General features: G+C 39.3%; 1 protein-coding gene across 11 annotated transcripts; it reads right to left on the reverse strand.

Annotated features, from left to right (window-relative positions):
• Positions 1 to 20,385: 20,385 nt before the first annotated feature.
• On the reverse strand, positions 20,386 to 107,509 carry ELAVL2 (ELAV like RNA binding protein 2). 11 transcript variants are annotated; one of them, XM_036402848.2, is made up of 9 exons: positions 98,478 to 99,355; positions 97,853 to 97,946; positions 65,330 to 65,420; positions 61,378 to 61,618; positions 40,388 to 40,491; positions 29,063 to 29,216; positions 26,344 to 26,569; positions 21,858 to 21,896; positions 20,386 to 21,381 (listed from the first exon to the last, which is right to left on the reverse strand). In XM_036402848.2, the coding sequence occupies exons 3-9, from the start codon at positions 65,399 to 65,401 to the stop codon at positions 21,051 to 21,053; spliced, it is 1,167 nt and encodes a 388-aa protein (XP_036258741.1). In that variant the 5' UTR covers positions 65,402 to 65,420; positions 97,853 to 97,946; positions 98,478 to 99,355; the 3' UTR covers positions 20,386 to 21,050. The 11 variants fall into 11 exon arrangements, with proteins under 11 accessions (XP_036258741.1, XP_054373805.1, XP_036258744.1 ...); XM_054517830.1 differs by lacking the exons at positions 97,853 to 97,946; positions 98,478 to 99,355 and adding an exon at positions 106,724 to 106,738; XM_036402851.2 differs by having other exon boundaries at positions 61,378 to 61,615; positions 97,853 to 99,355.
• Positions 107,510 to 144,179: the final 36,670 nt, after the last annotated feature.

Consider the following 144,179-nt stretch of genomic DNA (forward strand, 5'->3'; position numbering starts at 1 on the left):
TTGAAATGCAATTAATTTTGAAGTACTTAGCTGTAGTACCTTTTTCTTGTGCATTGTGAAATGCTTGTACAGACTTCAAACAGGTGACATTGCTTTCCTCATCTTGGTGAGAAAAAGTAACTCCTTCCAAAAACTGGAACCTATATAAAAGGCTCTATTTTACAGCACAAAAAAGTTTGTGTCTTACAGCTAACACAATGTACTCACAAATTTTAATACACAAATTGTAAAGTTTCAAGGATAATTCCATACTTTCGTTTACATTGTACTCTCTGTAAATGCATTTGTTAGGTATGGCAAGCAGATACACATAAGCAATTATAGACTGAGTGAGCAGATAGCTTCTGCTTTTTATGCATCATATTCCAAATGTTTCTTTAATGAAGACAAACCACTTCTTGCTGAGACTGCAGCCCTTTTTAAAGTATAAATAAATATTTTCAGAGCTTATTAAAACTACACCTTCTAAATTTTTAAACATTTAGCTATAACAACCATCACAATTTCAAGGCAAAATGGAGAAATGCATTAACACACATTACTGTGCATGTAATGATTGAGCAAAGACATGGTTTTGTAAGCAAGACACCTTTAAAAAGCCAAAAGAAAATCACACACTAACCTCCTCTTTTCACATAAATCCTTATAAATTTGAATCTAGATTACCAGAAATTATTAATTTTGTGAATTCCTCTGTATTTTTCTGTTTCAAACAAGAGATATTTTCAATAGGATTATTCCACATACATTGTCTGTCTTTTATTTTGAAATAATTTTAAAGTATTTTGTCAACAGAAATGCAAAATGAGAGCTTAATTGGGAAAAAACATTTCTTATAATATTTAAAATATTCTGCTTTAAAGAACTTCCATACTGAGAAGATTTAACACAAATTCTCCATCAAGACAAGTACTTTAGAATTTCAAGCACTTTAACCATATATTAGGATAGCATTATGTTACAGTATTTATAGAAGAAAAAAACCTGCAACACAGAAATCAGTATCTGCCCCTCCACTTTTCCTCACGAGGAAATTGTAGACTGCAGTGAGTTCTCTCCTCAGTCTCCTCCAGGCTGAACAGACCAAGTGGCCTCAGCCACTCCTCATATAGCTTCACCTCCAGAATCTTCACCATCTTTGGTGCCCCCCTTCAGATTCTCTCTAACAGCTCAATGTGTTTTTTATGTTGTGTCACCCAGAACTGCCCCCAGCACTGGAGGTGAGGCTGCCCCAGAGCAGAGCAGAGCAGGACAATCCCCTCCCTTGCCTGGCTGTGATGCTGTGCCTGATGCCCCCCAGGACACGGGTGGCCCTTCTGGCTGCCAGGGCACTGCTGACTCACGTTCAACTTGACATTGACCAGGATACCCAGGTCCCTTTCTGCTCTCTAGCCTCTCATTCCCTGTCCTGTCTGCACATCCAGGGTTGCCCCATCACAGAATCTGACACTTGCCCTTTTTAAACTTCATAGGCTTGGTGATTGCCCAGACCTCGGGGCCTCTCTGTCTTCAAGGGAGTCAACAGCTCCTCCCAATTTAGTGTAAGTGGTAGATCTATTTAGTATCACTTTCAAGTCCTGTGTTCAAGTCACTTATGAAGAAGTTGAAGAGAGCTGGGCTTAAAAGGGAGCCCTGCAGAACCCCTTTAGTGCCAGTGTGAAGGCCTGAGATTTCTTTCCCAGACAGGTGTAAAAACAATAGTAATAAAAGAATCACAGATGCAATGCCACCAGTTCTTTCCAAATATTTGAAGAGCATGAAGACTTACTGACTTTGGTGTTCTGTCACTTTGGAAAGAAGCTGCAGCTAAACTAAACCTGAATAGATAAAGAAGTCATCATACATGCCCACACATGATATTTCCTCAGAGATAACTCAATATGAAGAAAAATATTGAACTTCAAGTTAGAACTTTTGTGTCTTTCAGCTGAACAACCTGCAAGGCAAACTTAGTTTCCTACATGATATCTTGTTGCAGTTCGCTGATGCAAAGCATAGTTCCGTGAACAGCAAGAAAGTTAGGCTGTTTTCTGAAACAGACTAAAACCAGAGGTCAGGATGCTAGAACTCAGCTATGGCTTTCTATTAGCTCTCTTTTCCAGCTCAGCAGACAGGGAAAAACCTACCAACTGATGCTTATGTTTGTCTCATTTCAGGTGAGAAATAAGAAACATCTATCACTCCAGAAAACAGTTTCATATGCAAACACCTTTCTGGAGTAAGGGAAAAAAGGGAAAAAAGCAGATGTTAAAAAGCTGTTTACCTGGAAGGGTGGGCATTTAGTTGTTTTTCACTTTTGTTTCTTTGTTTGTTTTAGTTTGGTTTCTTGCTTTGTTGGTTTTTTTGTTTTTTTTTTTCCAAAACCATGCATTCTCCAAACGTTCAGATGATAAAACCTAGGAAATTCATAGAGGTCAATCTGGTTGTTGGGTTTTTTTCACAAACACAAATTGGATTGTGCAGTAAGACCCCATCTACTCAAGTAAAAATTAAAAGCATAAGTTTATCTCATTTCTTTTAGTAGAACCACCAATTGCCAAAAGTACTTTCTGAAGTAAACTACCCGGGAGACTCAGTGGTTTCCTAACAGAACCTTAATGCACACAAAGCCTTGATAATCTCTGCTGGAACTCAGTGCGCAAAACAGCTGCAAGTCACTGTGCTCTAGCCAATTACTGCCACAAAAACAAAACAAAACAAAAAAAACCCAAAAAAACCAAAAAAAACCAAAAAAAAACCCCAAAACAAACAAACAAAAAAACCCCAAAAAACAATCACAGGAAGAAGACTCTCTGCCAGAGAAATAACACATTTTTAGGCAGCTGGTCTCTGCTCTGAATCTTGGTTCAAGGTTTCCCAAAGATAAAATTCTTCTCTAAGTGGTCGTTCCTCTACCTGTTTTTACAGATCAGTAAAAAGGGTTGCATGGTCTAGGAATTATTTCAGAAAATATTTTCTGCACTTACTTTTTCAGTCAAAGTTCATTATAGAGAAGAGCTCTTTATATTTTTCCTGTTTCAGAGACTTTGGCTTATCTAAGAGTATATACTCTTGTATACTCTTCATGGAAACATTTTATGTCATACCATAAGTATGGTTAAAGTTTATAAAGTGCGATCATAAATATAGCTTCTTAGGAATTGCTATTCAGCGTGCTTTTGAGCACATTTTCTATAACATCACGGTGTGCCTTATCCCAGATAAATGCAGGTGCTTTAGTGACTCTTCAGCATTCATCTGCTCTTTAGCAGTCATTGATTAGGCATTTCAAATCAGTGGCACCTCACAGAGCACAAACTGATACAGCAATCTGAAGGCACTATCAAAGATGCTCCCTGTTTCAGCAGCACAAGACATGAAGAATAGCAATTATCAATAATTATGATATGCATCGGAACTCCGAGACATTGACAACTATACTCTGGATGCAACCACCAACTACTTTCTCTTATCCATCCAGCAGCCCACTCATCAAATCCATCTCTCTCCAGTGTAGAGGGAAGGCTCTTGTGCACTTAATCATAGAATCATTGAATGGTTTGTGTTGGAAGGTCATCCAGTTCCAATCCTCCTGGCATAGTGAGGGAGCCTTCCACTAGACCAGGTTACTTAGAACCCCTAGCCTGGCCTTGAACACCTCCAGTGATGGGAGCCCACAACCTCTCTGAGCACTGTTCCAGTGACTCACAGTAGTGCTTTGAGATGAATCAATAATAACTTGATAGACCCAGCCTCTGTCATGGTATGGGAAGCATACTATAAAGAATGGTTATAATAATATCCTCACATGATTAATACACAAGAAGGACAAGGTAAATCAGCTCTCCTGCTGGAGAGGAGTGATTACAAGTGTCAGCATTTCAGGAGAACACTCCTGTTCTGCACTTAAATGAGGGCTTCATGAACTAGAGCCTTTCTTTGTGTTTGTGACACATCCATGGGATGCCACTGGGTTCAGTGATATGGCATTAGCTGACCTATCATTACTGATGAGTGCCACACTTTGAAGCCTGGAGGTTTCCTTGGTCTTGATCAGGAAAAGGAGAACACGTGGCTTTCTGAGAACAACGAGTGCCAAAAAAATTTCTTTTCATGAATCACTTCTAGTGACGTGTAGTCCTCTAGCTGATTTTATGAATTTGCCTGTTTTTCACAATAGGCCCATTTTTTAGTGAGTTTTGAACAAATTTTTTTGGAATTGCGTCTACCTGGATAAAGATTTCATTTTCTTAATCTCTTTGTCTCTTTTCTTCTCCTTCCTGTTGGTTGTACACAGAATATTTGCTTCAGTGTTCTCAGACAACAGAATTAAGCATCAAACTCCAAATGATAGTGTCAGGTAATTACCCAGCTCATCTTATAACACCTCTTGGTATGCAGAAAAATACCGTTTCCACATCATAGAAGAGGAAGACTCATTTTGTCTGTGATCCTGTAATTCCAAGAAAATTGCACATAGATTCACCTTATAATGCTACATTGTAAATCAGTGGGAAGTCTGGTTTTCATCTCTGCAGTGACGATGTGTAATAAAGAAATTATTTGTAGTGGAATTTACGTAACAGAAATTTAAAAAAAAGGTGTGTTGTTTTTGAGCAGTTTATTTTCCTGCAGTAGACAGGGTCAAAATATTTTTTCTTTTAACTATGACAGGAAATATGAAATCTTCTTACCAGACAGAACAACTGATAACCATTCTTACTGAAGGGAAATGAATTATTAATATTACCAAATACCTAATACTAAACTAATGCATCTCTCCTTGATTCAGAGTTTTGGGAGAGAAAGCATTTTCATAGATACAGGCCTTTAAAGATTAGTTCAACAATAATGATCTTTCTATACACATTTTTTTCACAAAAATCTTGGTTTCGAAATGTTGTCTGTGTTTCATTAACCTTTGAGAAGAATGTTAAACATGAAGAGATGAGATAACCACAGAGGTTAGTGTCTTCATTAATTATAAATTTAACCTTAACATTTCAGATACAATTTCTAGCACCTTTTAAACATTTAAGTGTCCTACTTTCAGGAAAAGTAATAACCCAGCAACTTTCAAAAATTTCAGTATTTACAAACTGAGTTTGAAGCAGAGAAAATATAAATTGTTACAGAAAGAAATGTTAAGAAAGAGTAAAAACTGACCATTATTAGAATATTTTCCAGTTCCAGAAAAACAATGCAATTCTACCTCAGTGGCATTTTTCTCTTTTGTAATCAACAATATCACACAATTTTAAATTTTTTACAGAGAATTTCTGAAATTTCACAGGGTAAAGCTTCCTAAAAGCCAACCAAACAAAAAAAAAAGAGTATCCCAGTAAGTCATATCAACATTTACCATCTATTTAAACGCCAGTTTCCCAAAAAACCTTTAACAGATTTCTGGTAGAGTAGTTGTCCATAAATATTTAAGGCTTGGCCTGCCTCCTTGCCAAGGCCTGTCCCAGACAGTGAGCTATCATAAGTTCAGCAGCCCTGTGGCTAGACAGAAGCTATACCATGGCCTCCAATATCCTCCTGCAGTAGTTTGGACCACTCTGGACTTGCATTTTGCCTTGCCTTCACTTTGGCTTTGATGAAAGGTGAGGATGAAAGGGGTGAATGGTTCCTTTTCAGTCCTAGCAAAGGAGATACCCAGCACAAATCCTAACTCTCACCTACAAAGACCAAGAGTCCTGTTTCCTTTCCCAAGTAGCTACTCATGTTATCTTTAGCACTATACAACAGTTTATGATTCCCTGATGTGTACTTTTAGGGATCTGCTACAGCTGTGAAGAATTTGAAAGTTTGGAGCCTATTCCTGTTAAAAATTCACTCTGCTATTTAGAAGAGCGCACATGCCCAAAATAGAGTGGCATGAAAAATGGCATGCTTACATGGTATAAAAGCTGTTCACACATAACATGATGGATTTTCCTACCTCATCTCTGCCTCTCTAAGACTAACATGCTGAAGCATCAATATCAGAGATTAAAGAGGAAGTGGAGAGGCTGAGGACTATCAGGGATTGTGTGAAATAGCCTGGTGGAGTCACACCACCAGTGTGACTGAGGGTGTGACTCCCATCCCTGAGGGAAATGCAGCAGAGGGAGTCTAGGCAAGAGTCAAAGCAGCCCCAGCCCTCTTGCCAACAGGCAAAAGGAGGTGACCGTAAAGATGGGGGAAATTTAAACACATCCCTACTTGGGATGGCAGAAGAGCCCCCTCTCTGGCTCCCTGGCCTTCCCAGGTGCCCTTATGGAATAGATATGAGGCTCTGCAACTTCAGGGTCAGGCAAATGATAGGGGAGATGAAGGTCGGTCTGGGGGCTGCCCAGGGCAAGTTAGTCACTGGGCACATCCCAACTACAGGTATTAAGAAAGAAAGTGTAATTGTTGTAGGTGCCTCTCTTCCAAAGGGAGCCGAGGGCACTGCGTGCTGGTTGGACCCATCCCACAGGGGAGGCTGTGCTTTCCCAGGGCCTGGGTAGGAGATATTATGAAAAGGAGGGGTGGTGGGGTGGCTCTGAAACCCTCCCTTATTAGGGAGGGTTTTGACTGTACAGAGCAGTGATGATGAGGTTGGGTGCCTGTGGGTAGGGATCAGGGGAAAGAGCAACAAAGCAGACATCCCAGGGGGAGTCTGTTACAGACCACACAGACAGGACAAAGGGGCAGATGAAGTATGGTCTAAAAAGATGGCTGGTGTTTCATGATCACCAGCCCTTGCTCTTGTGGTGGGAGACTTTAACTTACAGGATGTCTGCTGGGAACTCAACACAGTGGAGAGGAGGCAGTCTAGGAGGCTCCTGGAGTGTGTGGAACATAACCTCCTGACACAGCTGGAGGTGAGCCTACAAGGGACTGTGACCCACCAGACCTGCTGTTTACAAACAGAGCACGGCTGGTGCGAGATGTGGCAGTCAGGGGACATCTTGGGCACACTGACCATGAAATGATACAGTTTTCTTTGTGCAGTAAGGAAAGGGCGTCAACAAAACCTCTTCCAGAGCCTTGGACTTCCAGAGGTGGACTTTAACCTGTTCAGGACACTGGTTCAGACAGTTCCTTGGGAACTTAAAAAAAAATTCCTAAAATCAAAGGGGTCCAGGAAGGATTAACATACTATAAGGAGGATATTTTGAATGTGTAGATGTGGGCCATCCCTATGTGCCAAAAGAAAAGCCAGAGTTGAACAAGAAGAGTCTGGCTGAACAAGGAGCCTCCACTGCAATTTCAGGGGAAAAAGAGAGTTTATGAACTTTGGAAGAAGGGTCAGGCAGCTCAGGAAGACTACAAAGATATTATAAGGTCATGTAGAGAGAAAATTAGGAAGGCAAAAGCTCAGCTAGAACTCAATCTGGCCACTGCTGTGAAAGATAATAAAATGTGTTTTTATAAATAAATTAACAACAAAAGAAGGACCAAAGTCATCCTTTTTTGGACACATGGCGGAATATTGTCATCAAGGATGAGGGTAATGAGGTACTTAATGCCTTCTTTGTTGTTAACCCTACAAACACTTATCCTCAGGGCAATCAGACCTAGAATTGGCAGACAGGGATGGGTAGCCGAGTAGATCCTCTGAAATCCAGGAGGAGGTAGTTAGTGACCTGACATAGACACACAGGCGTGTGGGACTGGATGGCATTTACCTGAGGATACTGAGGGAGTTGGTGGAAGAGCTCCCAAAGCCACTCCCCTTCATTTATCCTCAATTTTGGTAAACTATTACCAGGACAGGAGGTTGGCCAGTGCAATGCCCATCCACAGGAAGGGCTGAAAGGTAGATACAGGCCTGTCAGCCTAACCTCTATGAGTGGAAAGATTGTGGAAAAAGTCATCTTGAGAGTCGTCATTTGTCACATGCAGAAGAACCAAAGGAGCAGGCCCAGACAGCATGGGTTCAGGAAAGGCAGATCCAGCTTGACCAAGCTGACCCTCTGTGGTGAGGCCAGGTGACTTGCTTGATGGATGAGGGAAAGGCTGTTGATAGTGTCTACCTGGACTTCAGCAAAACCTTTGATAGGGATTCTCCATGGCTTGGACAGGAGCACTCTTCACGGGGTGAAGAGTGCCAGTTAGGAATTAGCTGGATGGCCGGGCCCAGGGAGTGGTGGTGAATGGTGCTGCATCCAGGAGGTGGCTGCTCACTAGAGATGTTCCCCAGGCATCAGTGCTGGGGCCAGTTCTGTTTAACATCTTTTTAAATTATCTGGACAGGAATCGAGTATTTCTGCAATCAGTTTGAAGTTACTTGGGCAGGAATTTTGATCTGCTAGATGGTTGGAAGGCACTGCAGAGGGATCTGGGCCAACAATAGCAGCCAAGAGTTGGGGGTTCAATCAGGTGAAGTGTCAGGTCCTGCACTTCATCCACAGCCACCCCATGCAGTGCTACAGGTTGGGGGAGAGTGTGCAGGAAAGCTTCCCAGCAGAAAAGGACCTGGAGGTGCTGCTCAACAGTACCTGAACATGAGGCATCTGTGTGCCCAGGTGGCCAAGAAGGCCAACAGCATCCTGGCCTGCATCAGCAAAAGGTGGCCAGCAGGACCAGGGCAGTGACCGTGCCCCTGGCCTGGGCACTGGTGAGGCCACAGGTCAAGTGCTACATCCAGTTCTGGACCCCCACTTGGATAAGGACATTGTGGTGCTGGAGCATGTCCAGAGCAGGGCAAAAAAGCTGGGGAAGGGTTTGGAGCACAAGTTTTATGTGAAGTGGCTGAGGGAACTGTATTTTTTTAGCCTGGAGAGAAGGAGGCTCAGGGGTTGTAGCCAGATGGGGGTCAGTCTCTTCTTCAGGCAGTCAGTGACAGGGGAAGGAGAAACAGCCTCAAGATGCACCAGGTGAGATTCAGGTTGGATATTAGCAAGAACCTCCACACTGAAAGGGTTGTCAAGGACTGAAATGGTATGCCCAGTGAGGTAGTGGAGTCACCATCTCTGGACTTGTTCAATAATCAGCTGGACATGGCACTGAGTTTAAGTTTAGTCTAGTTTAACATGATGTTCAGTCAAAGCTTAGACTTGATGATCTTGGACATCTTTTCCAGTCTTAATGATCCTATGACTATATGTTTCATATTTAAAACCACTTGTGTTTTTGGTGCTACATTCCTTCCAAATCCTCCTTTTAACTCTGTGTCTTAGGTTGCAAAAGCAAGATGTGGCTGGGGGTGTATATTCTATTGCTATCTGTCAGAGGCAGGGCAGTTATCTTTTGTTAATGGGACCAGTTTTGTTAATTGGAGCAATATTCTTTATCTCTTCCACAACCAATCTTCCCTCTGGGGAGATATCTTCTGTTAATGGGCCATTGAGTCTCACTGCATGACTGATAAAATGACATCACCCCATCGTGAGATGCTCTGCCCAGGTGAAGGAGCCAAGCATTCCTAGCCAGATATAATCTGAGATTTGGAACACCAGAGGCAGTCTTTTCCCACTGGACTCCCACAGGAGCAGTTTTCCTCTCCAATGGATTTCCGGAGGAAGACCAGGCCTATCCACACCACAACTGGGCCTTCAGAGGAAAACTACACCCTTCTCTACAGGATCACTGCTTCAACAGAACCACATCTATCACTCCAGGAGGACTGCAGCCACCATTTAATCAGACCAACACCCTGACCCACAGTGTGTTAGGTCGTATTCTGACTCTGCCAGTGTTGTTTGTATCACTGCATTTTTTTTTTCCCGAATAAAGGACTGTTATTCCTACTCCCATATCTTTGCCTAAGAGTCCTTTAATTTCAAAATTATAATAATTCAGAGGGAGGAGGTTTACATTTTCCATTTCAAGAGGGCTCCTACCTTCTTTAGCAGAGAAGACACCTTCCTTAGCCTTGAAAAGACATCATCTTTTCAAACCAAAACACTCCAGTAATGAACAGATTGTGCTTAAATGCACAGAATGAAAGAGATTACATTGAAGTTGTGAACAGTGCAATGTCTTCTTAACGGTAAACGCCTCTCTGGCAGGGAATCCAGACGAGCTTTCAATTATTTAAGAGTCTTTCCACCCTCCTCAGTCAATGAGGTGGATGGATCGTCTTTGGGTCTTGTCCCTACTGGCACCTTGGACAGATGCATCAGGTCAACTGCATCCACACATCTTGCAGCCATAGCAAAAGCACATGCAGTCAAAATTAAAGGGAAAAAAAACCCAGTATTTCCACATCAAGGTAAATCTCATACCAGCCTAAATCTTACCCCCATTAATTTTCCCCTATTGTTTGGGAAAGTCTGGTTTTATTCTGCTTATCTAGAGAAGCTGCAGTAGTACCAGAGCACATGATTTCTTTTATAACTGGAACTTATGGTTTTCTGATTGCATCAGTAATAGATGCAAGAGGGCACTACTGTAATTTCAGGCAGAAAGAAATTAACCCAGACATGTTTGAGTTGAATGCTGCACTTCAAGCCACACAGTAAAAAAGAGCACAACCCTGGGAAAACACACTTAGCTTGCAAGTTCATGCCAGTAGCCAAAAGGAGAGAAAAACATACCAGTGTTCAAAGTGAAATGACACTCTCATATCCTCCTGCTCCCCTCTTCTTCAGAGTCGAAAAACATTACACTGGCCAAACTGATATACAAATATTAAAATACTTCAACATGAAGCATGCTCTTTTCATAAAGCATTATGCACAAAATATCAGGCCAGAGCTGAAAGTGACAATACATAGGGAGGTGAGAGATGAAACAAAAAAATCCTTCCCCAAATTCACTTTGCTTGATTTCTTAGGAAATACCGATTCTTAAGAGGGCTGATAGAGCCCTCAGCCCAGCTGGTGATCAACAGTTTAGATTTGCAAAGAACAGCTCAGAATCTCTAAGTTTTTAGAATATCCAATGACCGGTGCCAACATGAATAAAAATGTACCTACGTTCTCAAAGCTCTGGTGTGCAAAAAATGTGGAAAAAGTAGGTCCATTTAGGTCAAGAAGAGCATATCAACATGTCTAATGGAAGACTAACATTAAATACCTCCAACAGTTTCTATCTCCCCTCCTCCACAGCCAGGCTGAGCTGTTTAGGAAGCTGAAGTGCATCTCTTCTGGTTAAATAGGCTCCCATATTCAAGTACACAGCTGCTCACTTAATCCTTTTTTTTACTGTCACTTTGCTGATTTCCTGCATTACTGCATTGTGTACGAATTCTTGGAGAAACAATAGAGAAGTTCAAAGCCATATTCTGAACCCAAAGTATCTCCTCTTTGCTGTGTGTCTTAGTGACCAAGTGAAGCCAGAAAACATTAGGAACATGTCTCTCCCAGAGCCTGACACTTCTTTCTCCCAGTGTGTTAATACTTGGAGAAGACTGCTTTGCCCAAACACACACAAATAAACTTCCAATCCAAAATCCTGCTGGTACTTTTTACTGTGTCTACTTCTGGATTCTGACAAATAAATTTGATTTTGCAAGTTTACCCTTTAATTCTAAATAAATTTGATTTTGCAAGTTTACCCTTTAACTCTTCAAAGTCCCTTCTGCTGAAGGAATACTTAACAGAGAGTAGACTCATCAGATTAGAGGGTTCTTTTCTAAACAGGGTATTTGGAAAAAGCTAAAAATCAAAATTTGAGAAGGAATATTTGTGACATCTGTCACAATGTTGCCATATTACTGAAAGAACTTTTATGTTTAGAGCCATCTACAGAAAAAATGATTTCAAGTAGCAGCAAATATGGTCTCAAAATGTCTTGACAAGACTCCCTGAAATATGCCCTCTGTTAGACATTGTAAGGCTTTTTTATAGTTCAAAGTTTATAAAAGCAAAAGATGAAGAACGAGACCATGCTGTAAGATGGTCACAGCTTTAGCATGCTGACGTTGAAGCACAAACTTTCCCAGCCAGAATATTTAATGAAATTGATCTCCATCAATGGAAGAAAGTATCTGCTAGTTTTGAGAGAAGAGATGAAAGAAAGACTTTGTGGCAGCATCTTCAGGAAGTGTTTTTTTTTCACTTTCTATGAAAATGGAGTTTCCCTTTCAGAGGCTGGCATAGACAACTTCCTTCATGATACTCTAGAAGTCCTCATCTAGAGCCACTGCTAAGGCAAAGTATCTGTGTGGAACTGAGTATAAAGTAAGGTATTTTGTTACATTCAATAATTCAAATTCCACCATGAGGGAAGACATTTGATCATGAATTTCTTGTAAGGTTTTATTTCCTTTTCTAGATGATAGCTACAGAATTTTATTTTGAATAGATGCTTAGAGCAGAGGCTTTCAGAGTATTTTCAAAAATTTACCAAGAAGTTCTCAAAAAATTTACAAACTTCACTGTATTCACTGTGGCAATTCAGCCAGACTTCACTTTTAATTTACTTAATTAAAATTTTATTTGAAGTTCACTTCTATTTTTAACCTTTATTTTTTTTTGCTTTCCATGTTTGTGCAAGTTTCAAAGAAGGACATTATCAGCTAACAGATATGCTGAAATGTGGTATCACAATTTGAAAGATCTTTCTCAGGCCTCTGATGCCTTTGTTTATAGTGGTTTCGTATCTTTTTTAGCTTTGTTTCTGCTTTTCTGGATAAGCTATCTTGGTAGCAGGAAATGAAATATCTGTTTTCCTTGAGTAAGTCATAACAAGCCCAAGGACCAAAGAGGCTTTGAAACAAGAATTCTTCATAAACTTCAGGCAAAACCTAAATTTTCAACAACTTTGACAGCTCTTTTGGTCTAGACTTGACACTTCTGGGATTCCCTCCTCTCTTTCCTCTGGTTGCTCTGCAGGATGGCCACATAAGATCCTAAGGTATGAACTTCATGTTTATGGTAAGTCATATTAAGCTATTTTGAATGTAGAAGAATGTTTTCAATATGGAAAGCAAGCAGTGTCATTCTGGAATGAGCACACTTGAAAATAAGTTGCTAATCAGCTGTGGATCCGTTTTGTTAACTCATGGACAGGCAATCTAGTGGAACTAATTGAAGACTAATTTTACCTTTCTGGTCTCCCCTGAAGTCTGTAAAACACAGAGATGCCTATGTTGCATGCACAAATCTATTTTCATGGCTAAGATGTGTGATGCACCAGGGCTGGTTAATAACAGACCAGAGCAGTGGGACAGGGGACAGTCAAGTGTGACTGTAGAAAGCATAATAAACAGGAATCTGAGGAATTATTTTTTATTAAAAAAAAACAGCAAAAAAAAAAAAAAGCATCTATCATCACCTATCATCACCAGCTACCATTTACTGCAAGCATTGCACTTACATTCAAAATTCAGATTTATAATGTATCTGAGTTATTGTTAATACAACTGGATAATGTATCTATGCACAATGAATATGCAACACAACACTTCAAGAAAAGAGTAATTCAGCCAGAATGTCTTGAGTCTTAACTCCTCAGAAAAAACCAACTGTTGAGCAGGGGAGGCAAACAGCTTGAAGTGAAGGTTACAAATGAACCATTTTGGATCCATCAGATATAGTGCCAATACTATGAAGGACAGAAAAAATAAATTTGCCACTCTTTGCTTGTATTTTGAATGATGGCACAAAGCACTGACCAGCAGTAGGAAAGAAGTATTTCACTTTGACCTATCTTCACCTTCCTCTTGCTATAACAGGTTGTTACAGAGTACCTTGTATTTCTAAAAGCTAGTATCAAACTTTTGAGACAGGAAGATATCAAGAAGTGATGGATCATCTTTCAGGGATATTTAATTTTTATTAGAGAATATTGTCTTTCATAAGTGCTGGAAAATAGCACTCTTTAATGAGGGCTTTTAATAGAAGTTTTTAACAGCTGTAGAATCTGTTAACATTCAAGTAAACACTTGAAACTAAGAACATCCTTGCACTCAAAGGAACAGAAACACCAGTGCCATACTAATGAAGTGCCCTACTGCATATAAGAGAATAATTTAGTAAGAATTGCTTCAAAAGAAAGTTCAGCTCTTAAGTTTTTGTAAAGTAGGCAGTGTTTATAATCAATACTCTTCCAGCACTTGTAATGACTTCACTTACAGTATTACAAGGTCACTAAAAATGTCATATGGATCTAAACTCACTTATGTACAGGAATCACATGATACAATACATAAAATAAGAAATCAAGCTTTACGAACTCTGTTTTGTTTTTAAAGTGACCTTATAAATATTACAAAGGATATTGTTTTCCTTGTCCCAATTATATCTGACAGAAAATTGCTTGAAAAAAGAGAGTAATTACAAGATGAGACAGTAATCCATCTAACTTCATTACAAGAAGTTAGAAAACCTCTTAATCCACTGAAGTTGCCCATATTGTTTTGAAAATACCTGAAAGTTTGCATTGCTTCCTTAATTTTTGCCACAGTTACTGAAACCGTGGGCAGCAATTCCAGCTTTTCAGATCGGAACTGCTCTCCACCCCAAGAGCAGCCTTTCCGAGACTATGACAGCATGCTACCTCATTCCACCAAAAGACCCAATCTCTCCCCCAGCTTTTAAGCTGTTTGGCCCAGATGAGCACTGATGTGCTAGCACATCTGCTGCCCAAACCACCAGCCATCACAGCAAAAGTTTAGCAGAAGGTGCCTCTAGAGTGAAGTTCAATTAGGAAAGTGTCAGTGTGAAAAAAGCTGCACTTCATTATGAAATGTACACGCTGAAATGCTGAGGTCCAAATGCCACAACTGGGCAAACAAAGCCGAATGTTAAAACACATGTGCAGGCACAGCTGGATCAACAGTGTTGATGTGGTTGAAATTGTGCAGTCCCTGGCTATTATTTTATCCAAGATGAACCATCTCTCAAATTGTATTCATTTCTCAAACTGTTATAGATAAAAACCCAGAGATACTATCTCTAGTCATAAAATACATCTATAATTCTTTTGATAGAAAGTTGTAATTAGTTGCTGCTTTTTAATGAATAACTAAGTCACTACTTCTATACATTTAGTCACCTTCATGAGGTAACAACACAAAGATTTTTAACATGATTCAGGCCTTCTCAGCAGTACTGGTAAGAATACCCCAGACTTCTTAGCACTTCATGACCTCTGTGTGTGGAGAAAACAAAGAATGCACACTACATACAACCCCAGTGGACAGCCAGCAACTTTAAAAATGCCTATTTTTCTTTCATGCTGGGAAAACACTCTCTTGCCAAAGGAAGGCTTTCCTAGATGTAGGTGGGAAGGCCACCTGTCATGATTGATCTTGTTGCATGTATCTTTGCAGAAGAGGTCACACAAACCTTAAGCATGTTTTGCAGTAACAAAAACCTTCTGCAACTGCCCCAGCTAACACTCCAGTTCCCTCACAGGTATTTAGAGATGTTCCTGGAACACCTGCTATTTACATACAACAGGAACTAGTCCTCCACGAATGGCATGAGACAGCTTCACAATTTTTCCTCTAGCTTTATAAAACTTTACTATAGTAAGAAAAGTACTATTATGTATAAGATGGTCAGCTACATATAATCAAATTTGTATTTTTTAGCACTGACAGCTCCTCTGCGCAACTGTGCTTATAACTGCTAATTTTTAGTGCTCCTCAACTGCTGCCTTCTCTGCAGCTAAAGAAGTTTTGATTTTAAACTGAATGCATTTACATAAATATATTTTCATATAGCAAAATACTTCAACAATAGTTAGTTACACTGTACTCAAACTGGTCTAAGTTGAGAACTAAAAGCTACCTTTCTCTGAAAGCTGAATGTATGTCCCTACTGGAGTACAAACATAGCTCCTTTTTTGCATCCTCCCATTACTCCAGCCATCCAAGCCATAACTATATAAAAAGCTACCAGCACCCAACTATTTCCTCAATTAATCAGTTTATCAACCATGACCAACATCGTGAGATGCTATTGGCTATACCACCCATGTAATCTCAATTCCACAACGCTGTACTGTGATGCTCACCAACACATGCTACACAGTTTTGTATCAAAAATCTCACAGTAGAGATGAAAAAGGTGAAAGAAAACACTTAAAAAATAAAAGTTATACTGCACAAGACACTTTTGGAATTGTGTTCTCACTGATGGCAGTTCACTCTCATTCAACTGAGTGAAGCAAATGGAGTAAGATGTGTATGTACCTCAAAAGGGCAGAAGAAAGCTGACGAGCTTTTAAAGATTTACTTCAAGTACTGGGAAGGGAAAAAACTCCAGAAAACTACATGCAATTAATGGAGCCTAAAAATTAATGCAGTAATTAAACAACAAATGGACATAATGATAAAGAATAAGTCCTCCTCTCTTCCTGTCCTTCATAAAAACATAAAAAGAGTAGGGTTGTAACCTGAGGATGGTGAACTGTCACTTGCCAAGAAAAACAGCCCTAGTGCAGACGTCCTGAGGCAGAGCAGGGGATCAAAGTGAGCAAGGTCAGTTTCTAGAGCTGAGTTAACTGCATTTGGCTGAGGAAACAGAGATGGAGTAGCAGTAGCAACTGATTTAAACACAACTCTCTATTCCTCCCAGGCTACATTTCCTTGCTTTCACTCTCTGTAAGCTGTGTTTTAAGTTTGGCCAGGAGCGCCTTGTTCATATGTGCAGGCTGCCTGCATCCTTGTCTGATTTCCCTTGCAAGGAGACAAGCCTTGAACATCATCCTGCTCTCCTGGGGCCCCCTTCCCTCCAGGGCTCTATCCCCTGGTAGTCTACCAAGAAGAGGCTGAAGTCTGCTCTCTGAACTCCAGGGTAGTGAGCTTGCTGTACAACCTCCTTGCTGCTGTTTAAGTAAGGATCTCAAACTCCACCATTTCACAGGCACTGTAGCCCAGAATGTCCCTGAGCTTCACATTCCCCACCAGCCCCTCCCTGTCAGAACAAAATCCACCATAGCACCTCTCCTCCTTGGCTCATCTATCCAACCTGTAGAGGAAGTTATCACCAAAGAATTCAAGGAAGCTCCTAACGCAAGAGGTTTTTGTCTCTCTGCAATGTCCTTTCAACAGACACTTTTTGAAGTGTGTTTGAAGTCCCCCACGAGAATCAGGGTTTGTGATGGCAAGGCCACTCCTGTCTTTCTGTAAAGGGCCTCAGCTGCTTGGTCTTCCTGGTCAGACAGTCTGTAGCAGACCCTCACTATAAAGACACCTGTCGCTTTTGTGCCTTGAATCCGGACACATTAACTCTCAGTCTCATCCATCCCCAGGTGAGGCTCCATGATCTCCAGCTGGTCACTCACATCAGGGCAACACCACCTCCTCATCTCCCTTGCCTGACCTTCCTAAGAAGCCCATACCTTGCCATTTGAGTCACAGGAGTCAACCTACATTTCCATGATGCCAGTGACTGTAGTCCTGCGGGCCTGCACATATCTCTAATTCCTCCTCTTTATTTCCCTGGCTGTGTGTAAATTAGCATAGAGGCATTTGAGTTAGGCCCCAGACTCCTATGAAGCTTTCTGGCTGGAGTATCTGGAATTCCCTGATGTTGTAATTCAAGTGCTCTCCTGCTGACCCTCTCAGGCTCTAGGCACCTCTTGCTGACTGGAAGAGCATGTCAGCCCACACGTTCTCACCATTAAATCTGATTATATCCCCTTCCCCCAAGTGGATATCAAGTTTATTGCCCTATCAATAAGCTCCACGAGCCACTGACAAAGGACCTCCTTGCCCTTTTACAAAAGCGAATCCCATCTGAATTCATCACATCCAGGACCATGGAGGCCAACCCATTACACAAAAAGAATGAAAATTGTGGCAGTGTACCACCAGCCCCAGAGTCAGGTATTAAGACTGGATCCATCTGTTTTTTTCAATGTCACTACCTGCACCTAACAAAAGTAGAGGAGAAACAACCTGTGTCCCTGATTACCTCTCCAACCACCCCAGGACGTTGAAGTCTCTTTTGACAGCCTCTGGACTCTGCATTGTGGCTTTATCACCATGCACATGGACGACCAAAATGTAGTATGAGTCCGATGGCTGAACCAGGCTAGGAAGTTTCCTGGTGATGACCATAACTCACATCCCAAGGAGGCAGACTTTTCTGTTGGAGAAGGACCTTTGTCCTAATTATCCACTGATTTTCCTACCACATCCAGAGCCTCACACTTACTGCACAAGGCAGCTGGGAGGGTGAGGTGGACAAGAAAGGCTTTTGTCTCTTGTGCCAAGCAAGGACTTGCCTCCTTTCACTCCTTCCCTCTGATCTACTGCCTTCAGCCTGGCAGGGGGAGGTTATGCAACACTCTTGATATGGATTTCTTTCTGGTTTCTGCTCCTGTCTCAGGAAGGCCAGAGCACAGTTCAACTGGTGCATCTCCACCCTGGAGTCCCTGATACTACTTAATCTTTCTATCTCATCTCTTGGAAAACACACTGGGGCATTCACTTAGCTACACTGCATAGCACCTGCTAGACAGACAGCAAATTAATTTTTACTGAATGTATTTAATGACACTCATTTATTATTTCAGCCTAAGTACTGAGTGGTTAATGCAAAACTAAAGTGAAAAGATTCTACGTTTAATTCTAAGGTAACAGAACTGGTACACAGCTCCACTGTTTTACCTCCTTGTTGGTAACTAGGATCCTAACCTAAATTACAAGCAGCTCAAGAGCTTTGCAGAAACCTTTCACTGATATTGCTTACTCATTAAAGCAGTGGAAAATATGGTAAAAGACCAGCTTATGAGACTGTTTTCCCTTCAACTTTGTTTATTGATGTACTGAACATGAAAAAGTACAAAGAATCCAAACACAAAAGAAAACATGTACAACCTCTTAAATACCCAACAGAATATATTCTCTATTCCAACAAATGTGAATTAAGTCATACTATACAACTTCAAATAAATACCAGCCTTATATTTTACTAAGTGCTCTGATAAACACTGTAAAGTGAAGCCCAATTTACATGCCTTCTCATCAATGCCGTTAGTTGCTACAGTAGTATAGGAAAGAAGCACGTAGCTACTATTTCTCCCACATCAGAAAGTTTGTGATTTCTATACTATATACAACTTTTAATGCAGAGGATTAGCTTTAACAATCTAAATGCACCTAAGAATGAAGAAGTACTCAGGAAGCCAATTGATTTTTGAATAGCATTGAGTGGGTCAGCATGAAAACTTGCTTAATCACTTTAGCACGCGCTTCACAGTATATGTACTGTACTATACTGAAAATTTTATAACTACAATTTAAAAGAATAAGAACCAAAAACAACTGCAAAGATAGTGTACAACTATGTTATGCATAGAACATTGCTTTTTCTAAGGGGAAGCATATGAGCATCTCAGTTTATACAAAAAGCAGGACGTAACTACATAGTTGTCAGTGCATCCTGGTGAAGGCATCAAACCCTCAGCTTTTTTTTAAAAATTTAATTATAAGCTAGATGCTAATCAGAAAATATTCTGTATTTGTTTTCCTTAAATTTCTTCAATACATGGTAAAGACTTTTTCTATTTCCCCAAATAGTGACTTAAGCATCATACAAAGTTAAACTTCAATAGCATACAGGTATTTATGGTTTTCATATGAAAAATGTAAGGAAATTTGCTCAAAACATATGTTTATACTTGTTTTTTTACCACAAACATATTTATAAACAAAAATGTTGCATCACCATAAACAGCTGAAGCTAGACTATCTACAGACAAAAATAGCAACAGATCTGATGCACTGTAAATTCAAGTCCTCCGGACAAAAAAAAAAAAAAAAAAAAAAAAAAAAAAAGAAAAAAAAGAAAAAAGAAAAAAAAAAGAAAAAAAAGAAAAAAGAAAAGAAGCAGACCTCAAGTAACAATGTTAATGCCATTTACAAAGAAAAAACTTATACAAAAACATTCAAAATTGAACATCACTTGGCATGTAACTTTAAAAAAAAAACTATAATCAAAATTAGCTGAAAGGTTCGTAACTTAAGTTCTTATTTACATTACACAAAGCTCAGGTGTTAGCCTTGAACATAACTTTCAAAATACCTCCTAATGCATCCAACTCAGGCCACTTCGGCTGATTTGCTACTGCACAAATCATGCTTGATGTCTTTTCTGAAGACAAAACAACTCTTCAAACAATAGCAAGTACATCACTAAACACCTTGAGCTCTATCTGAAGGGAATTCTTTAGGAAGAACAGATTTTTTTTCCCCCATATCTCAGTGTTTTAAGTTTTCTGCTTGCTCTTATATTCTTTTTTTAAATTTTCATTTGCTTCAAAATCACAAATTAAAGTGAGCCACCTATCACTTAATAACCAGGATGATCAATGACTCCACTGATGATTACAAAAATGAAACCAACAGTGCATCCCATTGACTTTACTTCTTAATACAAAGGTCTCAAAAGTAGTTCTACATCATAAATCTTTCTAAATTTTTTCCCAACAATTGCAAATTTCCTGGTAAGTTTTAAAAGCTCACTAGTTGTCATACGAAGAGATTTCTCAAAGTATTCAAGTCAAAATATTTGTTCCAGGACCAGTAAAAAGTTTCTCCAAATTTTTTATTTTTTTATAAAAATAGATGCTTTTTTAAACCCACATCAAAGAGGCTCTTATCTCTTTGGCAAGGTACTGCTTTACGAAAAGTTCTCCAGTATTCTTACAATAAGCTTTTATAATGTGTTCCCACTCCCCAGCCCAAATGAAGATGATGAAATAAATACTGCTTATAACTTTATAAATAAAATGTAAACTTCAGATACTTTTCTTGAACAACAAAACAATATTGCATTACAATGTAAATTAAACATAAAGCAAATCAAGAAATGACAAAAAAAATATAGTATTACACAAAGCCTCGATATTTACTCATAGATTAAAGGCAGTCATGTATAAAGAAAAAAAAAACTTCTTCCCTTAGCTGAAACATTTTAAAAGGTCCACCTTCTTCAAAGAAGGCAATAGAATACGCATTGTGACAGGTAAAAACCCTGTATCTCTTGTCAATACTCAAACACAAAAGATAGTTAAGAAGTTCTAATTCAAATAGTAGCAATAAAAAAATCTCACATATTCTTAGGATGCTAAGTAGTCATTTTATCCCCATTTCCACACTGGCATACAACAAAGGCATTTACTAATGCATAAAGCTTCCTGTAAATTGCCTTTGTTGTATAGTTTTCATGTATTAATGCACTGAGAGTAACTTGTTAGGCTTTGTGCGTTTTGTTTGTTTTGAAGGAGACCTGCAGTACTCTGTCACCAAGGCGGTATCCGTTCAGGCTGGCTATTGCCATAGCTGCCTCATCGTAGTTTGTCATAGTCACAAATCCAAAACCTTTGCACTTGTTGGTGTTAAAGTCACGGATGACCTTCACATTGGTCACTGCTCCGAAGGGTCCAAACATCTGCCAGAGGATACTCTCATCAGCATCAGGGGCCAAGTTGTACACAAAAATGCACCACCCAGTTCCTGCATGTCCAGGGATATTAATTCCGGCCAAACTGGTCATTCCATCAATGGTCATTGGAGGGAACCTACTAAAGAATGAGGGAAAGCAGAACAGAATCATCATATAGCTGTTCACACAAAACCCCAGCAAAGAAATGTCAAAATAAAAGAAGAGAATGATACTGAGCTTTTCACAGAATGAACATGTTGCTCAGACTAGAAAGATAAGATCAAAAATAGTTTTTGCCCCCTAACTGCGCAAATACTATGTAAAAAATTATACACAAGTAGGGAGAACAGTGCTAGGTATGTCTGAAATGATGTAACAGAAAATCAAAAGGAAAGCATGCTATAAAACCAGTGAAGATTAGCAAGTAATTTGAAACAGGAATTCCATGGAACTTCTACAAAAGGCTTGTCTATTTCATGCAAAATGCATCAAAATGAACAATCTCAGCTGAAGTCTCAACATGCAAAAATCCAACATAAGTCTTACTGAAAAGTAAGAGTTTGCAAAATACTTCAAAATAATTTGGTTGTTATGAACCAACTAATCCTTTATTACCTCTTTACTCCATAAGCTATGTTGAGCAGATTGTCCAACCTGCAAAACATTTAGCAACATGTTCAGTCTTAAGACTTTTCCACCCTTTAAGATTAAGGAAACTTGGCATATTACTGTCATATCCATTACACTGTACCAAACCTCATGCAATGTTAAAGTACCACCACTGAAAGAGCCATGGCACCTTATTACATCTGATAGTGAAGACAAAACAAATATTCTTTGTGGAGATGCTTATTGGGAAATAGGTAGCATCATCCACCATCTAAACCCCATGCTGCTACAATTCTTGTGTAGTAACCACCACATACTGTTACCATAACGTTACAGTCAGTGACCACATCAGTCAAGTTTTCCACATTACTAACCTGGTTGAGAAAAAAACTTTTACTAAGGTTTCTGACACGTTTGCGGACATGACTATCAAGACAGATGCAGTATTTTGGATCACTAGCAACTATTGTAACATAAACTCAAAAAGAAGATTTTGCATGTTCCTACTCCTTCTGGCAATCCCAGAATGTTGGGAGGCAGAAGGCTGAATTGGCTGAGCAGGACTAAGCAGAAAAAGTAAGTGTAAGGACAGTGGAGGCAAAGTCAGGTGGATATGGAAGGAATATAGAGCTATTGCTTGCCACTGGAGGGAAAAAATTTGTGTGGCCAAAGCTCAACAGGAGTTGAAGCTTGCCAGCAATGTGGGGGACAACAAGTTTTTAAAAATGTCAATGTCAAAGAGCAGTCCAAAAATAACATCAGCCTGTTACAGAATGAAAATGGTCACCCCACAAACAAGGACACAAACAAGGCAGAGAAGTTTAATTCTTTCTTTGCCTTCATCTTTAATGTTGATGATGGGCTAAGAGGGTCCCAGTGTCTTGGGCTGTGAGAATGGTGAACAACCCTGAACATGTGTGGGATCTCCTGTTCCAACTGAGTCCCTCCAAATTTATGGGATTGGATGGGATTCATCCAAGGACACTCAAAGAACTGGCCAATGTCTTTGTGAGGTCTCTTTCAATGATTTTTTTCATGATCTTGGGAAGGTGGTGTTGACTGGAAGCTGGCTGACACTACCTCCATTTTCAGTAAGGGCAAGAAGGATGACCCTGGAAACTACAGGCCCATCAAGTCTCACTTCAGTGCCTGGTAAAATTATGGAGATTATTCTGGGAAGTACTGAAAAACACAATCACAGCCAGCGTGGCTTCAAGAGGGCAAAATCCTGCTTGTCAAACTTCAATTTCCTTTTATGACAGGATAACCCACCCAGCTGACCAAGGGAAGTTAGCTGATGCAATGTTTTTGGATTTCAGTAAAGCCTTTGATACTGCCTCTCCCAGGATCCTTCTGGACAAAATGTGCAGCACACACTGCTGGATAATGGATAAATGGATAAATGTATCATGGGATGGGTGAGCAACTGGCTCAGGCACAAAGGGCTACAGTGAATGGGGTGACACCTGACTTGGTAACTGACACTACTGGGATTCCACAGGGATTCATTTTAGGCTCAGTGCTCTTTAGCATTTTCATAAATGACTTGGATGCAGGACTTAAAGAACATATACTTAGTAAATTTACCAATGACACTAAGTTGTTGGGAGGACTGCTGACTCCCCTTAAGGCAGAGGGAACTCTGCAGAACACCTTGACAAATGAGAGAGTTGGGCAATCACCAACTAACTACATGATATTTAAAAAGGCCAAGTGTCAGACTCTGCACCTGAGATGGGGCAAACCAAGATGTACAGAGAGACTGGGGAGTGAGACACTGAAAATCATGGCAAAGGACCTGGGGCTTCAGGTCAAGCTCAGAAAGCTGAGCATGAGTCAGCAGTGCCCTAGTACGCAAGGAAGGCCCCCACGTCCTGGAGTGCATCAGGCACAGCATCACAGTCAGGCAAGGGAGGGGATTGTCCTGCTCTGCTCTGGGGCAGCCTCACCTCCAGTGCTGGGGGCAGTTCCGGGTGACACAACATAAGAAAGATATAAAGCTATTAGAGTGTTCAAAGGAGGGCCAAGAAAATGGTGAAGGGTCTGAAGGGGAAATTGTACGAGGAGCAGCTGAGGTCACCTGGCTTGTTCAGCCCAGGGAGCCTGAAAGGTGGCTGGCCTCCTCACACTCTACATTTCCTTGTGAGGGGAAGAGGAGAGGCAGGCACCGATCTCTGTGGTGACACTGACAGGACCTGAGGGAATGCCCTGAATTTATGTCAGGGGAGTTTAGGTTGGATATTAGGAAAAAGGTTCTTCACCCAGAGGGTGGCTGGACACTGGAATAGGATTCCTAGGACATGTCACCAAGCCTGCCAGGATTCAGGAATTGTTTGGACAATGCCCTCAAGCAATGGTGTGACTCTTGGTCCTGTGCAGGGCCAGGAGCTGAACTCAATGATCCTTGTGGGTGCCTTTCAATCCAGGATATCCTATGACGCTATGATTTTACCAGATGAAGTGTTTCTATAATATACATACACACATATATATTATTTTCAAGATTTTTCCATGTGGTTCTTGCCTCACCTTTCCCCAATTACAGAATGCCACAACTCTAAACCCTTCAAATAATCTAGCCAATATCTGAAATATACAGTGCATACCACTCCTATTGCCCTTATTCCTGCTTCTTTCAAGAAAAGTTCACCCTGAAGAAGCTCTTATTTCTTTCTGACAAATCACAAAGACATGAAAAAGTCTTATCATAGATCAAAACTCAATAAAATACGAGCTTAGGTAAAAAACATACACTTGATTTAGTTTTCCAGAGAGCACTGACTCTGCAATGAGCTGGGTTTGCAGAATACACTGACAAGAAACTACTGAACTCCTAAAAGAGCAGAAAAAGGAGATTAAAAAATACCTGACTACTAGCAGTAGACAGTGTGGATGACTGAGGTCTACTGTCACTGACATGAGTGGTGGAAAGCAGGGTGAAGAGTTCTACAAACACCACCACTTATAGCTCCTTGTTACAAGGGCTGTCAGATGAGGACTTTATACAGTAATGGTATCACTTGTATGATTTTTCAGTTATCTTGACGACTTGAAAACACTCTGGAAATATTCTCAGAGACTTTCAGTGGAAAATTTTTAAAGACACTAAGTTATACATCTTATAGAAACTGAGGAACAATTATATAGATCTTCTTTTGAAAGTCTAGCCCAAGTTTTCACTTAAGAAAAAAAAAGGAAGCATTGTTTTGATCCTGTAACTTTTATTGTTAATACTGAAGAAGTTTTCAGGCCTCTGTCAACTATTAACAGAGATCGGGCAACTGCATCAGGTCATTGCCAGAGTATGTTGAATAAGCTTGTGACACAAATCCCATGATCTTATTTCACACAATGCACTTGACTCCATCCTGCAATTTCTGCCCCCAGACTTCTGTCTATAGAATAATGGCAAGTCTACTTTTATGCAATATTCAGAACACTGTTGTAAGCTATCCCTTTTATTACCTAGGAAATAGTAAGAAGAGCCACAAAAAAGTAAAGAAAATTTGTTTTCCCCTCTCCTACAGCAGAACACCTACACCTCACACCTGTGAGATGCAGCAGATAACGCCAAAAAGCTGAATAGAAGAAAAAATTTAAAAATTCTAACAGAAGTGCAGGCCATGAACTCTTGAATATTTAGTATAAGCAAGCATAGCCAATGCAGTGCATTGGAAATTTGGTATATTCTCTTTGAAGCAAGCTGTCAACTGTTTTTTTCTTGAAAAAAAAGACAAGAGATACTCTTCGAGTGTATTACTATTTAACACAACCCAGTCACACTGTTCAGGGGCAGAGAGAGGGAAGAAAAGATCACAAAAAAAAATCCCAGGTACTCATGGATGTAGATAGTACAGTGTTTGTTTCACTTTGTTCTCACCATCAGTTCTTTTCAATACACTAAATAGCACAGGGAACTATATAGCAATAGTTTCAACATGATGGAAATGTAAGCCCTCAAAAAGCACATGAAAAAATATGACAGCAATCTTCATTATGAAAAGTTGTAACAAGAAAGGACAAAGTATGGCATGGAGAACATAGACACCGAAACAGGAAAAAAACTGAAAGCCAGAATGCAGAGGAAAAATGTAGGGTTAGATGAAGAGGAAGCTGGCTGTGGCATGCCATATGGCTAAGAAAAAAACACTGTATCTCCTAGGTCAATATTAACTGAATCAACTTGCACATTAATCCAGAATAACCTAGGAAATGAAAAGTAATCTTTGAAAAAAAATTTAAGTGACTGAGTACAAGAGAGATGTCACCTTGGTTTAACTAAGTATGCTTATTAGACACCGAAATGCTATCAACAGGATGGCATGCATTTTGGTTTTAGCTGTACTGTGGTAGCATAGCTGAAGTTCGACATTCACATGTTTCCTTCCCACACAGAAGTCAGACAAGCAGGAATGCACAAGAGTGGAGGCAGTCAAACAGGCCTTTGGGAACATGCAAATTTCAGCACACTTGTGAACATTATTTGACTTACCTAAAACGTTGAGCCTGCTGAGCTAGAGGGGCAGGATACCTTCTGTTTGGAGAATGGTACAGCTGGGAAAGAATGGCCTGATTGGTTTTTTGGCTTGGATTGTTAGCAAACTTTACAGTGATGGGCTCTGTGGCACCTGGAGGTTTCTGGCCATTCAAGCCCTTGATAGCTTCTTCTGCTTCAATTCGCTTGTCAAACCGGATAAACCCCACGCCCCGTGACACCCCTGCACAAGGTGAAAAAAGCACACAGTAATGAATTCACAGACTCCAGAATACTGCATATTAACTTTTACTTGTGTGGCCAATTGCTATGTTGATGGTCGAATGCTGTGAACACATGATAACTTTGAGCTTAACAGAACTGATTTCTAACATAAAGTAAGAATTTCCTACTGTAATTTTGATTTAAATTTTTAATTTAACTGATGTAAGACACATTTGTGTAAAGAGATTGTGAGTCTGAGGGAAAACAGTAGAAACAAATTTAGTGAGCCAAAGTAGAATTCAGAAACAAAGCAATTTTGTTGGATGGAGATGAACCCAAACCAGCTGCACTGTTACATCTGGTCAGCTCATGCTATTCTGCAGTACCTAAAGTAACAAAAATTCTGCAAATAGCTTAGTTCTCTGCTCTCTAGCAGTAAAAGATGGCTTTTGCTCTCCTGCAGTATCCCCTGAAGGTCTCTTCAGAGCAAATATGCTCAGAGGATGATGATGTGCACATACTATATTGCAATAATGGGAATTATGGCCATGTTTTACCAGCCACTGGTGACCTCTGAGTAAAATACTTGGTTTCAGTCAATCACCATACATCACTAGGTGTTACTTTTGAAGGAAACTTTTCTTGATACAGAAAAGTCAAAGGCAACATGCAAAGGAATTCAAAAGTGTTTATGGAAGGTCTTAGGAACATCATGCATCAAAAATTCCAAGTGTCTTAGACATAAACATATTGAGCTACATTGGATACTTGAACCAATTAACATTAAAGCTACTAACAGCCAACATTAGTTAGATCAATGTTTTGTTGTAATATTTCAAGTGCCATTTAGAGCCCTTTTAAATTTTGGTTCATGAATAACCAGACGAGTTAAACATTTGTCCTCAACTGAGAAAGACATTAATGACAAGAAATGTATTCTCTTCATAAACAATGATTTAAGCCATCAAAAGTGACAATGAAGAAGCATAAGAAAGCTTTAAAGAGGCAAATGTCACAGCTTCAACTTTGCATTTTTTATCTGTCAGTTTGTGTCACAACCTTATTATTCATACCATTCTGAGCCTACTTCTTCCAAATTACTAAAAAGAAAGAGGCAAGAAAGCTTAAGCCTTAACAACAATCTATATGCCAGAAAGGATGCTACCAATAGCATGATTTATGAATATGAATAGAATTATAACACATATTAGAAGGTCAATTATATTTACTTACTGGTCCATTTGTTAAATGCCACCTATTTCTATGTATGAATATACAGGAACCTATTGTGAACAGCTATTTATTGCACACAGACTAGGAATGTGTCCCACAAATCTGCTATACCTACAAGTCAAGATTTGGCCTTTAGCTTTCTTTTCCAGGCCTCTCTACACCCTCAACAACTCAACCTATTAAAATACTCTCTAAGTACTATGTGTCAACATTGAGATTTCTTTTAACTTAGTGGAAGTCAAAGGAGTACACACAAGTTCCTCTAAAGGTCAGCCAAGACTCACATACTGGCAAGTGCAAACTTTTCAAAATAAGACAATTAAAAAACCTTATGACCTTCTACAGCTGAAAGCTGTTTGCCATCCAAGAGGATATGTAGCTTTGAAAAGGTACAACTATTTAAAAAAAAAAAATCAAACCCAGCTTATTCAGGGAATAATTATGGGAGTAAATTACTTCATCTGTCCCACCCCTTAATGCTCTGGAAGGGGGAGAGCTTGGAGAGTTCTCCAAACCTGCTTCTTTGTATGTCGTTCAATGCTCCTGTCATGTACTTGGGCTTTTCATTCAATTGCTTATTTCTGGCAGAAACCTCACAGCAGGTGATTCAGAAAACTATAAAGATGCTCAAGATCAGCCATCTGAGACAGCAAAAAACCACAGACATTACTATCCTAAGTCTGAAGAGTAACCACAAAGTGCCACTGACAACCACTACTTGATTGACGCACATACTATAATTATGCCAATAACCTGCTACACCTTATACTTTATGGCACAGGTAATCACAGAACTTATCTGCTCCTGAGGAACTCAAAGTTCACGTGTGTGCCCAAATTTAATGAGTTAGCCTTGAAAACAGTCTTAATAGCAACTGCCAGTCTGGGGCTTCTGTAATCCTAGCCTCAGAGAACCAGCTGTGCATTTCTGCATATAATCTTCTTTTTAAGAAGAAAAAGTTTAATAGCATTTTGTAAGGCACTGAGAAACTATTTTCATACAGCAGCTTGGAAAGGAAGATTATGGAAGCTGTAAATTTGTTACAAGTCATCAAACAAGCTTCAGAACTGCACCTTCAGGGTGGAAATGACTCAAGCTGGCTCAGTACACTACACAGTCTATTTTTGTCCATGCATATTTATGAACAATTCCAGGAGAAAAAAGCATTTTCTGGCCTACATACACCTTTTATACATTATAGAGACAAGACTATTGTACGGAAAGGTGAAATATCTCGAACTGTGAGTCCATGAAAGGCCATGCAAAACTGCCTACTTACCAGTGACTTGATCAACCAGAATACGAGAAGTAATAATACGTCCATATTGGGAAAAGAGCTGTTCCAGTTCTTTCTGGGTCATTGTTTTTGGAAGTCCACTAACATACAAATTTGCATCTCTGATAGAAGCTGAACTTGGTCGTGCATAAGAAACCTTAGAAAAAAAAACATAAAAAAATCCTAGAAAACAAACACTTTAAAACCAGCTAAAATAGGACAGTGTTATCTGTTCTGAGACATAAAAACATCTCCAACAGCAGACAGAACAGTTACTTTGCAAAGCCAGTTCAGTGGGTTTTTTTGTTTGGGGTTTTTTGGTTTGTTTTTTTTTTTTTTTTTGGTTTTGGAGGTTTTTTTGGGAGCTAGCTTCCAAAACACAGAAGGAATGCAACTTAGACTACACAGGAGCAGCCGACTATGTGAATTCATATATAAAAAGTACTTCCAAATAAATGAGAAAAAGCTAGGTACATATTCCAGCAGGTCTTGGTGGAGAAAGCGTATGATTAAAGTGATAAATTTAAGAAGTTCTATGAATGCCCCATGTTCCATGAAGTCTCATTAAAAAGCAGTAAAACATACCAGGAATTAAGATTTCAGTGTGATATGTAGGCCAAAGGCACAGAAAGACAGTCTGAAACACTTATAGGTTTGCAAGTATTTTTAAAGTGCTGTGTCTTTTGTACATGTTGAGCTTGCTACCAAATGACTCATAATGACAATCATTTATGAGATCAAGATAAACTCTGCTAGATCACTTTCACAGGCCTGAGAATGAATGGCAGAAGTAGGACTCCAACCTGTATTTTGCCTGCTCAGCAGCTTTTCAATTTCTGCAACAGAGGCCTTAAAAACAAATGCCATTTATAGGAAATTCTTGGATCCTTTTGGACAGAAGTTTTTTACCTGCTGCCTTGACATGTCAGTCAAAATTTTTTGAGGTGATTAAGTAGATTCTTTGACCTTCAGACACATGCTACAAAACAGCACTTTCACTACTTCCTACTGAAGTTTGTACAAGTGGTGTTACTACAAGAATGATTAGGACAGAACATCTGTGCTTCTCCAACACGACAAAATACTTCATCTAGGCTTTTCACCTATGTAAAACATAAAAGTAAAAATGATCCTCAAGAAGTAGTCAGATTTATCTCCTTTCCTTCCCTCCCCCTTCATGTACTATTAGCCAATACTGGGCAACTGGAACTTGATTCTGTCATTCTTTTTGCCTAATTCTTTGATATTTATTTTCAAATCCTTCCTGTCTCATTTCTGCACAGACCAGCATACTCTTAAGACTGCTATGGAAGCAAAACAGAAGACAACATGCCGGAGATGAAATAAGCAGTACCCTGAACACTGCTGTGATCCTTCAAGTTCCACCCAGAGGCTTTGTGCAAGGTACCTTTGTGCTAGTTGAGGAGGACTGACCTCAAAAACTTGCAGCTATCCAGCATGGAACCTTGTAAGTCACACTGCCTTGTTCTTCCCACTTGAGAGCCACACAAAAGCTAAAGGCCTATGATCAAAGCTACAGGAAAACAGAGTCAAGTGTGCCAGCATTCAGCCAATGAAGCACAAAGACAGTGACAGTTACCCTTTTGGAATGAACAAACTTGTTCTACTTGCCCATTTAGCCCTGAGCTTCTTTAAGAAATAAACTTCCATGCCTCAGTTGGCAGGATTTTAAGGAGACTCAAGGCCAAGGAATGGAGACAGACTGCCTGGGCAACAGGACTAGTCCTAGTAATATCTTGAATGACCAAAGCCACGCAGACGCTGTCTTTCAAGGGGGAGTTCACACTGCTGGACACATGCTGCCACATATAAAAATATAAATTCGCAAAGAGTCTATCAGAAGAGAAGAAACCTGAACAAAATATTTTCTAATTTACTGCAAGTTTATCTTATGCTACAGAACTGGTACCTGTCAAGATACAAAGCAGCTTTTGCAAAACTCTTTCATTTTCCTCTGGTAAGAGAGTATGAGCTCTTCCATTATGACAGCTGGTCCAGTATTACCCATGCCCTCTCTGGTTAAAACAGTTCAAATTGTTTAACACAGCAGTCAAGGCCTACACTGAGTGCAGGTAAATGGAAGCAATACTCTAACCAGTACACCCTGCTCTTACATATCCAGTTTCACTGTTACTACCTTCAAGTGACTACTCAAATACACTGAATTTGGGCACATTAGTCACAGTAATAACACATATTAAACCAAAATCTGTGGTTCACCACCAATATCTGTACACTATCTCTCCTCACCTATATCCTGTCAGTTTGCTCATTCCGTAATTGCTGATAGCTCTATATTTAGTCTCTTTAAACAACTTTTATATGGACTGAATTAACAACTGTGCCAAGATTTTCATTCCACATCTAATGCAATAGGTGAACATTTCAGTTACATGATGTCAAAACCACTGAACACAAGGCAAGTCAAGAAACAGCCTGAAAGCCTGCAGTTTTAAATATTGAATGATGACACACACTTTACAATATTGAACAGCATTACTCTGGAGATACCAATTTAAAAGTAGTTTTACTGAAATCTTCCACTGCAGTTAGTAGGAAAGAATTGTTTCTAGAAGTGCAAATATTACACCATTAAATCTAAGTCTTTTCACTGCTTTAAAACTTAATTTCCTAACAACAGGATGAACTGAGTCACAATTTTCAAGTGAAAACTGTGAACGCAGGTTAAACAAAGAAGTTGTCAAAAATTATATAGAGGTATAGCCCCTACAAGGGAATGCTTCAGTTTCTTATTATCTGCTACTACCTATAGACACCTCACTACCATGCTTCAAGCTCTTTTATCTTATTAGTAGAGTAGTAGTATTATTAGTACAAATACAAACTATTTGTATTCTCTCAAAAACTTGAGAATTTAATATAATTTCTTCCTAAACACCTCTATTTAATGTAGTCTTCCAAGTCTTTAAATCTTAAATCTCTAAGTGCTAAAATCAGTATTTCAGTAAATATTCACATTCGCTAGCTCAAGTGTAATCTTTCTGCTTAAAACACAATTTGTCCTTAAGAGTAGTGTCCAGTTCTTTTAGAATACATGTTTCTGTGGGGGAAAGAAAACTCCAACAAAAAACTACCACCCAGTAAGTCCAGATGAAAATGGGTTAAAAACCTACCTCCAAAGCAGACAGATTTATATTGAGAAAAGGAGTACATTAGGAACAGGTATGCCTCCTCAGCAAGCACAGTAAAAACAAGGACATACTGCTTTTTCTTACAGCAATGTTTTCAGAGGCCATTGTGCCAGGCAAGTGTTCTCAATTTGCACTTAAATTTGTATGCGATACCACAATTCAAGAACTCTTCTTAATTTTATTTCTAGTAAGAAGATGTTGCAGCATATCGCAAAGATGAGGTCTCAGCTGTCACCAGCCAGTGACAGGTTGTTGCCTGAAACAGGAGAGTACATTGCTGTATATTCATCAAGTCCGCCTCCTGTCTCCCCTCAAATAAGGATTGCTCCACTCCAAACAAAACTTCAAGGCTTTCCCAATACACAAGACTACCTTACTGAACATGTACATGCTGAGTTCATGGTGGAAGCCTGCAGTAGCACACTTCTGTGGACAGTGCAAACTGGAAATCCAGACTGCCCTTTGTAAAGGCAACTTACATCCACCTCTGCGGAACTAAAAGACCTCAACACAGCTCACCTACAAGTTTAGATTAAGCTGATAAACACAACCATATCTCAAAGGTCCTGATTTTACAGCCTGTTGTACAATAAGGAATGCCTTGAAAAAACAGACACCTGAAGCAACAGTCTTTCAGCATTATCATCAGAAGAGTTTCCCTGTTTTTGTTCACCCCTCAAAGTGTTCCAGATCTAACAGCTACAGCCAGAGTCACAGGCCTGAGGTGGGTCATGGGATCCACATCTGTTGCCACTCAGCTGAGGGCATGAATGGACCAACCTGACAAATTTAGACTTAAGACCAGTCTTTTTTATATTTGAGGGGACTAGGACGAGAAGTCTTCCTCAGGATATATAACCAATTAAGGACAGGACACTGCTCAAAAGGAAGACCTCATAAAATGCTGCTGTATGTAGCACAGAGGAAGACCAGAAAACAGGCTTTCAGAAGATTTGGTCTGAAGTGACTGACACCCAAAAGTCCACTTGGTGAATGGAAGCAAATGTATGTATGTGCTAAGAACAGAAACCAGCTGAAAATCCTGCCAGTGATGGAAACAGAAGCAGAGGTTTTCCCAGAAGTCTCAAGATACTGTAGCAGTTTTAAATCAGAGTCATAAGTGTCTGACAAAAGAAAAACAATTATCAAGTTCACTGCCATAAAACATGATATGGGAATTATGCACTACATTCACAGAATAGCGATTCTGTTTTGCCCTTAGAGGGACTAGTACAGAAGAACACTTTAAAACTTGCAGTCTGCAACTATCACTATCTTGCTAAATATAGGAAATACTCAACTTAGAATTTAAGTACAAATAAAATATATAAACTGAAAGGAGATCAAGTCTCCAAACATTTCCTACTTTTCATATTCTTAAGAGTCTCAAAAGATGTTTCCTGTACTTCACATTTATAATTCTGATCCCGACTCGTGCCCAAACAATGAGAGCACAGGGATTTCAGATGCACTAGGAATAAAAAAAAGCAGTTACCTTTCAAGGAGGACAGGAGTACAGAGTATAATATTAAGCCCTCCACATGAATAATATAAACAGAAATAGAATCTTAAACACAAGACCTCAATTATTCTCCTGAAGGAAATGAGTAAACCTCAGGTTATACTTAAGAAGCTTCCACTACTGACAGAGACTCTGACAAACACAACACTTGGGCATCTCTCGCACTATTCCACAGACACATCTAGAGATGCACAAAACACATCCATTCAACTTAAAGTTCACCGGAATTTCTTACAACCCTTCTGGAAAAACTATTACTGCATGAATGAAAGACAAGAGTCAACATTTAATATGACAAAAAAGCTTGAAAGCTTGCTAGATTAACAGAGGTCTGTTTGTCTCAAGACTACCATAATTTCAAAAGTAAGCATAACCATGTTTTACATTAATAAACCCTCTTACAAATAAGACAGATACTGGATTTAAAACAAAATAAATTAACAATAATTAAAAAACCCCAACCAAAGAAAGGAAAAAAACCCCTCAAAACAATAGACTATAACAGATCTCCATGCCTGGCATTTACAGCATTTTGAATCCATGCAGAAAGCCACAACCTTCTTAGAGAACTTTGCATAGCATGGGGAGGGGGTAGGGCACAAAGATGCAGCATCAATCTTAGTAGTAACAAGCAGGTTTTTGTTGGTTTTTTAGTTTTTGTTGGTTTTTTAGTTTTTGTTGGTTTTTTAGTTTTTGTTGGTTTTTTTGCTTGTTTTCACTTGCATAAGACTTGGCTTTTGAGCAATGCTTGCAGACGTCCATCAACTTTACACAGTACTGTTTGCCCCTTCTAACATCTCCATTTCTGTGTCAGGAATTGCCTATGCAACTCAGGAAGGACCTTACTGAACTGCTGAAGTGTTCTGGCTGCAGAGCTGTGCAGCAGCCTTAGGGTGAGCTGCACTGGTCCAAGGATTCTCTCCCTCAGAGAAACAGGGATGGACTCTTACAAGACACTAATCAGCAGCAACATGGAACTTGGGGCTCAAACAGAAAACAAACTGTGATTGCTAAACATGAGGACAGCACATCTTATGGTCTGGCCTGGTGCTCTGAGTGAACAGACAACCAACCACCTGCCTATAATGTGGTGTACAGCAAGTGACAGTAACGTGCACTAAGAACTGAATCCTCCTCTCAATATTATTCAGCTATGTGAAGAACAAGCAGCCAGCTTAAGGTGGGTAACACTCAAAATCTGAGGAGATTTGAATTTCAGTGAAGAACAAATTTTACCTGGGAATGAAAAGATGTGTGTGTATAGTATTAAAATCAAAATGCTGTCAAAACTTTAACTTTTAACATAGCTAAAAGACTGCATAATTATGATTTATGTAACTCTTGCAGAAATTTAAGGGAAAAGAACCCCACCTTTAGATTTCTTCCAAGATAAATTGTTCTGTTTCAGGTCTGCCAGCACAGTGCAATTTGACCTTAAGAATACAGTCCTGAGGTATTTAAATTACTCTGTCAAGACTGCTAAATGTTCTGGCATCAGAGCCTCTCTCAGCCTTTGCTGACTGAAAACATTGGTGAAACTCACTAGATTTAAACTTCCACACAGGATTTCCTTTTGCTCCTTAGATCGAATCCTTAGAATGTTAGATCAATGTTCTTTAATACTAGTGGATTTTAATTCTCTCACCTTCACAGCTCACTCACCTCTGGTATTTTAATAGAGATTTTACACAACTCGTGCATACTTCATTGCTACCCAAGGATATTAGTTAATCAAAGAATTACTACAAAAAAGGGACACTACAAAAATTTTTATGCACATGTATTGGTGGTGAAGACATCTCAATAGCTTTTATTTGTTGCACTGAACTCAGAAATCAAACCAGCATCTCTCTTTTTTTCAATATTTTGCTATTTTCCATTAAGTGTTTGAAGTGTTTTCAAGAGTACTATTCTTGGTAAAATTTCTTAAGTGTGCAGCTACTGAACAGTTAAATTAGACGATAATTCCTTTACGATTAATCTTCTTGTAAATCTAAGTAGTAGTTCAAGACACCAAGTGAAACCACATTGCATAATGCCAAGTTTTAATGGCAATGACTCAAAGAACACCAATGAACTTGCATCACAGCCCTCACTTCAAGTCCTTCCTTGCTATATACAGCACTTTTTTGAGTATTTGTAAAGCTGAACGCTTAGTATTCACTCTTCTACTGAAGTTTTAAGTAGCTCTTCTCATTACACAACCTTCTACAGTAGGGCAGTCAACTGGGTGATGATGGCAAAATAGGACATCTTGTGCTTATAGCCAAAGAATTTGTCAAATTCATTGGAATAGGAAGTTGGAAGAATGTCACACATTAAGCCTGTTTTTATTTTTATTACATGCAAAGTTATAAAGGAGTGGGAAGAAAACCTACAGATTTAAATCTTTAGATAAAATATTCCTTAAATTCATATTCCCCTGAAAGGTAATAATTACCCATGTAAACATCTCAATAATCCCAACAACTTCAGAGAAGGAAAACCTTATTAAATTTTACTTTTAAGCAGCTTTACGCTAAGTAGAATACATCCATCTTATAAATGCTATCTTATAGAAAAAGACAACTCTAAGGCCTCTAGCCTGGACAAACTATTTTTCCCCCCTTTCTAACACATACTTGCATACATGTTTACACATGTCTCATCAGCATTCTCTATTAAGAGAAATGTCAGGTCCTGCATGCAGAGGTTCTGCCACTTCAAGCACTCCAAAGGGAGGAACGAGCATAGCATTACTGTCATCTTCAGTGTCCCCTTGGCAGCTACAATCCACAAAGGACTGTGTCCATCATTAAGGCAGCCTAACATCCATGAAGAAAAGTCAAAAATACTGTCCTGTGTCTTCCTGTCTACATAAAAAGCTGTCTCCTACTCACCACCCTGCATGTCTCTCAGGCAGTCCAGAGAGGCCATTTGTTTTCTCACTCCTTTTTAGACAGTGAATCTTAAAACACTCTCTTGTTAATGTATAACTCTTTTACTTCACATTGAAAGATAATTCTGTTCAGATAATCTCACAATAAATTTACTTGGATCTTTTTTCTTTTCAGGAGTTTTCTCATAAAAAAACCCCTAACGGAGGGAAGGGGAAGCAATGGAGCACTTCTCCTCTCCCAAGCAAAGGCCAAGAACAAAGAACATGCACTCAATTTTCTTAACCCTACATGTAAATCAGCGACTCTCATAACCAGTTTGTTTCTCTGAGTTTTCCACATTTGGGAAGAACTGATCTTTCCAGAACAACCTAAATGAAAAAAAGTCATGGACAAGCAAGCAGGTAAGAAGAACAATCACTCCAGGCATAAAAAGTCCATGTTTTTACTGTCTCTTATAAACTTGCAAGCAGCATCATCTTCCAAAACAGAAGCCATAGAAAATATTTTACCTTTTATAAGATGAGATTGTTTGCACACTGAAGTTGCATAACTTAGTGAAGCCCAAACTTCACAGGCTACGTGCAGTACACATAAGCCTGTTTACAGTGCAAATAAACCATAAATTATGCAGTAAAGGGCACTGTATAATAATAGATGCATACCATCCAGCTGAATAGGGTTCACATATCTAACACACCCTAAGTGAATTCACCAGCAGACTATACACCCACCCTTAATAATCAGTTAAATCAGAAAGCAATACAACAGCCACCAGGTTAGATAAGACTAACTAACACTGCTCATCCTTGCTTTGGAGATATACACCTGAAAATTGCTTGAGATATTTTGCAAAAAATTCAGTAAAGTATTCCATGAAGCATTCCACAGGATCTTCTTTTAAAAAGGGGAAGAGGTAATAGGATTTTGTGTTGCTATCAATATTAAAAAACCCAACCCATAATCCAGCATTTTGCAAATCCACATTTTTCAATGTATTTTATTTCAAGAAAACACTAATGGCATGCCCTTAGGGATGAGAAAAAATATATCCAATGACATGCAGGCTAGTATAGAAGCTGTGGATCAGAGGTATCTGGCACAACCCCAATCCAGAGCATCACACATCAGGGTCAGGACAGTCAGTTTCCTCTGAGTAGGATTACACTGAGTTCAGTCACAATGGGAGGATACATCACACTGTGACTGAACCAGCAAAGTTGCTTCCAGTTTTATATACTAATGGGGAACAAACTTGAACTATCAATCTTATAAAGTACTAAGCATTCCTGCAGAAGTCCCAAAAATACACTGAGAGCACAAACCCCTAATTTTTTTCTTTTGAAACCTAAATATACACTAGAATTCCTATTCAATAATTTTTCATATGAAGGTATACAAAAACATCTCAGTTACATTTTTTGAAGCTGAAAGTTATGGGTTAGATTCTGAGTTTATCAAACAGGCTGGGGTTTTGTTTTTGCTTGGTTTGGTGTTTTTTTTTTGGGGGAGGGGTTTTTTGTTTGTTTTTTGTTTTTGTCATTGGCTTACCAACTCTGGACAAATAGGAACACTGTGGTCTATAAAAAGGAAGTAACCTCTGCAAAGGCCCTTTGATTGAGACCTCATAAGAGACTTCCTTCAGCCAAGACACTCCCTCCAGAGGCAGAAAATACCTTGGACCTCAACTTGACCTTGGATCACCATTGCTACCTGGCCGATCTGAGGAGCTACAAAAAGCCTCAAGTAGGCTGGGCACTTTTATTGCTTCACAGATAAATGCAGTGAGGTTGTGACTAGATGATCTTTAAGGTCCATTCCAACCCCTTAACATCCTATGATTCGGTGATCTTGGAAAATCTATCACAAAAAACTTGGCCTAAAACCCCATGTCCAAGAAGGAAGAGGAGTAAATAAAGGAGAAGACAGTAAAGCAGTTTTTGCACTCAAATCATGCCCACTAACACTGAAAGGTGTTGCTGAAGTTCAACAGACCGGACTGGTAACTAGAGCCAGAATTTACTTGAAGCATTAACAATCAGCATTTAAAGATACTTCTCTCTAATTAGACAGAGATTTTCTTTATTTTAGCAAAGAGGCTATCATTTTGGCTTATGACAACTCCAGAGTTTCAGCTCTGCTTTAGCTAAAGATATCTAACGTACAAACACCTGAGTTTAGTGTCATTGAGAAGGTCTTTGTCTGGTATCTAACCTACAATTCCACTTTTTGGTCCTGGGAAAGCAGGAAATAAAAAGCATCACTGTCATCACTCATATCTGTCTACTCCATTTTCACCTTTTTTTTTTTAATGTGAAAATAATTAAATTAATCACTTAGCAAGGTGAAGGTGGATTAAAAATTCAAATATGGCCAGCATGAAGTAAGTGACCACAACTTCCCTGAAGGGAACACTTTGATTTGGGAGACCTGGCTTGATCTCCTCTAACCACCTCCTTTTTTTTTGCCTACATAGTCAACAGAACTTCCATGTCCAGAACCATCCTGGACATAAAAGTAATGTTGGCCCAATCCAAGGCATTACACACCAACCAATACTACTGGAACACAGATTCCCTTTCTCATGACTGCACAAAAGAAAGCTTCCAAAGTCCTGGAGCACAAAATTAATTTGCTCAAGTTTCCCCTAAAATAGAAAATGAGAGAGGACTGAGGACAAGACATCTGCCAGAAACACATAGGGAGCTTTTAGAAGATAAGCATCTTTCCACATCTTTCATCCACTGTACTTGTGTGCCATGAGCCCCTATTTTTTACAAAATATTTAAGTTTCAAATAGTATAATCCACTTTATTAAATCTTATGAATACACAACAGATAAGACACTTTTGCCAATACTGGTATTTTATTTTTGTTTCAACTGTCTTTCAGTGCTCTGCACTGCTTTTTAAGCACAAATGTTTTTGGAGGGGAACTTTATTTCAGGTCTCAAACATGCTTCTAGTTAGAAGGGAGCCACTATCCAAGTGATCAGCTAGCAAACCCTGCTGTTTAATGAGGAAGAATGAGTTAGTTAGAACATACACTGCCTTCAGGCACCAACACCTGTGAAACATGTTCAAAAGTCTGCATTTCCTGACAATTTTATTTAATCTACTCTCTCAGAATTTCGGAGCTCAATTGCTTAAATGGGTATCCCCAGTCTTTTGTTACTGGATTAAAAAAAGGAGATGAGAAAAGTAACTATCAAGATTTGTTTCTAAAAATTTGAGAAACTGAATTTAGTAAACAAGTGTGTGAGGAGTTGTAACATAACAGAAAAAGAATTTGGAATACCAAACATTAGAGATGTAAAGACCAGAGACCTAGAAATAAGAGTAATTCATAGATAACCAACAGTTATTTCAGCATTTCACTCTAAGGATTTGTAAAAGGAAAAAGTAGCACCATAAAACTTGAAGTATTATTAAGGACGTTACACTATCTTTCAGAAAATGAGGAAGCAGACAGTATTCAAGCAACATGCAATATTGCATTTCTTCAGCTAAGGTATATAACAATTCCTCAGTTAAAGCAATTCAACTGTACATATAAAGTGTTAAGGTGGTTAGGAAAATGTAATTTTCTATACTTTCTATACCTAATCTAACTCTAAATATAAACACTACAAAGAACCATTTACTACATGAAATCCTAGTTTACTCTACTGACATTGGCTGAATGCTTGTTACACATGTAAAACAAATCAGGAAGTCAAAACAGTTCAGTGTCTTTAAATTATTTTAACCCTACATACCTTTATAGTCTTAGTTTGTAGTCTCAATCCATTTAGGGTATTGATAGCTTTTTCAGCATCCTTGGGGTTAACGTAGTTCACAAAACCATAACCCAAGCTCTGTCCTGATTAAAAACATAAAAGTGTTTTACATCATTAGTACTGCAGTGCCACAAAATGAATAGCTAATTACTTATAACCTACAGACACACACTGAGCAAATATTGCTTATATTTAAGAACACCTCCCACTCCAAAGGATCATAACATCTAATTTTTCCACTAACACTGGTAGATTTCAAGTACCTACCTCTGTTGTTGTGATCAACATAGAAATTACTACATTCAAGTTTAATGCAAGACTTAAAAACTGATATGCCTACTGAACCTACTAAGAGTAGGTTCAGAAGTGTATTATGATCTGTTTGACACTAGAGGATGTGCAGAAGCATCAAGTTTAAAGTGACATCAGGAATCCACTACTTACTCTTAAACCTTTTTATTGAACAGAAGTATAGTGGCAAAATTCTGGACTACTGCTTGAAAATGAAGTACATTTGAAAGTCACTCAATGTCAGAATTTGAGCCAAATAAGAAGCCAAAAAAATTTACAGATGTTACTCATATACTACATAGAGCCTTTCAGTAACAAGGAGTTTAAAGGCTCATTTTGTTCCAACATTCAAAACAAAAGGTACAAGTATCTGATCAAGAACTAAATATCAGCTAAAGGTGCAGTATTATTTTCAGGGTTTTTTAGTACTGGAAATTCAGATGACAGATGGACATAAAGCATTTTTCATTAGTTCTTATCTCTAAACAACAGCCCCTTTTCTAATCATTACTTTTGCCTAAGCACTTACTAAACACTTGACTTTAGCAGTAGTCCTCTTTTGACAACTTCAAAACCCACAGTACACTATCCATAACTAGCATCCTACTTTAGAAGTACTTTCAGTGCATAAGAATGCAAATAGGTGGAAAATTTTAACATAATGAAAAGATATACTTAGCAAGAATACAATCCTTTATTAGCATAAATCTTCCCAGAAACACTCCCATACTCTGAGGTGGTTTTGTTTGTTGGTTTGAGATTTTTGGGTTTAAGACACCAAAACAAGATAAAATAAATTGTCAACAAGTCATAGGGAGCATCCAACATATCAAATCCACAAAATGCTAGTTAGAATGATTAGCTTGGGTACAAAACGTTACATAAAGTACAAATGTCATATTCATTCATTGTCCAAAAAAGATATAATGGAATTCATGCTTTATCAAATTCTTGTATGGTATCTATACAGTATGCATTTAAAAGTATGAAATGCAAAAAAGCAGCAGGAAATTTTGCATTTAATTAAATACCATAAGTGCGTTTACTAACTAGTCATTAGTTAGTAATGCCATCACTGGCATTTACAATTTTGCACCTATTATGCCTACCATGGCATCAAAGGTCAGAGGACACCACCACCCTACTCCCTAAAGCTACTTGCATTCTCTCGTATCTCCTCCTCAAAGCACCTCAGGCAAACAAATTGTCTAGAGGGATCTGTGAACAGGTTAATACACACATTAACAGAGAATCCAAACCCCAACAAGACAGAAGACTGAGCACCTGCTCTAGAGAACCCTGCTCTGAGCAGGAGGTTAGAGTCCATGATCTTCATGCCTTTAGCCTCAGCAGTTTGTCATGTTTCTGTAACAAACCATATGGAAACACCCAAAAGCATTTCTCCATTCATTTACAGCTCTGCCTAGATACTGCTACATTTCTAATTCTCGAAGCCTTTTTACTCATTAGTTTGATTACAGTAGAGCAATTTCTGTACCTGTCACCTCCATCACTCCCACTGTGTCGGCACTGTCTGCAGAAACTCTTCCCAACAGCATGTCCGAAAAAGAGGAATCTTTCTTTGTGTACATTCATTTTATGTGATGTGTTATCTACTAATACAGAAATGCTGATTTCAGGTAATTTGTTATTAATTTGTTATTAATCTCCTGAGGAGCCCTCTTAAATGACAACCTTAAAAGATGTTAAAGTGTCAAAGTGAAAGAAAGGTATTTCATACAGGATGTTCCCAATACAACAATTCCAGATCTAACAGAAAAAGATGGGAAAAATTATTTCTCCTATCCCTCTCTGCTTATGTGTTCTGCTTTTCATATAAAAAACACCCAAACTGCTACAGACAAAGAGCTTACCCAGCTGTTACAAAGGATTCAATTCATGACCATTCTTTTGGAGACACTCTATTAGTTGGACTCGATAAATACTAGGACACTAACCTTGGAAAGTGCACCAAAACCACAGTAATTTATTCAGAACAAGTCTGAAATATTTTATGGAGTTTTATTCTATGATTTTACAATTAAAGAAAAGCTTTCACCGTGAGAGTGGTAGAACACTGAAACAGACAACCTGAGGGGCTGTAAGTCTCCATTCCTGGAGATATTCAAGAGCCTACATGGACATGGACCTTAGCAACTTGCTGAAGGAAAATCTGCTTGAGAAACAGGAAATGACTAGATTATCTCCAGAAGTTCTTTTCACCCTCAGTGAATCTGTAAATGGGATTCTATTTACTTCAGTTTTGTTTTACACAGGTTATCACCTAAAATTCAAAAGTGTTCTCTAAAATCCTCATTTATTTAGAAAGGTTAAGAAAATGCAAAACTTAAAACATTAAAATTTTGCCTGAAGATTAGTGGTTTAATTAGACATTAACAATAATTGAGAGCCAAAAACCACCATCTTCAACAGCACATAAGAAAGATAAATGCTGACTTTGAACAAGAAATGCAAATAATTGTAAATCAAACCTGATTTCTGGAATCAGTGTTTGAGAAACCACATTTACATCTTCCTGCTTATATTAACCTCTTGTTAAGTGGTTTGTCAGTTCACAGACAGATGGCTGAGTTCCAGAAAATTCAGACAAGCATTAATAAAATGCAGCAGAAGCAGCTATTCCAAACACCCCATCAGATATCTCATCCCCAGCTATATCTGACAGGTGGTGGGAAAATACAAAGTGGGTTACAAGGAAGAACTGCATTTCTAAGTGATAAGAACTTCAGTCCAAGCTTATTCAAGTACCACTATGGTTGCAACTACTAAAGAGAAGTCTCATCTTATTGTGGATTTCATCTAGAGAGATCACCATATCCACCATGCACAAATTTTACTCAAATAATATTATATGCAACTGGCCAGGGTAACTCAAACCAATTCTCCTTCTGTGCGTTTTTTTCCTCATTCCTCAATGTCCAAACATTTGCTTTCACGATAAAATGAGGAGAGGCTAGATTTAAACCAAATCAGCCACCACTTAGGATGTTTTAGAGGAACTTCAGTATTTAATGAATGTTATAACCAGTTGTATCGCCTGAAGATAAGGACTGAACAATGACAAAACTGGACTCTTCCATCTGTACTTCTTCCACACCAAACTCCATTTGCCAAGACAGCAATGTCCTGCAGAACACACATTTGCTTAAAAAAAGATTATGTGTCTGAGTCTGTAAAAAGGTGACAGAACAAAGAAGGCAAATCTATAGCTATCCATAAGTTAAACAATCCCCAGACTTGAATGTGTATCAAAAAGCTGCTAGTCTCCTCCTAAGACAGGGTCAGCTCCACTAGGCTCCTGCCTTGGCTTTGTGTTTCCAATTTGTGATTCATGATGCTGTTTGAAAAAACTCTAACACCTCTCTAAGTCAGCTCTCCTGGTGCTCTGTCTGATACTATGTGTTTAGCTATTTTGAATAACCAGTTTTACTTTTTGAGGATCTTTGAAATTAAGGCCTACTCAGCCTGAACAGACAAGAGACTACCTGTGTCATTTGTTCTTTATCTCATAACTCAGATCTACAAGTATTATTAAATTTAGATTATCCTAAATAAAGGAGTGCAAAGAGTTTCTTATTTAACTATCAGTTGACCTTAATCTCCTGGATAGTCGGTGTGGCTACTTCACAAACCTGCTTAAAGAGGTTTCTGTAAACTTCCTGCTAGATTTTATGCTTTTGACACCAAGAATATTGGACAACATGGTGCAGAAAAATCCCAACAGTTAGTGAAATGACTGGTAAAAGTCACCTGGTTAGGAAAAGTAAAAATGATTAAATGTTCTGAAAGGAATGAGGAAATAAATGGGGAAAAGCAGTCTGACTTGAATTTCCTTCAAAAAAAATCTGAAAAATCAAAAGCCACATAGTAGAAATAGTGCATCTCACAAGCCTGTAAGATAGCAAAGAAGTTAGAATAAAAGCTATGATTTGAAAGTTCACATTAGAGGCTCACAATTATTACTAACATTTTATCTTTTATGTAGCAGACACTTATAACAAAGTCAAATTCAAGCACAAGTGGCAAAAAAATTTTCAGTTCGGCATTTCTTTGAACCTAGATATACTATATCCATTAGTGATTGACAAATGTTCAGTCTTTGTGGCCTACAAGAAAAAGTGCAGAAAGCACTATGCTAATCAGTTTAATAGGAGAAACTGTTCAATTTTTATTGCATGTTTTTGAGCTTCATAAATACGACTTGATCAACATATGTGATGGCGCAAATTAAACAGTAATTAATTAGATAATGCCAAGTTGCTTTTCGGCACCATAGGCAATAGATGGAATGGATTTTGAGAGGGGAAGGGCAAAAAGTTACTTCAAACAATTTAATTCTAATCAGTCTAATCAGACTACTCAAGAGACTGATTGGACATTCAAGTGTACATCAGAAAAGCATAAATGAAGTAATTATCCCCATTAAAAAACAAGTAATGAACATACTAACTCAGTATTTAGGAAAGGAAAGCAGACAGACTTCACAAGCACCTATCACCAAAAGACCAAAAAAGTTTCAAATTGAAATAACTAAATAGGAAATCATAGCTATGGTCACAGTGCTCCTGCATTTACTATTGTGCTTTGAAAGATGACTTTTTTAGCTTCAAAAATACACAGGCTAATTCACAATACTTATCAGAGAAGAAACACAAATGAACTAGTTGTATCTTACCCAAATTGTTTCATAAATATTTCCTATAAACTCTAAATAATGCACGCAGCTGTAAAAGCCCAAAGAAAATCCTCTGCTTCAAAACAAATAGATGCTATCCAGAGAGAAAAGAGGTCATGTAAAGTAGATGTGGATAGAGGTGACATTTATCCATTTTTAATGTTTTGCATTTAAAGGTAGCAGCAACATTCCTTAAAGCGGGATAGGACCCTCTCTGAAAGCTAAAGAATTAAATCTGGCCAGGGATGTCAAAGCAAACAAGAAAAGCATCTACACAGAAAGTTGGTGAAAGAAAACATTAGGAAAAATGTGGGTCCTCTCTAGAACAGGAAGATGACCTGGTTATCAGGGATATAAAAAAGTCTGAGGGATACTGAACAACTTTTCTTTCCTCAGTCTTCACCAGCAAGTGCTCCAGCCACATTGCCTAAGTTGTAGAAGCAAAGAAGGGACTGGGACAATGAAGAATCACCTAATATACAAATGCATCAGGCTCAAAACCATCTAAGGAACCTGAAGGTGCACAAGTCTGTAAGACCTGGTCAGATACATCCATGGGTTTCCTAAGGGAACCGGCAAAGGAAATAGCTAAACCATTATCTATCATATTTAAGAAGCTGCGTCAGTCTGATGAAGTTCCCCCTAACTGGAAAAGTGGAAACATAACCTCCATTTTCAAAAAGGGAAATAAATACAGTAGGGGAACTACAAGCTTGTCAGTCTCATCTCTGGGCATGAAATCATGAAGCAGATCTGCCAATATATCCGCCTTACTATAGTAAGACACAAGGAAAACAGAGAGGTGACAACAGCCAGCATGGTTTCACTAAGGGCAAACTGCCAGACAAACTTGGTGACCTCCTACAATAGGGCTGAAGTGTTGGTGGGTGAGGGAAGAGTTACTGATGTCATCTACCCAAAGTTACTCAAAGCACTTGATACTGTCCCACACAACATTCTTGTCTGTAAGCTGGAGAAACAAGGACTCCATGGTGGCTGAGGAACTGGCTGAATATTCACAGACAAAGAGCTGCAGTCAATGTCTCAATGCCCAAGTGGACACCAAGGACAAGCAGCAGGTAATATTCTATGGGGCCACTGCTGGGACTGTCTCTGTTTCACTCTGTCACCAATATGGACAATGAGATCAAGGGCGCCCTCAGCAAGTTTGCTGACAACACTGAGCTGCATGGCACCATTGATACACCCGAGGGAAGGGATGCCATCCAGAGGGATCTGGACAGCTTGAAAGGTGCGTGCATCTGTGATGATCTCATGAAGCTCAACAAGGCCAAGTGCAAGGTCCTGAACCTGGGTTTGGGGAAATCCTAAGGACAAACACAGGGTATGCAGAGAATGGAGTAGGTACAGGCCTGCTGAAGAGGACATGGGGGCTCTGGAGGATGAGAGGCTGGACATGACTCAGCCATGAGCACTCACAGCCCAGAAAGGCACACATGTCCTGGGCTGTATCTAAAGCAGTGTGGCCAGCAGGGCAGGGAGAGGATTCTGCAGAACCTCTCCTGTGAGGAAGATCTAAAAAAACAGGGTTTGCTCTCCCTCGAGAAGAGAAGGTTCTGGAGAGATCTTACAGCACCTTCCAGTACTTAAAAGGAGCCTAAAAGAGAGCTGGAAAGTAACATTTTGCAAGGGCATGTAGTGATAGGACAAGGGGGAATGACTTTAAACTGGAAGAGTGAAGATTTAGATCAGGTGTCAGAAAGAAATGCTTTACTCTGAGTACAGTGAGACACTGGAACAGGTTGCCCAGAAAAACTGTGATGCCCCATCCTGAGAGAAGTGCAAGAACAGTCTGGATGGGGCTTTGAATAACTTATTCTACGGGAAAGTGTCCATGTCTAAGATCATCCCTGTTTGATGATCTTTCATATTCTCTTCAAAAACAAACTATTTTATGTTTCTAAGAGTTCAGTTATCTCAATTGTTAATTTTGCATGAAAGTGTTCAATAACTATATGATATACATTAAAAGACTTGAAAGGTTGATGAATACAACTTTTAACCTAAAAGTACTTAAATAAGCCCTTTCAAGAGAGGTGGAGTCCCTCACAAATACACAGTGAACTTAAATACTGCCTTTTCAGTAGTCCTGCAACATTTTATAGCTCCCGAGAAGAATGGATATTGCTTTCTGCCTAACACCAGCTGATTAGTACAGTAGTTCTATTTCCTGACTGATTAAAGCATCTTGGTATTCTACTAGGTCTTCTCTGAAGTTTTTTTGGGCACAAATTTCAATAGGTTTGACCCTAGACATTTCTGGACTATATAAAGCCTGGTTCTGATGTTTCCTGCTGTCTAGCTATCTACTAGACCTGTGTTCTCATAACTTCCCTCTCTAAATAGCTGCTGCTGAAAGATCATTTTCCTGCATGCATATCTGAGAAGCTTGTCTTCCCCGACAGAATCTAGAGCCAGTGCTGTAGAACTTCTTTGCCTGAGTACGCAGCTGGTACCCTTTTTCCCCCAACACTGCTCTACTAGTATACAATGGTATCATTACCAGATAACTAGCAGGTGCTGAAAGGGGAGCTATTTCAGCACTAGAAGAGCTTCCACTGCTGCATTTCTTCCCACAGTCAACCATTTGCATCATTTCAACACACACTATCTACTCACATGAACCAGAACAGCCTTTTGACAATGCAGCACAATTCTTCTGAAAATCTGGGACACCCACCACATGAGGGAGTCCTTGGCTGCTGTTTCCCATCAGAGCTATGGAATGCCCAGTGAAAGGGCTGAGCAAGCTAGCTTTTGGAAGCAATTGTTGATTACATTACCAGAGTACCCAGATAATCCTGCATCTTAACTGGAATTCTTAAACGTTCCTGTAGTGTCTGAAGGTCAAACAAAACAAATAATTAACGGTATCAGGTAATAATTTTTTCCACAAAAACCAGAGTCATGACAAATTCTACAATCAGTCAAGCTCTCAAAACCTCTTCAGAATGTACTGATCAAATAAGACTAAATGAGTTCTATGAAATGTACTGTTTAATTTTATGGAGCAAGAAGAGCTCTCATTGTCAGGTAAAAGTAATGTAAGAAAAGTAGTCCCTAATTGAATTCACTAATTGATATGCCTATTGGAATTCCATCCCAATAGGCATATCAAACAAAAAAGAAAAAAACAACAAAAAAAATCCCAAAATGTTTACAACCTCATTAATAATACATTTTAAAATTAATACACAACACCTTTTATACCATTATAAGGTATAAAACAAATTTCAAGGTCTAATACCAAAATTAATCACAGACTAATCATACTCTGGAAAATTAGAAGTCTGAATAGCAAATAACACATTCATACATTTCCAGAGGACAACCAGAAATTATTGATAAGCATACATTAAAAAAATTGGATTTTTCTACAATTGTCACCATACCATCATTTCAGACATGTAAGGCTAGTTCAACTTCTGCAAAAAAGATCTTATTGCAAAAGACTAAGTTATAGGAATATAACCAGTAAGAACTTCAATATCACAGAAGAAATCACAGGTAAAAAGATCTGTCTTGAAAAAAACCCCAAATGCGACATACTATTTGCATCAATATCACAATGAAGAACAAAACTGAGGTTAATAAAGGAACTAAAATTCATTGTCTACAATGAATTTCTCCAGAAACAGAACTCATAGGAACTCCAGAAGAGTGAGGATCTTATTTCTTTTTTTAATTTAACTTCAGCTACACACACCACCTTCAGTGTTTAACTCCTCCAAAAACTGTCATCCAGACCTTGACTGAAAGAGAATAGTCCATTTTCTAATGAACAGTAGTGTATTTTCTGCTTCCAGCCTGTAAGTCCTTTTACAAGCAGTGCTTTCAATAAACTACACTGTATTTGAAGCCACAAACTTCTGTCTCAATGTATGAAGTTAATTGGCAAAGATCCACTAAACCAGTGCAAGAAAAAGCCAGCTTCATATTTTTGTAATCAGGACTGAGTCAAGTTCACAGAAACTTGGCATTAGGTTTTATTCTGCCTTTCATCACTCCGAAGGTTGTATGCACCGGTGGAAGAATGCTGTTAAAAGAAACATCTCTGACAACATATGAAGACCATATATGAATCTGTTATTAGAATTCATCTCACGGACTCAGATAATTTTTGCAAGTCTCCTAAAATTTCAGAGTGAAGATATGTTCCATGACCAATACACAAAAGTGTCACTACAGAAAATCCACAGATTTATGGATTTTCTTTATGGATCAACCTAAAAGCTGCAAGTAGCAGCTATGTAGTCCTGAAAGCAAGCAAGTGTGGCCATAGAAAAGATAATACTACTACACTCCAGCCAACTTCAGAAGCATGAAAAGCTTAACAGAGTTTTAGAGAGTAAAAACAGAGTACAAAACATTCAACCCTTTTGTCTGTGTTTGCAGTTTAAGACATCAGAATGCTCTACAATGTGCCAGAGGGATCCTGCAGAGTGACAACCCCACAGAGGACTTGTGAGCCAAGACAAGGCATCATTCAGTTGGTACCAGCTCTTTAACAAAAAAGTTGCCTCATCTTCCTAAGTCACTACTGTCATCTGTGATTAATGCCACGGAGACTACCACAGTATTATCTTGACACTGAATAAGGCTAGGAGCACACACTCACAATACACAACTCAATTAAGTGCAGCACTGTATCTGAAACTCCCTACATGGCTGTGGTCTAACAAGAAGGGCTAAATGCCTAAGCAGAGGATACCATCAACCTTTTTATTTACTCAATGTAAGTTACTGTTCAAGTTTCAAACTATATTTTACTTTGCACTAAGGCTTGAACTGAATTTTAAAAGCAGCTTAGCAAAATAAGGGAACCTGCATAAATTGTTGAGGAATCCCTAATTTAATTTCAGTTTGCTTATAGTTCCAGCAGATGGATTCTATTTACTGAAAACATTTACTCATACATCACTGAGCAGGTGAGGCTGGGAAGCTTGTAAGAAAACACCTGTAAACTATGATCACTACTAGATTTCAGTATTTGATACTTCAATGCCTTTCTCCCAAACCATTTCTCAGCTATTGATCTAAATCTGGAATAATGATGGTTGAAGAATGAATGAAAAGGATCAAACACTGCTCAACATATTTGACACACAATAAGTAGATTGTGTCTAATCTCAGCCAAGTTCAACTCCTTATTAATTTGGTGCCATCCTTCTGCATTATAGCTTATGGTTCTTCACATGTGAGGAACATCATCATCTGGTACTTCATCAACTTAAGCCTGTTTTTACTGGATGCAAAAGTGATGGTGCAGCTCTGGTTCTTCCCTGCAGCACAAGGAGAAAGTTCATGCTGGGCGGGTACCATGGATGCTAAGCAATACATGACCCAATGAAAGATGTTCAGCAAGCCAGAAGAGACATCAGCTGAAGGTTATTAACAGAGATCCACCATGTCCAAATAGAAAATCTCAATGTCAGAAAGTGTGGTTGAAAGCAGGAACTGCATGGAAAGGTGCATGCTGTTGCACAGGCAAAAGAAATCCTTATGGACACTACAGAAGGAGGAACACTGAGAATCATGCCCATTATTGCCTTGGGTTCAAATATAACAAAAAATATGACAGCCAAAACCTACTTCAAATAATGAAGACTGAAGACACCCAGACCTTCTTACAAACTAGCCTGTCATATTACAAGGAGAAGATCCTTACCACTCCAAGGTAAAAGAATACCATGGAATTTGCCAAACCAAATACTTTTTTGAAAGCTAGCTATACCCTTTAATTTATACCACTATTAATACTAACATGTTCCAGGCAACTCAGTTTTGTCTTTTGCAGTCAATTTACTCCTTGTCAGGAACATAGCCAGCAGTGCTAAATATTCTGTCTTACTGTATCCACCTAGTCACCGTAAATAAGCAAGTGGATGTAAAGCACTTTGTTCTACTCCTGGGGTTTCAAAACCTGTGGTAATGTGCTCACCCAAGTAAAAATATGGCATGACACTTTGTTGTGGTTTAAACCCAGCTGGCAACTAAGAACACTCAGCCACAACTAACAACACTGCCCCTCACATCCTGGTCAAAAAGGGAAGAAGAATTTCAAAAAAAGCTCGCCAGTGAAGACCAGTTTAGTAATTTAAACAAAATAACTAATCATAACCACTAATAAAAGGAAATAAGAAAGGAGAGAAACCCTGAGGAAAACAAGTGATAGACAAAAAAACTGCTCATCATCATCCACTGATTTATACTAAATCCTATCCTTGAACTGTGAGCACCCATTTCAAGTAACTCCCCCAGTTTATAATTTGGGCATGGTTCCATTTGGAGGTTCCATGGAGTGGAATATACATCGTTGGCCAGTTCAGGTCCCTGAAATGTCAATGCTCCCCACACCTGCTCTCTGGCAGAGCACAAAACAGTGAACAGTCTTTAATTCAGGGTAAACACTGCTCAGCAACAGCCAAACCATCAGTGTGTTATCAACATTATTTTCATACTGATTCCAAAGCACAGCTCTCTACCTACTGCTGAGAATAAAGGAACTCTCTCTCAGCCAAAATCAGGACACACCTGAATTTGAATTCTTTTCCCAAACTTCACAAAAATACATACTACCTTGGAACGGTTGTTTTGTTTTGGTTTTTTGTCCAGGTTTTTACCTACTACTTAATCTCAGAATTTTGAAAGTCATCCTGAAATGTGCTATGATCCTAAGTTTGAAAAATATTTCCCCGCTCTAGGGAACTTTTTCCTAGGTTAACTACCGATGTTACTTTAAATCACATGCTTGGGTTTTGGATTTTTTCTGGTTTTTAGTGATGAAGGAAAACCTGTAGAAAAATGATAATTTGTCCTCAAAATAATTTCTTTCCCTACTGGAAGTCTTAACTGTCAACTCAAAAAATATGCGCTTGAAAGTATGTCCAAGGGGAGCATATTTTTTTCAATTTTAACAGCTGTAATTAACAAACAAGAACAACTGCTAATCTGCAATACTAAGTAGTTGGAAAAAGCCATTTCTTCTGGCAGTTGCTAAATGAACATAGGAAAAAAATACACTGAGAAAAGCTGAAGTTTTTGTTATTTGAATCTGAACTATGTCTCCACAGCAATTAATTCTTACATGAACAGAGAGAATTTCTTCCATAAGTAAGCATGGCTTTTTTAGTTTAGAAGCTGGGGGGGAAGAGAGGGGAGCCTAAATAATCAATGCATCTTACTATAGATGCAAGACTTCATAACCATTGTGCAGCTGCAAGTGCATTTCCAAAAGGGCTTTGGTTTAATATGCACAAAGCTACCACAAAGACTATGAAAAAAAACTCCTCTACAACAGATCCAGAAACTCAGAAGACAGGAAAGAATTCACATTACAAACCCCCTTCTATTTTAGTAAATGCTGCTAAATGCTTGAAATAAGCAAAGGTAAAAAACAAAGTAATTGCAGCAACTGGCAAATAGCACAGAAATTTTGAAGATAATATGGCTGTGTCCTTGATAACTGTGGGAATTAGTAGATTTACAAAAAAAATTAAAGGAATCCTAAAATGAAATACAATATCTCAGCCCTCTCAGTTATTTTCTCTTTACTGTGGATTAAAGTATTAGGTCACTAAAACCACAGGCTTGTATAGTTTTCCTCTGTGGCATTCTACAGCTTTCTATTTCCACTCTGACATGATATACTGCAGGAAGAAAAATTCTACAGAGAATAATATAATAAGCCCTCTTCTGCAGTTGTACACAGAAAACCACAATGGCAGTCTGGCAAATTTTCACAGCAAGAGCTGCCAGTTGAAGTACCATGATAAAAGAAAATCAAATGCAGATATACATATATTTTATAGAAAATAAACACATGCAGCTACAAAGTTTCTCGCATGAATTTTAAAGTCTTGCTTCTGTAACACAATATACTATCTGCTTCAATACATAATGGACCAACCATGAACCTGTTGGAACCATTTGCAGCTTGAAGTCTTATTACTTGCCACTCAGCTTGTGGAGGCTGAGAGGAAGTATCTACTTTCTGTAGGGATATCCAAGTCCCTATAATCCACATGACATCCTTGGAGTGAAAGAGCTTCAGGGTGTGCAGGCCACTTACATCACTACCCAAACTGAGGCAGACATCACTGAAACAAATACCTTTATTATTATAAATACTCTAATCTCTATAATCACATAAATAAATATAAATACTCTAATCTCTAATCTCACAGCACAGTCACCCTAAAAAGCAGTTACGCTGTAAGAACTTCAAGTTACGAGAGGTCTCTCTCACACACCAGCTCCCACTAGAATAAACATTTATTCAAACAGCTGGCCCAGGATCACTAAGATGTAACAGCAACATATACCTACATACAGGTACGAAAGAGTAAATAGTGTAAGATACATCAAACCAGCAGCCTGGGACCCCCAGGGTGGAAGCAAAGAACCCCACCTTAGCTAAAAGCACACAAGATAGCCCACATCACTATAGGACCAATGCCAGTTTGTATATCTCAGTGCTTTCATAGGCTTCTTGTAGATTATGGCAACCACTGACGAAAGTGAATGGTAATCTGTTTGCAGAAAAGTGCAAGATAATGTACATTGCAATTATCTCCATCAAAAAGCTCAGTGTTTGCTAAAACAGAGTGACTTACTGATCAGAAAGGTCCCTAATTTTATTTAGTCATATAAAAAGAATTAAATTTTTAAAACATCAAGTTCTTGCTTATGCTATATATTGAGATCAACATATTAATTCAAGTTAATATATGATGAATAATCATTTTAAAAACAGCTTGTTTCCACAAAGTTGGTGCTATGAGTGAACCCCTGGTAGGTTTAGTCAAACAGGTCTTTTCTACCTCTTTTACTTGTAAAAACAAAGCCTGTGAACTTCTGAAACGTCAAAACAGTACTGTGTCTGTGTAACAGTGAAAGTCGTATGAAAGTACGAAGAACATTAAGTGCTATCTTGAGTAAAACAAGCTGAAACAATTTCCTTCATCCTCACCTGTTTACATGACTCATTTCCAGGAGACACATGCAGTGCAATAAATTATGCCGTTTACTATGGAAAGGTACAGTAAATGCTGCTAAATACTTTATAGTAATATTAAATAGCCATCAGAATTATAAAACACCACAGAATTACCTGGGTTGAAAGAAACCCTGAAGACCATACAATTACATCCTCTCAGCAGATTTAAGATGTTAGCTGTGCTCTGGATCCAGACATAAAGCTGGTTTGAAACTTAACTCTTCCAGGATTATCCGTTCAGGATGGTACCTCAAGCACCCAAGCTGGCTAAGTAAGCCAATACTCTGCTGCTGCACTTTTCTCCAACAAGCACACAAAGTTCAAAATCATTTTATTAACTTTGTGCTGTAACTCACCAAGTGAGTTAGGCCATATCAGAAATTTCATTTTAACATCAGCAGAGCTCAAAACATAAACTTGAAAATTTAAAAGATGATTTTATAATCAACCCTCCCTTGCCCCAGAAGATCTATGCTTCAAGGTCTTGAGCAAGATGCTCCAGAGAGCACTTGGTCATGGCAGATAAATACATATAAATTAATATAAATAGAAATTTGCCTCCAATCCCATTTGGCTTCTATTCTTAATTTCACATTTTAGGCAAGTTTTGCACAACACATTCTACTGGCAAGATGCAGTTTTTCCAGGCAGCACCTTTTGTCCACAACCCTGCCTTCATCAGAAATTGTCAGGCTGACAGAAACTCACTCATCTCAGCACACCACCCAGCAGCAGCTAGCAAGCACCCGTGCATATCACGGACTCAGAACACCACAAAAGAGCAGGCAGCTTCAACTAGTTTAGCTGCCAAATTACTCTACTCTTCAGCCAAGTGCACAAAACCATCGGATGCATTAGAGTGATATAGGACTGCAAACACCAAACACACTGGGAGTAAAAGCTAACAAGGAAAAAGACCTGAGGAGTTTAACAAAGACAGCAAGCCTCTCTTGAAACATGATGACATTGTTGTGCTCTCATCATTCATGTGGTCCTCTCTGTCTCAGGCATTCATACTATATGAGCAAGTACCTGAAATTCCAGCTACTCATTGCCCTACCAGGCTCAGTTTTGGTTTTTTTGGTTTTTGTTTTTTTTTTTTTTTTTTTTGCTATGGGAATGCTTAAAACTTTCTACACTGTAAATAAAGTAACTTTGAACACTAAGCCTTTCCACAGATATGCCACACCATATCTTCCTGCTTCCTCAGGGACATAGAAAACCACCTACTTTGTAGGCAGAACCCACCTACTTTGCTTCCTACCTTATCTTCAGTAGTAAGCCTCAAATTCAGAGCCTCAGATTAAAGCACAATCACATTTTTTTCCCCATCTTCCTGTAAGGTTAGTTTAGATGCCCTAAAATTAGACTTCCATTAAGAGAAGTGAAATATTTAGAGCTGGAGAGAAAACTAAGACTGCTCAGAGCAACAGTGACAAAATACTTGAAAGAAACTGGCAGCCCAGGTTCAACTGAGATCATTTTCAAAGTCAGGAGTTTTAGATATGCAGTAGCACTGACTTAAGGTGCTGACATAAGGTTTCCCACAGCTCTGCCCTTGCCAGACACTAACATTTACAATGTTATGATAAAAGGAGTGAACACTACAGAGCTTAACAAGTTTCACATGGTCTAGATTCAAGCAGCCAGTCAGTTAACACACTTTGCATTGCTTCCACTGAGGACACAATTAGGTTTCCCTTGATTACCAAAAGACTGCTGTACAAGTCACAGCAAGTGTAAGAGCCATCACTAAGAGATCGATGTTTCAGCCATGCTCTGCTGAAACAGGCCACTTGTCCCTCAGAAAAGAAAATCCTTTTCCAAGTCATGGCCTCAGCTGTTTTGGCTCTCTATAATTCAACATTCTGACAAGCTTTTCCTCTGACCCTGCACTAGAGGAGGCTGAGTGCTCCATAACCAAGGATCTGGCAGAGCAGAGCCCTTCCCAATGCTGCACTGACTGTATGCATACACATGGCCCACACTGAATTGCAACCAGTGTCACCACTGTGAACACAAGCTCTGTCTGACAGCATTATGTCCAGCTCTATGTATTTCTTTATTTCTATGACCAACTCAGAATCCTTTGCGTTTATTACCATGGTACTTCAATGAAGACTGAAAACACACATGAGAACTAAAACTCTCTGTACAAACTTTAATTGCAAAATATCGACACAGCTGCTTCAAGAATTTTATGGAAGTGTTCAACTATCAGGCAGTTTTTCTAGAATTACAGTTCTAGACATCTCAATCATGTGCTGCTTTTTATGTCTTCACTTTGTACAACACAGGAATAAGAGAATACTTCAAAGTATCTGAGAAACTACTATCTTCAAGAGGACAAGATGAAATCTACAAAATTAAGCAAGATATCCTGTTAGCTTTAATCTTATGGAAACAGGTGTAAGAGACAGAAACATGATCCTTCCTCTACATGGATAGATGGATACTCTATATGAGTATCCATCACAGTCCTGTAGACTAGACTACAGTACTCTGGATTGTATTCTAGACTGCAAAAGCCTAGACTGCCCATGAAATTTTTAAAGGGGTCACATAGACATGACTTGAAAATTGTACTCCCTGAGCCTATATTATTGACTATAAAGAAACACCACCACAATGTGACAGATAGCTGCCAGCCACAAGACAAACAGGTGCCCAGATTTTTTTGAAAAAGGTATGTAAGAGGAACAGACTTTCAACCAGCATGTAAGCTCCACAGTGGCAGCTGGATCATGTGTGGAAAAAATGCCATGTAACAGTGATCAGCAGGATGTCCTGAAGTGGACTTACTCTTTATCTTCAAGCAGAGATGAGAGAAGGCAGAAGCAATTGATGAAGTCTTCAAGTGCAGAGCACCTGTCTCCTTGTACTAAAGGTAAAAGTATTACCAGTTTCACAGCTCATACACAAGTCTATGAATGTGAAATACAGTCCCAGGATAGGTTTCTAAGCATATCTTGCCTCACTTTCTAGACAGAACAAGCATTTGCTAAACTGCAAATGAAATCAATATATAAGCATTATTGGTATTCAAACACAGTTAAAGAGACAAGAAATCCAGCCCTATTCATGAGCAGGTTCTCTTTTAAAGAAAAAATCTTGTGAATTTTATGAGCATATGATTATTTTAATAAGAGAACAGTATGGGAGCTTGGAAGCCAAGAAAACAAATACTTTCCCAAATTTAAGACATCTGAGTTAGCTGCTTTCTGAAATTAAGTAGTCTATGTTCCATGAGTTTCACTTTAGTTAATAATGCCACAAGCACAATGAAAACTGGGAGATTATTCCACAATGTGAAAAAAGGCATTAATCTTCCACATGTACAATTGAAATTGTACTGAAGACAGTGGGAGTTAAAAGAATGCAGGGGTTTTTTTTGTTGTTGTTATGTTGTTTTTTTTAAGGAGACTACAGTCACATTTTTACCTATGTTCAAGTTTCAGAAAAGTAGGTCTAGAAAATGTTTACCATACTATGATATCTCTTACTTTTTAAGTGCTAGCTATTACTGTTTCTTGTATTTTTTCAAAAGCTGCTAAATCCATCTATCTTGTGCAAGCAGAAAACTTTAAAGTGCTTGACCAGGGGCAGCTCCAGCAATTAAATTTCATCCCATTTTATCCTCTTCCCTAACACTTTGAATATTTTAGCTTTTTGTAACCATACATGCTGAACATTTGATTACATAAAAGGCTATCATTATATGATAAATGTTACCTCTGCTGCCTTTAAATATGCAGAAGCACTTAAACCAAACTAAACAGCTATCTGAAGTGGCTAACTGGAATTCAGTTACGTTGCTCTGTTGAGACCAGGGTCTCCCACCTATTGTACAAGCACTATTCACTTACACAGTAGTTTTGCAATTTATATTGACATACATCTGCATTAGTCAAAAGCACATAAGAGTTAACGCAGACTCTAAAATATCTAAGGCACAATGACTCATTCCTGACAGATTCTCTGGTTAGCAAGTGAAGATAAAGTGACGTTCATGACCCACTTATCAGATGCTGTTGTCAGTGGGATTCTTACATGAAGAGAGACTCTTGTTCAGCACCCTTTACAATCTTCAACACTACCAACGTTTAATTTATTTACCTTCAGTAAAGCAACAGAACAGCAATCAGCTATTTAAATTCTTACTGATAACACTTAAAATGGTTTTCTGACAATACAGAAAGCAGACTTCACTCCAGCTACTAATGTCACCCCAAGAGACAGTTCTGCCCATGATATGCATGCTTGGAGATGACTATCAGGAACCTTCACACATCAGCTTTCTCCCTTATTCACAAGAAAATCCCTAGCTAAAAATCAATAAAATAATCAGGACTTGGACTTCAAACTGCTCACGTGAAATTAGTAAATGAACTCCAGGGTGCCTCCTTCCCTCAAACAGATTTTCCAGAGGAAAAAAAACGAGGAAGGCCTTCAAGTTCAACTCCTCTCAATCCTAAAGTGTGCAGACAGCTTCAAGGAAATGGGGCACTCTCACCTCTAGTGGAAGGTGTGCCTGACCACAGCAGGGAGGCTGGAATGAGGTGCTTATGAAAGTACCATCCAACTGAAACCATTCTGCTATTCTATGATAATGCAAGTGCACTTTAGTGTTGCAGATGTGATCACAGAGTGAGTACTAAACAATAGGGTGGGAGATAACTTGGTTTAAATTCACTGGATGCTAATGAGTATTTGGGTCAAGATGACAGTGGCTGGCCATGATCTCTCTGTATTTTAACACATGGCACTGGCAACCCAGTGATCCTGGAAGGAGTAACTCTGACTCTCAGGACAGGACTGTGGTTTCTAACTGGGCACAGCTGCAGAGATCACACTTCACACACGGCCCCACTGGATGCCCTTTGGGGCACACAAGTTGATCTCCGTCCCAGTGGTCTGTGGGCTATGGGCACTTCCTCCCTGCTGCTGCTCTTGCCCACCAGTGATAGTGGCCATGAAATGAAACGCATTCTTTGACATTGAGCTTGCAGGATGGTACCACTCCAAGCCAAGGATAGGACTGGATTGGCTCACATGTGTTCCCACCAAACTCCACTATGTTTGCAAACTAGCAGGCAGAGAATGGTGGGAGACACAAGCCATTACAGACCTCAGTCATACCATAACTGTAAAAGTGTATTTCAACTTCTATGCTACCCTAATCTTATTTAAAGATACTCACCAAGTAACTAGCACTCCTGACACTTCATTTAAGAAGGACAAAACAAATTATTACATTTTAACAGAGGAATTAAACCAAGAAAAATCTGAAATTCATGCTATATGAATTTCACAGAACCTGGTAACAATCCCTGTTCTGAATTTAGAAGGAAAAGAAAAATTTGCTTTTCAAAACTCTCTGAAGAAAAACTGAAAATGAGTAAGAACAGGACTGAAAGTCGAGAGCTTTCTCCTAAGCATCTACAAACACAGGGTTACCTTGCTCCAGGCTACTTAAATCAGAAGTATTGCTCCCAATGCAGACACAAGGTCAGACACTGTACTTCTCAATCTCACTTATAATCCTAAAACCGTTTGGAACAAGACTGATGCAGCATTTTTGCTTGCAGTTGAAAGTGTATCTCAAAGCTGAGGATCTGCTCTCTGATAAAATAGAAAAACTATCTCCAATAATTTCAACTCTGGAGTTCTCTGCTACTGAGAATGTAATTTAAATTCAGGATCCTTCTTAGGCATCACTTCATGCTATATAGGAAACATCACACCTTGAAACAAGAGGTCTTCAAATATGTCCAGCTCCATTCCCAGGTATGAAGTCTCTTGAAACTATGTAGCAGCAACTCTGTGCTTCTGGCATACAGAACATCAGACCCATCATGTAAGGAAGTGGACAATTTGAACATTGATCACAAGATCTTGAGGATTATTTCTGTGGGCCAGAAGTAGCAGCCTTTGAGGTTATTCCTAAGCAGCTTGGATAAGGAGGTTAAACATGCTAAACATGTGGGATATACAAGACAGAGACAAACTGTCTGAATAGCCATCCCACTAACTGATGAACTACCAGTTACATCTTTCTACTTCCAGAACAAGAGGGATCTTTTGTTTCAAAGCACTGAAGTCATTACCTACAAAGAAAACAAGCTTGTTTTCTCCATCAACCAGATTTCACCTGATTACAGCAAGCTGTGGCATCAGCCCCATCTAGTTTCTTTGGCATTCCAAGAATATTCAGTAATCTTCACACTGAGGAGCAAAGATTGCTTGAAGGTTTGGTCAGGTCAGATCAACTAAAAGCAGTGATTTCAGTATCCCAGACTACCATGCTGAAGGAGGGTGCTTCAAAGATTTACCCGTTCCACTAAATCATTTCTTAAGAACAAATCATCTGCTGTGGAAAGATCTGCTGGTTATTCAGAGCCATGAGGGAAATAAACCATACTCAGCCAACGGAAGTCAGCCACAGACTGCTCAATAAGAAGAAAGCCAAAGAGCATAAATTGACTCAAGTGTGCATCCTAAAGAAACTGTTCAAGTGCTGCAATTCAAAAGCAGCTTAACCTGTGAAGTAAAACAATCTGCCCTTTTTCCAAGGTACAAGCTTCATTACCTGCATCCCTGAAAAGAAGCAGCTTTGCATCAACAAGCGCTAAAGTCTAACTTCAATGAGGTTGAATTACAATTCAAGGGAACTTTGTATAAATATCTGCTTTTCCACATGTGAATTTTCTTTTCTAGTACTCTGAAGCCCAAGTTTAAACATCCTGTTAGCATTTATAGCACTCAAAGTAACCTAAATTAAATGCAAATTAATATGCTTAATTTTGGGGTATATAATTTAAAAAATTATTAATTTAAGTTCCTTCTGACCAGCATTGCTTCATTCTGCCTTTATTCCATTACCTAAGAGAATTGCAGAATGCCATCTGAGAGTTTGCTGCTTGGAAAAATGAGAGGATACAGAAAACTCCAAAACCAACATACCTGTTATTTTGTCCCTGACAAGCTTGCAGGATTCTATCTCCCCAATGCTGCCAAAGAGACTCTTCAGTTCCTCTTGTGTCATGTTTTGTGGAAGGTAGTTGACTATTAAATTGGTCTTGCTGTCTTCTGTGTTCCCAGAATCAACTGATGATGAGCAATTGTTTATGGTGGCTGAACCATGGGCTGTGTTATTACAAGTTGGTCCATTAGACAGTTGTGTTTCCATGGCAGCAATTACCTGCTGAAAAGAACAAAGAAGAAGAATGATCAAAATTTAAATTTCAGTATCTAGTAGAAGAGTCCAAACAAGAACCTAAAAGACCTGTCACTATGCAGAAATGGTATTGCCAAGGCCATATACTGCCTCTACATGCAAGAAAAAAACCAAACACCAGTACAGAAGGGCATTAAACTGTTAGTCAAGACAACACTTTAAAACCTCGTAACAAATAAACTATCTTCTACAGGCTCACTAAATGAAATCAGCATTCAAAGCTTAGTTTCCATTCTCTGCCATTCCTCCAATTTAGGGAAATCACAGCCTTTCTATTATAGAAGTTACCAAACAAAACTGGCCTATTGCAAGAGTAATCACTTCTGTTAACTTACAGCTAGTTACTGAAATAACATGAAATGCAGTTTTTAATGAAGTAGCATTTGAATAATTTCAAGAAGAGATGGGCATTAACTGTATCCAAAGAATACTTCTCATAAGAAATAGCAGAGATCAAGATTAGTATTTTAAAGAGATATTTAGGATATATTAATGTGCTGGGATGGAAAATATACTCTTCTTTGACAACATCCATGTCAAACTTTTCACCACAGGTTGGAATCAGGCCTCTAGATGCTTTTACTTGATGAAATGAACAATTTCTTGTTATTATTTCTTCCCTCGCCTGAACTCTGAGAACAGTTAAATTTGAATCTTGCTCTTAATGTACTTTTTGACCACTCCAGAACTACTCTGTGCCTGGGAGACCACAGAACTGATCCACCTGTGCTAAGGCAGATAGAGAACAGGAAGTGATCTCAGACAGCAAACATGGCCTCACCAAGGGCAAGTCCTGTCTCACCAACTAAGTGGCCCTTCTGTGATGAAGGGACTCCGTCAGTGGACAAGGGAAGGGTTACAGATGTTATCTATCTAGACTTACTCAAAGCCTTTGACACAATCCCATTCAACATCTTTATCTCTCAAATGGACAGAGAGTATCTATGGGTGGATTAATAGATGGGTAAGAAAGGGATTGGAGAGTTGCATCCAGAGGTGGTGGTCAATAGCTCAGTCTCGACAGAGATCAGTGACAAGCGGTGTCCCTCAGCGGTCCATACTGGGACCAGTGCTATTCCATGTCTTCACTAATAACACAGAAAACAATCAAGAGCACCCTCTGCAAGTTTGCTGATGACCCCAAGGTAAGTGGTATTGCTGACACTCCTGAGGTTCAGGCTATCATCCAGGGGGACCTGGACAGGCTTGAAAAGTGAGACCATGGAAATCTCATGAGGTTTAGAGAGACCATGTTCAAGGTACCTGGGTGAGGACACTCCCAGTATCAGCACAGGCTGGGGGATGAGCAGATGGAGAGCAGCCCTGTGAGCAGGACTGGGGGGTGCTGGTGGGTGAGAGGCTGGACATGACCCAGCCATGGGCACTCCCAGCCCAGAGAGCCAAACGTGTCCTGGGCTGCATCCAAAGCAGTGTGAGCAGCAGGGGAGGGAGGGGATTCTGCCCCTCTGCTCTGCTCTGCTGAGAGCCCATCTGGAACTCTGCATCCAGCTCGGGGGTCCCAGCACAGGGAGGGCATGGATCTGTTCAAGTGAGTTCAGGAGGGCCTGGATTAGAGGGACGGAGCACATCTCCTTTGACAAAATTCTGAGAGAATCAGGCTTGTTCAGCCTAGAAAAGAGATGACTTTGGGGTAGCCTAACTGTGGCCTTTTAGTACCTGAAGGGACTTTACAAGAAAGAGGGAAAGAGAAATTTTTGAGTAGCATGTAGTGACAGGACAAAGGGGAATGTCTTCAAATTGAAAGCTAGTTGGTTTCAATTACATATTAGGAAGAAATTCTTTACTGTGAGGGTGGTAAGGCACTTGCCCAGACAGGCTGTGGATGCCCCATCCCTCAAAATGTTCAAGGACAGGTGGGATGGAGCTTAGAGCAACTTAATTTAGTGGAAGATGTATTAGAAACAGACAGATTGTATTAGAAACAGACAAACTCCAAGGTACTTTCAACTCAAACCAGTCTGATTCTACTGTGTCTCACCCCAAAGTCACTGAGTGTATCACTGCAAGATGCAATAGACGTAATTAGGAGGAGTCTGCTTGTACACAAGCACTTGTCCACAAGCTGCCACATCTACAAAAGGCACACTGCCCCCTCAGTCAGTGACTGAATGGCAACAGCTGGTAAATACAATGGATTTTTAATAGCATCTTAATATCTAAGATTTGGGCAGCCGACCCTCTTTGAGACCAACAGCTTAGGACTACATGCAAGAGAAAATTATGTACGTGAATTCTACAGTAATACATTTTTCAACACAAGACGTTCACTAAAGAAATCCATCAATCACTGAAATTTAGCCTCATAATTAAACTGCTAAGAGGAGTTCTCACAAAAAAGCCTCTTGTAAAATCACAGAGCAGCATCGGGACCTCTGATGGGTCTGCCCTAACAGTCCTGTTTAAAGCAACATAGGCAATCAGTGCATATCCAATCAGCTGATAAGGTCAGCTGTGTTCAGGGACTGCTGAATAACTGAATTTCCTAACAATACACTGAAAGGGGATAAGTTGAGTTTCTTACTAGAAGTCCAACTTGGACACTCCTGGGAACACATTTCTATGCTCTATGTTTTGCATACAGAAGCATTTTCCAAGAGGTTGCCTCAGCATAACGCAAAAAAAGGGATACATCTATTAAGAACACTCATTAGAAAAGCATGATCTCGTTTTCCTGAAGACCTACAACTAGAACAACATTTTCTTCCCTTGACACAAACTCCAAGAAGTAACCTGCTTCTGCTACTGATGAAACAAGTCCACTGAAAAGATGATAAAGTAGATTATCCCAATCAGGATAAATTACTTTTCAAAACACTAGTATACCTGTTAAAGGTAGTAATCACAAATGCTGTGCTTTGAGGCTCTGAGGATTGCCTTTTTTCTTTTTTGTGTGTTTTATTTTCAAATTTGAAGTGTTCATTGATCAAAATTAGCAGGATTTAGCAAGGACAACAAACAATTCTCTCTTAATTGCACATTTATTTTCACGTTCAGGTGGCCAAGTATGGGTTCCTAAGCCAACATTCAAGTGAACAGCTGCAGTAGCCTGTGTGTGCTGAAAATTACAGCATCTCTCAGCTATAGAACCATCTGCTCTGAATGAAGTGATACTAATATGTTTTGCAAATAATGCATACCCCACTAATAGGCTAAAGAGAACTGTTCATAAAAGACAAAACACTAAATATTTTTCACTCAGAAAAATAGTTTGAGATAAATTTACAGTTTAAAAGAATCTTAGAATAGACTGGCAAATATAATTTTAAAATAGTAATCATAAAAAGACAACTATACAGTTTTTCAAAGTTACTGCAAATTAGTAGTCAGACCATACCAAAACCATTTTAGTACAATAAAATGGTCCTCTTCAATTATCCACCGAGTATTTTCAATTAGTACTAAAATCTAATTGACAATAGAAGAAGGCAAGCCATTGCAGTGTAATTTCTACAGGAGATCAGCGGTTTACAGAAAAAGTTGTCTTGTTACACCAGTGTGCTCTAGGCTCTCATAGAATAGGAACACATCCTACAGCCTATAATGAAACATATATGTGAGTTAGCATTCCAAATGGAAGGTTAAAAGACTTTGGTATGGCCTCAGCACTATTAACATGTAAAAAAGTAGCCTACAGAATTTAAGAAAAGTCCCACAGACCCCAGTCCAAGGCTCTGCTGCCCACGAACCACTTCTAAGCAGAGAAGCCACATCACACAGTCTGACTGCCATGTTAGTTTGGAGTTGCCGTCTGCAATATGGACACAAAAAGTACTGTATGTTAGATTAGCAAGATAATGCAACAAATCAGTTTGTACAAATTTACAGTAATTGCATTTATATTCCCAGCACGTCCATGCAGTGTGGCTTAATTGGGATTTGAGGCAATTCCAATCTAATCTTAACAAATTCAGTTGTAAAATTATTTTTCTTACGTGAAATAAGATGCTTATTTTTAAGAAGACTTAAAAGATAATGCAGTCTAGTAACCCCTGCGTCTACCACGGCAACTACTTTCAGTACCACACCATGCCTAAAAGAAACTGTATCACAAAACAATTTTTTAAATCTTCAAGACTGAAGAGGAAAGAAATACAGTGAGTTTATTTTCCATCAGCACAAAAGATGATCATTCACTACAGCTCCCTTTACACGTCTTTCCCAGCCCACAGGAAAAAAAATACACGAAGATGACAAAGTACTATGTCAGAATTAATTCCATTCTCAAAATCCTGGGTTTTAAAAATTAGGTAAATGAAAATCTTGTGCAGATGGTATTCACTAAGCTTCCCTGCAACAGCTGTTTAAAAGTACCACTGCACATAAAAGTGGCAGTAGAGTCAAGGATTTATCAATGCAATAAGTGGAAAAAAACATGCAAGTGTTTTTCATGAGAGTATTTTGTAACCAAGAATATTGTTCTTTGTTTTAACTAAAACATCACTGAAAATCCAGTTAGAATTACACTGAACAATGCTAGAAGGATACCACAAAAGCTAATAGGCCATTTGCAGATTATTACAGGTAGTCCAGATGTGAAATACAGCCACAACAGAACAAACAGAAAGGCTCCTGACCACTGCCAGAGCTTGAGACTGCTGTAAGTAAAGAGATCCTACCCACAGACAGATGAGGTAAGTCTAAACTTGATAAAAAAAAGGCTTAGGTTCCAGAAGTTGTTGTGCCGTCCACAACTATCCTCTGTGAGCGACCGGCACTCCCAGAGCCTGGAGCACACTTGCTTAAACTGCTGACAAATGAGGCGAGAAAAACTTTTCCCGTTTTACAATGGTGCAAGTCACTCTTCAAGACAGTTTGCTACCAAATTCCGTATACTTAGCTGACTTCACGTCTGGTCTTTATTTCTAACTTAGGTTAATTATGACCTTCAATCACTTCTTTATGCAAAATACTGAGGCTTTGGTATCAAGTGTAAGTTTGCATGCGGTCTGAACCCAAAACTAACACTAACTACTTCTGAAGCTCTCAACTGTTCATAGGCAAATATGTTTGATGAACTGCTTACTACATTAATAAAATCTGGAGGTCTCAACTGACTTCTTTTAAGTCCAGAGAAGCCTTATTAAGAAGACTGCTTCAAAATAGCAGTCTCCAACATTCTTGACCTACAGAGACAATAGTGAGGTGCACAAGACGTTGTATTTGGATCTCTATGGCTCTCAGCAAAGCAGTGTGACGCCACAGATTATTTGTTTCCTGTGAACCGTAGGCTACAGCCTATGGTTAGAAAACTTCAATAGAAAAGCTTACTTTCTTGTAAGGACTTCAGTGTACTAACTGGATACTTAACTGTCCTCTTAAAGACTGCAGCATTTCTCAAAAGAAAAGCCAAGAGCACCTGTCAGTTGAAGTACTTCCAGCTTGCATAACACATTTATCTTAATTGAAGCATTCTATACAGTACTTGCAATCAGTGTGCAAGTCAGTTCTCTGACTAAAAAAACCATTACGTCTCAAAAATGTTTTTGCTCTACCAGTTCTTCTACCATTTTATTGCTTCCAAGGCTGTAGAGACTGCTCTCTTACATCTAGTTTGGAAAACTGGCATTCTTACCACTGTATTTACACTTCTATCTGACCTAAAAATAGTATTAAATATGGCTAATTACATTCTAGGAAAAAAAAAAGAGAAACTTTTCTGAAATGAGTTTTCAGCTATAACACCATACTAAACTAGCAGATTAACACAGAATTTGAGCTGTGAGTTTTCTTCCACTCTGCCCCCCCCCAAAATTTTTAAAATATTGAACTACTGAAGAATCCCCAAAAGCTAATTCAGTTTTTGACTATTAGCCTCAGAGACAGTATTACACTTCAGGTTACTGAAATAGTTTAAAAGTTACTGCATTCAAAACCGATAAAACCATTATGTTCAGGAAACTGGGTTCTATACCTACTATGGAAAAGTTTGTCATATAATACATTCAGATTAAGAGGAGAACAATAACAGTAAACCTTTGACTGAGTAAATCTGCTCTCTTTATAATGTTGAAAGGAAGCAGAACTAAAGACAGTTGTTCATTCCAACAAACTGAGTGGTTCTCTCTCACATACAGTGCATGGCAGCCATCTATCTTTCTATAAACTTACTTTTTCCTCATCAAGCACAAATAAGATTTCAAACCCAAACACTCTTAAACACTGTTGAAACATTAATTGAATGCCAGTTTCTAATTAGCTGCAGTTCAAGCAAGTCATGAGTAAATTTTGCCTAGCAGAGAAGCAAGTAGGCTTTTTTTGTTTTTCAAGAGAAAAGACATCAGAAGTTCAAAAGCCATATGGTTTATGCAATTAGTTCTGGTTGCCATAGAACAGTTCCAATTATAACAGCAGATTTTTATATGAGAGCTTTAGAAAATATAGTGGAACTAGAAAGATGAAGACTGGCTAAACAATAGCCAGAGTGGCCTACTAACTTTCCTTTCAACGTAGGTATTTTGGTGTGCAATATACTCAACTATTCATGCTCAGCTGAAAATGCAGGCTGAGGCTGGATCCTGGCAGTGCTGTGACAGAACCAAGGAGGTGACACAACAGGTAAGCTTTCAACCACTATTACCACCTCACAAGCATCATACAGATGCTAGGGAGAAACGTTTAGTGCATTAGACTTCTGACTAAAGTCCTTCTACCACCTGTTTCAATTCATACTTGTGCATCCTGGTCATTGCTGGGTGGGAAATCATTTCACATAGGTTTTATATACATAATTTAATTATATTTATAGACACTGCATTAAAAAAAATCACTGCACAGATGCCTGCTGCAATTACATGATGTACTTCTAAACAGTACTATCACATAAAGGTGATTACACTCTGAATTTAAGACAGCAGAAACTAAACACATCTGCTTACTTCAACTGTTCAGAGGCAACCCAAACTGGAGCATGAGATGTCTCCAGCCTCAAAGGTCACAGGTGACACAATGCCCTTGGTAAAGTCCTAAGAGATGTAAATGTGCTCCTGAAGATTCTCCTAGAGGCTTACATACCACAAAACCTTCAGAGCATGCCTTAGTATTTATTTTGTGTTTGCCCTTCCATCCTGTTTTCCAGTGAAAGGGAGGCATGCAATAAATACAACAGATCACCATTTGGATAAGAAAATGATAGAAATTTTGTTTTCATAATATCAAACGGCAGAACAAGAACCACCTCTGGCTGCATACATCGTTCTTTATCTCTTCCAGACACAAAGGTTTAAACCACAACTTCATTCTCTGCTCGTAACAAAATTGTTCTCTTTCCAGAGGATTTATTCAATCCACTTTGACTCACAACAGTAATTAATGCATTTTAATAAGGGTAAACTGTTTCTTGTCTGTGGGGACTGTTGCCAAACACATTAAATTAAAAAAAAAAATCATTATTTGAGCGCTCACTGAAAGGTAAGACCTGGCACAATACAGATGCTGAATTTTGCTTTAAAAAGCACAACTCAGCAAAACAAATTTTCTTTAGGCATTAAAATTTTAAGTGCAGAGTTACTGATAATTGGAATAGATGGCAATTCTTCATGCTTCCTCTTTAGTGATTTTTATCTTTACTGGAGTGTTAATTTGAAGGACTCCTTTTTTTCAAATGGTCAAGTACCTTATACAAAATATACAAAAGCACAGTGCTAATTTTTGCACACTCTAAACATCTGTACAATAAGAGATGACAGAGACTGTTCAATTTAGCATATGCAAAAACTATGACATAGCTTGCCTGAACATCCCAAAGTCCTTTATGGGTAAACGCACACAAAGGCCAGAGGCATGTCTTTAGTGAAGAACCTTGCCTGTCAGAACAAAACACTACTCACTCTTAGTTTCCCTATAAGAAGGATAGCTGTCAAGGAGAGCTTAATGATTGCTCTGAGATCCACATATTAACAGGACAGCCTGTGCTTGGTGAGTCTGCACAAACAGGCTGAACAACTCTTATTTCTTTGTCTCTGTTTTCACTTTTTGTTTAAGAGTATAAACCACCATTTGTCCATTAGTAGCTCTCCCCCACCTGCATGTACATTCATTTGCTGTTCCCTCCATTACACTATTTAAGAATCTGCAGCACAAACTAGATGAGGGTACTGCTTGATGAGAATTCATGCAGCTCAGGAGAAGAAGCCAGAAGAGCACCTCTTGATTTATGCTAAGTTATATGGAAGACCTTGGATTAAATAGATGAAAGACAGAAATTTTCACAGAAAACTTAAAATTTTTCTGATAATGAGGTGGTCTCAAATCTTCAAGTAAGTTAAAAAGTTACTAATGTAAACACAGTCAATTAAGACAAGAAAGCATGAGCCCTTTGCAACAAAAAAAAGCAATAACGACCATCTCAAAAGTGGCAGTTTAGAAGGGGAACCTTTCCACAGACTCTTCAATGAATCACAAAAGTACCACTTAATATTACTACATCTTGGCTTCAGTGTCATGATGAGTTGAAATAAGTGAAGAAAATGAAGATAGTTATAAAAAAAAAGTAATCTGAATTTTAGGGAAAAGGATTGTAATTCACCCCGTGATTGCTGCTGCAGAAATTAATCTGCAGAAGCTTTCAGCAGATTAACCCTTCTTTCAGCAGGAAAGAAGAGGTACCTGAAGCCAACTTGCCTATTCCAAGTAAGCAGTGAGAAGACAACGGAAAACCTGCAGACAGCTGAACAAGAAACAGCTATTTGTAGAGGCATGAAAGAGCTTAACAGTGTTGGTCACCACTAAAAAGGACAAATGCAAGAAAGTCCAAATTGTCTATGGAATGCAAATATTCATAGGGACACTAAAAATGTATACATAGATTAAAAGAAAACATCTTCACTCAGTAGGAAATGCTTTTGGAAACTCTTAACATTTCTGCAAAATACTTAATGAGTATTAGGATAATCTAAACAATCCCCTACTAAAGCTACTATGCATTAGGAATGAAGTCAACAAACACTTGCAAGGGGTTCTGAAAAAATACTACATGTACAACAAGGCAAGGACATTGCTTGGCAATGGACTAATCTACAGAAAATAAACGATCTCTTCTGACTGAAACTACAGATTATCCCATCAGCTGGGGTAAAGGGAGGGAAACATGCAGGATAACTTATCCTAGAAGCCATATTAGAAAGATCAACTCTAACAGTCTTCTGTAAAGAAAACAAGCCCCTCCATTCCATTAAGGGATCAGTTCAAGTGAGACCCCAATAAACTATAACCATTTTTACGTTCCTAATTATTCAGGTCAATTTAGACAACCACTTCTACCACCATAACTAATTCCCTGAGCAAGACCGCATCAACATGCATTACTAATTAGCTCATATACAAGGAAAAACCCCCAAAACTTAGCACAAAATTTTACTTTTTCCTTGTATTGCCCTCTTTCATATAAAAAACATTGAAAGCCAGCTAAGGGAAAATTATTACTTTGGTTGTATTTGAAATTTTAACTAAATATTAAGTTGGGACTGTTTGAACATATTGATGTTCAGAAAGACTTTCACCAAAACAATGAACACAAATGATGAACACAAAATCACAAACAGCTATTCAGATCTCAAAAAAATAAGCTGTGAACAATTCCGATACTTAAATAATACTTTAAATAAGACTGACTTTTAACAGGAATCATTTTTCAACTGCACTCTACCAGCCACAAAATCTTGCCAATTATGTTTATTGCTGCTATCTGCTGTCCCAGTCTTCTGTGTTAGCTTTCCCAGCCTTCTAGCAAAATGCTCTCCAAGGCAATACGGCTCTGTCAAAACACATATGTATTCTTCAAGAGGTAACTGCATCTCATTGTAGACATTTCCCTTCAGCCTTAGACATTTGCAGTCCTCTCAAGTCTACTAACACAAGAAAACAGAAGATTCAGTGGGGTGAAAGGAGACAACTTGATGACTCTTCAAATATAGTAACTTGATAGGTTGAAGGGTTTCAAAGTCAACATCCACTTGAACTGGCTAGGATGCCTACTTCAATTTTTCAGCATTTACCTCAGTACTCCAGCTGGGCTGTGTAAAACTTTCCCCCCTTTCATACTGCAGTTATATCCTTCTTCCCCACTGTGAATTTCAAAAGCTGATGTTTACCAATAGAGAGGAACAGGAAGCAAGCAGAGTTAGTCTCACTGAAGAGGTATACAAATCAAAAAAATACAAGTAAGAAAAAGATGCTCTTCTAATCAAGAAAGCATGTGTCACCTTCAAGGCCACACCCTACTCCATTTACTCTTTGGCGTATCTTCCTGAAGGACAACATTGTTTTCTCCCTCATGCACGCAGCTTTCTTCACCGCAACAGAAGTTGATGACAGGATTCACCTTCCAGGATAAGGGTGACACGGTTAGGAGAAACAGTTATTTTGTGTTGGCTTTTCATGGCAGTACCCCTTGCTCAAAGCTCAGTGGTAAACTGGAGAGATGGTTAGGCCCAAAATGCACCCCCATCACAGACATTCCATCAGAAGCTACACCTCAGCAGATCCACAGGGCATGAACCTGTTATCTCCATCACAGCCCTACCCTTCAAACTGCAGGATCTCCCTTCAGGAGACCTTTTGCTCTCTCACAGGGAACTTTTAGTCCAAATGCAGATTTAGACAAGAGAAAAGCTGCATGACTAAATATCCCTACCCCTTAAACCCTCATGTATACTGCTAGTTAGCTCAAAAAAATGACATTCTCAACACCATACAAAGAAGGGGAAAATGCAAGCAGCTCAAAGTCAGAAACCAGTAATTGCCATGCCCCTCCCTTCCCCTATACCCATGTTTACAAGTACTATCAAAGTGGTATCAGGCTGGACAACAACACAATGCCTACACCCTCAGATGTCTCCATAAGCCCAGATCATCAGTGGTCTGACAGACTGACATGTCACAGCATCCCTCTTTCAGCTCCAGAGGTCATGACAAGCAAAGGTTACGTGCTAAACTATTCAAACCAAACTGAAACATGCACCATTATGTACACATAGAATTAAGTCATTTTTGCACAGGAAATATTTATTAATTCTTCCATTGAGGAAACCTTTTGGGGAAGAGATCTTCATAAGGACAACAGCTCAACTAGCAACACAGAGAAAGGTGTACTGGGATTTGCCAGAATGACCTCCCTGTTCCTGCTGGCCACACTGTTCCTGATACAGGCCAGGATGCTGTTGGCCTTCTTGGCCCCCAGGGCACACTGCTGGCTCATGTTCAGCCGGCTGTCGGCCAGGACCCCCAGGTCCCTTTCTGCCTGGGCACTGTGCAGCCACACCATCCTCAGCCTGTAGTGCTGCAGGGGGTTATTGTGGCCAAAATGCAGGACTGGGTACTTGGACTTATTAAACACCACCTTGTTAGACTCTGCTCATCCACCCAACCATTCCAGGTCTCTCTAAGGAATGAGAGAGACCACTACCTTCCAACAGATTGACACACACTCCCAGCTTAGTGTCACCTGCAAATTTACTAATGAAAAACTCAATCACCTCATCCATGAGATTTGTAACCTACAGTTACAAGGCTTCTATTTTATCACTTCTTTAAAAAAATATTACAAATCAGCAAAAGTGAAGACATCAACAAGCCATTCTTGTTAACAATCCATAGTGAACTAATATGAAAACATATGGCCAATGCCAGTTTACTCTCAAAATCTACTATGGATAAAGACTGACTATTCAGTCTCCAAGAAGTGTTTTTAGTGGTCTCAAGTCAATAATTACATATTTTAGTCACAAAACCATGCTTAACTGGAGCTACGATTTGTCCCATCCTGCCTCACCTGGAGTAGGTTCCATGAAAGCAGTACAAATGCTTCCTATACCAGATCAACAGAACTTTTATTTCTTAATCCTGATATACCATGAATAACAAATAATGCAATGCAGATATAACATGACAGACCCAAATACTATGCTGTCTTGTGTGCAGAAATCTTTATTTCTATAATGCAACTAAAATGCAGAACAATGAATATTTAAAAGATTTGCTAGTTTAAAATACTCTTGCTCTTGCTTTCAGTCATCACAAAAACCGTGCCCAGGTCTTAAGGTTTCTGACTTCTGAGGATGGGAATTCTTGCACAAACATGAAGAAGAGAACATGTACAACATGAAGAACAGAGAAGTCAAAATATCAGAACCTCTTGATAAAACTGTCAATATTTTAATACATCATCATTAATATTGGTAATCAGATTTTCCTATTATTCTGTCCATAAATATGGAGTTTCTGGGACCACTTGGCTTCCACATGCTCTAGTTCTTCTAACCTTTTTGTCATGACTAGTTGTATCAAGTTTGTCTCCCACTCCAAGTTTTCTCCAGTAGTCCAAGTAACCATTAAACTATGTATCACTAAATAGCCTTAATATACCTTTTCTCCTTACATGGGCTAACGCACATATTTTGACTCTCATGCTTTATTCTTTCATATATTATTCTATGCTGTGTCTTAGACCCCAACCTATTAAAACTACAATTGATACATTTATATAGTTGACATTTCTATCATTTGTGTCTGAAAATGTCTGTCGTTTATTACTGAAATCTAAATTTTTTAACAACAAAATCTAGATTAGGCAATTTTCTTTCAAATTAGTTTCAAAAAGATGATTTCACTTAGATATTTATCACTGCATTAAAAAAAAGCCTGAGGTAATACTCCCCTTCAATATAAAACTAATTACATGCCTAATTCAATAGCAAGAGAAACAGAGCCACAGAAGGATGCCACTATAACAGAGCTCCCAAATACTTGAAATCATATCTTTGACAATTTATTTTATTCCCCTGTGTACATCTTTAAGTTTCAATATCAAAGGAAAATCAAGAGAATTATTTGTTAAAGAGATGGTAAGAAGTCTTATAAGATAGCATGACAGTATAAATGAAGTCAAACCAACAGCACACAGCTCTGAATAACTTAAACTTTTCTGCCCTCTATCAATGCATATCAAGTTCTACAAAGTCACCTATGTCCCAAAAATCTTGCTGTAGTACACACTGGAACACAAAGAAAGAGCTTGGAAAGGGACAAATACACAACAGTAAACAAAAAAATTACTTTGAGAACATCAACAGCTGAAAAATATTAGACTGATGCCATCTGACTTAGAATATGCTTGCTTTCTATATGGGCTAACCTGCATATTTTTACTAACATTCCACTACAGAAAAGCACTAAATCTGAGGCACTGCAGAAGGCCTTCTGCCTTCACCCAGAACACAAGTTTGAGATAAGAAAGTTAAGTCTTAGTTTATCTCTAGCATCCTTTATAAGATGTCAAATCACATTATTTGTCATGGCACCCAAAGGCTGACTTCTCAAGTCTTGAGGAATATCTCTAACTAGATGCATTTTATACTGAAACATACGCTCTAATATGGAGAGAAGAACCCAAGTTTAAACATTTTAGTCTTTGTTTCATAATGAAACTGACTTCCAAAACAGGGACGTTTCACTTCCATGGGCTGAACATTATGCCCAACTTATGCACAGGAATCACTAAGTTAATGATGACTGTTTCAGAAACAGTATGCATCTTCCCTCCTCCCACTTTATCTTGCAAAAAATGACAGTGGTTTATACTACATCACATAAACTACAGAGTACTTACATCTACACTTCACCAGGAAAATCAAGAATGTGTTTCACTACAGCAGGGAAAAAACCCCCAAACATCAAAAGTAAGCCCTGATGACATGCTTGCTGACAAGAACTCAACAGGCACCCAGAGCTTTGGAGGAATCTGAACAAAGTGTTAGAGTCAGTATTAAAAACCTTGTTGGTGCCAGGCATGGGGAATCACTGTGCTACCTCATATATTCCCATTAAATATACAGAAGAGTCCAAAACAGTTAAAAAAATAAAAGTTACACATTTTACATAGTTTGTTTTTGGTTGTAGGAATTGAACTCCCTTAGATGCCACTGTCAAAAGAAGCACCGTCCAGATTACCCTGGAACAGATTCTTCACATTATAAAAGCAGCAGATGAGTTTGAAGAAATCTGTATCATTGGATGTCAGCACATCCTAGCTCTAAAACAATGTGTATCAGGAAGAAAGTATTTAATTCCCACTATTCAGTAGGACAGACTTAAATTAAGCCTTCCTGCCCACAATTCAGGTGTAGGTATTTAAAAGAACAACATAACTAAGAACAAAAAACCACAGGCATAAGAATCACCCACTTCTAGAAATGAAGTTGTAGTCAGGATAAGCAAAATTTGAAAGGAGTTAGTTCATCCGAAGTACTATACTGTCTCACAGCCATAAAGCTAGGAGTTTTCCTTCTTCACACTGCAAGTAACACTATCCACCAATTTCCTAAACAAAGACCAGCACCTCTAAGGCCAGCAACCCTGGTACTAACAACTCACACATCTCTGACTCAAAGATCGAAACTGTGTTTCATTATACAAATACGATATTAAAGACAACATGATTGGGAGACTATTTTTAAACCAACAAGTCAAATAGGATTTTTATCTGCTTAATTCCCTCTACAGACATTTTGTACTATTCTATATTAAATGTAGCTTTCAGTCAATGTTCAACTTTTAGCCTTCAAAAGTTTATTCTTTGTTTTGATTTTTGGTAAAATACTAGAAGAGTAAGTTCCTAGAAGCATCAATAAAGAAAAAAGGAATTTAAGCTCTCCTTACTGCATAAATACTGTACAAAATGCACAGTCACACGTAACCTGCAAGTGAGTTCTGCAATACCATTTCTCAGATAAAAGATGTCCAAGTGCCCAGAGTTTGCTGAATTACAGCTCTTTTACTCTATGAAGACAGAGCACATCAGGACTAGCTGCCTAAGCACTAAGTTATTTCAATTTCTCCTGAAGAAGCCACAGCCCATAATTTGAACAGGGGCATGCTTCACTGGGTTAAGAACTGTCTGGATGGCCTGGCCCAGAGAGGGCAAAGGAGCTGGTGCAGGGTCTGGACAGTAAGTTTTATGAGGAGTGGATGAAGGAGTTCTGGTTTATTCTGGAGAAAAGCAGGGTGAGGGGAGACCTTACCACTCTCCATAACTACCTGTAAAGTGACTGCAGCCAGGAGGGGGTTAGTCTCTTCCTCGCAACCAGCAAAAGGACAAGAGAAAATGGCCTTAAGTTGGGCCAGAAGAAGGTTCAGGTTGGACATCAGAAGGAAATGCTTCACTGAAAGGATTGTTATCCATTGGAATAGGTTGCTCAGGGAGGTGGTGGAGTTCACAATTGCTGCAAGAGCTCAAAAAATGACTAGATATGGCACTCAGAGCTACAGTTTAGTTTACATGGTCATGTCTGGTCAAAGGCTGGACTCAATAACCTTGGAAGCCTTTTCCAACCTTAACAAGTCTAAGAATTTGTAGAAAATAAATATTTAAAGAACACTGGTTCTTGTAACTGCCAAAGTTCATTTAACCATACCAAAGCTCTGGAGTCTGATGTTGAAAAGACTTCTTAAAAGTCAGTGTGTGGAAAGGTTGAAAAAGTTAAAGTCACAGATTTTAATGTCACTTTATCTAAAATCTATGACACTGCAAGAGTCAAGGACAAAGGAAGGATAAGACTGGGATACCACACAAGTAAAAAAGAGCAGCATTCTGACACTGAGGACCTGCCATCAAGCATGACTTGACTGACTATGAAAAGGGCTTTTAATATAGTAATACTTCCCCATTTGCAAGAAATGCACTATTGGTAAATTATCTCCCAAACTTACTGCAAATTCAAAGAAGAAAAATACCAGAGACTAAATTACTTATTATAACCTCTGCCACAGAAGCATGTACAAGTTTAGACTTTGCTTTCTTTACTTCACCTCTTGAAAGGACATGAAACTGCTCTGTAAGAATTATTTTATTTGTATACAACAGCTTACTGAAAAATGGACTCAACATAAGCAATTATCAAATATATCAATATCAATTTCTGTTATTTGTCTCAGCTATGACTAAACTCCCTGCAGAACAAAAGGAAGAACTGCTGAAGTAGGGTATGGCACGCATGTCTCTGAATACCCTCCACCGAGCCTACAACATCTCAGTAGGTTGCTAGAAGGGTAAACAGCTGTAACAGGAAGGCTTGAAACAAATATAGCCAAGTGTTAGTCCTAATTTGCTGCTTATTTCACTGGTGTAACATCAATTTATTTATTCCGTTTGCTTTTAACAGAGATCAAAAATGCACTCCATAGAGAGAAGAGCACAGAATACTGCTGTAACCATTTCTATTAAATTCAGAGAAAATAACTCCCTTTTCTTCAACATCTTTGGACAATGACAGCAGCTCTCATTTAAAGCCATATGACAACTTCACTTAGATAACAGCTAAAAATGTTTAGGCACAGAAAGTGCTTAAACACAGAAAGGTTCTCAACTAGCAGAGGCTGTCCTCACAATAAAGACATCCCATATGGCAACTATTTTTAGACTGTTAAGTATCAGAGGTTAGACAAATCACATGGTTGTCTCCAAACTACCAGTTCCTCAGCTGATTTTTATCTCTCACATAAAGAAAAAGCAATTTGGGACAATTTTTAGAACTAACATAGTTAAAATTTGAAAACTGTGAGCTCTTCTGAGTTTGTTTAGCTTCCATAACTACTTATTCTTTCCAGTAAAGGCCTGAAAAGAAAGCAAGCTGGTAACTTTTGACAAAAATACCTAGAACATTCAAAGCAGATCAGCTGAGTTTACTTAACCTGGCTCTAATTCACTGCAGCTGCATCTAATGAACCACGAAGAAAAGCTTCTTACTGCAGTAAGTGACAGAGCTCAGTGGCTGAACACTCTCCAAGTTTCCAGCATCCTTCAGTTGGCTGTACTCAACATCGGCTACTGAACGACCTGTGTAGTGTAGCTAAGCATACAAAACCAACAGATAATACCACCTCCCCTGCCTTTGTAATTTCCAGGATGTATTATCAAGAGGGTATCAGGTAGGGTATCCTACCAGATCCCTTCAAACAGTCAGTTGCTAGCAGAGAATGCCTGCATTCATTGATGCTTTAAGTATTCACCTGCTTTAAACTCTGAATAAGAGTTATAGAGTTCTTGTAATGATAACTCATACACGGACTTTGACATACGAGTATGCAATCTGCCACATGGGAGAGAGAAAAACACCCTCAGCTGCCTGAAAGACCTTCAATCTCGTCTTTACAACTAGTGATGGCAGGTGATCTAAAAACCTCAGGTCTTAATGCAACTTGGCTAACTATCAGTTAAAAACAGACCCATGCATTACCTCTACATATTCACACAAAAGTAATTTAGGGATTCCCACAAAGAATTATATCAAAGTTTTATTTAAAATGAGCACATGTGTACAGTGCACAGAAGTCTCAGTGACAGATTACTAAACTCAAGCTTAGTTCTCTAAAATTCCCTTCTCTAAAAGGAAATTTGGCCTTTGATATACTAGTATGTTTAAGCTCCTATTTTAAGACCATGGTTCCATGAGGAACTTCATCCATATCCTTCTCAAAATTTCATGTGTACTTTTCCATGAGCAAGTTTTCTAGTCTCAAATAGAGCAGTATGCAAAACAAATAAATCAAAATGCATAATGAGTAAACTGAAGCATTAACTATTATGTTAAATGCATTTGGTTCATGTTCTTCCTCTTATGTCAGAAAGGAGAGAGGGAAGTGAGGGATGTGGTGCAGAAGCCTCAAAAGCCACAATGTTTTCAGCTTTGACTAAGACAGATTCATACCAGGTGCATCAAAAAGCACTGTCTAAGAAAAAAAAAATCAGTAAGATTAAAGGTCTCCCTTCCAATTCTGGTAACAGAAAAGTGACCCCCTGAAAACAAGAAACTTCACCAATTTACTCAACAGCTACTAAACTAACAGCTACTAAACTAACAGCTACTATTCCCGTTTTAAAGGTATGTAGAACACATGTAAAGATTCCCAAACACACAGGAGAAACAATGACAGAGAAAAAAAATTTTGTTCCAGGAAGTTAATGACTTTTTTTTGTTTGTTTGTGCAACAGCAGAGAGAGTGTTGAGCTTTCTACTTCATTTATCAAAGAAAATGTGCAATTAAGTCAACATTCTTAAGTAAACCCTTCAGAAGGAAGGCGGGTAAACCTCAAGGAAAAGAGGTAAATTAACCACACATCAAGTTCTAACACAAAGCAGCACTGCCTTTAAACAGCCTTCCAGAGGAAGAAACACTAACAGGGGTTTTGGAATTATCTTAGTATGCCCAAGCACTACAGGCTAAAATTAGAAAGAATGTTTCTGCCAGAATTTCTCTTGTATTTCTCTCCCCCTTTAATTTTTTCACACACTACCAAAACCACTTAATTCATAGAGAATTTCAGAAAAGACACAAATGCTTAGTGATGTCTTTCCCCACACCTGATTTACAACACAGGTACCAACTATTTCTCCCCCTACCACTCCCACAGGGTCCCAAAACCAACAAAAGCATCAAGTAAGGAAGAGTCTCTAAATAGTGAGTCAAAAACTAATATAAAATGGCAGAGGAGGAAAAAAATCCACAAAAACAATTCTTATTCCCAGTATTTTAAAAAACATTAAGTGGTGCAGTCTCACAAGTGTTACACCAGCCTGTTACATTCTATTTTGCTTATGCAAAATACAGATTGTTATATTTCTCTACAGAATCCAGTACAGTAAGTGGATTAGCTATACAGACTAACATTATTAGCAAGACTCTTCTCCGAGGCACTAAGAAGAGGTATAACTCTTAAGGTGAATTTCTGCATTTATTAAGACAAGGCACAGAAAAGAAGCAGCAGGAATTTTTCAAGAGAACTAAGAAAGCAGTGAGTGGTAGAGGTAATTCAGCGGGCAGAGAGAGTGCACTTGAAAAGCAAGTGGAGAAAAGTGGCATCAATTGTTTTGCAAGCCTATCACAATTGGATTACCTGATCCAGAATCAACTGTGCCAGTATAAACTGACCTAGCAGATTCTGCTCACCTCAGGGAGCAACCTGCTTCCGGGACTGCTTGTTCCCTCTGGTTTTTAGCCAAGTGTTTGTGATTCAATGATTGAACAGCACATAACCATAGGATCTTGGGAGTTCATTAGGGAGGTAAACACTCTTACTACCACCTCCATGAAACAAACTCCTTCACCCCATGAAGCTGTGTCCCCCAAACACTCATGCTGCCCAAGACTAGAAACCAGAAAGAATACGAGTAAAGTTTTTCTAGCAAAACACAGGTGCTCCTGAAAGCTTAAAAATAAAGGAACTGAAGCCTCAATAACTTAGCATTTTATTGTAAATATTTACAGGATGCATCAAGGAGGAAAAGAGGAGGATATTTTAAAAATTGACATAAAATGTTAAAGCACATAAATACAACCCAAATAACAGAGAGAAATCAACAAAAGCTTTATCAGGTTGCTGGGAGCCCTCTACTGCACAAAACCTTGACTTCCAAACCTTTCATATTTGAAAGCTTCATTTACATTTTTCAAAAAAGCTATAAGCTATCAACCCTTACAACCTGCTCTAACTGGGTGTGTCTGAACAGCTTTGATTGGAAAAGGCTTCTATACATAGAGTACACATCCCAACATTGTCAGTGCTGCTGAGTGGCTAATCAAATCACCTAGATTTAGCTATTTATCTTGTTTGGAAACCCCAACTACATGCCATCCTTTTCTTCCTTCCTTTTGGAGAACTATCTAAACTTATCACATCAACTTTGTATTCTTAGTAAATGAGAAAAAGACTAAGTCACAGTTACTAATATCCTAGTAAGGAACAACTCTAATGCTTAACCCCTTTGTTTATCAAGTTCACCTGCAAAAAAGTGGAATTCAGCAAGCCTTGTGGGGTGCTTTTTGGGGGGTTGGGTTCTTTTTGTAGCTGGATTTTTGTTTCTTGTTGTTGCTATTGTTGATAGCTGAATTTGAGCTATTAGAGAAGAGAAAGAATCTACACACAGAACACAGACAAGAGACTTTTCACTTGCAAGCCTGATTTTGCTGACCCCGCCATGTTTCAAATTCCATAGCTGCTCCAGCGATTACATGTGCTGTTTCCCGCAAGTTTTCCAAAGCTGACGTTCAGCTCAATAAGGCATCACTACACTATTCTTAGAACACCTGACCACCTAAACCACAGACTTACACAATGATCACTCAGAGTTGGAAGTCACCTCTGGAGACCTCTGGGTCCAACTGCCCCTCTCAAACAGAGCTAACTACAGCCAGCTGCCCAGGACCACGTCCAGAGAGCTTCTGAGCATCTCTGACATAAGATACTCCACCACCTCTTTGCTTCATTCCGACAATGTCAGCACAGAAATCTACCTCAAGAGCTTGAGAGAGAGCAAGATCTGCAAGTATGTCAATGGATATGAAATCCTATCCATTACAAGGTGGGAGGTGATCCTTCCCAGGTTCTCAGCCCTAGTTGAAGCTGGGGCTTCATGTGGTGGGCTGGGTTGAGTACTGGTTTTCTCAGTAGAAGGCAGACAAGGAGCTACCAGAAAGGGTCCATCAGAGGCCACAAGGGTGATCTGAGGTCTGAAGCATCTCCCTCATGAGGAGAGACTGCAGGAGCTGGGCCTGTCCAGTCTGGAGCAGAGAAGACAGAGGGGATCTCATTAATGCATACAAATATCTCAAAGGGGGGTGCCAAGAGGGTGGTGCCAGACTCTTTTCAGCATGCCCAGAAGTAGAATGAAGAGCAATGGCTATAAACTAAAGCACAAGAAGTTCCAACCCAACATGAGGATGAACTTCTTTACATTGAGGGTGGCAGAGTATGGGAACAGGCTGCTCAGGGAAGCATGAAGACATTCCAAACCCACCTGGACACATTCCTGTGTCACCTGCTCTACCTGACCCTGCCTTGGCAAGGGGTTGGGAGGGGACTGCATCTAGAGGTCTCTTCCAACACTACTGTTCTGAGATTCTGTAAGATACCATTAGCTGCTACCTCAGCACCTTACTAAAATTTACATCATTTTAGGAATGCAATGCAACATACTCAATCCTCCACTATCACTCCCCAACTATTTCACCATTAGAGTATTTTGTTCAACTTTTGAAGAGCTAGTAACTCAAGGAGACTCTAGCCAGGTTTTAAGTGAGAAGTAATTTTCTAACTTTTTGTTATGGGTGAAAATAATTTCAAACACCTCCCTGCCATGACAACTAGACCATTACCCACTTTTAAGGTTTAGCAAAGTCCAGAATAACTGAACAGCAATCACCATGACCTACTTGAAAGGGCCTTCTACCTGAAAGATGGGCAGAATATAGACATATCTGATTTCAGGTGTTAGCAATGCAAAATCCAAGATACCCAAGATGTTATGTTTGACTTTACTAACATTCGTCCAACAATCTCATTTCTCCTCAGTCTGAGTGCTGTAAAAGCCCTTCTTCCACTGCTGTCACACAGATCTCCATTGTGCCTAGGGCACTTGCTAAGTGTCACAGCCTGATAATGACCCCTCCTTGTTGTTATGAGGCACTCTCAGGTGAAATATTCAGGTTGCAGTTCTCTTTTGCCTCTTCATACCAATAATCCCTGACATCTCACCTGCAACTGTAAACAAAACAAAAGGCAACTCATTTTACCAAAGACTTCAGAAGTCCAACTCTGTATCGTGTTTGCTCAAATATGAAAAACTTCAAATTTGACAGAGTTAACCAGCAGCCATCTACAGGCATCAAAAGTTACTCATAATTACCAGCATCATCAGTTTTATGTCTCAAATCTATGGCAAATCATTTGCTTCCTGACACCACTCCAATAAACCTCTGGCACAAAATATGCTGCAACAGACAAGCTATTTCTTCAAGCAGGTTTCCTTTAATCTTTCATATACAAGTACCAACAATCTCATCCCATTCTAAGCAGATAAACTGTAACATAAGAGACTTCTACAAGCTCCTCTTTACTCTCTGTGGAAAAAAAAAATCTCACTTTAAGAGCAGTTGTTTTCATACAGAAACAACTGGAGTTCAAAAAAAAACCACAAACCACCAAGTCCAGACCTATCAGACACCCAGCCTGCTGTGCAACCTATTACCTGATGTCTGAAAAGAAACTTAACCTTAAAAAAAAAAAAAAAAGAAACCCAAACATGCCAGGGTATGTCAAACATGCTACGCCAACGTCACTTTTCCCAAATCACTACCCTATACAATCCCTTTATTAAGTCAGTTTTTAGAGTCTGTTTGATGTATCAAATAGTCCAGTAGCATTCAAGTGTGTTTATATTGAATTTTTTCAATCCATTGCCTCACTAACTTAAACACTCACCTTCCCCCTCAGCACAATCTGTCATACAGGGGTAACACTGTCTCACAACCAGGAAATCTCACATAATGAATGATTCAAACTTACTGGAAGTGTTAATGGGCATAAGGCACAAAATAGTAACTTTTCTTTAGCTCATAACACTTCATTTCTGTACAGATTGCCAAAGTGCTTTTGATTCTGTTTTCTATTTTTTGCATCTGCTCAGCTCAACTGGTACACAGGACTCAAAATTTTGGAACACAATAAAGTTATTTAAACAGTGACAACCTAAAACAGATGGCCAGTTCTCCTCTGAGCTTAAGACTTAAGAGTCACAAAAGCTTGGATGTGCTCACTGGACCTGTTTTCCTGAAGCTCTAAGTCTAGCAGACTTACTCTGAAAGACTACCCTAACACAGGTTCAACCCATCTTCTATTTTTCATCACCACCTTTTCATCACTATGGAAATAGATACCAGACATTTGCTGTTTCTTGTACTCAAAAAAAACCTATTTCAATCAAAACCTGTTAAAGCACAGGGGTTCCTATCTGCGTCACAAAAGCTAAGCTGGCCATCTCCAGGAGAGCAGAGCACCATCATGTATAAAGGTTACTTGGAAAGATAAATGCTGTAACTGCAAACATCCTCCCCTTCACACAGCTTTATATACCAAGCAGGATATCATGCGGTCTGGAATATCCCTTTGGTCAGTTTGGGTCAACTGTCCTGGTGGTATCTCCCCCCCCAGCCTCCTCACCAGCGTGGCAGTACTTGTGTTCAGCACAAGTACAAAAGTACTTGGTAAAAAAGTACTGCTCCATACTCTCCACTGCAAAGAAAACTAACTCTATCCCAACCAAAACCAGCACACTCTCACACAGTAATAGCCCAGAAACTATGGTATTTTCTACAAAGCCTACCCAGAGATATAAAGATACTTCTAATCATCATGTCTTTGGTGTACTGTATCATTTTCTTCCACTCACCTCCCAATGGCTAAACTTGTCAAAATAGAGAGGGATGCCATCCAGAGGGATCTGGGCAAGGTCATAAAGTGGGAATCTCATGAGATTTAACAATACCAAGGTATAAGAACAAGTACAAGGTGAGACATCTGGATCACAGCAAGTCCATGTATCAACAACGGCTGGGGGTGAACAAATCAGGAGCAGCCCAGTGAGAAGAATTTGGGGGTGCTGGTGGGTGAGAGGCTGGACATGACCCAGCCATGGGCACTCCCAGCCCAGAGAGCCAAACGTGTCCTGGGCTGCATCCAAAGCAGCGTGGGCAGCAGGGGAGGGAGGGGATTCTGCCCTTCTGCTCTGCTCTGGTGAGAGCCCACCTGGAACCCTGCATCCAGCTCGGGGGTCCCAGCACAGAAGGACACAGACCTGTCAGAATAACTTCAGACAAGGGCCACACAATTTGTCAGAGGAATGGAGGGAGGACCTCTCCTACAAAGACTAGGAGAACTGGGACTGCTCAGCCTGGAGAAGAGAAGGCTTTGGAGTGATCTAACTGCAGCTTTCCAGTACTTAGAAGAAGCCTATTATTGTAAAAGAGTACACAACCATGCTCCTATTAGTCTATAGCTGGAGACATTAAGTCTCCAGCTACAGACTAACATCCTACAGAAGAAATAAAAGACGGAGAGGGACTTTTTGCAAGGGCAAGTAGTGACAAGACAAGGGTAAATGGCTTCAAATTGAAAGAGTAGGTTTAGATTAGATATTAGGAAGAAAACCATTACAGTGAGGGTGGTGAAGCACTGGAACAAGTTGCCCAGAGCTGTGAATGCCCTATCCCTGAAGTGCTCAAGGCCAGGCTAGACGAAGCTCTGAGCGACTTGGTATAGGGGTAACTGTCCCTGCACTTGGAAGCGGGTTACATCGACATGATCTCTAAGTATGTTCCAACTCAAACCATTTTATGATTTTTACAGGGGTGACTTTGACAAGTCACAAAACCTTCTTGCTGAGCTCAAAGACTTGTGGAAGTTTATTTCTAGTCTCATCAGTAGTATTTTTGTCCTTTATTTAGAATTCATTTAATTTAGGATGATAAAATGCTTGAGTTTGTCAAAAATAGAGGACTGATACTAGAGCACTGGCTCAGAAAAGATATCTAGCTATTTCTGTAACAAGAAAATTACTTGTGCCTTTAGTATTATCTGTAATTTTTACCGGTACATCCGTTCACAGACAGAAAACCATAATGTAACATCCTTGATGTCAAACACAACTAGGAAAGGTAAATGCCAGCATGCAGACAAATTTTTCAAGCCATATTAAAAATCAGGATTTCTTTAATCAAGCTCTTAACTAAAATACAAACTTATGAAAAGAAACAGCCATCTCACTATAAAAGAGCCACCTAGTATAATTTCACTCTATACTGCAATTCAAGCATTGTTGCAAGCAGATTGAAACTCTAAGGATTATGTTGGCAGTAAAGCCTGAACACAACGGAAATGAGCTTCTCTAAAAAGCTTATGCAGATCGAAGATCTCTTACCCTCAAAAATTTTCAGTTAAAGGCTGCAAAAATGATGAGGAGACAGCTTGGCAAAAATGTTCCCTGAGATTCAACAATAACTTTGTCCTGGATTGCCAAGCAAATTGTATTCCATTTGCCATCTGTATGGCAGTTGTCTTCTGTTAAGTGGGCAGTTCTCCTTATCTCTTCCACACCTTTCTCTAGGGGGACATCTGCTGATAACAGGCTATTGAATGTCACTGCACGACTGATAAGAACGACAGCATCCCACTGTGAGATGCTCTACCCAGAGGGAGGAGCCAAGCATTGCTACCCAGATATAATCTTGAGATTCTGGAACACCTGCATGGCTTCTCCACCGGATTTCCCAGAGGAACAGCTGCCTCTTCCACTGGACCTTCAGAGGGAAACAACACCCTTCTACAGGATAACTGCTACAACAGAACCACACCTGACACTCCAGGAGGACCACAGCCAAATTCCAACTGGACTGCTATGAACACCCTGACCAACAGGGTGTCAGGTTGTGTTCTGACTCTGTCAGTGTTGTTTTAGTTTACTGGTCTACTGCATTGTTTATATTTTTATTTTCTTCCTAATAAAGAACTGTTATTCCTGGTCCCATATTTCTGCCTGAGAACCACCCTTAACTTCAAATTTCTAACAATTTGAAGGGGGAGGGAAGGAGTTTACATTTTTCCATTTCAGGGGAGGCTCCTGCCTTCCTTAGCAGACACCTGTCTTTCCAAACTAAGACAAGCTTCTATTGTATCAGACAACAAGACTAGTACAAATTCACTCAGCTATCAATTGTCTCCAGTCTTCACCATTTTGGTAGAGGATGTTGCTGATGACAACACATTTTACTCCTCCTCTGAACCACAGTTGTTGGGTTTTTTTTCTCCTCTATCTAAACAACTGTTTAGGTAGTGCAAAGTTTTTCCACTAAAGATCTGAGATCAAAATCAAACTCTAGACATATTTGATGGTTATTTGCTTTCTGAAAAGGTCAAAAATAACTTCACATAGACCAACCGAACACATTTTTAGGCAAGTTCTCAAAACAAGAACTTAGCTGGTACTGCACATCCAAGCTTTTTCAAAACCAGATCACTAGTAAGTATTGCATGCCTGTCACACAACTCACAGTACGGAAAGCAGATTACAAATAAAACACTAATTTAAAAGAGTACACAACCATGCACTCATACCACATTAAGTCTCCAGCTATAGCCTAACATCCTACAGAAGAAACAAAAAGGAGTAAATACTTATGGTGTAACACTATTTGCATACCCAAGTTGCATCTTTAAACACAAGGATATTAACTACTCTTAGAGAAGATGAAAAGCATGTTAATTTTTCAGTATATCACAGAAATTTATTTTGAATCTCTTTTTGTTAAGAGTGAGAAAAGCAGAACTAAAATCAGCCAGTCACACAAACTCTTAAAAATCAAGCACCTATACCTTAATATAAAAGGATAAAAAATAATTCTGTGCATTTGTTTAAACTGCTAGCAAGCTGATTGATTACACAATATGTACTTTAAAACTGCTGAAGTTAATACAACTTACCAGCATTGCTAGAGACATGTCAACTTCAGAAAGCTGTCTGGAAAAAAGCAAGGCAGAAGAAAGAATACACAAAATGTGGGCCTTCTGCTGAATGGGGCAGAGAATCTGATGACAACAGACATGGAAGAAGCTGAGTTTGCCTACCTTTAGCCGTGATCTTTACTGGTAAGACCAATATAAATACCAGATGGAGGGGAGTAAAGACTCTTTTTAGAGGTATCCAGTATCAGAACAACATATGTTTAAACATACGAGAACTTATTCCCACAGCTACAAACACTGACAAGCACAGAACAACATCCACAGAGAACACAGATCCTCTGGGCAGAGCAGGAGACATCCAAAACCCCACTGGACATTGTTTGGGGCAGCCTGCTCTAGGCTGACCCTGCTTTAAACTAGGGATTGAACTAGACTATCTCCTGAAGTGCCTGCCAATCTAAATCATTTGTCATTAATATAAATTAAGTACCTTTGATAGCTTTTAATATACTAAAAAAGCTAATGTATGCAGTAGAGGGCTGTTAACCACTAGCATCAGCTCCAGTCAATGAGAACAGCACTGAACACAAAAACAGTACATCACATCTGTTTCCTTCTGTTTTCCTGCAACTAGAGAAAGATCTTTTCAGAGGTTTCCATGTCATCCTATTATTTCACCTGTAATGACAAACAGTGTTCACTTATACTATAGTTAATTAACATTCAAAAGCATTTGCAGGTACTGGAATACATTATGGTACACCTACACATCAACTTTTACCTTCCACAATTCTGTCAACAGCAATACTGCTTAACAGTCAAGATAAGGCAATGAGAAAAAGCAGAAGAGAGCCTTAAGTAATACCCAGGACCTTATTTCTCAGATCAAAGTAATTGTAGTAATTTTTTGGTATAGTGATTTTTATTTTTAGCCAAGTTTCCAACTAGCATTGTGATATAATGCATATGAATGTTGGGATAAAAAGATAATGTATCTTCCATGCATCCTGTGGATGGACTGATACCTTTAAAATGACCCTTAGAGAAAGCACCAACAGTAAAGGATATACTTACGTTACACCATTAACCAACATAAATGAAGAAAGAATTAAACAAAAGGCTCCAGAAAACCTGGCAAACCAGCATTCTACTTCTAAAATCAGCTCAAAACTGCTGCTTACAAACTCATCATATTACAACTATTTTCAGTTTTCCACTTAACATGCAATTCCATCCTTCAGTTTATCTGATGAAATACATTTTAGAACATGGATCAGAACAGTGTGCTCAAGAGTACATAAAGCATTCCACTTATGCTCAGGAGAATGCCCTGTTTTTTCCTAAGAAGTCCCACTTTCCCCTCAAGCTTATAGATCGGCCACTGTTACCAGCATAAATAGGTAAGTAAATGCAAGACCTGTGTCAAGACAACACTTCTTTCAAAGGAGTCCTGCCAACACCACCTTCATTTTCTAAGGAAATCAATGCAAATATAGTGGATTACCAGACTTAGCAACAAAGTTTGGAAAATAAAGCTTTATGCTTCAAAACTTTTGATAAAGATTCAACTCCTTGAATATTGAGTTGGTATACCTCCCCAGTTCTTTTCTGACATTTCTACTACAGTCCACCTCCTCAAGGCTGTTTGTGACAGCTTCTTTATCAACCACAGACAGACAAGATGTGACATGCCTTTACAGGGGCTTCAGAACTGAATTCTTCAATGCTAAGGAACAGCTGTATGCAAGCTATAAAAAGAAGTGCAAACACACACGGGAATGAACTGAAGCAGAAGCAAACTGCTTCCAACAGCAACTGTTGCATGATCCATTGTGCAGGTTCATCATCACTGTTCTGGCTTTCTAGGATTTTTCCCCTGCACACATGAGATCTTGCCTATGTAATTATTCATCAGAGTCTCCATAGACAGCTTCTGAAAGCACTGTTTTACAGCCCTGTTATACTGAAGTAATTCCATGGTCACCATGCCCATCTGCTTAATCCTTTCTTGCTCAGAGCACCTGTTAGACTGAGTACACTTGTGTTTTTCCATTACAGCCACCTCTTCAGTGCTGGAGCTACCAAGCACCTCTGACTTTATTTGCCTGTTGATTGTAGTTTTGTTTCAATCCATCACCCTCCATCCTGATGGATACCATAATTTTAAAACACTGCTACAAAATGATAAAGAAGGAAAAGAAACAGCCCAGTAACACCACCCAAGTCAGACATCTCCTAATTACTTCTAGCTTAAGATCTACAACCTGACTTTCACCAAATACCTATACCGAAACACAGACATGTCTATTTATAGACCCATACCAAGAAGCAAATAATTAAAATTGAACAAACCCAACTTTGTGCTTAATTCTGCTGGTAATTCAATGCACTCTTATTTTTCACATACAATATGGTTTTGCAATGTCACAAGGAGGCATGAAGAACAAAGTAGAAACAGTCATGCAACATAACCAGTGGCTCTCGCTTTTGTAGCCTTACCCGTGTCTTGCTGGCTTAGTGAATGTTGGAGGAGAAACAACACATACCAGAACAAGCTGCAACTATTCACAAGAGGCACCTCTGCTTCTGGGAGCTCCACACAGTGGGTCAGGCACATGAGAGAACACCATCACCACTGCATATTCCATTTCTTCATTCATCTTGCATTAATTCAGTAAAAGATATATATGAAAAAATGAAGACAACTGATAGCTTAACATGAACAACAGTAGCTTATTACTGAAGTGAGGAGTATACAAGTATATGCAGGATCAATAACTTTCTCATTGGTAGAAGGCCCCACAGCAAATAGTCCTCACAGGTCCCATTTTCTTCTCCAAACTGGACAGTGTGACATATAAGCTTGACAACTTCAAAAAACACCTGCTACCTGCTTCTTACAAATAAGAGTGGGAAACATGCAAAATCCTAGGGTCACTACAACCCATGCTAACACAATCCATTTTGTGCCCAAGTATGTGTGATATGGAGAAAGAAGGGAAGAAAACACAGGTCTGTGTTTTCACATCATTTCCAACTATGTTACTGTTACACAGCAGTAGTACTGCCGGTTTCAAGGGTGAATACACTAAACTTAACCAAGTTTCATAATAAATTTTTTTTTCAAAGCAGGAAAATACTGAATAGACAGCAAAAGGCTGTGCTCTGGCTATACCTATACAGTACAGTAAGTCATAAGCACTTATTAATCATAAAACAACAAAGCAGTTCCAGGAAAATATACTACAATTAACTGTCATGAAGTGTGCTTTTAGAGAAAGAGCTACAGAGACTGCCAACTGCTTGCCATCAAGAGCATGGCAAGTAACACTCTCCTTAATATATTGACGCCATTATCCTTGTTTGCTACAGAAATGGACCTTGAGGAGAGGCTATTTTTAATCAAGTTGTAAAGTTATTACAACTCACTGGACTAAGAAGATGCTTAAAAATTCATGCCAGCTTGTCTAGAAGAGGGTGATCAAGTACTTGTTTTATACAGTTCCTTCTTGATGTTACTTGGAAAGGATGAGATTGGAGATCTCTCCTAGATATTAATGAGGAGCCTCTGTGGCAGAACAATCTCAACATTTGATCACAGAAGAAGCATTAACTAAGGACAAGCAAGAGTTTCATCTGACTACCACACAACTGGAGGTTTTACCCTTCGCTACAATATCAGTCTCTATCCAAGCTTCTCAAGTTTCTTTTGTACTTGTTCATGACTGGATTCAGCAGCTTGCACAGACAGAACAAGCTTCTTCAATTCATCGCTCACACATTTTATTTGCATAGTTGGATGTTTGCTAGCCCCACCACAATCTGTTTGGTCACTCCAATGCATCAAAATGACTCACAGGATAAAATCCTGAGCAATAAGCTTCTCCTGAGAAAAGCAGGAACCAGAAAGGGAGAGAAAACAAGACATTGTCACTAATTCTCTTAGGCCCAAAACATTAACTGAAGTTAGCCATCAAATAGGTGAGGCTGAACCACAGTGGGTCACCTTATCCAGCCTCTCTGCTCTGGCAGCTTCATCCTAGAGCCCTGCTGCACCGGTTGCATACAGACAGTTCTTGAGAATACCTGTGAGGGAGACTCCGTAACTTCTCTGGACAGCCTGTTCAGCACAGTCACCCGCTCAGCAAAGAAGTTCTTGCTTAGGTGGAACTTGCTGTGCATTGATTTCTGGCCATTGCCTCTCGTCCTACTGCTTTGCACCACAACCTGGCTCTGATCTCTTGACACCATCCCTTCAGGTACTCATAGACATTGATGGAGTCCCCCCTCAGATGTCTCTTCTTGAGGCTGAAGAGGCCCAGCTGCCTCAGCCTTTCCCTGTAAGAGAGATGCTCCAGGTCCTAAATCATCTTTGTCATCCTCCGCTGGACCTGCTCCAGGACCTCCATGTGTCTCTTTTACTGAGGAGCCAAGAGCTGGACACAGCATTCCAGGTGAGGCTCTCCAGGGCTGAGTAGAGGGGTGGGATCACCTCCCTTGACCTGCTGGCACTGCTCTTCATGATGCAGCCCAGGATGTCACTGCCTTCTTGGCCACCAGGGCACTGCTGGCTCATGGAGAGCTTGTTGTCCACAGGACCCGCAGCTCCTTCTCCACAGAGCTGCTTCCCAGCAGGTCACCCCCAGGCTGTGCTGGTGCCTGGGGTTGTTCCTCCCCAGCTGCAGGACCCTGCCCTTGCCTTGGCTGAATTTCAGAAGGTTCCTCTGTGCCCATCTCTCCAGGCTGCTGAGGTCCTTCTGAAGGGCTGCACAGCCCTCTGGGCTATTGGCCACTGCTCCCAGCTTTGTGTTGTCAGTGAAATTGCTGAGGAGGCCTCTGCCCTTCATCCAAGTCTCTGATGGATAAATTAAACAAGACTGGGCCCACTCTTGGTGGGAGACACCACTAGGGATGGGCCTCCAAATAGAGCATGTGCCACTGGTTACAATCCTCTGGGATAGCACTACAATGGCTAGTTATTAGCAGTCCCACATGAGCAGTTTTACATCGACTTAACTCCTCCGATTTAAGGAGAAAAATTTCTTGTTCATTTTAACATACATTTCAAGAATCTACCATGACTACCTAAGACAGCAACCATTATGGGTTTGATCTGTGGACAGTCCAAACTGCTACGTGGCAAAAATGATCATGAGGCAGAATGCCCTAGAAGTGCAAGTCAAGACTGTCAACACCAAGCTGGTATGGAGTGGCTGACACATAGGGATGGACAGAACACTGTAACAGACTGCCTGCAGAGGTGACAGATGCCCCATTCCTGAAAATATTCAAGTTCAGATTAGGTGGGACTCAGAGCAAACTGAAGAGGCCCCTCCTCTTTTCAGGAGAGTTGGACTACATGACCATTATAGGTCCCTTCAAACCCAAACCCAAACCGTCCTATGACCCTTATTTTTCAGTGCCTTTAGAGGTCACTCACATTACTTCAAGGACAGCGGGCAGAGAAGAACACATAAGTAAGAAGGTGAAGAACATGAAAAACAACCTCATGTTCAGTCATGTTTTCCAATCCTCCATACCCCTTCAGGTAGCTACCTGGTTTTCATGACCACTACTATTTACCCCACAGAAGGCATAAGCTGCTTAAACACACATTCCATTCCTTCCTACCTCCAAGGTCCGAGAGAATTGTCCATATCATATTTGAAGTAAAAACAATTTTGAAGCAAAGTGGAGTACACACAGAAAAAGGGCAGTTAGCTATTATTAAAATACATGAGCCAGAAGCAATACCTTAGTTATTTACTATCCTCACCCTCTCTGCTATCACTTCCTTTCATGGCCAGGAGTTCCTTCCTAATCCTCCTGAGATCACCCAGTATACTATAACACAGAACAATGGACAGCAAATAAGGTACTGTTGATAAAAACAAGTTGTGATCAATTGGTCACATATTGCTAATTGGGAAAAATGCATTTCACAAATTACTGTGCGCAGAAGTATGTGACAGAAGCATTATTGCCAAAAGTAGTTTTAGACAAAAGTATTACATTTTTTGTTGCCATACAGAAGTACCTCTTGCGCAAAAGCACTAACATGTACCTAGTCCTCTGCCTTCCCTCTTTAAGTTACCATTTAACTATATAATGCCACTGTCACTTCCAGAAATCAGGAAGCTAGAAATGCAGAAGCTATGTGGGTAAACAGGGATATTAAAGTCTAACACAACATAAAATATATCAGACTGATACTGCTCCATGAACAGGCTTACTTCAATCTTTACAGCCATTTTCTATCTCCTGACTCATAAGCCACATCTTCCCATTCTTCATCTCCTTTCAAGCTACATTTTTTCTCCTACTCTACCAAAAGGTGTCCTAACAGGTGAAGAAAGATATTACCCACACCAAGGCACCCTGATCCACAGGACATCATACAGCCTTGTCACTGAAAAGTCTAAATCAGGCCAAAACTCAGACGTGCTCTCCTAGAGGTGTGCCCAAAACACCCTTTGTCATTGGAACCAATATTCACATTAAAAACCCCCAAACCAACAAAAACAAACAAAACACCGCCAACAACAACAAAAAAACCTCCCGAACAAAACAAAACAAAAAAACCAACACCACAAAAAAACTCAAACCAAACAAAAGCCAGAAAACCTCACAGCTAAACTGTTACATAAGCAACAACTTTGAATATCTTCTATTTGACACAGATTGGGCCACTGTTGGCCAGTAGCTTGCCTATTATATCTCACCTCTTATAGAGAGAGGCCATCACTTACATCATCATACTAATCATTCCAGTTGTCAAAGGATTGTCATTTGGCCCCAAACTGGCCTTAAGAATTTTCAAAAAAGCCTTCTGACACCTGCTGCTCTCAAGTAGTTCATGCAAAGGTACATACTTTTAGCTCCCAGAGAACTCTTGAGACTACTTTAAAATCTAATTGTGTATGCCTCTAGGCTGATCCCCACTAGGAAAACAAGTTTGGACAGATCACTGTTTATTCTTTTGATAAGCCGACTTGCATAGAGGAAAAGACAATTAAATTATTTTCTCTCAAAAGAACAGCATCATACAACTCCTAAGAATTAGTAAACATTTAGGTCCACAACCATTGATGAAAAAGTTTGTTGAAAAAGTGCTGACTGATGATACGCTCTAAGTGTAAAGTAGACTCATAAGGGCAACATATAGTAGCTAGTAATATTATTTGTCCAATTACTATCCCAAATACCTAAAGACTGAAGGTCTGGAAGAGTGTCAAAGCTGTGTTACAACTGTTAAAACTGTGCAAATGACTGAATTTCACCTAGAAATGCACTCATAAGAACAGCCAGTAGTTTCTCACTGCATTGATGTTTCTGGCTCAACCACAGCAGAGCTTATTGCTTTTTTTTTTTTTGTAAGACCCAAACTCTGCCATACCTCCATTCTCTTTCCAGTAAATACACTTTGTTTTATCAGCAAAAGTGGTAGACAGATGAGTCATTTGAGTCAGTAGGAACTTCAGATCATCTCCAGTCTCAACCCCCACCCACAGCAAAATCAGCCATGTGGTGAGATTGCTCAGGCGTTTATACCGTATGGGCTGAAAACTCTCCAAGAAGGCAAACAACACCGTCCATCTCTATGGACACCAAGCACACTGCCCAGCAGCTCTTGTGGAAAGAAAAGCTCCCCCTCACTCCCCACCTCTATGGCCCAGCTCAGCCCACTGCCCACCAGGGCTCAGGGCTTTCTGCCCCTAGCCCTGCTGCCAGGTCTGCTGAGTTTTCAAACAACATTGAAAGTTACATGGAGTCAAGCATACCTTAAACAGACAGATCAGAGAGCTGATTAGTTTTATAAATTCATAAATTTGGGTAACAAGCAAAATTTCAGCACCACTCAAACTATTCATATTGCATTTAGATACAAAAGGTACTTTCATCTCTTTGCTCCATCCACAACACTTTTCATGTTTCATGAAACTGAGGCTCTTATTACCGTTTATTAATTGTGCTGTACAATTTCCATATTTTCTTAAGAAGAATTAACTAACTCTTCAGTCCATGCACATGAAGCTGCCCACTCAGTATCATGCCGTTCCTGAGTGTACCATTTCACATCCTTTTTTGTAGGTCAATGTGAAATCCTGCTTGCATGTACTACATTTGATAGCAGTTTACTCACAGTTATTCTAATTTGGACTGAATGAATACCACATATCTACAGCTCTTCCTAATACCCTGACAAGCAGAATTTTTGAGATGTATGCAGACAAAAACAACACAGCCATCTTAGGTCAAGCAAGTTACAAAAAGATACACAAATCAAATTTTTAAAGGGCAATTTATAAAACAGGATGATAGCTACCATTAGACGGTCATTAATTTCCAGTACTTTAATAATTGAGCAAGTAGTACCAGCAGCCACAAAAATTAGGACTCTGATCTTGGACACTCTTTCAGAACACAAAGATTACTCAAGATTGGTATGCAGAAACCTAAGCTAAATCTGATACTGCACACTTTAGTTAAAAAAAAAAAAAACAAAAAACAAAAAAACAAAAAAAACCCAACCAAACAAACAAAAAAAAAACCCAAAAAACTTCTGTAAAAACTATTGACTCATTTTCTGTTCTCATGCATTGCTTCAAGCAGGAAACCTGATGCATGCAATCATTCTATGAAATTAACTCCAAAGACAAGCAATTTGACTTAGCACTTCTTCAGGAACATTGACATTCCTCATTTCAGAATACCTAAAATGTTCAAAACAAGTAATCCTTACTCCACCTGGTTTCACAACACACAGCATTGTAAGTAAAGGTCAAGAAAACTGTAACCGCAAAAGAAAAACAGGTTTATTTTTGCCACAGCAAAAGTCTGCAGTATCTACTCCTTTTGTAACAGCTAGTTCTACACTTCTAACACTACCAAACTTGCACAGAAAATTTCTTTTGATTCACAGAACGGTCTAGGTTGGAAGCAATCTTCAAATAATCTAGTTCCAACACCTGTGCCATCAGCAGTGGTATCTTCCACTAGATTAGGTTGCTCAAAGCTTTGAATGTGTCATCTCTGTTATACCATTCAACATAGAAACAGTCACCATCTCAAACATGTGAGTTGCACATGAAACCTTCAACACAAAAAAAGAAAACCTACAGCCCTGTTATAATTTCAGCATGATGGCTAGTTTTATATCATTCAGCTGCACTGGTTCAGAGGAATTTCACTACAAGAACCACTTTTCTTATAAAAATAGCCTTTAGCAAAAGACAAGCATGACTCCATTTAATTTTCTTTCAGTTTGCTCAACTGTTACAGAAAAAATTCAGCTACTCAGTTGGTTAATGAGGCTGTAATTCTCATCTTGCCTACCAACAGCTCAACCATGGATACTGTCCAAGGCAAGTGCTATTGCTATGCCAAGTTTCACAGTTTAGCTATCTGAATGCAAAAGCAGCTTCTACAGTCTTCTTCACTTTATGCAGTTCACTTTGTCAGCAGTTTTCCATTTCCCTTCAGAATGGGTGCTCTGGCCAGATTAGCAATAGCAGTTTTAGGTCAGGACCTCAATTTGGGCTTGTAGCTCAAGGTACAAGAACATAAAAATTAAAAAGTCAAACTCATTAATACACTAATTTCTTCTCTACTTCATGCATGCAGTAAAAGCATAGCCTGTTACAAGCAGCATATGGTGTTTTAGAGTTATGACTTTAGTTTTCCCTCTTTTGGTAACAGAAAGCAGCTTCTTAGGCTTATTTGGGTGGAAATGGTCCACACCAGGATGTCTAATGAGATTTCTACACGTGTTACTAGAGGTAAAAATAATATCCTTAATTACAATTATAGCAGGTACCAGGATCTTAGGATTTAAATTTAAAATATTTAAAAGCCTTTTTTAAATCAACTGTGATATGCAACCAGTAAGTGCTCACCTCTAGTTATGCTTGCGGGATCAAGACTGGAGATGAACAGCAGATACAGAAAATTTAAATAAATCCCAAGATCTTGCTCCGCCTTCAGACTGGGCTGGGTTGATGCATATGAAACTTAATGTTAATGGATAATAAAAACGGAGGCCACAGCATTAATTTTCCAGCATTTCAAGAGGAGAAACAAAATGGATGGCACTGAAACAAAGACTTCATTACAAAAATAAAATGGAAACAAAGTTCATATGCTAACATTGCTGCAATATATTGCCCATTTCAGTGCAATGGCTACATATGCATATGCTCAAAGGAACTTCAGAAATTGAAATACCCCATTAACAATCTTCTCCTTTTCCAAGACAGATGGCCACAATACTGACTCTTCTGCATCTGTCTTCCTTTCTCTATTAAAGAGAAACACTCTTTACTAGACCAGAGATTTAAGGGACAACCTTCCCCTCCTCCTCCTCACCACTTTGCACACACTTCCCACAAGGTCACCTGGAGCAGTGGTGCAAGGAACCTTAACTACTTCTGTAGGTAAACAAGTACATTTTCACCTCACTAGTTCCATGACTATCAAAAACTGTCTCACCATGGTTCCATGAACTATCAAAAACTGTCTCACCATTCAACACATCTTTCTCCAAAGATGTGGCTCAAGTCCAGGCACAGCTGTTCCTGCAATATGTAAGGTGATAAGACCATAACTTCCAGAATGCATTCAGAAAATAAGTTAATCTCAAGTAAGATATGGAGAATTCTCCACTTTGGTACTGAAACTAAAAATCACATGCCACAAACACAAAACTAGAAGCAGCAAGCTTATAAGGCCAAGTTTGAAGAGCGGACAGACAAACCCTTGCCCTTTTTCTGCTGTTTAGATATTTAATTCATGAATTTTGATATCCACCACACCAAGCCTAACTCATTTCTTGAAGGCGTTTTATAGTTATATTATTAACATCAGGTACTACCATAACATACATCCTTAGACAATTTTATTTACATTAAGGTATTTTAACAGCAAGCTTTCCATAACATTACAGAGAAACAGCCTGTTGGATACCAAGGCAGACTGTCCAAATCCCAGTATATTGAGAGACAAGTCTAAGCACAGGACTCTCAGAAGCAGATTTATCCCTAAAGAAACTCAGGTACCATGAACGTGAATATTTGGACTGTATCTACTACTCATTTAGGAATTAGAGACAAAGCCAGCTCAAGAAGCCCATTTCAAATGTTTATTCCCCATGACATGCAGGTACAGTCTGAATAAGTGCAAAACCCACTAAAATCTCTACCTCATCACGCCAGTGCAGCTAGGTGGAAATGGCAGAGTATCTAAACTATCTTCTGACCTGACTCCTCTACCTCCTTCCAAGTAATATTGCAGAAATTTTCATCAATATAAATAATAAACAACAGGCAATTAAAAAAAACAACACAGAAAAGATGGGTCAAACCACCCCTTCTAGTATGCAATTCTACTTCTGAAAAAATACATAATAACAGTATTGCAAAACATAATCAGCAGGGACACTTCTGGTAGAGAAGTTCAATTTACCTTTCCCATTCCATGTCTGAATCTCCTTCTCTCAAGCCTTTTAAGAAGTGACTAAGGCATTTGCCTCTAAATACTTATTTGGATTTTCAAGAGAAACTCTGTTCATCCATTCTGTAAAACAAATCCTACTAACTTCTTTTCTGACATCAAGATTTAACGCACAGAAGAACATCAGTACTCCAGCAATCACTCAATGGCAGTTTCATTCCATAAAAACACATAAAGCTTATTCAGCTAAATTGGAGTAAGGACTTAGCTAAATAAACTCGTCCAAAGCATGAAAGCAAATACAGCCAGCAGACCTACAGAAAGGCTGCTCAACACATCACAGTGAATATAACAGGAGACCCTGAGCACTCCTTCCTACCTCTGTGTAGCCTGTCTCACAATTTATTTGAATATTAAAGTGTTCCCTCTTTTGCCAGTACTTAGGTAGTAAGTATTCATAAGACTGCAAATGCACGATTTACAGTTCATCATGGCAATTCAGTTACCTTCCATTGTATAATGCTTTCCTTCTATCTCTACTCCACACTCACCTGAAGAAGTAAAGTCTTACATCCTTAACACAATCAGTGTTTTACTACCTCAGTATTTTCTAGCTTCTGCATCATTTGGGCAGCCACAGTGGCTTTACGTGGATATATCTGTTCCTTTGCTAACTGCAGCAAATCAAGATACTCATTCTTGCAACATCTTACAGCTTCCTCTACACTAAGAATCTCTGCAGTTTCTGATAAGCAGCTGGACTATTTGAGCCATCAGCAGTATCACAACTATGTGAAGGAATGAACAATTGGTATCACCAATATTTTACATTAATTTCAAGACTGCCTAAAATTATTCTTATTCTGATCCTTGGCGGGTACTCTCACACATTTAAACACCTAACTCTCATCCCCACTTTCATCAAGAAACCACAGCTTTTTTGAAACCTTCATTGCACTGGGACTTACTACGACTACCAAAACAAATTAAACCCCCTGTTGCTTAATTACAGGAGTATCACAAGGCTCAGACAGAACAGAAAACAGTGTGACACTAGTTTAATCTCCAACTGAAAAACTTCAAGATTTGTTCCTAAAATTCACAATTTTCAAACATATGTAATTAAGACCTTCCCATTACAATTTTCCACATTATGTAATTACTGCTCTTAAAACTCCACATATTTTGCCAGCCAAGTCAAATTTAGACTGTGAGATACTTCAAAAATTTAACATGGCATTAGAATTTTTGAGTATGTTTCTGAGAAAGCGTATTTCAGATTTCTGCCATGAGCTGTTTCTCTTTTGCCTAATTTTAAAGCTGAAAACCTGCAGTCCATATAAAAACACTGACTACTAAAGCCAAGTGTTTCACTAAGGTCATCTTTCCAAGATGTACTTATTGCAGAACTGTAGGTAGGAAAGTCTGTGTGAAACTGTGTCTCAGTATCTGTATCAGTATCTGTGTCAGTATCAGTATCTGTGTCTCTTCTTCCAAATACACTGAAGACCAACTAGCAATTAGGTCTCTTATCACAGATTTTGTTAGATTTAGCATTGCATTTAGCTGTTCTATAAGCATTAGATGCAAGGAGACCCTACAAACAAAAAAATTCTTACTGAGCAAAGTGGGAATCATTCAAGAAGCCTACTCGTGTTTTTCAGCCACCAGAGACTCGCAGTATGACTCTCAGAATTTCAATATGGATTAGGCAACAAAACATCTTGCTCTGGCCAACCAGCTGTAGTAGCTAAAACTTACAAATTGTCTTATGCCAGCTTCTCCACAACTAATCCTTCTGAGTGCGTCAAATTAGGTAGATTTTACACAGCCAAGATGAAAAAAACATGTAGCAGCTTCCTTCAGAAATGGAACTACAAATGTCAAAACACAAAACACCATCAGCTAATCCTGCTGGACAGTGTCATTATTTCTCAATTGATTTGGGGGCCATTAGAAAAAGAAATCTGTGCACTAAATCAACCTTCTCACACTTTTCAAATGTTAGCAACAGCTGGTAACACTGACTGTCCTCTGAAGACGCTAGGATCTATTAGAGAAGCATTTCAGCAAAAGTGAAGATGGCATCAGCAAAAGTGAAGATGGCATTAAAGCAATATTGAAATGTATATTCATCACAAATTGAGCTTATCCATTAGCTCACAATCGGCTTTATTGGTATGAAGAACATCACTGGCCACAAATATAATCAAAAGCCATTACGTTGTAAGACAAAGAGTTTTACCTAAAAAAGCAGCATTTCTGCACTGCTGTTACAAGACAGGAGCTTGTGCTTGCATACTTATACTATTTTTAACTGCAAACTCTATATCTGCAGGAGCATTGACTTATTTTATGAAGCACAAGAAAGCTGGACTACTCCTTGGGCTTTTAGAACACTAGATCATATGTCATCTATTTCCTACCTAGTCCCCAACTAAAGCATGCTTAGCTCTGTCTCTCAAAAATTCTATCTATCTTGGAATTACAAGGACTTTCACAGAATTCAGCTTGAGCCTTCACTGTAGGTTGAATATTGTCATCTAGAAACCTGGGACATACTCTGTAAGGTTTTTTGTCTTTTTTTTTACCTAGATCACCTAGCTCAGTCTTAACTATGCTAGCTCACAATTTTTGGAAAGGCAGTAGGTAAATCTTTCCCTCCCATTTAAAAAACAGCAATTAAAAGGAATCTAGGAAGAAGAATAAAAATCAATGTCACGTTAATATGATAAAGTTGCAATAAATTTACTTGCAGGAATAATACACTAGCATGATTACCTAATAAAAGCAAGATATTTATGCAAATGTAAGCATATTTAAGACATACCCACTGCAAAGACTAAATCAATTAAAAATCTCTACTGCACATGGAAAAGATCAACCACTCCACCAGAATAAAACCACATAAAATAAAGACACCTATTGCTGAAGTAGAAATATCAATGTGGGTACAACCAGAAGACATTTGAAAGGAGCATTAAAGATATGCTTCATCAGATTTGAATACATCTGATAAAATTTCTTAGTAGTTTTAAGGTCATTAGTATGTGTCTGTAGTTACAAATCCTCAATAATATATCACAGTAAAAACTTCAAATATCTATGTTTCTCTCCAATTAAGTAATATTCCATTGTACACCATGCATATAGAATTGCCAATTTTATATTTGCAAACAAAATTATTTATGCATAATTGCTAGAAATGAGGTTCAAAGTCCACTGCTAGAACTATCACCCCTAATAGAACATTTCTGAAAGGTCAGAGAAAAGAGATGAAAAAACCTGAATGTAACCTCAGGATTCAGAATTCATGGAACTGAAAAAGGAAAACGGAAGCTAAAACTAATACCACTGTGCTTCCTCAACCAAATGTCCCCCACATAGTGGAATACCTCCTAGCCCCCCCCCAGTTTAATATAAAATTTTCCATCAAAATAAAAACAAAGTCAAATGGCAAGGAGTTTTTCAGCACAAAATATCGGGAATCTATTACTTTTCAAGAAAATACACACATCCTGAAATACTCAATTCATTCGGTGCTACAACTTCATCCAGTATCACTTGTAAGAACACAAGACACTGACATCCTAAGTACTACTAAACTTTATCAACCAAGACTGTCTTCAAAACTTAAAAAATATGGCAACACCTTTTAGTCTCATAGACTTCAACTGAATAAACTACCATCAAAGACTATTTTATAAACACAAATTTTCTTGTGTGTTTTGCATGGTTTCTGAATTTTTTTTTTCAGTAACTATCAGCTTTCCAGTTCTAACAAGTAACACCCGAATTTAAACGGATGCTACAGAGCGGGTAACGAGCTTAAAAGGGGACCGAGCTGCCTGGCTGTTCCAAGAGTTCTCACCATCAGCATTACGCAGTTGAAGCAAAATCAACTCACTCTCCACGCACTCAAGGCAAGAATGGGAATTTTTTTTTCCCGGGGCAGGGCAACCTGAAAAGGCAGGCAATACACCGAACCTGGTAATGCTCCCTGCAAAAAGCAGAGATGACGGGGTTACGACCCCTCAGCCTGACCAAGCTCGGACGCGGTGCGACACTTGACTCCTCAGCGCGACGTAAACCCCGAAATAAAACAAAGCAATTGCGCCGGGCACCCTCATCCCATCCCCCCGCGCTCGGGTCCCCTCTCCAGCGCGGGAACTCCCCAGCCCAGCAGGGCCCACTCGCAGGGCGGGGCCCTCCGCACGGCCGAGCCCGGGGCGCGGAAGGCCGGCATCAGGCAGCACCGGGTGCTCCGCCGCGCCTTTTCCGTCGGAGGGAGCGCTGCCGCCGGCCACACAGCCCCGCCCGTGGGCGCGGCTCGGTTCCCCGCGCCCCGCAGGTGCGGCGGGCAGGCCTGCGGCCCCTCCGCAGCCAGGCACAGCCCCGCGCCCTCCACCCGCGGCCCTCTGCCGCCCCACGGCTCCGCCGCGCCGCAGGGCGCGCTCAGGAGGCGGCAGATGCACTACGGTGAACATAATGGACATAAGCGCTCCGGTTAGAGCAAAGTCAGACGCGAGCAAGGCGGAAAGGAGGGTGCAGCTTGCGGGGAGAATGAGAGCGACCCTCGAGTGGTAGGGCCACGCTAGAGAAAGGTGGGGTGAAAGTCATTCAGAGATGCTGCTGATTAAACAAAGGGTTTATTGAACAATGTTATGTCCGGGGGACAAATGTTTAAGCACCTAATTATAACCACACCAAAAAAAAAAAAAAAAAAAAAAAAAAAAAGCGGGGGGGGAAAGAAAGGAAATAGTCAGAAAAGCCTGAAGCTTAAAGCAAAAAACTATTAAACTCATCTAGTACGGGACAGGGGAAAGGGGATGAAGTAACCGTTCGCAGAAAAAAAAAAAACCCTGATGTCCACAACTGTCAAGAAGCCGCTCTTAACCTAACACCACCAGTATCTTGGAGTTTGGAACCCAGCCCGCAACACGCCGGTACTGGCGGAAAGCCACAAGTCACAGTAGTAGGGGACGGTGAAGGTCTCCGCACACGCCTTGATTTACCTTTACGCTTTGCTGGGGGGTACCATGGCCATGCGCCGGCGGCCCGTAGCCCAGGCCCCCCCGCCTTCCCGCCGTGCTCCCCGCGCGGGCTACAGCCCCGCTCCAACTCCAGCTCTCCTCCACTCCTCCTCCGGGGCGAATCCAGCGTCCCGGCACGTCACTGCCAAGACCGCATGGCTCCCCGTAAACCTCGTCTCCGTTCCCAGCCCCTCGACCCGCCCTTCTTTCAGCAGCCCGGGACCGGCAGTCCGTCTGCGGTCTGCAGGAGCGGCGAGTTTCGCGGAGCCTGGTTACCGCTGCTGCCGTCCGAGGCTGGGAGCAGAGTGGGGAAAAGGTGTCTGCTACCCGAGGGAGCGGCGCGGCGCCCCGCCTCACCTGATGGCTCTGGCGCTCCCGCCACCCCACCGTCCCGCACTCGCCCGGCCGCCAACAGAGAAGAGCACTTCGCTGACGGGCAGATAAAGGCCCCCACAGCCCGCCCCCGCGGCCACCGCCTGAGTGACGCTGCCGGCGGCCACTCAAGAAGCCCGCGCCCACGGGGCCGCGCCCCCGGGCAATGCGGGCACTTGGCGGAGCCAAGGCCGGGCGGGCCCTACTCCGCTACTGCTGCTGGGCGCCTTGGGGCGGCGGGGAAAGCCTAGCAGCGGAGTCTGCTGATCAGGATGGGGCGAGAGCTTGCCTTCCCCGTCCCCAGTAGGGTCAGAGGCAAGATACCCACAGTGCTTGCCCATCTCCCTAAGGCTCCCCGTCATTCCCTAAAAAGTGTCGAGCCCCGGAAGCTCCACGCTGCCTCCCTCTCCAGAAACGGCTCGGTGGGGCGAACGAGCCCCCAAGCCGCCCGCCCGAAGGGGCGCAGGGGCAGCGAGCGTTCCGTGACCTGCGACGGGCATTTTTTTAGCCACTGACAGCGCCGTCCCGTTTCGTGCATCGCCCGGCTGCGAGGGGACCCCTCCTCGCCCCCCGCAAGGTTCGGCTGCCGAGCACCGCGGCTGCGCTCCTGCGGGCGGCTCGTTCCGCGCGGGTAGCGCTCCAGCGAGCGCCCTAACGGCTGCCAGTGCTGGCGACAGGAGGTTCCGTCCCCGCGGGAGTGCGTGTCCCCCGCCCTCCTAGCGCTCCCAAGACTAGCGCTCAAAATACACCGCCTCACCGCCGGTTCTTGAAAACGACTTGAGGTATAACTATCCATTTGCCTCGCTCATATAGATATCTCATTAGTTATTTTCGTATGTGAAATAGATGAGTACGGTGTAGCGCTCTGGCAGAGTATAAATTAAACAACAATGGCAGTGCTAGCGGCCGGTCTTTGCCGGTAGCACAAGCTGCAGCGCCAGCGTTTACCATCGCCGCCTTCTCCTCCTTCCCAGACCCTCCCACCGCCGCAGGGACGAAGGGCGAGAGGACGGGGGACGCGCCTGAGGACGGGACGCCTCGTCCGTCCCTTTGCCCGGAGACTCGCTGGGACCCCTGCCGCGGCTGCCGGACGCAAACTTTCCTCGCGCACAGCGGCGACCGCTGTCCGCGTCCCCGCCGCCCCGCTAGGACCACGGAGAGAGATCGGGGCCGCCCCGCCCACGCTGCCCATGCACCGCCGCGCAGTGCCCCGACGCCCGGAACAAAGGGACGCGTCCCCTCCCGCGGTGGGTTATTCATTCCCACGAAAAGACACGGGCCCGCCCCACCCGACAGCAATAGACTGCTCTCCGGGAAAGCCCAGCGGCTCTCCTCAGCCCGCCGCCCGCCCTCCGCTCCCGCTGACAATGCTGCCGACCGCGTCTTTGTGCGCCGTGGCACGCAGTCGCCTCCCAGCCCGGCAGGAAGCAAAAAAACCGCCGTGCGGCTAATGCAGTTAGGCGCGGAGAGCCTTATCCCGGCTAATCTGAAAATACGAGTTTATCTCCTCAAAGTGATACCGTCTCCCTTGACCAGCGCGGTGCGGGTCCGTCCCCTCGGATACTCCCCGCAAGGAGACGTATCCGGAGCTGGACGGGCGCGGTCACGCCGGGAACTTTGCGGCTGGGCCAGCCCAGGTAGGGATGCGCATGCCATCCTGCGTGGGCGCGGTGCGGTCCCCCAGTTTCAGCGGCTGCCCTCCCCACGCTGCAAACACTTTCAGCAACTCAGCTCCGCGGGCATGCTGCCATAGCCACGAACAGCCTCACTCAGCGCCGTCGGCACGAACCGTGTCAATACGGAGCAAACACAGCAGGTGTTCAGCATAATTCTACAAGGCATGCATCTCTGGAGTGGGTCGCGTGGACCCTATCGGACACGTACAATAACAGAAAGAATCAAGCCATAACTTACCTTCCAGTCCTCGGATTAAAAAAAAAAAAAAAAAAAAAAAAAAAAAAAAAAAAAAAAGTAACGGCGCAGTTCTCCCGATCAGGAGTAAGAGGCAGATGGATAGTTCTCTCAAGACAACAGACAAGAGCTAAATTGCTGACAGTTATAAAAGGAAGCAAATAAAAACCAAAACAAGACCAAAAAAATCCTTTCCCTCCCCCACCCCCAACAGTCCAACACTAAGGGGGAAAAATCAAAAATTAAAAAAAAATCAGAAAATTAAAAAATGAAAACGGGAGAACTCAAAAGTGGGAGAGTGACAGGACGACCCTCCTTTCGCAACCCAATGGAACAAAACGAGGGGAGAGAGAAATGAAGGAACAAAGAAAAGAAGGATGGAAGGGCGATTTTAAAGACGCTCTCTCTCCCTTCCTCCCTGCTGGTCACTTCCTAGCGGCTCACCACCCGAGCCAACTGCAGCATCGCTGAGTGCGCGGGGGGTGGGGGGAGGGGGGGGGAACGACGCCGTGCGGTGCCGCGCCGTGCCTCGCAGGGAGGCGGACCGCTCCGCAGATTTATAGCAGCCCCGCCGCCCGGCTCCTGCCCGCCGCCGCGCCGGGGTGCGTGCGTCTGCGCGCCGCGCCCAGCAGCGCGGCCGCAGGGACGCGGCGGGGGGCGTGTGTCCGTCCAGAGGCGGCCGCGTCCCGTCCCGCGTCCGTCCGTCCGTCCGTCCGTCCGCGCCCGCGCCCGCGCCCGTCCCCCCGCCAGGCAGCCGCCCCACGCCTACCCCGGCGCCACGCGCGGCTGCGTCCCCGCACCCCGGCGCAACGCAGGCTGCTGGCGGCGCCGCGCGCCCACATTGGCCCGGCCGCCGCCCACTCGCCCCGCCCCCGGCGAGGCGGCGGCCGCCCATTGGCCGCGCCGGCCGCCACTCCGGCAGGGCGCATGGCGCCGCGCTTCAGTGTGCGCTGCGCCGCGCGGGGCCGCCTCCGCGCGCGCGGGCGGGCCCGGGGCTGGGCGGGCCCCACACGGCCCCGGCGGGCCCCACACGGCCCCGGCGCGTTCCGGCGCGGCCCTGGCGAGGCGCTGCGACCGCCCCGCGCCGCTCCCAGCGCGGCCCGTGAGGCGATGGGCGCTGCTCCGGTGGCGCGGCCACTGCTGCTACTCCGTCAGCCACGTGGGCGCGGGGCGGTGCATCACGGCACGCCCGGGGCGGCCGGCGCGCGGTGCCACCATTCCTTAGCAAGAGGTGCTGCCGAGGAGGCAGCGTCTTTTTTGTTGTTGTTGTTAGTTGGTTTTGTGTTATTTGTCCGCTTGTTTTTGTTTGGCTTTTTTGGTTTTGTTCCTTTTTTTTTTCCTTATGCCCCCACTCCACCCAGTTCTGGCTGCATGTGTGCCAAGTTTGTTATTACCGGCCAGGGACTGCTCTAGTCCTTCTGGGAGTGGATACATTAATGAGTGTTAAATAATAATATATTAATAATACTTCTAACAAACATTCTGGAAGGAAGTGGCGGAAGGAGGGAAGGAAGGGAGGAAGGAAGGAGCTTTTATTCATGATGTAGTCAATTCTGTCTTGCAGCGCAAACATGTTTGCAAAGAAAAGAGGTGTTGTACAGAAGAAACAATCCTGCGTGGTATTCTGAAGGGTGCCTTTTACTCTCCCTACTGTTTGACCTTCACTGCACTTAATCATTTATTTTCAGAATCAGAAGTGCTTCCTAAACATGGCTTTTCTTCTGTAACACAAGTGTGTGTCATGTATTTTGAATAGCAAAGCACTTTCACCCTGCAGAAAGCAAATGCTTATTTAGACTATTCTGGCATTTGCGTGTAGCAAGGCACAAAAATAGAGGCATGTGATTTCAAATAAAAACAGTGTTTCAATGAGAGTGTCCCTGTGTCTTTATAAATGATATACAATGAATTGTATATCCTCTGTTTATTATGATCTCCCTATCCTACTACTATGACAACAACTGAGAGTTATACAGGGACTGATTTTACATTTTACATAATTAGTTCTATGCTTAATGTAGCCAGTGTTTTTCTAGAACACACAATCTGATCATTAACAATGTATCACCAACTTTTTAAATCAGCAGCATTCCAAAACAGTGAATAACTCCTTGGTGGAACAAGTAGCAAACCACTGGCTCCGAGGACTGAATAAGGAGTGGGGTGGGGGCGCCTGCTTTCTCGAAGCTGTTTATACAAAGGTCCTGCATGAAGTGATGTCTATTCACACACAGTTTGTGGATGTATGTAAAAATTGTGCTCTTAGTAGTGTAAGTATTCAGAAAAGTGCACACTTTCTCAGCTTATGTCTGAGGCTCAGACTCGTTTAATTATGGCAAATTTTACCCTTTGAAACAGCCAAACTGCTTCTGAAAGTCTCCTAATGATATCAAAATTAAGCTGCTCAGGTTCTTTATTCTATAGAAGCATTTATCAGCAAGTCTTATATATATTTATATATATATATTTCTGAACTGAAGTGCTGTAAGTACTGTTTGTTCTATCAAGTAGAAAACATCTATAAAAACTGTGCACAATGTTTCTGTCTTCAGAATTACTAGATTTAGTTGTTTATTACTTTTTTGCTTCATGTGTTTAAAAAAAAAAGTGTTCCTTAGGAGAACATCTTTAATGTATAAAAAGAAAGGAAGAAAATTTTTAAAAATTATTCAGATGATTTCTTAAGCAGTCTGATGCATTCACTCAATACCCCCAAACATGTCAGGCCCTTGCCTCCCCCGCCCCGCCCCTGCCCAATTTTAGAATGGTATAATACATATCTGGTTTTAGAAGTAAAGAAACTCTGTTTAAAGGGGATGCCAAAATGCAAAATGTATGCTGTTAGAAACCAGAAGATTGTCTTCCTGAACTTTTAGGAAATGAAAGGACTCCGCTCTCAGCAGCTTCCCTGTCAGGTCTGATATTCAGAACTCTTGATTCCATTTTCCCCCCCAACACTCCCCACCCAAAAGGAACAACCTTCCAGCTACAATTAGTGGCCAGCTTTTCGACAAAACCCAAACGTTATGCATTTTCTTTCAAGCCTTAGTATCTCTACCAGTAATGTACTCACATCTGTCATGTTTGTCAATACACAGTGCTAAAGTGAAATTAGGCAGAAAATAGCTGTTTTAGCAAATTGCCTTGTCGTCGGCCTTTCTCATCTCTGATGTGTATTCAGAGAGCCTTGGTTCCAGCAATGTCAGAAGGAAAGCTAAATTTTCTGATCTCCCTGGAAAAACACTTTCCTGTGAAGTTCCCCTTTGCTTAAGTAATATGTCTGAAAAGAAGACTTTATGATTAGCAGTAGCTGGCTGTCTGGACATAGCCTTTAGCTAAAACGTGTATGGGTTATTTAATAGGCGTTGGACATGGAAGGAGAGAAGTAGGAGGAGAGAAGAGCTGGTTTTTCAGGCGTGCTGAACCCTGTTGAATCCTCTGGCTGGAACTAAGTGGTCAGGGAATAGCAGTAAAAGCAGCAAATTGCGCTGGAAGAAAAATGTTTACCGGCTAGCACAGAGGGGGATTTTTTAATTTTTTTTTTTTTTTTTTTTTTTAATGAAAGTGAAAAAATAAGAAATAAAGCAAGCGAAGAAGCGGCAGCCGCGCACGGAGTGGCCGGCAGGGCAGGGAACCGCGCGGCCCCGCCTCAGCACCACGGACAGCGGCCCGGCCCCGCCGCGTCTGCGGAGGGGCCGCCCCGGGGAAGGGGAACGTGCCCTTCCCGTCCTCAGGAAAGCACCTCCATATGTACGTGATATCAGTACACGTGGGCTTGGCACTCCCTCTCCAGCACTTCGGACAAATGGTTCTTGACTCGCGGTGTTCGGGTGCTGTCATGTGATTGGGTGTGTGTGTTGTGCCTGTGCTTTACTGAACCCCCGGGACTCTGCGGGTTCTTTTCCTAGGGGTAACCTTTGTTTGTTCCCATTCCTTTCACAAACAAACGTGACATGCATGAGGGTCTCAGACCAAGTCTTGACACACACACTTCCCGGGACAAAACATACCTGCATGGCCTTCAGTATGGGTGTGCGATTGTTCTACCTACTCCTTCCCTGAGCCTCTCTTCAGTCGTAAGATACAGACATTGTGGTAAACTACAGCAGTATGAACACTGCAGCTGAGGCTACTATATAATTTTCTATTCTATTACACAGCAATGTCTGAATTGTAATAAAAACTATTGTCAAAAAGCAGTTAGCATTCAGGAGGGGAAAGGAAAGGGGGATGTTTCACTTGTTTTTTTTTTTTTTTTCAATTGAGACTAAAAAGGTATCTCCACAAAAGGTAACCACAACTCCTCAGATTTTCTACAGACAACTGTGGAATCTTTGTCTGGAAAAAAAAGTAATACCTGAAAGAAGTTGTCTATTTATCTAAACTATTATATATTTACTTGTTTCCTACTGCGACCAGGAAAAGGCAGATTGCTGCTGCACCACAGCTGAGGTAGTTTCTTTTATTGAGGATTTGTATTTCCAGCAGTGTGAAATGCACATCTAATTGTAAAATAAGACTGTGTCACCTGCCAGTCAGTTGCTGCCATCAACCCCTTTTGTGCTTGGATCAAATTACTGCACAACAGAGAAAGTGACAGCATCAGGGCACAGTGACAAAGCTGTAGTTTGCACAGAAAGAAGACCGAGGCCCAGAGAGACACTGCAGCTACAGAAACAGCTGTCTTATCAGCACACTGCAGAGATAGACATGGCTTAAGAGGTCCTCAACAGATAATGACTTGAATAGCTTTGCAATGCGCCAAACTTCATGCTTGATAAGACAAGCCCAGTGTAAAGAGCAGCAGAGATCAAGCTCTATTCTATTTTATCTGTGCTGTAAATTAAGAAATTGAAATTCAGGTGGCACAGCAGCCAGCATGTTGCTGATAATCCAGTGAAGTAAACTGTCATTAGGATCTTTTCAGCAAGGAGAAATAGGTTTCTCTTACTTGATGCTGCTTTAATAAAAACACCCTAAAAAATCCCCACCCCAAATTGCTGTCCCAGCAGTACCTGAACTGGGGTGGGGGCTCCTTGTCTCTTCCACTGTTGTGACACATCTTTGAGTCCCAGAACAAACCATCCATTTGGCTGTCAAGTTCTTTACAAAGGACAAAATACTTTCACTTTGAAACTGCAGCAGCTTATTTTCAATTCCCCATTTCCTCTGCGGGAGAAGGAACTGCACTGTGATTTTTAATACACAACAGTAAAGCTCACATGAAAGCACACAAGCTCAATTCTCTAGCAGACAATACAAACATGTGTTCGTGAGCACAGCTAAAAAAAAATAATTGCTGCTGTGAAAAGAATCTGTAATGACCTTTGGAATTACTCACTTGAAAAAATATGAGCCATAGTACACACACTAATATATTCTATAGAGAAAAAAATCTTGTTTCAAACTGTGTTTTTAGTTTGATTAAAATATTATCAGATTAAAATATTATAGCTCCACTTTTTTCCAGCAGAAATACTTACTTTTGGCTGAGTTCAGTTTACCTTTGATCTGTGTTTTTTTGAAAAAAACTTTGTAGAAAATGCAATTAAAAGGAATATAACTGGAACATAAGGTCACAGAGCATTATTTTCTAAAGAAGGGTTTGCTACATGCCCCTAATTCCTTCTGATTGGTTCTTGAAGAGCCAGAGTAACTGTATAGGCTTGTAAACCATTAAGTTACCTAATTTCAGCCACTAAGGCTACCTTTCCATCTTCTTCAAATAATAAATTAAGACAAGATTAACTAGTCCTTAATGAAACACAAGGTACTTAAGCCAAGAGAAACCCAAACCTGAACAGAAACCTAAAGATTTACCACTCAGACTTGTTAAATGGAGGGCACAGCGGCAAGACTACTTCTATCCTCTGATAATATAACCACATGTATTTGGCCTTAGCCTGTCACTTAAACATATCTGATAGCATGAGCTATCAGTTACAAGGACCCAGAAGATGAGTCATTTATTTCATATATTAAAACAGTAAGCTTTCTCAGAGCCAAGAGGAAAGGCAGAATCAGGGGAGAAGAGATGCATCTTTGGCACATGCACTTTGTTATATACAGCTTTTTGCTGGTCCCTGAGATCTGGTGGCTTTTCTAATCATGTGAGTGAGTAATGAGATGTGAGAAAGCGTTTGATGTGAGAAAGCATAAGGCACATGTGGATAAGGTCAAACCTGTTCAGTAACTTAGGTCCAGTGTGCAGTTTCAGCACACGCAAATTACTACCAAGTGGCTGTCCCTGAATGAAAAACACACTTAGTTTTTGAGATGCACTTTAGAGTTCACAAGAAGGCGGGTTGTTTTGATAAAATTCACAAGCCAGAGAACTCAACTATAACAATTTGCCCTTGTACCTTCTAATTTGTGGAGAATACATAAACAGAGCCTGAAGTGATTGATACCCTTGCCAGCAAAACACTATGTAAATGTGAGGAGAAATAACCTTGTGTCAAAGAGACAATGAAAAGCAAGAATACAATCAATATTTTTAATGCTGCTTTTTATCCCAAAATAACAAGTTCTTTTTAAGTTCTCCAGTGAATCATCCCAAATACTGTCAATTCAGTTAGATTAGACTTCCACCATAAGTTTCTCCAAGAAAAAGATATATGTTATAAAGTAATTGTAATGAGCATATCCTCTTGTGGTATTAAAGCTACTGGAATATTGACTTAAAAGATGGATTTTACTTTTTTTCAAGAGCCTGTGTCTGTTTTCATTTGTTGAGGTGGAAAGCACATATTACTCAAAGATAGCTTTTTTACTATGCCAGCATATTTCCTGCTGACAGCAGTGAAGCAATATAGTGGAAGTTGCTGCCATTATTTTACTGAAAAAGTCCTTCTAAATTTGTAAATTCCAAAGTGTTTGTATAATATGTGATTAGATCATTTTCAAGTAATCAGATCACACAGGTAATAGATGGAATTTTTTTGACCTTGTAAAGCAAGTACTTAAATATATTCCACAGAATTTTAAGTATCAACTTCAATTTTTTGTTTTATTCAATTAAGTGAATGTGACTCCAGCTAGCAATAATGATTCAGTAAAGGTACACATTGTGTTCTGCGCTAACATATAAGGGCAGGATTTCAGAAAGTGTGTGAAACTAGCTTATCTCCCTCCTTCTCCAAATAAAGTTCATCTTTTTATAACACACACCTTCTATGATTGCTCAAATGTGAGGAGTGAACAACTGTCAGCATGCTCTTGAGAAAGGAATATTAAAACTACTTTTTTCATAGCAATATGTTAAAGGCAGTTATCTCTTTGTTATGTGTACTCCATGCTTGCCATGTAACTGTACACAGTTTTTCATACTTTTCCTTTACATTTACATGTTACATGTTACTAATTTTTAATAAAGAAGTGGCTTAATATTCAAAAGATGTGGAATTTGCCAATTATTTCTTGCAATTATTAGATACAAAAAACAAATCACACTTTCAAAAAGGACTTCCCTTATGTTACTTATATCATCAATATCTTTCTTTGAACTATCAAGCTTATAAGTATCTAAATAACTACTTTTTTTCTTTTTTTATATTAGAATTACTAAACTGTGGATGACACAATGGTCTTTCACTGGTGCTGGCCTAGTTTTCTTTTCTTTAAGTGCTGGAGGTTTTGCTTCTTCTGTTTTACAACTCAGTTTTTCCATCAGATGTACTATGCATAGCTCTGTACTACTTTGATTCTGCTGGAGGTGAGTCATCAGCAAATCCAAATCATAAATGATTGTGTAGCTTTAAATATCTAAAAGGTTATTCAAACTAATTGTAGCATACTGCACTGTGTCGTATGACTTAGTGGAACAAAATATGTCACAAAACTACAGCAAATTATTCTGATGTTGTCATGGACATACATCTCTTCTGAAAGTTCTTCTCTGTGTTTGGTCATTAGGTAATAAATATATGCCTTGCAGAACAGACATGAAGGTGCTATATTTCTTTTTTATTATTATTTTAGCAGAGATTTGGGAAAAAGAGAGACTAACGAGTCTTATTTCTGCTTCTTAGATAGAAAGAATCCTCCAAAATCAAGGCACTTTTTAACTGTAGTAGTAATGAATACTACTTTTAAGTAGTATTTTAAGAATAGTAAAGTACTCAATCATATTACTTAAGCAAGTTGCCAAGGTTCAAAGTTAGATATAAAGTTTATTTTCCCTCAGAGAAAAAGATTTTTGTATCATTTCCCACCACCAAAATGATGACAGTTCTAAATAATGTTTTTCCGCTTTTGTAATTTAAAATCAGTTGAATGTTTGAGAAAAAAACCCCAAAATCACATAAAACACCCAAAACATTAACACCACAGAAAAAACACCCCAAAAAACACCACCAAAAAAACACACCAAGACAGAAATGGATCTCATGAGCTAAAAAAAACCTGTGAAGTACTAGACAAGTTCTCTACACATTTTTCTCCTGCTGTCAGTAAGCACTGAAACCAAGCAAATACAAGTCTGATGAGCAAAGCTATTTGCAGTCTAGCATTTTTTTTTCAGACAAATTCAAGGACTCATTGTTAGTTTCATTTTGGTTTTGATCTTCCAGACCTCTAACTTCAAACTTCAACCTGCATTCTTTCGTGCATCCTTTCATAATTCTGATTTGGCCACTTAAAATGGTGAAATAGTAACTTATTGATAACTTTGGGCAACAAAAACCTGCATCAGGCACATAAATACACACCCACCAAATTCATCCTGGACAAGAAGGAAAAAAATTCTACACTTTAGGCACCATTATCAGACATAATCAATGATACTGAAGATTCACCTGTAAACTGCAGAATGTGAAACTACAATGAAGAATCTGCTTTTTATATTCAAATAGCAAAATACTGAAGGTGATTAAGGACCAGGATTAAATTTTCATGATCTAGTAATGGCTCCTAATGATGGGAACTGGTTTGAAACAGTATTTTCATGATAGCATGATTTCCATAATCTTTCCCCTATCATGTCTATGTTATTTTCTTCATCCCTTACAGAAAATGGAAGATACATTGTGAGACTAAAAGCTGATGTAAATCATGTGATATTTAACACAAAAGTGATAATAGTCACGTTATGGGTCAAGAAGCTGTAAAGTATCTTTTTGCTACTCAAATTTGCTTTGCAAACTTAAGATCTGCCTGCCTCCTTCAACTCACCTTTAACCACTTTTAAGTGGAACTTAACTTTTTTGTTTGTTTTTGGTTTTTTGGGGGTTTTGTTTGTGGTTTTTGTTGTTGTTTGGTTGGTTTTTTTTACTTTGGGGACAGGAAGAAAAAAGGAAATGAGTATTACAGAATGACTGGATATTGCTTTTTGATTATGGAAACCTACTGTTCTTCACAAAGATATGAGATCAACATTTCTAATCTGCATGAAAGAGGATGTAAGCAACAAATGCAATTAAGCCACAATTATTAAAAACGTTGTAAAAAGGCTTACTTAGCCTTTCCATCCTCCTCCTTTTTCATCTCTTCCCCTGCTTGGAAAATCTTGAAATGGACAGGATTTATACCAGATGTATTCTACCTACATATAATCAGTGCTCCTAGCTGCTACACTAAGACAAAAGGAAAATATCAAGTTGCACTCCAATTAATTTTTTTTGCTATAGTTCCTCCTTAATCCTTTTAAAGCATCCCTGTAACTGTCAATGAGCATATTCAGAGCCAGAATAAAATAACTGAATTGTGATACTTATATCCATCTTCTCACTTTCTAACAGTCAGATTTGTGGCATTTATTTGCCTTCAAACAGGATCTTATTAGTTCTCCCAGTCTTTGTTTTATGTATTCAGATCCCCATGTTTCTTTAGCATGCTCAAACAGGCTAATATATTTTTTGGGTTTTTTTATTTTAACTGGGTGTTTGAGGTCCTAACAGCCTACTATGCAAATGAGCATCATGGGCCATACAGATAGACTGTGTAATATGATGTTCAGACAGTCACTTATTCTGCAGTCTTTTTGCTTGGAATAACTGCATTTTCCATGAAAGACTGAGACAGCTGAGACAGAGGGATCAACTATTTATTACTTGTACCTGTGTAGAATCATCATAGTTTCTATAGAGTACGTGTTAAGATATATAGTGTATACATATCTTAAGAAAATCAATATTTAATTGCATGCTTTGATGAAGATGGTTTACTGAAGAACTGTAAATGAAGCCCATTTCCACAACAAGGATAAAAAGGCTAGTAAAGTCATAAGCATTAAGAAGTTTCTCATTAGAGCCTGTTCTACAGCACCACCACCTAGTTTGCCATAAATTGGTGTTTAATTGTGGCAATGCTGTACCACCCAGTGCCAGGAAGGTGTGGGCAGAAAACAAACAACAGTAAGTGAGAGAAAACAGAGGTATTAAGAAATAAGAAAAGGAGTCAAGAAAGTATTTTAGGCTGTACTTATTCAAATTGGGAAAGACTGCCTTTTTAATACACAAGAAAGAAAGAAACAGAGACTCTGGACATATAAGGAGACATATAGCAAATTAAAAAAAAAAGAAAGAACCATTACCCCATTATCCCATTTAAGCTTGGGAGAGGAGGTGGGGAAGCAACAAATGAATTCAGAACATATCCTTTTCACTCTCCAAAACCAGCATTTTCTCCTAGAACTTAATGCTTCCACAGGGATGCTCTTCTTGCATCTCCACAGCACATTAAGAACAATTGAACAGATGCTGTTTGGAGACATCACCCCTAACATCTCTCTTCAGTCCACAAGGCTATGTCTTTCCTCATTCTTGATAAGACTGACACAAGGAGAAACAAGGTTATTAAAAACTACAGAGCTAGGTTTAGTCTTTATATAATTGTTGCTTCTCCCAGCTCTGATTGTAAAGTGCTGATTCAGCCATAGCCCAGTACTGTCTTGATTAGTCAAATGCTTTTGGACAGAAAGAAAACTTAACTACAGAATTTTTATGGTTTTTTATTTTTCTTTAAAAACCAAGTTACAGCTCCAGAAGATGCTTGTATAGACTAAATGCGTGGACAGAATGTGTTCTTCTTTGCATTTAGTTTTGTTGCTGCTGTGAAAAATGGCTTTCTTAATTTCCATCTGGGTAAGATGTAGGGGTAGTGATGTAGAGCTGTAACACTGTGGAAACTTCAACATATAGTCTGCTCTCTTTGTTACGGTAATCTTACTGAAATAAACGGAAATTTTTATAGCAGGTGGAGTCAAACAGGTAGAACAATTCTCATCTATTTAACTGCAAAGAATTTCTATTGCTTAACACATGTACCTTATGCATGTATCATTTTGCCTGAGTTAATTTTTGTACTGTATGTAAGAACTGTTCTCAAATGGACTGGCAATGTACATCAAATGTACCACCTTCTTAAAGCTGCAGTTTCATATGAGAAATAAATATTATTGTTGCTTTAGGAAGTGTTTTAGTAATCATAAGAAAATTGCTCTGATGTAAAATGTAATAAAGCTGGTTTTAAATTTATAGAGTAGCAACAGTTATTTCCATTAATTATTCTGACATTATATACCATAGAACATCTCTTTTATTCTTACTATGCTGCCTTTAGGTTACAGAGGAAAGAAGAATTCCCTCTAGTCTTACATTGTTTAACTCCTATTATGCCAAGAATTTTCAGTTAAGCTTTTTCATCTTTCCTTCTTTGGTTTCAATATTATTATTTAGAGTAGACTTTCATTTCCTCTGTTTTGCTTTCTTTTTTTTTTTTAATTCACAGAACTCTGCAAAAAATACCTGAGAATAAAGATACCATATTTTATAATAAACCTTCCTTCTTAACACACCCAGTCAATTTATATTCATAGCCTTTAAGTACTGAGGCACTATCTTCACAATTTTTTATAACATCACTGATAATTTATTAGTGTTTACTGCTTCTGTAACAATGTTTTGTAGTTCTGCAAATTTTAGTTCCAAATTAAACAAGGAAATCACACCAGAAGCAGACAATGAGGGGATAAGATCAAATATCCACCACTGAGAAAACAAAAACCTGAAAAACAATTAAAAAAAAAAGACAAATAAAAATTATGGTTGTTTTCCATCCTATTGAGGTAATCCTAACATGCAAAATTGTAGTTTTCAATTAATTATGAAATATTCTGCTTTTGAACAGTTTTCTTTCATGCTTAATTTGCATATGTTTTCAATACCTTCCACATTAATTTGGCTAAAAATGCTTACTCTGAATGATAACATAACAGGAAGGAAACGTAAGCAAGTATTAAAAGAAGATGCCTAAATACTTCTTCAGCTGCAAATTATAAGAGCACTTTGCTACTAGAAGTATGTAGTGTGGCCAGCTTGCAAAGAGGACTCTGAAGTACCATTTGCCATTGTGAAAATGCACTGTCTGCAAAGAGTTTGGTGTTTGATCAGTGATATGGCAGAATGCACATTGTTACACTGCAAAACCACTACTGCAGAAACACATCTTGAACAGTTTAGGAAGTAGATATGCAATTAAGCTACCTTAGGAAAGGTAATAAATTTAGAACCTAGATGTAGTGCTTTGTTTAATAAACCATTTATAAAAAGAATTAATACAATATTCTCTACAATCTACAACCTGTAACCTCCTGCTCCTTTCCTCATTAAGTGCAGGACATTTTGCAAATACAAATTTGGATTACCAGCAATTGGAAAACTAAGACCTAAATACACTTTTAGTTTTATTTAGTATAAAGGCATATTAAGCAAGAGAGGATAAAGAGCAAAGCAAAACAGTTAAAACATGAAGACAGGATTCACAGATCAGGATTTCCTGACCCATGTCATTCTGCGCTGAGCTCTGATTTTTAGGCAGTGGTGACATGATAAACTCTTGCTAAACTCTTACATTAGCTGCTTTTAAGATCAGTCACCTATTCTTTATTTGCCTTATGGATAGGACTGATCTCAGTGTCACTGTTTCTCTTCTTCCCATTTCATTTTCCTGCAGAAGGAAATACACTGCTGCAGCATCTGGAATCCTCCTGCCAGAGCGTGAGGAAGGGAGGAAAACAGCTCAGGTCGAACAAAACTTGTCCTTAACAACAGAAATGCAGACAAATGTAGATGCAGTATCAAACCTTTGGGGGAAGTAAATAATGTTTTCATTTGAAAGCAGTTTTCAAAAGGAAATGCATCTCTGCTATCACTCAGTCAGTGTTTGAATATGTAGGTTTATAAAACCCATTCTGGGTCTGCATGTGACAGGGGCACAATGATCCTTCCAGAGCAGACCTCACTGTTGTGGCTCCTGGAATAGATGGGAAGCTTGATCTGGTTCTAAGACACTCTAGTTGGAGATGAAAATGCCCCAGAACTGCTGGCCATACTGAACACAGCTGCTTGGGATTGAAAGGGAAAGCTCTGTTCCCGGCAGTCTGCTGCCTGGGGTCTGGGATTGTACCTTCTGCCTTTTGGTCTCAAGGAGATGTGGATTACACTGCTGATGCGAACAAGGCATTGTGAGTTTAGAAGACTTCATGAGTTTAGAAGACTCCCCATGCTGTACCAACAAAACTGCAATCAGTGGATGTTACAGCTCTGTTCTATCTGAAAGGGCTTTTTTTTTCCCCCTCCAGTCTCTAGGCCATGCAATTTTTCTCTTAGATTGTGCTACTATAGCCAAAACTCTGTAACATTCTGGATAAGGTAGAAAGGCGTGGGTTGACAGAAGTTTTGCTTCCATAATTGATAAAAAGGACTTTCTGGTAATTGGCTGAGTTTAACCTCTGCTCTCATATAGGTTTTTAAATTTAAGAAATGAAAACCCAAATTAATCCCTTTTTGAATTCATACTTCTTTTCCTTGTCATCTCCTTTGCATAAATGTGACCTGTGGGAGATCAGAATTGTGAAAGATTCTTGCTTTCTTTGATGAAAGATCTATGTTTTAGGACAGCTGCTGCAGTCTGTCTTTAAAGAAGAAACTGATGATGGAACTGTTTTTGCACCAGCCCCCTTGAGTGGTAAACTGTGATTTATACAGAGACACTGTCACTGATTGCCTGCATAAACAAAGCAGCAGAGGACAAATGGCAACACATATGGTCAGACTTCTTCCTGTAAACTGCAGGAATCAAACTTCAGAGAGCAGGTAGGAAAAAACCCAGCAACACTACTTACATTTGTAAGATAAGGAAAACATCAGAAGATACCTGCAAAAATATAAATATTGAGGTTTTCAACCAATTGTGTGAACTAAAGAACTGTCTACATATTTCTACATCTTGAGAAGCCTTTGAGTCTTTTCATCCCTGTTTATGCCAGTGCTCATGAACTGACAGATATCACAGCATCTTGTTGCAATTCACAGGGATTCATTTCCCTCCAGCATTGATCTTCACTGCAAAACTTCTCCATGAATGTTTTTAAACTGGAATTAAACTAAAATTTACTGCTGAAACAAACTCTAGAGAAAACTTCTGGTTTAGCCCAGCTCATTCCAAACGTCACTAGGGCGGACAGATACAAAGAGTGAACCTATGATCAAAGCTTGTATCATTTGCCTATTTAACTTCATTACTGTCTGTGTCAGTGCCTGTTCCAAGCTCCTTTCTTCCTCTCCCATGTTCCTGCTTACTCTTACTTCTCACTTCTTGCAGAGCTGACAGACAAGAAAATACCTTGCAAAATCGCTGTCCATCTGTATTTTGTCCTCCAGAAATTGTCCCAGGCAGAGCAGAACTCACAGCAACTTCTCTGGCCTCTAGCATTGTATTTCAAGCTGACATGAAGGGTCTGATCTTCCAGTTGGCACCCCTATTACAGTACTGGCTACATCTTAGTGTTTGAAAAGCCTTCTGCTTTAACACCTCCTGTTATCTCAGTAAAGTGATGTTTAAATAACTGAACTGGCTTCAATGAACTGCAGTTGCCATTTTTCTTCTTCTTAGTGAGAAAAAATGGAGATAATTATGAAGTGGATGAGCAGGTTTAATGAAAGCTGGTTTCTTTTGGTATATTCCTGAAGCGGCAATCATCATCTGTTTGGCTTTTGAAGAGCAACAATTATAATCACTCAAAATCCAAGGGGAACAAAAATAGAACTTAAATTAGCATATAAAATATACAGCTGGATTGGGCAAGCCTATAAAAGTCTGGAAAAATCATTCTAATTTGAAAGCTATTCAAAATTACAAACAAAATGAGTACAAGCGTATTTCACATGTTTCTTCCTTTCTTTCCCATTTTGAAGTACTAACGTAACAACATTTATAGGATTTTCCTAAAACATGAAATGAAAACCCATTGCCAAGAAAGAAAGCAAGTAAAAATAGGCTAAAGGTGCATTTTTTAAATAATAGATAAACTTAAGCATTATAACTTAATTTTAGCGTATTTATCTCCCAAAGTTCTGATATAACTGTATTGCAAAGTCATGTGCAATGACTTTCCAGAGCTGAAAAATAAAAATATAGCTGAGACAGCCAGTTAAACATCTCAGCTTTATCAGACAACTGAACAATGATAATACTTAAAAGAAACTAACAACAAATGAGAAAAAGAAGTTGCAAAAATTTACACTATCCATGAAGCTTTCAGTGATCATTTTGTACGGTCATTTTATAGTTAACAGAAATTCAGCAATGAGTAAGAAAATTATTTTCCTAATGCTGCAATGTCCACATTTTGAAGTTATGTAGTAATATTACCTTCTGTAAATTAATCTTCATTTCAGTAAACTGTGAACCCAAAGATGGAATTGCTTTTTTAATACTACTGAATATTTATTAGTTTTAGTAATTTTGACTTGACATACCAGATCTAGTTATTCTCAGTCAAGGTTAAATAAGAGTATGCAGCTTACAAAATGGGATTAAAAAAAAAAAGAAACAAAACAAAAGAGCTACTTCTAAAAATTTATTGTGGACATGAATATGAGGAATTTGGATGGCTTACTACCTATAATACTACCAGTACTTGAAATATCTCCTGAAAAGACACTGTCTTGCAGACTTATATTCATACAGTAGGGTCTGATTTTCATGCCTCTAGTACAAAATACATTGCTTGCCCTTGGTTAGAAGATTCTACATGCTTAGAAATTTTGAAACCATAACCAAGCAGGTCTTGGAGGCACAACTTTTAATTTCACAAGGAGATCTCTGAAATCATAATTTTAAAAAATTAAATTAGAGGTTGCAAGACTTATCTTCTACTATATTGTACACAAGAATATTTAAAGATGGCATGTGAAAATCCTGGTTAAATTTATTTTCCTGCATTGCTCAGTCCTGTGATAAGCATCTTGAAAAAAGTCTGCCCCCTTTCCCACTGCAATTTTCTATTCTTCCTTTCATCCCCACAATTTCCAATAATTTTATTGTTCTATTACCGTCAAATAGGTATCTGTTTTTATATGTGTTACTGTGATTGAGTAAGCATGCCTTCAGACATTGAACTTCCTGAACGCAGTGTTAAAGCCAAAAATTAAAGCAGACTTACTCATCCTCTCTTTTGCTTTAAGGTAATACCAGAGAAGGCCCAGCAGGTTTTTTTGACAGTCTTCCCAAGCCATCTGTTTCATATGCTGCATGTTTTGAACAACATAGTGTGTGCCATGGAATGTAAAAACTCATCACAGCATATTCAGTTTAATGTGAAATCCAGTGGTCATTTACTTTTAAAGAAATTATGACTGACAGTGGGACACTAGTCAGGGAGCTTATTTTGTTTCTGTCTCTCCCTCTCCCCTCCCAAACTGGCCGTCTAATTTTTTTTTAATTAAATTTTTAATATATTTATTAATATGTTAAGATATTTTAATGCTATATTTCAACACTTCAATTTACATCATCTGGATTAAATATCCAAACCTGATTTAATGAACACTTCATAACTAGAAAGACAAAGCGAACTTAACAAGCATTAAAATCTTATAGCTCAGAATCAAAACCTCGATTCACTGATATAAAAATAACAGCCTGTACTCCCCATGTCTCAATGCCCACTCCTGCCACTTTGTTTATAAATTATCACTTCTGCAGATTGTCTGACTGGTCAGTAGGGCTACAGGAACAAGAAAGTGTAAAGTCATGTCTAGAGGGAATAACCAGCTTTCCTTTAGACCATGCTGACCCCAGCAGCTACGACACATTGTAGAAAAAGTGGCCACTGAAGCAGCAAACACTTTTTACACATTAAATTGTGCTCTTGGGGGAAAATAAAAGTGCTTCAAATGGTAATATTTGTAGATTTGTTCTTATGCTGAGGCCATATGTGGCCATTACCTCTTGGTACTGATAATGACATCGAGTATTTAGATCACATACTTTAAAAAAAAAGCAGTTCTCAGAAATGTGCCAATTTTGCACTTCTGTGGCCACGGATACAGCTGAGTGTGAGGATTTAATTTCTAGAAGAGAAGTCAGTCTCAACTCTTTGACTGAACATAAGCATCAGGTGAACAGGGAAGGGATTCCAAGACAAGCACAGCATCACAACACTCCCAACAGACTGATCAATACCTTCTGCATTTTACAGAAACAACTTGTCTAGCCACAGTAACTACTTGCTGACTACTCAGTAGAGTTTCATCCTGGTGACGTTAACCCTGATTTTTATATCTACAATTACTAATCCATACAGCTCTATTTATGCTGAGCTAGACTAGGCTGACATTTTTGTCACCATGGCACCAAAACAACACTCAGTGCTAGTAACAAAAATTGTGAAGCGAACTTCCAAGAAAAACATAGCTCTCATGAATCCCACTCCACCACCTAAATGCTTTCATTTCAATACAGATTCTCCTTCACAGACACTTGAGTACATTTTCTTCTATTGACAGAGGTTTCTGAATGCCTGGCATTTGAAGTACTGATCATAATGTCACAAAAACATGAAAAACCAAAAGTTTCAAGCATTGAGGTTTTAGAAGACTTGGTGGCTTAAAGCCCGTAAGTATATATTATAATGTGTTTTGCACTCCCATGGTGCTTGAAGGTTTTAATTTCAAGGACTAGGTAAAATTAAAAATGTTTAATTCTCTGTAGTAAATATGTGGCATGTATCTCTGGAAGTGTATCCACCAATACCCTGTCAAAAATAGAGAACTCATGACGTACCTCCAGTACTTTTAAAGAGAATCAAAGATATATGCATTTCTCTAAGACCATGTCTAAAGCTGGGTGGGTCTTTTTGGTTTGGTTTTTTTTGTTTGGTTGGTTGGTTTGTTTGGTTTTTTGTTTGTTTGTTTGTTTGTTTACTTTTCAGGCATGGAGATTTATTTTCAGGATTTGGGTCAACAGCTTTCCTTATATGAATCACCAAACATTTAGGTTAGGAAAATTAGGCTCTAATAATATTTGTCTAAAAAGACCCAGATACCTCCTAAACAAAGCAACATGATTTCTTTTTAAAATACTTTTATTTTCCTGCATGTGAAATCTTAGAATGTGGTACTCTTAAGCATGCAGTTAACTAAGCTTAAAATATGTAAGGTGCTACAGTGACTTCATCACTGAAGCTGAGATAAATTTTAAATGATTCTCATATCTCTAACTAATAGACATCTGCACTATTTGAAGATGAAAACCCCCCAAACAACTGCAATCTTATTTTTCCATTACTTTCAATCTCTTCTGTAAAAATAGACAAAGCAATGCCATTCAGAACTTTGCCTCCCAAAAGTTCAAACTCTCTTCTGAGGAGAATCATTACTGAAAATTAGTGCTTGAACTAGCAAATAGTTCAACATGAACTCATGCTTTGATTATACATAATCTGCAAAACAGAAACTTTCAAAGTATTATAGATCAAGACTTCGTGAAGTTATACAAAATATTTGGCAGAAAGGAAAGAATTTAAACTGATCTTTGTTTTATTTTTAATTATATTAAGGTATTAAAACAAGAGGTTCTTGCCACCTTGTTTTGTTAAGTTTCAAACATGAAACTATTGCTGTAATTAATTTTTCTAACAGAACAAATATCAATGTGTTCTATACATTTTTGGTACTTGGCATCTAGCAACTGACAGGGGCTTTCAGAATTATAGGTGGTTTGGGAAGGAAATAATCCCAAAGAATTATTTAGAAAGTCCTGAGGAAGCAGAAGAGGATGACCAAGAAGCTCCAGAAAATCACCTTTACCATAAATTTTCAAGAAATTCTTTCCTATTTGATGTAGTTCTGGTACTTTTACTGATGCCCTTCAATTTTAACCTTCATTTTTCACACTAAGGCTGGACTTTGAAGTTAGGAAGTGTGATATCAGAAGAATTTAAACTCATTTCCTACTTTCTGCTCTAAGGTGTGTACAGGGTCTTCCCACTCCACCCTTAGTAATTTTGCACAGGAAGTCTCTGTGTACATTTTGCTCCCAGTCACTGCTCTGATTTTCAGTTCCAGTTTCATCAGAACATCCCTCCATGCATTCTTCAGGAAGGTAGCATACACAATGTGTTTGCACAAGCATGCAGACTTTTTTCCCTAGATATTTCTAATTATGAAGGAAAATAAAGCCTTTCCTCTACAATCATCTACTCAGACAAACACATTCTTAGCCACTGCCAATCTATCAAATATTGCATCCACAAGTCTTCTAGTTTTCTTGATTGCCAATCTTTTTCAACAGTTTTGATTAAGTTTGACCTACAGCATTCTTAGATTTCTTGGATGATTTTTTTGTTTTGCTTGTTTGTTTGGTGGTGGTTTGGAGTTTTGTTTTGTTTTTTTTTTTTTTTTTTTACATCAAGGGTCACTAATACGTAACCTGTGATATCTCCATAAAGACATCCAGGTGAGGGTAAACAAAGGTACTGCTTATGCCTCTACACTGTGAGCAAGCGGGTGAGCTCTGGGCAGAGAGCACCAAAGGGTGGCAGCTGCCGCCGTGCCTGAGAGCATCTGTGTGAGAGGTGATATGGAAACAGACTAACCACGGGCACAGGTAAACCTATCTACCCCCTACCCAGGAACTTGATGACATTTGTGGAGAATATAGGCCAGAAAAGTGAGTCCCCTTCTAGTTATTTGAGTTTTCTGACAAATTCAGCATCCTCTCCTGCCAATGCTCACCACTTTGCTCCTACTTAGTGCTTAAAATAACAAAAATAAAAGGTGAGCCATTAGTGAAGGCATAAAAGTTATAAATAGTTACAGCACTTAAATTATGTGTCATTGCTATAAAAGGAGAATATTACTAAATGTAATATTAGAAGGAGGGAGAAACAGCCTTTATGATAGGAAGAAAAGAAATACAAGTTTCTGGCTACAGAAATACATGTATGGTTTACCACCTGTAATTTCTTAGAAGAGTTCAGCTAACTGCAACCAGTTCAGGATAAAACTGTGCAGAAGTTACTAATCCTAACGAATATGAAACTGAATATACTCATGTATTTTATGGATTATTGACTTCTTCAGAGGAAGAAAAGTATTTTTGAACAGAAGACACTGCAAAATAATTCTGCAATACATCAAGGTTTTTGTGGAAAATATCCATCTGAACATTTGGATAGAAAACATTAAAATATAAAATAAACCAAAACCTTGTTTAATAAATATTAATGACTATAGGAAAAAAATCAACCCTGACTATAGCTACAGCTATGAAGTTTGCAGTTTGAACTCTTCTCAGCAAGGTAGACTTCATTTTTTCTCACTTTCTTTTACTCTGTTAGACTCACTTTAGAGTGCATCACTTTAGGCTACAGGTAAATTCTGGTCCTTTCAACAACAGTCAATAGCCTAAAAGTGTCATCAGAATAGTGACTAGATTTAAAACTGATGAAAATTATCTGTATTGCTTTAAGTAATGCTGAAGTTAAGTAATACTTACTGCTACTTCCCTTATTCTATTATTCTGATATCCACAGAATGAGGTCGGTGCAAGGTAACTATTACTGTCTACCACGCGACGTAAATTCTCACCTACTGCTAAATGTCGCAATGAGCACGATTACCTACGGTAATCGTGAAGCGAGGAAACTTGCTGTTTCTTTAGAAAACAGCAGCTCTAAGCACCCACCCCCTCTAACAGGCTCGAGCAGCTCTAAGCATCCACCTCTTAAGAAAATTAGATCGATTTGATGGATTAAATAAATAAATAAATACAAAATGAGCCCTCTCAGCGCAACGCCCGGCTTCTTATTCTGAGTGCTCCCCAGGAGGGAGGCGGGGTTCTCTGCCGCGCTCATCCCTCCTCAGCGCTCATCCCTCCTCAGCGCGCATCCCGGGCGCAGCTCTCGGGCGCCCGTCCCGCAGCAGCTCCGCGCCAAGGGCAGCGGGCGGAGACAAGGGCGCCTGCAGGCGGCTCTTGACCGGACCGGACCGGACCGCCCTCCTCTGCCCCGCTCTGTCCCGCCCTGCCCTGCCCGCTGCGGGGGGAGCGCGCCCGCCGCACGCCCGCGCCTCCCCCGCCTGCACCTCCGCTAGGCACGAGGAGGTTTATGTTACGTGCGAGAATTTTCTCCTCCTCCCGCCCCCACCGACAGTGCCCGCTGCCTTTTTTTTTTTTTTTCTTTTTTTGAACCCCGATTCCAGAAGAAATTGCAATAATTAAAAAAAAAAAAAAAACAAAAAAAAAAAAACCAAACCAAACCAAAACGAACTAACAACAACAACAACAACAAAACCACAAAAGCAAAAACCCAAAAAACTTACCATTCAGACCTCATAGTGCTTTGTCATAGGCTTAAGAAAAACCCCCCAGACACATACAGACACAAAAACACGAGCGTATTAATGCGTTTTCTAAACATTTGTGCCAGCGTCACACAGGGGATGGGGGGAACTGCCTGCGCTGCGGAGTGCACCTAGAAATCAGCGCACAAAAGGAGGGCGAGCCACGCAGCCCGCACCAAACGCTGCTCTCCCCCCCCACCGCCCCTCCAGACCACGCAGGAACAGCAAGACAGGTGGGTGGAGAAGCGTGGGTAGAGGGGAGGGACCCACGCTCCCATCCGACTGCGCGAAACACCCTCCTTAAAAAAAAAAAAAAAAAAAAAAAAAAAAAAGCTCTCTGGCGTGCGGGGTAAGGGGCGGAGGTGCAGCCCTGGAGACGACGCTGTCGGAGCCCGCACCTGGTGTTCCCGCACCGCCGTCGGCACACAGCGCCCCACCCGCCCAGCGTGCAGCCCGCCGCCGTCTGCACCGCGTCCCCTGACCTTGGCCACCCGTGCCATCCTCCTGGCTCCCTCCCGGCCTCTGCCCGGAACTGCTCCCCTGCGCCAGGCCGTGTGGCCGGGGAGGCCGGGAGGTGTAACAGTTCCGTGAGTCAAAGTCAAAGACGTCTCTCCAGGAGGATGCTGCTGGTGCCTGTTTGGCAAGAGAGGTTTCTCACTGTCAAACGCCACTGTGGATTACTGACAGTCAAGGTGCACATCCAAACCATAAACTACCGTATCTGCAAAACACCCTTCTCTGTGGTGAGTGTTTTTTCCTCCCCTGACATCACTGATTCAGCCTGATTTCCTTCTGATTTCACTCTGATTCAGTATGTTAGTTCAGATGACATTGAGCCATGGAGCCCATGGCTGTAGGCACCTTTGGCTGGAAAATATTTCCTCCTCTTCTGTCTTCCCTGCATATCATGAACTGATGCTACTGCCTCCTCCTCCTCCTTTGCTCAACAACATCCCCTCAGGCTCCTGGGCTGTCCAGCTGAGGAGCTGAGCTTCTCTGTAGTCATAAATCCCAGTCCTGGCACAAGGGCACATTTCATTCCTTTGGCTTATGGCATGAGTTTAGATAAATCAAAAGGAGTTTAAATTCTTGGAAGTCCTTTATTTACCCTAGCTCGTCTTCTGTCTGCTGTTTTCCCACCTATAATAGGCACCACAAATGCACTGTTATTGACCTTGCTGAGATCCTTGAATTTATAGAAAAATAAGAAATTACAGTTTGCTTTTATTATTTGCATTTCTTTATGTTTGAGCTGAAGAGAGCATAAAAAATACCTCAAACATTTTATTTCTAAAAATTATATACAAACAATGAATACTTAAAAAATAGAATTATTCTCATGCATAAAGATATATACAATGCACAAGCTGTATGAAAACCATGAGAGAGAACTCAGGTTTTGGACCCCAGTTTTTCTGGAGAACCTGAGAGATGAGAGTCAAGTCTAATATTTTCCAAGTAAGTCATTGTGCTGGTCTCTATGGACAGAGAGGTGGATGTTTGTGTTTGGAGGAAGGCTCATTCCACCCATAGCACATGGAAATGATGGTCTGCTCTTGCACAAAGGCTCATTTTTGAAGGCAAAATAACAGGGGGTGAGAGCTTGCCATTAAATGTCAGGAGGAAAAAAGGCCTCAACTAAGTTCCTAAGCATTTTGGTGGTCACAAAGTTGTTGTGTTCAGTATTAGGCGTTTGTAGAGGGACATTGGAAAGAAGATAATAGTTCATGATAGAAGAAATTATAAAAACATTTTAAAAAGGAAGTTATTTTGAGCAATACTATCCTTTTTAATTTTTTAATTAGAAAGTGTATACTGGGCATACACTTTTGAGTATTTGCTCCAAAAGACCATCTAAGAAAAGGTCCTGTAGTAAGAGCAAGGACAAATACTTTTTGAAAATTTTGAAAGCCATGTTCTTCTCTGCCTATTTTATAATGTCCCTAATCTCTCTGCAGCTTTTACAAGAGCTTTGCTTCATTACTGTTATGTGCTGTTAGCTAGTGAAATCCAGGGAGACTTCAGTGTACCCTCTGGTGGGTGTTGAATTGAAAGTATCTTTTCTTTAGTTTGTTCTTAGATTCCCTTGTGCCTTCCTATCGTGCTCCTATGTTCAACCAGTTTTAAGTTACTGAAGACAGCAGGAAAAGTTGGAAATTTAGTGAATTTCCTCAATATTGTCTGGAATTTGAGGAGATCAGGATGACTGCATCTTTTAAAAAAGGAAACCTTTACACTGACAAGATTTCTGTCCCTCAAAAATGTAGACAGTGAAAAAAATAATTAATGTAGAACATTATAGTAGATGGTAAAGATTTCTCTTTACTTAGCCTACTGATATATTGATAAATCTGTTCAGAATAAAAGTAATAATAATAGCAGCATGTTCATTACCATGGATTTATCTAAATTTCTGACTGAGAGCCTTTTTTCTTCTTATTGGAGGTTGCTCTAGTTCACCTCCTTTTCTGGGTTTTATACCAGTTTACATATAGCTGAACCTGATTGAAGTATGGATATAAGGTTTCATCTCTTGAGTCATTACAGTGTCTGATTATGAGATATTTCAAAGCCAAAATTCTTCTAAAAAAATGCATCTGCCATTTGCATATCTATCTTCATGGTTTCAACAGATTTTGTGCTCTCACAATCTGTGGTTTTGGGTCGATGTTATTTATGTAACATATGACAAACAAAGAACAATTAGTTTCTCATTAGCTGCTAGGCAAATGTCATGCCCTCAGATTTTAATCAGCCAATGCAAATATCATCCAAATATAATCCATTTGCTATGTTTTTCTTATTATATCCTCTAAAAAAAGGGCTAAGATTTTTATTTCAGTACATATATATTAACTTATTTTTAGATCTAACTTGCTGAGAATCTATTGTTTTTGTTGATACTCAAGTGTTTTATTTTATTAATACAATTAGAATAAATAAATAAATATCTAGATAAGCATTATTGTTCAGTCTGGATTTCTGTAGAAATACGTCTTCATTCTGAAGTCTGGAAAGTGAATATTAGCAATTTATGAATGTTTGGTCTTGGCTTTCTGCCAAGATGAGATGACTTAGGCTTTTTGCTTTATATATCTCTCAGTAATTCATGTGATGTTGATTTACCATCCCCAGTGTAGCTGAACTGCTCGCTTGAGTTATTGGCACACCTGTGGCAGAAAAGGATGTGTGTTTCTTAAATGAAACGACAGGGGTTGTGTTGTTTCTTTCTGTCTTTCATTTTGGGATCTATGTAAGCAGTTTCAAATTTACTCTTCTGCCTTGGGGTCACGACATCCTTAGGTACCATCTGGAAAACAGAGTCAGAATAAAATATGTATTTTTTTTATTAGTAAATTGCTATTGTAAACGCAGAGGTACTCAACCTTTAGCATTAGGAAATACATCATGTCATCAAAGAGAGCTAAAACACCATTGCATTGTGGTATCTTTGTGACAATAGCTAATGGTGCAACAGCATGAACTGATGATTCTGTAATACACTTAGCTTAATGATACACATGCCACATATTTTAGTTTCTGCTTCTTTTACACCACGTCCAGTTGTTAAAATGCAGTGAGATAGTCACCCCACTTCATGTCCTTATGGGGATCAGGGAGATGCCATCTTTCCATTCCCTCCTCCTTGCAAAGATATTTGATTTCTCTGTGTTCTGTGATGTTACAGCTGCTAATGTGGTGAACTCCTGCAAAGTTAGTATTCAAAGAAATACTAACTTTTCTAGGGGAGGAAAAATGCCAGCGACTCTCTTACAGCACGTTGTACCTATGTTCACTTGGGAGCACCTGAGTCGGAAGTGTGGTAACTCAGTTTGCTAACATTTTCCAGCTGCTGTTCTGTATCAGTCCTCTACAGCCATCTGTCTTGAGTTAAGAAAAGAACCTCACTAATTGTGAAAACACAAAATGTAGTTTAAAAGTCAGAAGACTAGAAAATCAAAAAGAAATTTTCACTCAGAAAGTAAATAGACAGATGAGAGCTGTGATGAAAGAACATGTAGCTGGTGGCTGATAAAATCAGACAACCAAATTGTCAACAATTTGAAGGGTTGCATTATTTATCCATTGTAACAATTACCAAGAACCACGTGAATCATACCACTACATTTGAGAAATAATTTTGCTTCTATTTTTCCTCTCCTTCCATACCCCATCCATTAGATAAGATCTTATGGGAATGCTTTTCATCATAATGAGAAATATCTGTATGTGGTTCACCCCTTTCTATCTGCTTGCATGGCAAAGAGCTTTTCTCTTTCAGGAATTGCTTAAGCCACTCTGGAGGCTGTTTGCTGAAAAGAAGAGGAAGCAGGGTCATTAGAAAAACTACAGTTAGAAATGTGCATTAGTACATATACAGTCATCACCATGAGACTCTGGTGCTGGAGGAAATTTACCCCGTTTTTCACATTAACCTGTAATCTTAGGGGTAATATGGACTTCCATTACTTCCTTTAGAAGATAAACTTACAAACATTTTGATGAAAGATACATTTTTGAAGACAAGTCCTTGCCTTTAGACAAGGAAAGATTTAAGGACAGATAAATAGACTGCGTATTTATTTTATTTTGGATACACAGTTCAAGTGATTTGTTTCTGATGTTAAACTATCTTTTGCTTTCAAAGTGCCTTTCCCTCAAACATCTTAGAATTAATTTAAGTTGATGTCTTCTTGGTCTTGTGAGATAAGTACATTTTTATCATGCATTTTGTAAATGGGTAAACCAAGGCAAAATCAACAAGAAAATCTATTTCCATCATTACTAGAATTCCTATTGAAACATGAAAATCTGAAAAAGAGCTCCAGGGGATTTTACTATATATTTGGAATATGTGGGGGAAAAAAACCCCAAAAAACAAAAACCCAGGTCTTTGAAGATGTTCTTAATTTAAAAATGAATTCTTGCCTCCATGCCAGTTTCCATCACTAATTTAAATAGGTGTTGGACATACTTAAAGGATTCAGGAATATGCAGAGAAACTAAAGAAAAAGAAAAAAACCCAACACATTATACACAAAGCCTACTATTGATGTATTTGTTAATTTAGCTAATTAATTGAGTGACAGAAGTTCCTACAAAAGGTGAGTACCAGACTATATCTGCAAAAGTGCATGTATGCAAATCTTTCTATCTCAAACATGTTTTTTCTGTGTATTTTAGTAATAAAGTTCTACTCTGTATAGGAGTCTTTGATGTAGCATCACAAAAGATTACCACTGGAATTAAAAGCACCTGATGTTCTTCAGAAAAAAAGCCCACTACTTTTAAATTAAATGTTTTTAAAAGTCCTATGACTTACCAGTGATGTGACTTAATTCGGTGATTTGTTCTGACAGAGGCACTTTGCTGAAGTCAGGCTTTTGACCATACTCTGTACTGATTGACCAGGCTTTTGATGAGGGGGAAACTAAGGAGTGTGTAAACAGATTGTATGAGCACACACAGTTAATTTCTTTGCAGGATATTTTGATGTTAGAGTAGCCATCGAGAAGGAGTTGAAAGAGTGCATGAAATATGCATCTGGTCATATGCCACATGAAAATCTGGCTCAATATCCCTTCCGCTTTAGTTTCACTGCATCTTGATATAAGAGAGCTGGTGGCAAGACGAGCCAATGAACCCATAGCCTGACAATCTGTTGGCAAAATCCTGGCTGACTGTCACAAGGCCAAGATTTCCCTTTGCGTTTCAGGCCACAATAAAATTGCTTTGTGAGTGAAAGTGAATTGCTGCTGAAAAGTAGCGTGCTGCAGGCAGTGCTGGGTTTAATGGGAGAGTCTGGCTGCAGCAGGACTTCATAGCCAAGCAATGATGTCGTGAGTAATTTAGTGAGTGGTTACAAAGTGTGAAGGATCAATAAGAAGAGCTATTAATTTCCATCCTCACCTCAGACCCTAAGTCTGTGATAATATTTAATTCAGAAATCATATTCACGGGTAAAGCAGAAAGGAGGGAAAATCAATTTTTTTTCTGTGGACTACAGGATTCGTTTTTCTAAGCTGGAATTCCTAAGTTTAACAAAACTTAGAAAGCTCTCTCCACAGTATGTTGGAAAAGTAGCTTAATTTGGAGGACAATGAGCTTGCTATACATATGTGGAAAGTCCCATTCCCTGACTTGTAGTTTTGTGTTCACATAAATACTCAAGTGTTCCCTTAAGACCAAATTTTTCTTTTTTTTACTCAGATCAACAGCCTAAAGATCCTTCAGCAGTCTAGCTGCACAGTTGTGAATTTCTAAAGTAAGGACTATCTAGGACTACTCTTTTCTCTATCTAGAATTCTCTTCTTTCTTATAACTAACAGACCTTTTTTTTAATAATTAGTGAATACTCTGAAAGATTTAGGTTGAGGAATTGCAGTGGACCTGATAACACACCAGTTCAAAACATAATTAGATTTCCACTAAATAGCCACAGATCTTTAGTGAGATTTTAGTATAAGCCCCAAACTTTGTAAAAGGCATTGAAATGTAGTTTTCACTGCTATTCTCCTTGGATTTGGATACTACTTTTTTATAAGCTACTGCTGGTTTATTATAACTACATTCCCCAAGCTGCTCCTGTCCTTGTAAAGTCCACAGGTGTTTAACTAAAAACAGCATTTCCTCAGAGGTATCCAATGTATCTGTCCTGGTCTCAGCTGATACAGCTTTCAGTTTATTAGCAGGTACAGAGCTGTGGTTTTCAATGTGAAAATTATGTTGACAACATGCTGCTGGTTTGGCTTCTGCTGAGCTCTGCTTACCCTGAGCCAAGGACTGTTCAGTGTCTCATGCTCTGCCAGTGAGGAGTTGCACAAGAATCTGGGGGGCAGCACGGCCAGGAGAGGGGACCTGAGCTGGCCAAAGGGATGTTCTACACCACAGAAGGTCATGCCTAGTATATAAATGAGAGAATTGACCAGGAGCAGCTGATCCCTATTCAGGAGTGAGCTGGGCATTGGTCATCCGGTCAGCAGCTGCGTTCACCAGTTGTGTTTCCTGGCTTTTATTCCTCTGTGTCCCAATTTAATTGCAATTATTATTAGTAGTAACAGTAGTAGTAGTAGTACATAAGGTTTCCTTGTGTGTGCCTGGCACTATACAAATATGTAGGATGAATGGTGTGTTGAAAACCTTCTGGTTATTCAAAATGCCCCACCAAACAGGGCAGTGACAACTGAACTAATGCTGAAATACAAAAAAATTGCTCATTATACCAGGGTTTAAATATTGAATGTTGTTCCGGGAATAATAAGTAAAAGAAGAGGTAAAAAGTAAAAACAGTAACTATCAAACAATAGTTAATTTCACCTGTGAAGGTTATATAATTTTTACAGGTAAATGATGCATTCTTGACTTTTTCAGTATGGAAAACACTGTATTGGGTGTGTGTGGTAATGTTTTCATAGGGAGGGTTGTGGGGGTGGCTTCTGTGAGAAGCTGCTAGAAGCTTCTCCTATGTCCAGTCCAGCCAAAGCCAGTGGGCTCCAGGATGTACCCAAGGCTCAGCCCATCTGTGACAGTCATGTGACCTTTGGGATAACATAGTTAAAAAGGAAAAAAATGTTACTGTGCAGAAAAGTATTGCAGCCAGAGGAGTGCAGACACTAAGGTGAAGTAAAGAATGAGGAGGAGGAGGAATTTCAGGCAGTGGAGAAGAGATTCCCCTGCCTGTGGTGAAGGCCAGTGTGAAGCAGGCTGTCCCCCTTTTTAAGATTTGACTGGTGAGGGAGGCCTCTGTGCAAAGCAGGGTGTGACTGAAACCATATGCCAAAGTCAATAATACAGATTTTATTTAACCAGGAATGTAAGAGAGAGAGATGGAAAGAAATGGAGGAGGCTGTGGGAGAGGAGAAGGAGGGGAAGGAGACAGGTGGGAGAGATCAAGCAGAACATATCCCAACCTGTGGATCCAGTGATGTCCCAGTTCCTGGTTTCTCTGTGGTGGGCGTCCCCAGGTCATTCAAAACTTTCCAGTACTTAAACATCTTTTAGAAGTTTCATGAAACAGAAAAGGACCAAATACATGAGTTCTGTATGAGTAAGGAGCACGTTGCAGACTTGCTGTTTCTGTTCAGTTTGGAATACTCAGGTGTAGGACAAGTTGTGCAAAGGGGTCATTTCCTCAGAATTTCCTTCTCTGTCCTTCAATAGAGCCCCAATTCCTGTTTAAAGGATACAGCAGAGAACACCTATCCTCACAGAATTTCAGGTGACGGTTTTGAATGTGTTGTTCAAGATTTATCTTTGTAACTGTGAAGGGTTCTTCATAATTACACTTAAGATGACTTCCAGCATCCTACCAAGTTTCCTTCTGATTCGTGATTACTTTGGAATATATGCATGTGTTTTATAAATGATGGTCAAATGTCAGAGCATCTTGATCAAGAGAAAGAAGAAAACATTTTGTTCGTTTGTTTGTTGATGCAGCATGAAATATTTATTTTTCTTCTGTTGTCTTTAGCATTCCATTGCTTCAGCTGATGTGTTTTGTGCTTTCTCCTTCATTGAAATAGAGTTTGAAGCAGCACAATAATGCTAGTCCATCTACTTTTCAATAAAGTTGTGCTGGAATACAATACTTTATGTATTCTGAAGAGAAAATAGTACTAGTCAGTTGAAATCTTATTTTTCTTAAGATTTGAGCTAGTATACTGTGGGCAACTGTTGTGTTTCAATTTCTATAGTGGTACTTTTTTGCCTGGGGAAATGAAACTTAACTCAGCCTTATACAGAGTGCCCAATGTAAATTTAGATTTATCCCTGTGAATGTGCCAGCCTTGTGAATGCAGAGATGCGATTTCAGTTCTGTGGTTCACTTTATCTTCTGTCATTCAATGCCCCAGAATGGGTGGTGCACACAATGATAGGAATGAATCAGCTGCTGCTTTTTCTGGCTTGGCCGAGGATAGTAATTCCTAGGAATTCCTCTGTAAGGGTTTGGTCATCATTCACCAGAGGTTGTGAGGTTAAGGATGGAAGGACTAAAGAGCAGTGTGGATACCCTCTTAATTTGCTGTGTTGATTGTGTTCTTTGGTAGATTTATGACTGCTCCTAAATGAAGTAGCTTAATCTACCAAAGGCATTCAGATCTTCTGTAATGGACAAATCTAAACAACTCAAAATGGCTTAATTAAAGGCTATAGCTAGGTTTACAAATAATAAAAAAGCATCCTGCCTTCAGAAATTCCTGTTTCTTCACTCTTAATATTGCTTTAATATTAACTGTAATGATCCAACCATCAGTATCTTTAAAGCGTTTGGTCCTTTGCAGACAACCTAAGGTGCACATAAAAGTGAAGAGTTTTTAATATCTCTACAATGTAAATGTCTTGATATCTCTATAAAAGAAACAGAGTTCTGAACAATAACAGAGATATGAACTTGTATCTCTTGGTCTCTCATTATGCTCTGTGATTTGTTTGTTTGCCTGTTTGTTTTAAAAAAAGAAGTTTGCATTGAATACATGCCATATTCTACCAAAATAGTCAGATAGTTAGCAAACCACAGCATCTGCAAGTTGGTAGATGCCAATCTGTTTGCACCAATTTTCTTCTACCCACTGTTTTTATTTTGGCTCATACATTGTTGCTGACATCCAAACTGGTTTTGGTAACTCGAAACAGACACTAAAAAGCATATTTATTTGTGTCTGAATTTACATTGTGCCATATTTAGAGCTGGCGAGCAACCTGTCTGTCAATTCAAATCTCCATGCTTATATTTTAGAAGTGTGCCCATTAGAGACAGAAGATGTCTATACTATTTTCTACATATGATTGCATAACTCTTGCCTTAGTTACAGCTTCATAAACATGTAAAACACAAAGTATACCAATAGGTTATAATAAATAAATAAATATAGTTTGATAAATAAATGAATAAACATAATTTCAATTATACTTAACATAAAAATCATTGGCCTAGGAAAAAGCAAGGGTTAAAACTAAACATATACTATACTAATAAAATACTTCTGGTAATATATGCTTGCTTCTGACTCATATAACAAGTCAGACATTGCACCTTAGAAGAAGGGATCAACAATCTAAGTGTGAATAATAAAACAAACCCACAATTTCCCTTAACACAGCTGAATAGATGCTTAAAAAACCTTTGCTAACTTTGGAAATATCCTCTACTTACCATAGTATTATAAAAGACCAAAATCTAATTTAACAGAAATCTCTCCAGCATTATTTGTTAGTTCTACTTATTTCTCAGAGGATCATAATTTTCCCTTTTCCAGAAATCAAGCATTGCTGTGTACCAGAGAGACCTAGTATTTTGTTCGTTTTGAAGCTGTGAAATACCTAGTATGCCCACATTTTTGATCTGTCATTTAGTGTTCATCCTCTCTCTTATGGTTATTTCTGACTTGAAGCTCATAGGTCCTTTTTTTTTTCCAAAGCACTGAATACCTGCAAACTCTCTAGGTCTATATGACCTATAGTCATTAAAAGAGGGATTTCAAAGCTGAATCTTCAGTACCAAAGTTTGCTTCTGCGCTGTAGTAATAGTGAACATAATTTGAAATTGCTAAAGTAAGTGGTTCAATGAGAAGAGAGGCACAGGTCTGCCGGGTGTACCCAACTTAAACTCATGATCTGCTCTACCTCTTAAATTGTGTTCACATTTGAAATTGAAGCTGGAGCACCGGTCAACTGGATACATTATGAACAGAAGAACACATTATGCCTTCTCTGAAAGGTTTGCAGTCCTTTTAAAGTCAAAATATAGTGCATCAAACTGTAAGTTGCAGTCACATGAAAACAATATGTGGAAGATAATAAAATTTGGAAATGACAGGGGATAACAAGGTGATGGATGTAAAATTCAAGACATTGAACTGCCATTACTTTTCCCTAGGTACTGCAATATGATCCACTGTTCTAAATTTTTTGGTACAAATAAGATTTTTTTACAAATAAGAAACAAATAAGCATTTTTACTTTTTAAAAATAGTTTTATCCAAGTATATTACTTCAAGCTATTGGCATTCTGCATGCTTTCCCATACAGAGGGAAAAAAATAGAAGAATAATGTCTTTTTTCATATTTTAATACTATATCTTTGCACATGGACACCCACCCGCTCACATTAGTAGGCTGAGACTGCAGAAATCACAGCTCTGTGACCAGGAGACTCTAGGGGCACTCACTCCAAAGTTCATTTTCAAAAGCCACCAACAAATGGAAATGTAAAAGCTGTCTCAAATGTTCCCAGTTACCAGTGGCTGCCTAACAGCTGCTGTACTCCATCACTTTCACCTCTTCTCACCTCCAGCCCTTCCCTCTGCATCAGAACTTGGCTTTTCCCTGTGTTGGTTATCTGGTTTGCGCCAGCTGAGGGTCAAACCCTCAAGCCCTCAGAAATCTCCTTTTCAGCATAAAAGTAGTTATTTACCACTTCAAAAAGAACTCCATTTCTATAGGAGTCCTATGCTGTTTAGGATTTTGGCTTAGCAAATCTGAAAACTTTGCTCTCCTGGTCATGTAAGTTGTTAAAGTAGTCTGTTCATTTGCTTTTCTACAGTTATGTATTTCTGTGGGTTGGATTAAATAAGTGTAAACAAAAGGACTTCAATCTTGTTCCAATGTAATTCTTCCTATGTAGAAAAAAAAAAGGCTGTGTGAACTTGGTGTAGGAAAAATAGGACAAATCTAATCTTTCAAAAGTACATAAGGAGAATTTAGCAACATAATTTTATAAATGGGGGAAGTAGTCTCTAAAATGTTAAATTTTAGAGCTAAAGGCCAATGCTTTTTATTACTATTTTTAATGGAAATCAATGTCAGCAGGTTTCTGATGAGAGGATTAAATATTTAAATGTCATTTATTTGTCCCCAAGCATAACACATCTGCCTTGGTGATAATTATAATTGTTGGAGAAATAGCTGCTAAATTAATATGATAAAATGAAACAAAATAAAAAGGTTTAGTGTAGCAATACGTCCTTTGTTTCATAGGTCTTGTGCAGAATACTGTGGACATTTATTGTTTATTCAGAACATGATTTAATTCAGATATTTAGGGGTAGTGTTTTGCCACATTACATAGTTAGAATTTTTCAACGATTTCATTCAATCATTTGCTTTCTGGTATTAAATTTTCCTGGTCTGGCAGCTAAGACTCTCAGCTTAAGTTTTGGGCAGTCCTTTGACAAACTGTTGAAAATTACCATGACACTATCATGAATATTGACTTGTCCTTAGTCATGACAAAGCAGAGCAGAATCAGTATAAGAATTCAGGACTTCTGCACTCTGGAGTTCTGTGTTTGTTTGTTTTTTTTTTTTATTTTACTGCTTTATCACACTGCACAGCAAAGCCTGGGTTTTTTTTGCCCAGACTGCTTGTATGTTGTGACTACTTTTCTCAGACAAAGTTCTTGGCAATTTTGCTGTTCACTGGCACTGTTCCACTGAGAGTTTTGGGACTTTGATTTTTGGCTGTGTCCTCATCATATATTTGTTGCATCAGTGCAACAAGGTGAGTGATGAATGTTTGTTTATTATTAAAAAAAAGAAAAATTAAAAAAAAAAAAGAGAAATAAGATTATATTCCATTTGAAAGAAAAATCCAAGCATTTGAAATCCTACATTTTTGTTCCTGTACTGGGGACATACTCTGAAAAACAATCAGTCTAAGCACCTGGGAGCTTCCCATTTTTTGAGACTCTCTGGTTCTGCCAGTCTCACAGGACATTTGTTGCAGTGTGAGACCTCTGTGATTTTCAACAGAATTTTGTTAATTTCTTTTTTTATTATCAAAACAAACATTTTTATTTCTGCATATGTATAAATGATCTGCAAAAAGTAATTGTAATTGATTTTTATCACTGTGAATGATGGATTTGTAGAGACAGAAAGACAGATTCTTCAGGTTTCCTTTACTCTCCACTTTATTGTATACACCAGAGCTCAGGCTTTGATTGAACAAAGATAACAACACTCTAATACCAAACTACTGCAAGTCAAAATTGATAATTTCTTAATTTTTTTTGTAAGTAGAATTTTCTTCTTTCTTTCAAAAAACACCTGAGTGATGATGATTCTGATACAGAACCTGATACTTTTGTCATTGAAGCATGTTGTGGGAATGAGTATGAATAGAATGCAAGAGAGAAATTTTGTTTTATTTCTTTAGTTTTGTAAAATTCATACCAGTTTTACATAGAAAATTACCCCTAATGAGGAATTTTCTTATTCTTCAATATCAAAGACTTGGGCTGAGAGGCAGACAGAGTATTCACACTTTTCTCACAACAGCCAGTATCAATTATTTCAAAACAACATAGAAAAATCATCTCCAGACAGCTTTGGAGCAAAAAGATTCATGTTTCTACAGATATATTTTTTACTTTCTATCCATAACTTGACTTAAGAAAACTGCCATGGCCATGAAAACATTGCTCTAAAGGAGCTGTTCTCTGGGCACCTTACACGGCTACTGGTTAATGTTTGTAAACTTTTATGTATCTTGGTATTCTATAGCTAGCACGTAGTCATATAAAATACAAATAAAGAAAATATATTTCTGAACTTTTCTTTAGAATTTATTCAGTTTCTTGCCAGAAAAAGGCACCTCTGTAAGTGTAGATTACATGACTTGTAAATAACTTCTAAGAGTATATTTTATTGAACTTTGTCTTAATTATGCTAATTAAAGTAGATTGTAAGTGTCCAATTTAACATAAGATTATCAAATATTTATTAAGGCACTTCAATCTTCATATGCCATCTATATGCAATAAGATGTCATTGCATCTGCATTTAATCTCTTGTATTTATCTGATTTTCATCGTGTGAATTAGGCATTTGGCTGAATTTGCATTTGGTTATACAACAAATAAAGGGGGAAAAAATGGAACAAAAATACCAGTATCATTTTAGTTTGTGTGGGATGGCAAAAAGTTTAAATTAATAACCACATATATTTATGCCTAACTAGACAAGTCTTTGTCTAGTTTGTCTTGGTTAGCTTGAAGGGAAAATATAATTACCAAGAAGTAAAATGTTCTTAGGCCAGATTCCATAATACCAAAATTTATATATATGACTGCTGCCAAAATAATGCTTTTAAGTTCTGAAGGTGAAAGGAAGTGCAGAAGCCAAAGTTGTAAAGCCAAACCGAAGTTTCTGAAACAGCACATAGGACAGAGAGAGCAACAAAACTGGCTTTTAGTTTCTGGGCTAAAGATAATGGTGTACCGAGGCCAAGCATGAGTTGAATTAACACAGGTCTGTGTAGGGAAGCTTGAATTATGCCTTGCTGCCTTATCTGCAGATAAAAAAGTAATCATTTTTGTTGCTAAGGGTAGCATTCCGCTGTCACTAGATAAAAGCTCTAGATAGTAATGTGACAAATCTATTCAGGAGACAACAATGCATATTCCTTATTTGTGCTTGCTTGTATGCCACACAAACCTGCAGTTAATTTTCCTGCCTCTTTCAAAAATGTGGAAAAAAATGCTACTTAGATTCAACAGCGCTTTTAGTGCTTAACTGTGAAATCTACATTTTGCATTTGTAAAATGAAAATGTTGAGATAGTCAACCAGTTAATTTTTCTGATAGAGTAAAAATCTTACAATCTACTAAATGTCAATTTTAATATAGAAATGAACTTATTATTAAAAAAGAGAAAAGAACAGGGCAAAATAGACTGCAAAAGGGAAGCTGTGCTATTTTTATTATAAAGCGTCTTTAACCTCATGTTTGTTTTCCCAATATCTGCCTAAGAAATAAATCAAGAAAGTGATGGGAATATATTTCCTTGGCACAGCATATGTTGTTAGTGGTATTACATAAGTAATAACACCTTTAATTCCTTTTCTCACTAAAATTATGTGCATAAATGAGCTAATTGTCATTATTCAGAGATTTCAGAGGGAGGTTACAGTAGAGGTATGATGGTTTGCAGGAGTCCATGTTTGTAGAAAATCAAAGGTCTAGACCAGAGCTACTTGGATTCCAATGTAGACATGGAAAAATGTCCAAGGATCTTCCAACAGACATTGAACATTTCTGTCATGAATTAACTTCTCACTTCACAATGAAAAAAATATAATTTATTCTATTAATCAATCCCAAATCTATGAAGCTATTCTGGACACATTTCAGAAGACCTGAGGGTGTTCATCAAACTAATAGTGATGATTCCTTTTAATCTCAGTTATAAAAACAAATAAATATTCCCATAATAAAATAAATGTGTACTTCTACTAAATAACAATTAAATCTTCAAATGTTTGTTCTTGTCTAGTTGAGGAATAACCTCATGCCTGTAGGAGTCCATTGGATTTGAAAGATAACTTCATTTAATTTCATGTTTAGTGTTGCAATACCTTTACTGATGCATAGCTCTTGTACAGAATATAGTTGTTCATGTAGCTTGTTTATTCAGAATGTGCCTTAATTCAGATTTTTAGGAGTAATTTTTGGCCACATTACATAGTTAGAAATTTTCAACAGCTTCAGACTATTCATTGGATATATATCACATCCAAACCCAGTAGGACATAATTCCATGTTTCTTTGTGTCCAGTGAGCTGTGCTCCAATATATTACATTCAGTTTCCCATTAGGATTTCAAACAGTAGGTGCAAATTACAGAAACACTTCATAAGAAATTCCAGGACCACATAATCGTTCTGCATACTCTTTGCTCTTGCACTCAAAAAATTGCAATCTGCCTTTTTCTGAGATTTTTAATTGCTGTATTTCTAAGCCATTGAAGTCACAGCAGCTAAAGAAAATCTTTGGAAGTCTGTTGTCCATTTTGTGTTGAATGACTTGAGAGGTGGAGGTGCAGGACCTCTGGCTG

The sequence above is a fragment of the Molothrus ater genome, chromosome Z, assembly GCF_012460135.2.
Source record: "Molothrus ater isolate BHLD 08-10-18 breed brown headed cowbird chromosome Z, BPBGC_Mater_1.1, whole genome shotgun sequence".
NCBI classification, from domain to species: domain Eukaryota; kingdom Metazoa; phylum Chordata; class Aves; order Passeriformes; family Icteridae; genus Molothrus; species Molothrus ater.

Bases quoted from the DNA above. Each gene is read 5' to 3' on its own strand.
- ELAVL2 (XM_054517830.1), bottom strand. From the start codon at position 65,401: ATGGCAGTCAGACTGTGTGATGTGGCTTCTCTGCTTAGAAGTGGTTCG. The intron at 29,217-40,387 runs GTATGTAGGGTT...TTTTTTTCTAAG, and splicing joins TACAAACTAAGACTATAAAG to GTTTCTTATGCACGACCAAG. The intron at 21,897-26,343 runs GTAAGTCAAATA...AATGTTTTGCAG, and splicing joins CAGCAGGCTCAACGTTTTAG to GTTGGACAATCTGCTCAACA.